At 42.3% G+C, this 132,214-nt stretch overlaps 16 protein-coding genes, 1 long non-coding RNA gene and 1 pseudogene across 21 annotated transcripts; 9 read left to right on the forward strand and 9 right to left on the reverse strand.

Moving 5' to 3' along the window:
* LOC8063972 (protein argonaute 2) lies at positions 6,554–12,253 on the forward strand. The gene is made up of 3 exons (XM_002447052.2): positions 6,554–7,299; positions 8,965–10,117; positions 10,460–12,253. Exons 1-3 carry the CDS (start codon positions 6,639–6,641, stop codon positions 11,922–11,924), a joined length of 3,279 nt encoding a protein of 1,092 aa, XP_002447097.2. The 5' UTR covers positions 6,554–6,638; the 3' UTR covers positions 11,925–12,253.
* On the reverse strand, positions 13,117–17,424 carry LOC8065844 (protein FAR1-RELATED SEQUENCE 5). Of its 2 annotated transcripts, none has more exons than XM_002448482.2 (7): positions 16,960–17,424; positions 16,787–16,864; positions 14,351–16,379; positions 14,141–14,256; positions 13,980–14,057; positions 13,843–13,902; positions 13,117–13,618 (listed from the first exon to the last, which is right to left on the reverse strand). In XM_002448482.2, the coding sequence occupies exons 1-7, from the start codon at positions 17,419–17,421 to the stop codon at positions 13,508–13,510; spliced, it is 2,934 nt and encodes a 977-aa protein (XP_002448527.2). In that variant the 5' UTR covers positions 17,422–17,424; the 3' UTR covers positions 13,117–13,507. The 2 variants fall into 2 exon arrangements, with proteins under 2 accessions (XP_002448527.2, XP_021318924.1); XM_021463249.1 differs by having other exon boundaries at positions 16,777–16,864; positions 16,960–17,421.
* Positions 17,671–21,200, reverse strand: LOC8072345 (uncharacterized protein At4g15545). Its single transcript, XM_002448483.2, has 10 exons — positions 20,743–21,200; positions 20,582–20,650; positions 19,398–19,451; positions 19,208–19,277; positions 19,033–19,107; positions 18,680–18,928; positions 18,565–18,607; positions 18,408–18,486; positions 18,180–18,317; positions 17,671–18,094 (listed from the first exon to the last, which is right to left on the reverse strand). The coding sequence occupies exons 1-9, from the start codon at positions 21,022–21,024 to the stop codon at positions 18,225–18,227; spliced, it is 1,014 nt and encodes a 337-aa protein (XP_002448528.1). The 5' UTR covers positions 21,025–21,200; the 3' UTR covers positions 17,671–18,094; positions 18,180–18,224.
* Positions 23,663–25,451, reverse strand: LOC8073069 (translation initiation factor IF-2). 2 transcript variants are annotated; one of them, XM_021462826.1, is made up of 3 exons: positions 24,569–25,451; positions 24,388–24,490; positions 23,663–24,226 (listed from the first exon to the last, which is right to left on the reverse strand). In XM_021462826.1, exons 1-3 carry the CDS (start codon positions 25,022–25,024, stop codon positions 24,192–24,194), a joined length of 594 nt encoding a protein of 197 aa, XP_021318501.1. In that variant the 5' UTR covers positions 25,025–25,451; the 3' UTR covers positions 23,663–24,191. The 2 variants fall into 2 exon arrangements, with proteins under 2 accessions (XP_021318501.1, XP_002448529.1); XM_002448484.2 differs by having other exon boundaries at positions 23,760–24,226; positions 24,388–24,468; positions 24,569–25,323.
* On the reverse strand, positions 25,862–28,359 carry LOC8074702 (protein unc-45 homolog A). Its single transcript, XM_021462567.1, has 4 exons — positions 27,961–28,359; positions 26,875–27,063; positions 26,215–26,762; positions 25,862–26,141 (listed from the first exon to the last, which is right to left on the reverse strand). Exons 1-3 carry the CDS (start codon positions 28,144–28,146, stop codon positions 26,367–26,369), a joined length of 771 nt encoding a protein of 256 aa, XP_021318242.1. The 5' UTR covers positions 28,147–28,359; the 3' UTR covers positions 25,862–26,141; positions 26,215–26,366.
* Positions 31,084–38,889, reverse strand: LOC8074703 (probable LRR receptor-like serine/threonine-protein kinase At1g56130). Its single transcript, XM_021462664.1, has 24 exons — positions 38,624–38,889; positions 38,333–38,519; positions 38,133–38,204; positions 37,120–37,191; positions 36,969–37,040; positions 36,514–36,585; positions 36,319–36,390; positions 36,156–36,227; positions 35,620–35,691; positions 35,463–35,534; positions 35,312–35,386; positions 35,123–35,194; positions 34,953–35,018; positions 34,799–34,864; positions 34,630–34,674; positions 34,472–34,536; positions 33,989–34,374; positions 33,685–33,883; positions 33,114–33,275; positions 32,916–33,034; positions 32,491–32,701; positions 32,178–32,409; positions 31,931–32,081; positions 31,084–31,745 (listed from the first exon to the last, which is right to left on the reverse strand). Exons 1-24 carry the CDS (start codon positions 38,766–38,768, stop codon positions 31,338–31,340), a joined length of 3,165 nt encoding a protein of 1,054 aa, XP_021318339.1. The 5' UTR covers positions 38,769–38,889; the 3' UTR covers positions 31,084–31,337.
* On the forward strand, positions 42,195–43,441 carry LOC110436220. The gene is made up of 2 exons (XM_021462666.1): positions 42,195–42,553; positions 42,742–43,441. Exons 1-2 carry the CDS (start codon positions 42,276–42,278, stop codon positions 43,328–43,330), a joined length of 867 nt encoding a protein of 288 aa, XP_021318341.1. The 5' UTR covers positions 42,195–42,275; the 3' UTR covers positions 43,331–43,441.
* On the reverse strand, positions 44,015–52,342 carry LOC8066783 (probable LRR receptor-like serine/threonine-protein kinase At1g56130). Its single transcript, XM_021462665.1, has 24 exons — positions 52,105–52,342; positions 51,257–51,446; positions 51,014–51,085; positions 50,504–50,575; positions 50,348–50,419; positions 50,139–50,210; positions 49,630–49,701; positions 49,482–49,553; positions 49,161–49,232; positions 49,003–49,074; positions 48,817–48,891; positions 48,625–48,696; positions 48,469–48,534; positions 48,318–48,383; positions 47,901–47,933; positions 47,735–47,799; positions 47,248–47,633; positions 46,955–47,153; positions 46,537–46,698; positions 46,328–46,446; positions 45,786–45,996; positions 45,463–45,694; positions 45,225–45,375; positions 44,015–44,783 (listed from the first exon to the last, which is right to left on the reverse strand). The coding sequence occupies exons 1-24, from the start codon at positions 52,256–52,258 to the stop codon at positions 44,433–44,435; spliced, it is 3,108 nt and encodes a 1,035-aa protein (XP_021318340.1). The 5' UTR covers positions 52,259–52,342; the 3' UTR covers positions 44,015–44,432.
* Positions 56,805–60,470, forward strand: LOC8074705 (annotated as a pseudogene).
* LOC8066784 lies at positions 65,839–73,317 on the forward strand. The gene is made up of 6 exons (XM_002447055.2): positions 65,839–65,979; positions 70,784–70,819; positions 70,896–71,054; positions 71,129–71,246; positions 72,461–72,756; positions 72,842–73,317. Exons 2-6 carry the CDS (start codon positions 70,784–70,786, stop codon positions 73,097–73,099), a joined length of 867 nt encoding a protein of 288 aa, XP_002447100.1. The 5' UTR covers positions 65,839–65,979; the 3' UTR covers positions 73,100–73,317.
* LOC8066785 lies at positions 74,210–76,319 on the forward strand. Its single transcript, XM_002447056.2, has one exon. The coding sequence runs from the start codon at positions 74,525–74,527 to the stop codon at positions 76,172–76,174; it is 1,650 nt and encodes a 549-aa protein (XP_002447101.1). The 5' UTR covers positions 74,210–74,524; the 3' UTR covers positions 76,175–76,319.
* On the forward strand, positions 76,672–77,643 carry LOC110429518 (putative FBD-associated F-box protein At5g56400). The gene has a single exon (XM_021463649.1). The coding sequence runs from the start codon at positions 76,672–76,674 to the stop codon at positions 77,641–77,643; it is 972 nt and encodes a 323-aa protein (XP_021319324.1).
* LOC8066786 lies at positions 78,043–78,833 on the forward strand. The gene is made up of 2 exons (XR_002453792.1): positions 78,043–78,216; positions 78,331–78,833. It is a non-coding gene; the product is annotated as an uncharacterized LOC8066786 (long non-coding RNA).
* LOC8066787 (multiple organellar RNA editing factor 3, mitochondrial) lies at positions 82,178–85,324 on the reverse strand. Its single transcript, XM_002448488.2, has 4 exons — positions 84,848–85,324; positions 83,005–83,102; positions 82,845–82,910; positions 82,178–82,640 (listed from the first exon to the last, which is right to left on the reverse strand). The coding sequence occupies exons 1-4, from the start codon at positions 85,201–85,203 to the stop codon at positions 82,426–82,428; spliced, it is 735 nt and encodes a 244-aa protein (XP_002448533.1). The 5' UTR covers positions 85,204–85,324; the 3' UTR covers positions 82,178–82,425.
* Positions 92,520–97,607, forward strand: LOC110436590. The gene is made up of 6 exons (XM_021463961.1): positions 92,520–92,781; positions 94,780–95,097; positions 95,183–95,272; positions 95,853–96,109; positions 96,192–96,319; positions 96,730–97,607. The coding sequence occupies exons 1-6, from the start codon at positions 92,636–92,638 to the stop codon at positions 97,024–97,026; spliced, it is 1,236 nt and encodes a 411-aa protein (XP_021319636.1). The 5' UTR covers positions 92,520–92,635; the 3' UTR covers positions 97,027–97,607.
* Positions 106,599–110,502, forward strand: LOC8074706. Of its 3 annotated transcripts, XM_021464049.1 has the most exons (10): positions 106,600–106,837; positions 107,162–107,473; positions 107,597–107,746; positions 107,834–107,928; positions 108,030–108,077; positions 108,260–108,331; positions 108,672–108,713; positions 109,281–109,399; positions 109,897–110,068; positions 110,175–110,502. In XM_021464049.1, exons 1-10 carry the CDS (start codon positions 106,704–106,706, stop codon positions 110,186–110,188), a joined length of 1,158 nt encoding a protein of 385 aa, XP_021319724.1. In that variant the 5' UTR covers positions 106,600–106,703; the 3' UTR covers positions 110,189–110,502. The 3 variants fall into 3 exon arrangements, with proteins under 3 accessions (XP_021319725.1, XP_021319724.1, XP_002447103.1); XM_021464050.1 differs by lacking the exons at positions 109,897–110,068; positions 110,175–110,502 and adding an exon at positions 109,144–109,205 and having other exon boundaries at positions 106,599–106,837; positions 109,281–109,373; XM_002447058.2 differs by lacking the exon at positions 108,672–108,713.
* LOC8066788 (probable glutathione S-transferase GSTF1) lies at positions 111,974–113,293 on the reverse strand. The gene is made up of 3 exons (XM_002448489.2): positions 113,009–113,293; positions 112,862–112,910; positions 111,974–112,745 (listed from the first exon to the last, which is right to left on the reverse strand). Exons 1-3 carry the CDS (start codon positions 113,156–113,158, stop codon positions 112,255–112,257), a joined length of 690 nt encoding a protein of 229 aa, XP_002448534.1. The 5' UTR covers positions 113,159–113,293; the 3' UTR covers positions 111,974–112,254.
* On the reverse strand, positions 117,556–118,306 carry LOC8074707 (auxin-responsive protein SAUR71). Its single transcript, XM_002448490.2, has one exon. The coding sequence runs from the start codon at positions 118,180–118,182 to the stop codon at positions 117,808–117,810; it is 375 nt and encodes a 124-aa protein (XP_002448535.1). The 5' UTR covers positions 118,183–118,306; the 3' UTR covers positions 117,556–117,807.

Below are 132,214 nucleotides of genomic sequence, written 5' to 3' on the forward strand. Positions count from 1 at the left end.
AATGAGATAGGGAAGACAACCAATTTGAGTTAATGAAAAAAAGAAAAAACAGGTGCGGCTACTAGATCCAAATGCCAGAATTTTCGTTAAAAAGGTGTGAATTTAATTAGTAGCCAATTAGACCTCCCCACCCCCTAACCCGGAATCTACTCCAAAAATTTGAAGACAACTTAAGGAAACAATCAAATGACGTATGTACCTACAGATTATTCTAATTATAGAGTTCAAATCACAGCTTCCTTTTTAACAAACCGTATCAAAATCGAAACATTAACATTATGGCCTTGTTTAGTTCAAATTTTTTTTGCAGTTTTGTAGCTTTTTTGTTTATATTTGATAAATATTCTCCAATTATGGACTAATTAGGCTCAAAAGATTCGTCTTGTAAATTACATGTAAACTATATAATTAGGCCCTGTTTAGATTGGAGATGAAAAAATTTTGGGTGTCACATCGGATGTGTCGGGAGGGGTTTTTAGAAACTAATAAAAAACAAATTACATAGCTCGTCTGAAAACTGAAAGACAAATCTATTAAGTATAATTAATCTGTTATTAGCACATGCAGGTTACTGTAGCACTTAAGCCTAATCATGGACTAACTAGGCTTAAAAGATTCATCTCGCGATTTTTAACCAAACTGTGTAATTACTTTATTTTTTATCTACATTTAATGTTCCGTGCATGTTTAAAGATTCGATGGGATGGATACAATTTTTTTTTTGGGAAACTAAACGGGGCCTTAGTTATTTCTTTTATCTATATTTAATGCTCCATGCATGTGCGACGAGATTCGGTGTGACAGGAATTTGAAAAATTTTGCAAAATATTTTGAAAACTAAGATGTTTTATATTTCAACACATCAATATAAAATTTAAAAGACATAATGTATTCTATTTTAGGATGGAGGGAGTATCACCAGAACTTTAAAACTTGGGCCTTGTTTAGATGTGAAATTTGTTGAATTTCGCTACTGTAGCACTTTCGGTTGTTTGTGGTAAATATTGTCCAATCATAGACTAGCTACGGTCAAAAGATTTGTCTCGCGATTTACAGACAAACTGTGTGATTAGTTTTTGTTTTCGTTTATATTTAATGTTTCATGCATGTGCCGCAAGATTTGATGTGACACGTTATCTTGAAAACTTTTTGGTTTTCGGGGTGAACTAATGAAAAGATTTGGATTTTGATATTGTAGCACTTTTATTTGTATTTGACAATTATTGTCAAAGTATAGATTAACTAGGCTTAAAAGATTCGTCTCGTAAATTATAGACAAACTGTGTAATTAATTTTTTGTTTTCGTCCATATTTAATGCTTCATATATATGCACAAGATTTGATGTGACAGAGAATCTTAAAGAGTTTTTTTTTAATTTCGGGGTAAACTACACGCTGGTGTTCCGAAAAAAGTGGTGCCGTGATTGGGAAACTCCCACGTCCCACCGAAAACTCCCACATCTTGGCCTCGGGTGCGGTAAGAGCAACTCCAGCAGGCCCCTACTCAAGCCTCAATAGCTAAATATGGGTGCCAGGCTAAAAACATTACTCCAGCAGGGCCCCTACTCCAGACCTCATATTTGGCTGGGCACCCATATTTCTTCCCCAGACCCCATTCCTGTTGGCCCAACAGGACAGCCCCCATCCTCCATCGCGTGTCCTAGCCCCAACTCACGCTCCCTCTCTCTCTTCCCTTGCATGTGCATGACACCCTACGATAACCGGCTCGATGCTGTAATTGTGTCCCTGTCCAAAGGAAGAAGAAAAATACAATGACGAGTGGGTCCCTTCTGTCATTCTCTCTAGAATAGGTTTGGAGGCCCAAATTTGGGTGCTACTGTTGGAGTTGAAGCAGAAAAGTTGAGCCCCAAGAAGTAGGGGGAGCACCCAAATTAAAAGTAGAGGCCCGTCACATCAAATCTTTAGACGCATGTATGAAGTATTAAATATAGAAAAAAATAAAAACTAATTGCACAGTTTAGTCGGAATTGACGAGACGAATCTTTTGAGTTTAGTTAGTCTATGATTGGATAATATTTGTCAAATACAAACAAAAATAGTATTATTCCTATTTTGCAAAAAATTTTGGAATTAAACAAGGCCCATATGTGGACTGTGGAGTGGAGGGACCCAGGTCCTTTTTGTTTGTTGGATTGGAGCATAAAACTAGTACTGTACGGAGTAGGAGTAGCAGCTTGCCCGGGAAGCTATAGGAAGTTTCTAGGACCCGGCGGTTCCAAAGACACCAAAGTCTTGTCCCAGTGGTGACCCACCGAGGCGTAGGCGTGCGTGGGCCCTCCGCAGCCCAGCTCCTCCTCCTTGCTGCCGAAGACTCGTACCCCTGGTTTGACGGTTGTACCCCTGCGTCCGCTTCGCGAGCCGCGCCAGATGATAGGCCGGGCCGCCGGGGACGTGCCTTCGCTCCGAAGCAACGTGCCTTCGCTCCGAAGGACCAGGGACAAACCGGCAAGATTCTTTGCTTACGGCTTTGCCCTATACTCGTACTCGAGAACCAAGATCGTCCTCTTCCGATCCGATCCGATCCCAAAAAAAAAGTACTCTCTCTACCTTTTTCAATTGTCGCTTATATTTTTAAAAAACAACTGTTAGTAATTATATATTAAAAAATATTAATATTTATAATATATAATTAGTATTATTAGAAAGATTTTTAAATCTAGTTTTTTAACAAATTTATTTTGAGATACAAATGTCACACGTATTTTCTGTAAATCTGAGTTAAATTTGTGACATACTATAATTAAAAAGATACGGAGGAAGTATCTCTGGTACGATGATGATTTGACGTGCCACATCGGTAGACGAGGCCATGGTTCGTCGCGTCAGACGAGGGGTTTTCGGCAAAAGCTGACGTTGCAACTGCAAGTTTCCACGTGCTTACGGAGCCACTGTAGCCAGTCCGCCCTCGTGATGTCACGTAGGCACTGCATACGTGTCGAGCTGCCATTGCCCATTGCAAACGTGGGCGTGCTTTCTTCATCGAGGACTCGTTAGGCTTGTTTAGTTCACCTCGAAATTTAAAATTTTTTCAAGATTCTTCGTCACATAAAATCTTACGGCACATGCATGAAGTATTAAATATAGATAAAAACAAAAACTAATTACACAATTTATCTATAAATCGCGAGACGAATCTTTTGATCTTAGTTAGTTTATTATTGGATAATATTTGTCAAATAAAAACGAAAGTGCTACAGTAACAAAATCTAAAATTTTTTCAGAACTAAACAATGCGTTTTTATTTAACAAACGTTGTTCGGACCTTGTTTAGTTTCTAAAAAAATTTACAAATTTTTTCAGATTTCTCGTAATATCGAATCTCTAGACGTATACATAAAATATTAAATATAGATAAAAATAAAAACTAATTACACAGTTTGGTCGGAATTGACGAGACGAATCTTTTGAGTCTAGTTAGGCCTTGTTTAGTTCTCAAAAACTACCAAAAATTTTCAAGATTCCCCGTCACATCGAATCTTAGGACACATGCATGAAGCATTAAATATGGATAAAAATATAAACTAATTACACAGTTTACCTGTAAATCGCGAGAAGAATCTTTTGACCCTAGTTAGTATATGATTGGAGAATATTTGTCACAAACAAACGAAAGTGCTACAGTACTCGAAGCCAAAATTTTTTGCAAACTGAACAAGGCCTTAGTCTATGATTGGACAATATTTGTCAAATACAAACGAAATTGGTACTATTCACATTTTGCAAAATATTTTGCAAGTAAACAAAGCCTCAATCATAAAGCAACTATGCTTAAATGATTCGTCTCATGATTTACAGACAAACTGTGCAATTAGTTTTTATTTTTATCTATATTTAATGTTCTATGTATGTGCCGCAAGATTCGATGTGACAGAGAATCTTGAAAAGTTTTTTGTTTATGAGGTGAACTAAACAAGGCGTAAAAAAACTAGCTATTATTAATTGCTTAACTAATAAACCAGTTGTTATCCAAGTTCACGAAATGACACTAGAAAATAGTGTCCCCACACGTGCCGTAACTATCCATCGTCGTCGCCTCTCCCCTCTTTTTGGCTCTCTTTGCTGATCTCGTTGGCGTTGAGAAGTTGAGAAGGAGTAGGGGATCGAGCTTTGTCGTTCAATCTAGTTGTGGTAGTTAGGGTTTAGATCAAATAATTGTGCACCGGAGGCTACATCTTTATCAATTTCCTCATCGGATCTTGTTTCTTTGTAGAGAATTCGATGCAAACACTTATCTATAGCTAGGCATCCAACTTAACGTCGTTCATGTCATTTTTTGTTTCATGATTGATGCGATTAGTGAGGATGTTTCATGTGTCCTTTTGTGTTGTATCTTTTGTGTTAATTGCTTATTTCAATTATGATTTCACAATGACTGGGAAAGTTATTTGGACTTCTTGATGGTGCTACATCGATGGTCTCTTGATCACTTTCGTCCATGAGACAACTGATGCTCAGTGTATATGTTTTCAGCCCCTGGAAGTTCACGTGGCACTAGATCATGCATTTTCACGGTTTGGAGCCTATCGTTTTGGATGGTTAGAAGGTGATGGGTCAACTATTATTGTTTGCCATCGCTAAATTTTGACATGTACTTCGAATTTATGCGAGTGTATCTTTTGTATTATCTATAGAATTAGAGCATCTCTAAGAGCTTTTTTAAAATTTTACTTTCTAAATCATATATATTTAGAGAGCCATTTCACAATACAAATGATTTCTATATCTTGTGTGGACTCTAGATAGTTATTCTACTATAAATCTAGAATAGATAATGTCTAATTGAAGAGGCTGCTTGAGTATATTTTTTTTATCAAAATCTCTTTTCCTATTAAACTAGAAAAAAATATAAATAGTCTCTTGGAGATGGCAACGGATCTAGTGCAAACTCATCTCCCGTGCAAACTATGCAAACTCTAATCCAGACCACAGGATGTTGATCTAAGGGGCGCTGAGAGATTGGTTAATTTTGCACTTAACCGCCCGCTCTTATTCATACTTTTACAAATCCCTCCTTCCACCTCTGTCATATGCCCCCTTGGATCAACATCCTGCGGTCCAGATTAGAGTTTGCACGGTTTGCACGGGAGATGAGTTTGCACTAGATCCGTTGCCTTTGGAGATTACTGTCTTATATGCATATGATGTAATTGTTCTATCAATTACTAGTAATAAAATCATCATTAAAAAAATAAACTAGCCGTTAATTAAGAGCTGGGTCGGACTAAAGTTAATATCTTCCGTTACTCCGTAGGTTGGGATGGACTTGATGAACTACTGTAATCTCTTGGTTCGAATCATTCAAACAACCAAACAGGCACTACGGAAAACTAAACTCCATTAAATTACTAGTAGTTAGCGCCACGACACTGGTGTAGGAACTACAGCAACTGAACAGAACAAGGTAGCTGCCACCCGAGTCCGCCACGACCACGACTAACTCCTGTCTCCGGCGACTCCGGCCGGCAGTTTCCATGTACCTTCCTTCCTACTCGTAGGCTACGAAAAGATTTCGGATTTCAGTACTGTAACGTTTGTTTATGACAAATATTATTTAAAATTTGTCTTACGATTTTCAGCTAAACTATATAATTAGTTTTTGCTTTCGTCTATATTTAATACTTCATGTATGTGCCGCAAGATTTAATGTGACAAAAAATCTTAAAATTTTATTGCTTTTTGATGAACTAAACAAGTCCGTAGTCGTAGTCGTAGTAGTACTCCAACAACAGAATATCGATCCCGGATTTTTTTTTCATCATAAAAAAGAAAGAATATCGATTACGTGTGCCTTCCATCGAAAAAAAATTCTTTTGTACGTATATGTTCCACTACTACTATGGCCTTGTTTAGTTCCAAAAAATTTTGCAAAATAGGTACTGTAGCAATTTCGTTTGTTTGTGACAAAAATTGTCCAATCATGGATTAACTAGGCTTAAAAGATTCATCTCATCAATTCCGACCAAACTATGCAATTAGTTTTTATTTTTGTCTATATTTAATACTCCATGCATACGTCTAAAGATTTGATGTGACGGGGAATCTGAAAAATTTTGCAAAATTTTTTGAGAAGTAAACAAGGCCTATACTCGCATTACGTATGCATATCCACAGGGACTTGACTTGTGTTGACCTGCGTTCTCAAACTTCCATTTCTGCCCCTCCTCCAGTTTCCGCCATCCACGGCCTTGTTTAGTTACCAAAACTGAAAAGTTTTCGGAACTGTAGCACTTTCGTTTGTTTGTGGTAAATATTGTCCAATCATAGACTAACTAGAGTCAAAAGATTCGTCTCGTGATTTACAGTCAAACTGTGTGATTAGTTTTTGTTTTCGTCTATATTTAATGCTTCATGCATGTGAAGCAAGATTCGATGTGACAGAGAATCTTGAAAACTTTTTGCCCACGTTCTACTTCCCACGCCTTCCGCAAAACCGCTCGCGGACCACGACGGGGGCAAAACCGGCATTACGGGCCCACTTCTCCTTGATTTACACGGCTCGCCCTATAACTACCCTCCTCAAACCGGGCGTCATCATCAGTTCATCACACCTGCGCTTTAGCGAAAAACACTCTTCGCTCCGGAACAGAAACCTTGATCGATCCAAATCCACGCCTGCGATGGAGCACGAGCGCGGCCGTGGCCGCGGGCGGGGACGTGGAGGACGGGGAGGTGGTGGCGGCGGCGGCGGCGGCGGAGGAGGAGGACGCGGAGGTGCCGGCGGGTACGGGCGGCATGGAAGCGGCGGCGACGACCGCGGCGGAGGCGGATACGGCTCGCGCGGAGGCGAGTACGGCGGTGGAGGCGGATACGGCCCCCGCGGTGGTGAGTACGGCGGCGGAGGCTACGGAGGGGGCAGTGGAGGCGGTGGCTATCACCAAGGGCCTCGCGGAGGCGAGTACGGCGGTGGAGGCGGCGGATACGGGACCCGCGGTGGCGAGTACGGCGGCGGAGGAGGAGGAGGGGTGTACGGGCACGACGGAGGAGGCTACGGAGGGGGCAGTGGAGGCGGTGGCTATCACCAAGGGCCTCGCGGAGGCGGAGGTGGAGGCGGCCGCGGAGGGCGCGGCCCCGGCGCGGGCGGCGGCCAGGCGTACGCGTCCGGCGGTGGCCGCGGAGGCAACGCGTGGGCGCCGGCGCCGGGTGCTGGGAGAGGTCGTGGAGTTGGCGGCGGCGCGGCCGAGTACGCCCCCGTCAGGGGGCCCGCTCCCGCGCCTGCGGCGAGGGCGGTTGCTGTTGCGCCCAGGGACAAGGAGGCGCCGAGTTCGTCGGGATCCGTTGGTAAGTGCTTCGCCGGATTTACTTGCGCGAATCGTGCAGCTTGTTACATTGCTCTGTTTCTAGTGTTCATAATATTTTAAGGTTCCGTTCCGTGATACTCTGTTTTCTTTCTGTGCTATGAGCGTTTCTGATTTCTCCACCGTGGTCGATGGTAGAGTAATCGTCGCTTATCATTTTTTTTGGCCTGGTTTAGTTCCAAAATTTATTCTCCGTCGCATTCGAGTCTTTGGACATATCTATTAAATATAGACGAAAACAAAAATTAATTGTACAGTTTGATTGTAATTTAGGAGACCAATTTTTTGAGCCTAGTTTGTCCATGATTGGACAATAATTATCAAGTACAAATGAAAGTGTTACCGTACACAAAACCAAAAAATTTCACGAACTAAAAGTCTAAAACAAGGCCTTACTGGTTCTTGCAACAATTTTAGCTGTCTGCCTGCTGGTCGTGCTCGATGGATAGTTGTTTCTGATGAGTCGTTGTCTAGCGCTGTAGATTAGATGAGTGTTCCTGGTTTGTGAACTGCGGTTTGGAATAAAAAAATTGGAGGATCTCTCTGCATGGCAATATCCATTCACTGATTCTATAGTGGTAGATTGTTAAGATAGTGCTCTTTGTGCTATTACTGCTAAATGTACTCTCTTGTAAGTAGTGATACTATGTTGTCACTTTGCCTTTGTTTGGAGAGTAATCTGCTAGTTTCCCTTTTGTTTTTTTGCTTGACTTTTTGGTGGGTAGTCTTCTTTGGCTCAGCATGCTTCAGGGGTTTTCGTTACTTGTATCATTTGTCGAGTGCACCTAGAAAGCTCTCGGAGGTCAGAGTTTCTCTTTGATTTGACAAGTAAAAATTATATGTCATTTATTATCTCTAATACTTAGGCCTTGTTTACTTCCACCCAAAATCCAAAAATTTTTCAAGATTCCCTGTCACATCGAATCTTTAGACACATGCATGGAGTATTAAATATAAACGAAATTAAAAACTAGACGAATCTTTTGATCCTAGTTAGTCCATGATTGGACAATAATTACCACAAACAAACGAAAGTGCTACAGTATCTCGAAACAATTTCGCTGAGGAAGTAAACAAGGCCTTACTGAGGCCCGGTTTAGTTCCAAAAATATGCATGGAGCATTAAATATACTAATTGTACAGTTTACCTGTAATTTGCGAGACGAATCTTTTAAGCCTAGTTAGTGGTTGGACAACAATTGCCAAATATAAACGAAGACAACAATTGCCAAATATAAACGAAAGCGCTACAGTAGCCGAACCTAAATTTTTTTGCAAACTAAATAAGGCCTGAAAAATGTGTTTTGTCTCTTTCCTAGACTTTTGTTATTTGGTTGTGTGTTCTTTATATAAATGCACTTGACAGACATGAGAAATCACTTCATGGTTTGGAGAGTGCATATGCAAGGGAGTGAATGTACTTTCATGTATTGATGGAACTAAAATTGTGGTGAATGAAGATCTTTACCTGAATCTCAATTCAATTTTACCGAGCCATTTCATTTGGGTGATTGTTGGGCCAAAAAGACTTGAGGGGATAATGTAACTTGGTTAATCTTTTATTTAACATCTTGCCTTTTTACTATTTTCTCTCAAGTACAGTTGACCATGTCTGTTTCTAATTGGTCTTCCTTTTCTTTTTTGGTAGAACGCATCACATCCAGTGAATTGGCCAGAGTAGAACCACCAGCATCCACACTAGCTGCGACATCTTCAGTTGGCACACGAGTGCCAATGCAGAGACCTGATTCTGGAGGTTCATTATCTCAAGCAAAGGTCAAACTTTTGGTGAATCACTTCATTGTCAACTACCGAGAAGTGTCAACTATTTTTCACTATGACATAAGCATCAAGCTTGATGAAGCTTCCCCTAAGGCTTCGGGCAAAGAACTCTCCAAGGCAGAATTTCTTTCTGTCAAGGATGAACTCTTCAGGGAAAGCAGTTTACGGCGTCTTTCCTCATGTGTTGCTTATGATGGTGGAAGAAACCTCTACACTTCTGCTGAACTGCCAGCAGGTTTATTTCGTGTGAGAGTTCGATCAAAGACCTACATTGTATCAGTAGATTTGAAGAAGCAGCTGCCATTAAGTCAACTCTCAGAGTTACCTGTGCCTAGAGAGGTCTTGCAGGGTCTTGATGTTGTTGTGCGTGAGGCCTCCAGATGGCGCAAGATTATCCTTGGTAGAGGATTTTACTCACCAAGCAGCAGTGTAGACATTGGGCAGGGTGCTGTAGCTATGAAAGGAACCCAGCAGACCCTTAAATACACTCAGCAAGGGCTGATCCTATGTGTTGACTATTCAGTTATGCCATTTTACAAAGCTGGGCCGGTGATGGATATTGTTCAGAAATTAGTACCCCACCTTGATTACCGGACAACACTGAACAGGAGGCAACTGGAAAATCTGATTGAGGAGCTCAAAGGCCGACGTGTGACTGTGGTTCATCGGAGGACTAATCAGAAGTACACAGTGCAAGGCTTGACACCCTTACCTGCCATCCAGATGACCTTTGTGGATGCTGAATCTGGCCAAACGAAGAGGCTTGTGGATTATTATGCTCAGAAACATGACAAGGTGATTGAGTACCAGATGCTTCCATGCTTGGATTTGAGCAAGAGCAAGGACAAACCAAATCATGTACCAATTGAGCTCTGCACTCTTCTTGAAGGACAGAGGTTTCCAAAAGCAAACTTGGATAAGAATTCTGACAGGATACTGAAAGGAAAGGCTCTAATTCCTCCATCTCATCGGAGGAATGAGATTCAAGACTTGGTGAATGCTTCGGATGGACCTTGCAGGTAACTAACTGTTTTTCCATGTGTTTTCCTGTCAACCTCAAAAATTGAGCTACTGCTATATAGCTATACTTTAACTGTCACTATGAAATTAGATGCAATGTGATTGCCCGTTCCTCATACTCAATTTAACTGTATATATACATTACATACTATTAGTTCTCTTATTTATTTATTCCTACCATTTTTTCTCTCCTGCAAATGCACAACAGCGCAACAACGTAACTATGAGCCGCTTTACATCTCTTTTCTAAGATAGCAAACGAACTGATCATTACCTTTTCTTTTCCACAGAATATGTAATGTTTATTACTACCTACTAATTAATTATCATTTCATTTACAGAGGAGAAATTGCACAGCAATTTGGGATTTCCTTGGATTTACGAATGACAGAAGTCACGGGTAGGATCCTTCCCCCACCAAATCTCAAACTTGGGGCATCCAATGGCCACATGTCCAAATTCAGTATGGATCAGAACTGCCAGTGGAATCTTGTGAAGAAGAGACTAGTAGAGGGCCGGGATCTTCAGTGCTGGGGCATTGTCGACTTCAGTGCTGAGCCGTCTCACCCCCGGCAGGAGCCCCTCAATGGAAGGATGTTTGTTGACAAGATCGTGAGGAAGTGCTGTGAGCTTGGTATCCAAATGAACTCTAATCCTTGCTTCATACACATATCAAAGATGGCAGTGCTCTCCGATCCACATCGACTAAAGGAGGAGCTAAACAAAGCAAAACAGGCTGCAGTGAGCAAGAAGCAGAGGTTGCAGCTCCTTTTCTGCCCGATGTCCGAGCAGCACCCAGGGTACAAGACACTGAAGCTGATTTGTGACACACAGCTCGGGATCCTGACCCAGTGTTTCCTGAGCGACCGCGCAAACAAGCCAAATGGGCAGGACCAGTACATGACCAACCTTGCTCTCAAGATTAATGGCAAGCTTGGGGGCAGCAACGTTCAGCTGTTTGACTCGCTTCCACGGGTCGGTGGTGGGGCACCTTTCATGTTCATCGGTGCTGACGTTAACCACCCGTCACCCGGGAACGTGGAGAGCCCATCAATCGCAGGCGTGGTTGCATCTATCAACAGCGGTGCCAACAAGTATGTGTCAAGAATCCGTGCACAGCCACACCGCTGCGAGGTGATCCAGCAGCTGGGTGAGATCTGCCTGGAGCTCATTGGAGTCTTTGTGAAGATAAATCGCGTGAAGCCACAGAAGATCATCTACTTCCGTGACGGCGTGAGTGACGGGCAGTTTGACATGGTCCTGAACGAGGAGCTGGCTGACCTGGAGAAGGCAATCAAGGTGGACGGCTATGCACCTACCATCACTGTGATCGTGGCCAAGAAGCGGCACCACACGCGGCTGTTCCCCAAGGACCAGGGCCAGCAGCAGACGAAGACTGGGAACGTGCCGCCTGGCACGGTGGTGGACACTGGTGTGGTTGACCCGTCTGCATACGACTTCTACCTGTGCAGCCACACCGGGCTTCTAGGGACGAGCAGGCCGACACACTACTACAGCCTGGTGGACGAGCACGGCTTCGGGTCTGACGACCTGCAGAAGCTGATCTACAACCTGTGCTTCGTGTTCGCGCGGTGCACCAAGCCGGTGTCACTGGCGACGCCCGTCTACTATGCTGACCTCGTGGCGTACCGTGGAAGGGTCTACTACGAGGCAGCCATGATGGTGTCCCAGCGAGGGATGGGGTCGGCTTCTTCAGCTTCCTCGACCTCCTCTGCTGGGACTGTTGACTTCACTAACTTCCCGAGGTTGCACAAGGATGTGGAGGACAACATGTTCTTCATCTGACACCAGTTTTTTCACCGGTGTCGTGGAGGTGGAGCAAGCTCGGGTCGATTTTGCTGTGTGGCAACATCGCATGGAGTTTATGCTGTTGTCTTTTGCTGGTCGTGTTCTTTTGCATAGTTTCAATGTGTTTGAAGTTGTTAGTTTGAAACTGCAAGTCGGTGAAGGTTATGCTTAAAGACTTAGACAGTACGCGTCTTTTTTTTTTTGAAACTAACAGTACGCGTCTTCGTTTTACTTTTGTGTGTGTCAGTTAAACAGTCTGATGATCTGGTGCAAATATGGTTCTGAGTTTTAACAAACTTTAGTATTAGTATGCTGCAGTCTACAAATTCTTGCTGGATATACTGCATGATTGTTTTTTTAGAAAGGCTATACTGCATGATTGTAGATGAAGGAAAAGAAGCAGGTTTGAGCTGCCAAGGTAGTGCTGTACTTGTTGCAGTACGACAGATGGAAGGTTCCAGCTGAACAAGGAGCCGCTCACATGTTTATGCAGTTTTTGTTTAGTTTCTTAAAAAAATTCAAGATTTTCTGTTACATGTAAATTTTGGACACATGCATAAAGTATTAAATATAGATAAAAACAAAAACTAATTATACAGTTTGTGTGTAAATTGCGAGACAAAAATTTTGAACCTAGTTAGTCCATGATTAGATAATAATTACTAAATACAAACGAAAGTGCTATGGTACCCAAAATCAAAAAAAATTGTCAAACTAAACAAGGCCTCAGGCTGGGCAGTGTCTGGGGCAGGGCGTTGACGGCTTCCAGGGTCTTGTACCGTTGCGCGCAGAGAACAACACCCATGCAGATGCAGGCCACCCTGTCTTCCAAAGCTGCTTGAGCATAAGGTGTACCAAGTTGTTGTGTTTGTCCCAAAGAGAAGGCCCGCCAATTTTCTTCGACCTGAGCATGGCGTGATCTTCTTCAGGCCTTGTTCAGTTTGGGAAAAATTTTGGTTTTGGCTACTGTAGCACTTTCGTTTGTTTGTGACAAATATTGTCCAATTATGGACTAACTAGACTCAAAAGATTCATCTCGCGAATTACAGGTAAACTGTGTAATTAGTATTTATTTTTGTCTACATTTAATATTTCATGCATGTGTCATAAGATTCAGTTTGCAAAGTCAAGTTCCAAAGGACGGATGCCGTTCGCCGTTCATTCTCAAAGATCGGCAGCCAGTTTAAAGTATGCAAGACACGGTTAGATTATTTCCTGTCAAGCAGGATTCCTGTCCAGATTCCATTCCATCCGATTCAAGCGTTGCTTCATGCTTACAAAAATTAAGCATCTGTTGCGCATGGGTGGCACCATACACTGATAGTCTAATACACACCAACATCCCTCACTAGTTACAATGCCGTCCATGTACCGGGCGAGCAAAGCAAACTACTAAAGTACCTAGTATTTACAGATAGCCAATTACAGTATATACAAAGGCCCCAAAGGCCCTTTCGGGATGCAGAACTGAGAGAAAGGAAATATCCGAAGGAATTCCGCTGTATCCGACACATGCTCTTTCAACTCAGGTGAGCGGCAGCCTCCCGCGTGCAGGGAAGGATGGCAGTGCGACAGGCAGCTCAAAGAAAATCCCACACTGGTATTGACGACTGACCCTCATCGCCATTCTGATGATCAATTTGGGGGGTTGTCTCCATAAATTGTAACGCATGCATATCGCCAGGATATCCCTGAAGGTGTGCACAAATTATATATTCATAGTTCAGTAAATGTGGCAGTTAGGATGCTAGGACTAGATAACAAAATAGCAGATTTCCAACATAATGTGCATTTATACTTTGGTCGCATGCCGTTACTCTACAGTGGGCAAGAAATTCAAATGCAAAGGGAGAAAAATGAAATCCAACATAGACTTCTCTATGAATGGCAGTAATTATACAAACACGGAACTCACTTGGGTTAGTTGACCATTCCCAGTAAATGGCTGCTCTTGCAAGGTAGAAGATGAGGAAGCCTGCATGCAACACTAGCCTGAGAATCTCGATGCTTAATCAGCACGATGAGAAATTTACGTTACAAACAAGCACAGACCTGACCGAACTGATTCAAATTGTCATGAAGGTTCTGTGAGCTACCTAGCCCAAAGTTGTGGCCAAGTACATAATGTCCCTGCATGATAAAAAGCATCAGCTAATGTAACATTTTTCCTGAAGGGAGGATAGTAATGATTGCCATCCTGCTTAAGAATTCACCTGCATTAATTGATCTGGGATGAACTGGTTTGAATCATTACTTGGTTCAGATTGGAAACTTCCTGGTGCAATATTCAGCTCTCCTCTTGGTCCACTGTCTGTTGCATCAGGTTGCCCTTTGTTGATGACAATAAGTGAAAATATTAGTGCTCAGATTTACATGCAGAACATCAAAAATTAAAATCCTTAAAGGAATCTATATATACACACCTTTTCTTGCTTTCTTTCGCTTAGTGGTTTCTAAATCATTTCTACGGCGAGCAACTTCACACTTCTTTCCAGTAGAACCTATACCTTCCAGGCCACTACTAAGTAGATAGTCATTCTGGGTCATGTGAGTTAATTGGTCCGTAAGGGAGTGGCCAGATGACTTGTCAGACAGTGTAGATAGTAAAGTTCCTTCGATTTCTACAAGAAGGTTATCTGACTGGCTTGCCATCAGTGCAAATGTCTCTTCATTCTCTGCAGCCTTAGCAGCAATCTTGTAGAACAGACTGCAAAGAGCTGCATAACGTCCTGGAATGGAAGATTTTGTGTCATTATCAAAATTAAACCCATCAGTTTCATCCACAGTCACTAACTTTGCATCTTTCCTCCACCTCTTCAGAAAGTACTGTGGGGGAATCTCTTTAACATTCCTCAGCTCATATACTTTTAATATATGGCAGCATAACAGCCCAGAACTTTCAAACTTTTTGCATGTACATGCAACTGAAGCATCTGATGAGTCAAATCGCACAAGCTGATCCTTAGTTTTGTTCTTGATAGTAATCATATATTCAGAAAGAGAGCCAAATTCCCCACAACCATAAGCCATGCAGTCCATGCTTAGTTCACATTCCTTTCTAAATAATTCAAATATTGTTGGGGTATACAAATTCACAGCCTGCCATAGCAATGGCAGAGGTGTTCTTGGGACCCCTTGGTTGGCTTGGTAATCAGCTTGAATCTCTTCTTGCCTCCTCTTCTCCGCTGAACTTTCAAAAAAATTCAAAAAAAGGGATAGATCTGTATCGTAACCCAAGTACTGTTTAAGCTTAGTGCCAACATTTTCTGCTTGTAGCAAGCTTTTAATCTCCCCAGAGAATATTTGTCGATTGTATGGCATAGCCCAGTTTTCCCGATCTTCATAAAGCTTAATGAACCATTCATTCTCTCCAAGGTTGTATTTTTCCATTATCATGTTCCATGTGTCAATGAACTCTTGTTCATCCTCGATATTAAAAACACAGTGTCTAAAATCATATGTGAATTCTTCAGAAGCACTAAACATATGTGCCAAGGACTTAACAGTGCTCTGGTATATTTGCCACACACAGGAACGGTGGATAGTACCAGGCCAAGTAAGACCCAGGGCTTCCTTCAAAGCTGAAGATCCATCAGTCAAAATTGTCTTTGGGTGTTTCCCACACATGGCATTCTTAAAGGTATCAAGAAGCCACTTGAAAGACTCAACAGATTCATCGTATAAAAAAGCCGCACCAAATATGATCATTTGTTGATGATGGTTCATACCTAGAAACAAAGCTAAAGGCCTGCTGCAATCATTTGCTTTGTAGATCATGTCTAAGCAGACTACATCACAGAAGTAGCGATAGTCCATGATTGACCTTGCATCAGCCCAGAAGACATTAGCCGCTTTGTCATTTTCATCCACCTGAATGGCATAGTAAAACGATGGATTATCACTCTTCATTCTTCGAAAGTAATCCATCAGAGTTCTGAGATCCCCTGACTTCATATCTCTTGTAGACTTGGACCGGAGATAATTCTTGTACCCTGGAGGGATGTTACTAGCATTTTGGCTTCCAGGTCGAACTTTGGTCAACACTCTTTGTGATTTCAGCATCTCAATATCAAATGGTGCAGCAAGTTGGTGATTATGATCCTTCACAAATTCTGTTACACGATATTTACCACTAGGTGTCACCTTAATCGCTACCCGTGCAGGGCAACCCACCCTTGTCTCTGAGCGAGGTCTCTTGGTGTCCTTCTTTGAGCGAAATCCCTCCCTAGAACAGACATAGACCCTTGTCCTGTTGGAATTTTTAGCAGTTTTCTCCCACCATCCTTTCCGAACACTAAATCCCATATTTCCTGCATAACTAACATAATACTCATATGCTTTTTCTTCACTTTCAAAGACCATACCAACTATGGGTACTCCTCCAGCATTTGAGATGACTTCTGGTGGCAATTCTGGCTCTTCTTCTGCCTTTTCTTCTGGCTTATCTGCAGTCTGGGGAAAAAAACAAAAGCACTTACACAACAGAAGTGTGGATAACTAAGTATATATAAACTCATCTTTTAAACACAATGTTGAAGTATATCATTAACATGATGTATTCAGCACTAATCTCCACTTTGATAGTTAACATTAGTCTCCACTTCAGCATTGGTACTTATCTACTACCCAGTTCATTGATGCAGTCAATATAGCTTGGACACTGAAGTAAACGAGCCAAAACATCAACATTTCTAACACTAGAACTGCTTTGTTAATGCAAAATTCTCTCTATTGATAGCATGTCAAAATTCACATAAAACTGGCCTAACTGTTTTTTATATTTCATGAACTTTCGCCTATTTATAATGTGCAATACCAAGTGGTTCCATTCTTTAGGAACCGGATATACCGGGCTGCACCTGGGCGTCATCCTTGCCGAGGAACTTCCCTCCAGCACCCCTCCGCCGCCGGACTGCCAGAGCCTGCCTCGATGGGACCTGCAAAGCAGCAGCAGCAAAGAAACCTGTCAACTTTAGCGCGCTCTGCAATCCAATCACCCCACTAAACTAAGCTCTCACCAAACAAATCGCACCTTACTGGCCGCGCGGTTGACGACCTGGCGGCCGCTCCGCTTCTGCATGTAGCGAAGGATGATATCCCGGCGCTCCTCGTGCGTGTAGCGGGAGACGCGGATGCCCAGCTCCCGGAGCAGCCGAGACGGATGGGACGAGGACGGCCCGGCCTTGGACCCTTCAGTTTCGTCGTCGGCGGCATCCGTTTCCTTGTCGCCGGCCTTGGGCTGGTTCTTGGGAGCGGAACGGCGCTTCCTGGAACTGGATAGGTCCAGGTAGGTGCGCACGATATGGGAGATGCGGGATGCTGGGTGGCGACGCTGAGCTGGTCCTAGTGATGGGGTTGGGACTGGTTCACTGCCGGCGGCGGCGGCGGGGTCGCCGGAGGTGGATGGGGCGGCCATGGTGGTGGACCACGGACCAGTGTGGGATCGGGAAGATGAAGCCTGAGAGGGATGAGCGGAAGGATGTGTGCATGACATGTGGGCCCATGAAATCAGTCCTTAGGGGAATTACTCAGGACCTACCTGTCAGCGAGTATGTTCGTGTTCAAACTTCTACTATCTTCCTTTTTTTTGCTTTTCTGTATATCACAATTCACAGCCCCTGGGAGAAAAAGTTAAAGTACAATAAATTACAAAGTTCACAACTAATACTACCAGTAAGGCATCCCACGGACATGGATACGGTGAAAAATCCAGTTCATTAAAATGTCCCGTGAGGCCGTGATATAACCCAACAAAAAATCACAATCACATAGTTCATCGAATATCTCAGTACAGAATTACAGAACAATTTTTCCGTTATCATATCCATTCCGCATACACTTGGCAGTTAGAACTGCAAAGAACAGTTTTATACAGCTTTCTACAAAAGGAACTGGGGAAGGCACCTCAACGCTCAAGACATTTGCATTCGAATTTACAGCAGAACACAAGCAGGGAGACCCTTTTTTTTTTACAACAGAAGTAGGAAGACTTGAATGTCAGGGAATGAGTTTGGCCAAATTTCCGGTAGTTATGAGATTTTTCCTTTTAAGTCACTGCTCCAAATTATTGGGAATGAACACCTCAAATTAAGGTGGACTATACAGATCTCTACAATGTGATCTTGAGAACCTATGAAAGGGCATCGTTTATTCCAACAGATTCTTCCCTGTAAACAAATGGTATGAAGCAGACATGATTAGCCAACCAAAATATTAGATTCCTTCATTGTAAGAGAAATAGGATGAACGAACCTGCTTCATTTAGAGATAACAAAAAATACTGCTTCTGACAAATTCTCATGATTGGTTGCGATTAAGCATATTCTGGAAAGAAATGTACAAGTCTTTGTGTTCTGCTCCAAAAATCTCTTCTGCTTTTGACAGGGTGTCCTGCAGATATTAGTTAGTTAAGCAAAAAAACATCACATGACATGTTTTCCAAGTTTCTGTCGTAATGAAAACAATGGTAGATTACGACACCTCTCGTGATTGTTTCTGAGCATTGAACTCCTTGATATTGGCCAAAAATGCTCCAAATTGTTCGTAAGAAAGTCTTGTCCTGGGAGTTGAAGGCACAAACATTAAGAGAGAAACAAACTAACCATTGCTACAAAAGGTAACCAGAATAACAACTAACCGTGCTTGTCGGAAGAATTCCTTCCCATCTATACGTGGCCGCCCTGGAAACAGAAAAGAGTCAGTGTATGCATCTTTATTAAGCTCCAATATGTGTCACATTCACTGTCTCGAACCTGTGAACGAATGGCGTTGAGGAGGAGAGGTAGGTGCTGAATACTGATGACTTGATGATCCTTGCCATGATGAAAATGTCAATTGGCTCTCGGATCGAGTTTTTGTAGGAGAAGTAGGACCAGATAAGAACTTGGGAGAGGGTGGGCCAGTTGAATAAGCTCGGGGAGAACCACTAGAGGACGAAATCATAGGTGTTGAACCAGGAGTTAATTTTGGAGGCATATATGATGTGATTGAGAACTTGTATCCTGTAAAAGTGTAAATTCTTTCAATGTAAGTTGCTGGGCTAAAAATATGTTAAATACATTAATCTAGTTTAGCTGTTCACTGTTCAGTAGCGAGAGTGAATTACCTCCACCATGGACGGATTCAGTCATTGTGGATCTGCTGGAGGTATCTGAAGAAGTGTTACTGCTTGAAACTTCATCTATAGTCATAGAAAACAAAATGAAAGTGTATCAGGCATGTGGTTACAGTTATTGTTTAACAGAAAATGCTGTCAAAACTGTAAGGATGTTGAATGACACCTTTCCAAGACGGGACTCGAGCTGTCAAATTATCTTCTCCGTTGTGATCTTGACTGGTTTCAGACAGTTGCTGTGAAATATGCCAATAAAATCATTTTCTAACACATAAGTTCCCGCAGAAGAGAAGGCTTGAAAGGTAACAATAAATTTTGACTAAGAGTGAAAAAAAGATTTGATCAATACAACTCACCAATAGATTATCTTCACTCAACGATTTCATCAATTGTTTCTTAAATGCCTCCAACTGCACAGAACGAACAATCTCTGGTAATTCGGGTAACTAGTGAAGTGCGTTTATCATGTAGAATAGAAGTACAGTTTGACAAACTTCATGCTGGTTAGAATTCCTTGCCAGGCTCATGCACAGGGGTGGAGACAAGGGGGAGGACGAGCAGGGGCCCATGCCCCCCTTATGAATGTGAAACCTCCACCGAATTTTTTGAAATTCAAATGAATTTTGAAATTTACCACTGCTGCCCCCCACCCCCCATAACATTCAAAAAATTAACTTCCTAGCTCTGCCCCTGCTCATACATATGACATCATACAAGGAAATGGCAAATACACGGACAAAAAATGTTCCAGTCAAAAACTTCACAGCCAATTATTATAGTTTCTGCAACACTATGCGTGAAACTGCAAAGTAAAGTAACTGACAGTAAAGCAGTAACTGAACCTGCCTTTATTTCTATGCTATTTATCTATTGAACCAGTTTCCACAAATCTGGCTTGACAATCTGATATCCATAACATTGTGTTAAAAATTATTTATTACCAGAGAGCTTCTCTAAAATATCATCAATTTAATCTGCACACAATTTCAATGTCTGCAGTAAAATTATCTATTTTCCAACTATACGAAATCCTTAACTAAGACTGAAAGATATAAAAACACCTGCAGTGTGACAATTTTGTACCCAGCCGAAGTTGAACCATCTGACTAAAGTAATAAAAAAAAATCTACTGTGTTCTTCAAATCATCAACAAATCAAAGGCTGTATTTCTTCCATCACAGTAAGTCAGTAATCATAAAACATAAGACATATTCTCCACTTTGATGACGACTACACTATAAACAAGGCTAGACACACGGGTATCATCCAAATTCATAGCAATGAAGTGTTTGTCCTATCTTTACCAAGTGTCTAAAATCATGGACTCATAGTCACTGAAAAGCACATCTCTGACATACACAAGCAAACAACACTAAAAGATGAGTGCCTGGTCAAAGTCACCAACAATTCCACCAACTGAACACTCTAAACACACCTCTAATCAAAATTTGCAGGCTAACACAACAATCCATGCCAAAGCCAAAACTTGTAACCAGAATTGAGAGAATTCGCACTACAGATGGGCCTAGAAAGCTAGTACCTTTGCCAAATTTCTGGCTAGCTTTTTGGTCGTCGCGGCGAGCGAGTCCCTTTCCTTGGCCAGCTTCGCCTGCGCGCCAAAGGATCAGAGCACAATTACAAATCATAATTCTGCGGGAAGGATTCCGGCAAAGGGAAGGGCGGGGACGGGGGCAGGCTTACGTTCTCGTCGAGAGCGGCAGCCAGGCGCGCGTCGGAGTCGGCGAGGCGGGCGCGGAGCTCGGCCTCGGCGCGGTCGCGGTCGGCGAGGTCACGGCGGAGGCGCGTGGCGTCAGCCTCGAGGCGGGAGACGCGGGACGCGATGGCCATGGAGGTGATCTTCCGCGCCACGTCCAGCTGCTCGTACGGGTCGGTGGGGATCACGGCCAGGATCTCGTCCGGAAGGTGGAAGTCCACGCCCGGCACAGCCGCGGCCGCGGACGCCGACGCCTCGTGCCTCGCCATCTCCGCCGCCGCCGGAGGACGAGCGGGTGCCGGGGTGACGCTGGAGGACGAGCGGGTGGCGCTGGCGGTGGTCCCCGGCGCCGGGGAAGAATAGGAGTGGAAATTAAAGTTTTTTTTTTTGAAATTTCTTTACGGGTATACGGACGCGAACATGTGGTTTGTGATGGGGATGGGTTTGCCTGGCTGTACACTGTTGGGTGTTCCTTGTCATTTTCCCACTCATTTTTTCTCTTTTTGTTGCTTTGGATTTTCTTTGTACATCCTTTTGTTCCTAACCTCCGTATTATTGTTGATGAGTTGGTAGGAGCTACACTTATTCCTTCCATGATCAAGAATGTCTAGCATCCTTTTCCTTTTCAAAAAAAAAGATAAGTGCTGGCAGCAATACTATTATGGTCTTGTTTAGTTCCTAATTTTTTTTGCAAAATGGACAATATAGCAATTTCATTTGTATTTGACAAATATTGTCCGATCATGATCTAAATAGGCTCAAAAGATTCGTCTCGCAAATTACAGACAAACTATATAGTTAGTTATTATTTTTTATCTATATTTAATGTCTCTATGCATGTGCCGTAAGATTTGATGCGACGGAGAATTCGAAAATTTTTGTAATTTTTTTGAAACTAAACAAGGCTTATATTGAAAAAAGGAAATACAAGCAAAGCAGTACGGAATACAACGCAAAGCTGTATTTGTAATAATTTTTTAAAAAATACTTGTATAGCTACTAGATCCTCTTCTGTTTTTTATAGGCACCCCTTGAACTAAAAACCACATATTTGAGTACAGAGAATATCTTATTTATTCTCCTACCAACGTACATATCAACATATCAACATGCTGATGTAGGCCTGTTTGATTTCCTTGCTAAAATTTAGCTGGTTAAATTCTAATTAATTTAGTAGCTAAACTTTCAACACACACAAACTAAAAAAAGCTAAAATAATTTAGTCCTATTAGTCATCTAAGAGTAGCTAAAATAATTTTAGCCAACTAAAATTTAGCAAGAGAAACCAAACAGGGCCTGAATATATGTGATGCGTTTTGGTGACTAAGGCCCTGTTGCCCCTTGCTAAATTTTTATCGGCTAAAATTGTTTAGCTACTTTTGGATAAATAGTGAGACTAAACTATTTCAGCTTATTTTTAGTTAGTGTGTTTGAAATTTTAGTTACTAAAGTGACTACAATGAAACCAAACCATAAGTAGTTTCGTATAAAACTCGTACTTATTATTTTCTTCAACATTCGAATGTCTTGAAAGAAAGAAAGAAAAAGAAGAAAAGATGTGCAAAGGTGGAGCAACTGTGAGTGACAGTAGCACTCTCACGGAGTGGACTGTCCATCTTCTACTGGGCCGGCCTAGCAGCGATCACTGTGAGTGAGGAGTGAATGGCACTCTGTCACGGAGTAACGGGCCAGGCCCAATTCGCGTCGCGCGGCCAGCAAAGTGCGCAGTGAGACAGTTTGGGGGCATTAGCAGTTTTAGTACCACCTCACTACTCTAGCTCAGCTGTAGTCCAAGTGAGAAGCATAAAAGAAGGGCCAGGGCAGCCTTGACAAGGCACGCAGCTGCGCGGTGCACACAAAGCGAACTATTCTTTCGCCTTTTACTAAAGAATACCGTGTGTGCGCCGCAAATAGCAGCATACGCTAATTTTTGGAGGGGATTCTCCTTTTTGGAGGGCCCCACAAATCAAATCAAAGTTGTCTTCAAAAAATTGAAATAAAATTTTTAAAGTCAATTAAAATTTTAAAAAATAAAAAATAAGAATGCAAGTTCTTTCGTGGGAATTCTCTATTTTTGGATGGCCTGCACAATTCAAATTAAAGTTGTTTTTCAAAAATAATAAACAATTTCGAATGGTTAAATTAAATTAAAAAATACATTCTTTTGCGGGGACGCAGGATGGAGTAGGTCAGGTCACGCCAGGACTGTGTGACACTGACTGTATACAAAGCCATGCTGCCACAGCTTATGCAAGCTGAGAAGCTCATCCTCCCCTATACGTATTTGATAAAATGCAAAAGCGTGAACCACAATACTCTTACTCATATCTATGGCTCATGAAGGCAACAAACAAGCTCCAATCCCTATTTCCTGCCTCTTTCATTTTACTGCAACTATTATAGAAGATCATCCCAATACAATTTCTTTAGGCCTGTATATTACCTTCAAGAAATTGAAAATGATGAGCATAGCTTGCAGTTCAATTGCTTTCCTTGAGCTATAATATAATATCCATAAATAATTTTGTAGTGGTGCAATCTAGAGCTCTTTCTCTCTGCCCAATTTATTCAACAAGGCAAAAATTTATAGTCAATAAAAGTCACTACAATTTAGCTAAGTTCATTCACTTTATTCATCTTGACCTCTGTAACATGACCCTAACCTTTTGTGTCATACAGTTTTTGGAGAGATTAACAATCCTGATGTATTTTATTGTCTAGAGAAAAACATTATAACTTGAACTCTGGACTACTTATGGTTTTTTTTATAAAGACTACTTTTTTTTTGGAACATATAACAATGGACTACTTATGGTTGGTTCTTGCATGAGGAATAACTGTACTGTGTGCTGAGTGGCATAAACAGGACACAAAAGAGCATACTCCATGTAAGTTGCTGTATGGAGCTGAATTTTAAATGACGTTTACACATCTCCTGGTAGGACCTTGTTTTGATGTTTCTCATCACAAGTTATTCTGAAAAGTACTTTAAAAGATATGGATATGATCGAAGATCTGCTGGTAGGACCTTTTGCTGGATGGTAAATAATATACATAGATTATCGCTGTGCAAGCATCTCAACTATTTAGCTGGTGCATCTCTTCGTGGTCAAATTTGAGCATCTCGTTAGATCTCCTGATGGGATTGTGCTGGTGTACACTGGCCCAATCTAGTGGAGGCGCAGCAACGCCACGCTCCTGTTTTCTAGTTGTTGACAGTAGAACCTTTGTACATCTCAAATATTCCGAACTAAACACTCAAACAGGCCATTTGATTTCATTCAAAACTGACGATTTACACTAGGGGGGAAAACAGAGCCACAAGCAAACGGAACCAATGGCACAAAATCAGAGGTGATCTCAGTTGTTTTTGCCGTCTCTGTTATCCCCTCCGGTTACCTCAGATTCCTCATCACTACAGGCTCCTGCTGCATCATCAGCCTGCAATTCTGATGCTGTCGAGATGGAACCCTGCAACATGCGCGATAAACGGCAATCAGAAGTCAGGGCATTTCAGCTACAAAATGAAGCAGTCCATTTTTCTCAACAGATAGAATCCCGGAGATTTCCCAGCTACTGTGTCTTGTATAAGCAAAATAAAATGAGATTCAAGAAGATGAATAAGCATTTACCGTCGAACCGGAATGAGCAATAGTGGCTCCCCTTCGCTTCCTCTCTTCCTTGGATCTCAGTGATTCCACCGGCGTGTACACCTGCCAGCCACCATGACGTCGTCTAATAAATTACCAAAATTGATAGCAAAATCAGCGATCCGTCGCAGACACAGAACGCCACGGCGGGCGGACTTTTTACCTCAGGCATCCCGATGAGGCGCATGAGCTCCGAGACGAGCCTCCGCTGATCCTCCGCGCGGCGCTCCCACTCCACCGCCGCTCGCTCCATCACCTCGGCGCGGCTCTCCATCTCCCGCTCCGTCTGCTCCCGCGCCGCGCGGAGCCGCGCGCGCCGCTCCCGAGCCTTCTCGAGCTCCTCCGCCAGCGACACTTCTGCCACCCCCGCAGCCGCAACAGACACGCCGCACTGGGCCGGGAACAGCGGCAGTGAAGGCAAAGCCGCCGCCGCCGCCGCCGGCGGCCCCGGCCTCGTCCCCGCCCCCGCCTTTGGATGAGCTCTGGGCGTTGGCGCAGCGGTCTTCTTCCCGACTACTACCGTGGACGCCGCCACGTTGGTGTCCCGCGGTTGTAGCGGCCGCCTGACCGCGGCGCTGGCAGCTACGGCCAGGCCGCCGCATTTCGCCTCCATCCCCATCAGCCTTAGCCTTCGAATGAATCTCAATTGGGAATGATTTGAGTGATTGGTAAGGAAGGAAGGAAGGAGGTGTCGTTGATGACGAGTTTATTTGTTGGGATCTGGTGGACTGCGGGATTCGAATTTGAAGGGAGGTAGGAGAGGAGAGCGATGGGGTGAAATTGAAATAAACTGTCTAACGGCTAGTAACTTTGTCAGTGGAGTGGGAAATGGACGGTCTTCCAACATGGTTTACGGGATAGGCGGGTCTCACAGTCACAGCAGTGCGGGTGCGGTGCTGCCGTGCCGGTGTTGGTGATGAGCTGATGACCAACTTTCGCTTGAATTTGGAGGCTTTTGACGAAATGTTCCGGTGGGTTGGGCCGCTTTCGGGTTTGAACTGAATATCTTCCAAAGGTTAAAGAAAAAAAGAGTAGAGGAGCTCGTGATTAATTTGGAGATTGAGTAGAACTGGAGTATACACACGACGGTGTGGTTTTAGTTTTTTATTTAAGCATGAACTGTTTGGTTTCCCTTGCTAAATTTTAGCTAGCTAGCTACCCTTGGATGACTAATGAGACTAAACTATTTTAACTCATTTTAGTCAATGTGTTTGGAACTTTTTAGCAAGGGGAACCAAACAGGGCCTTAATGTCCAGAGTTTGGTGTAAATTTTGCCATACGTCTATTGGCTGGAGGGTATGTTCAGTAGAGTTTGCAATTCAAAACTTTATAATACCGGTCCAGAGTTTGGTGTAAAAATTTGCCATACGTCTGTTGGCTGGCTTTTTGGTCACTGCATATGTACACAAATTGGTATTCTGCCACACGTTGCGCTGAAAAATGTGACAGAATACATGATTTGAAACTGATGAAAGTATTTTTGCATAATAACCACATGGTTCATATAAAAATAGGTTCATATAATCGATGACATGAATGTGCAGGTTAGGTACACAGGTTCAACCTTTCGACGTGATCATGAGACTGATCCTAAATTGAACTAGACTACTAGAGTGTTAGCTTTGGATCTTTGTACACTGTTTACTTTGCCATCATATCCATCCCCATTGCTTCATACAATTGCTCTCCTTGGACTTGAGAGCCATTGTGAGACAGCTTTGGACAAATCAGGAACCTGCACCACAAAGCAGAGTAAATATATGTACTGTTACTTAAAATTTGTATGACTGAAGAAAAATGCGGACTACCTGAGCTTATTTCTGATTCAAGCAAATATCAACCAATATATAGCTGTTCATTCCAAACAACTCAACTAAAGATGAATAATTGGCACCCTGGTCATTGGGGGATCCTGTTAGACTATACACAGACCACACTCTGAATCTATTGCCAACCCTGTTCACTTTACAGACCGCACACCAACAGTTCTGACTTTAAACTTGTACTGTGGCAGCTCATCTTCTTCTTCATCGTCGTCATCTTCACTTGAATCGTCTTCAACTTTGTCCCATTTTGAGTAATCAAGCCCTGAATGGCCCTTTGGTTTTGGGATGGCCTCCCAACCCTGGGGTTTTGAAGGCAGAGCGGATGGAACCTCAACCTTTTGAGGTTCAGTTGCAGGTTTTCTATTGAGAATCGGTCCATTTGAAGGTTTGTTCTCGAGAACAGGTTCAGTTGCAGGTTGGTTAGGCTTCGTGATAGAATTCTCAGTCTTCTGAACTTTTGGAGGAAGTTCTTCCTTTTCTTCTTCGAGACAAAGAGACTCCTCTTCACACTCAGGAATTGGGGCTAGTGACTTCAAAACAGTACAGCAGATGGGCAATAAAATAGGTCAGCTAAGAACACGAGGCACAATTAGGTGAGGATGTCAGGGAGGTTAACAAAGGGAGCAAAAACTGAAAACATACTAGCTGTGTCTTCAATCGTGCCTGCAGGTTCCGATATACTTCAGATGACGGATTTATCTCAATGAGCCTGTTGACATCAAATAGAGCTGACTGATAATCTTTCAGAGTAACGAGAGTCTGGGCACGTAACATCAGAGCTCCGGCATGCTCCGTATCCAACTCAAGGACAGATGTACACTCTCGTGCTGCCTGTACCAGATATCACAAATGGAGAATTTAGTGTTAGAAACAAAAATGATAATATAGAAAAGGGAACCAATAAATGATGCCATGATGCCTGCAGTACCATACGATTCCAGAGGAATGCAGACTGCTATTTTCACGGTCAATATAAATAATAACTATGGCCCTTTACTAGCTTTCATTGTCGATCATCCATTAAGCATTTGGCCGTCCCTCAAATTTCAGGTGCCCAAATCAAGGGAATCATTTGAGTAGGGCCACTCATAAATTTCAGGTATCCAAGTCTTTTTTTTTCGATACCATGCCTAGCCTGTTTTCTAGTACTTTTGCTATTTTTGGTAAGGCAACAGCAAGCAAAACATAAGCACTGCATCTTCTCAAGTCGATTCCAATCAATCTAATGGATTCAGTTGCGTCTTAGAACACAAATTTTACCAGCAACTGAGATAAATGTGGAGAGATCACCATAATAAGCAAAAGCTAGACTGAAGATTTGAGGAGTTTGGACATAACAAATTAACAGGAGTACTCAATTAACAGTATCACTACCTGCACACAAATGCCTAGTGTCACAAGTTCCCCTTGCCATCCACAGTCAAAATTGAGCATTCATATTGTTCCTTAAAGAATGGAACTCATCCACAGTCCAAATATGACGACCAGAAAACACAATCTATCTATATGAGACCAAAATCGCAGGAGCCCTGAATCCGGAACCAAACAGGACACCTGTATGGCTGAAAAAAAAAATCGACCCTTTGTACCAAAACTGACACTTGGAAGCGCCAGAGGAGCGCCCCTCCCCCGCAGTCACCACCGAGGCGAAGTCAAATCAAAAGCAACGACGCAATCCGCCAAGGAAAGCAACCGGAACGCAGAGCAGGGGGAGCCAGGAGCAGGTACCTTGTGGAAATCGTGGAGCTTGAGGTAGCAGGCGGCACGGTTGCTGTGGAGCGCGATGCGCTGCGCGGGGCCCCGCGCCGCCGCCAGCGCGGCGGAGTAGAGCTCCAGCGCCTCCCGGTGGCGGCCGCCCCGGTAGAGCCCGTGCGCCTTCTCCACCGCCTCCGCGCCCGCTGCAGCCCCCGCCATCGCCCGCGCGAAGGACACGGGGACGAATGAATCGGAGATGGGATTTGGAATCCGGGGGGGATAATCACGAGGGGAGGAGGAGTGAGACGAGAACGAGACGACGACGGAGCGGAGGGCCGGAGGGGAGATTTTGAATGGGGACGGTCGGGGTGGATGCCTCGGGACAGTTGCGGGTTGTTGGGTTTTGCTGCCCGCCGCGACCGCGCGAGGAACACGGCTCCAGGCTCACCTGGGCCTGGGGGTTACCTGTTGGCTATAGCAATTGACGGATTTGCCCCCCCCCCCCCCCCCCCCCCCCCCCCCCCCCCCCCTTTCTTCTCGTTAAATTAAACCACGAACCTCCCGAGCTTCCTGGATGCCTTCGCGCAGGAGAAATGTGTGTGCAGATGTTCTGCATGTTCAGGTCTCTATTTATTTTGATGACCGACAAGAAAAGTTACTTTGATTCGCAAAAAAGTGGTTTTTTATATAATTAAGGAGCGTGCACAGTGCACTATTTAAGTCATGCGCGTATTTTCAAGTGGTATGAACATATATCTAGGCCTTGTTTAGTTTCGAAAAGTGAAAAAAATTCGGAACTGTAGCACTTTCGTTTGTTTGTGACAAATATTATCCAATCATGGACTAACTAGGATCAAAAGATTCGTCTCGTGATTTACAGCTAAACTGTGTAATTAGTTTTTATTTTCGTCTATATTTAATATTTCATGCATGTGTCACAAGATTTGATGTGACGGAGAATCTTGAAAACTTTTTGATTTTCAAGGTGAACTAAACAAGGCCCTACTCAGGTTTTGAGTCTTACGTCTGGCATGGATATGATCATGTGCTTCTAGATTTATTGTATGAACTATGAAGAAATAGTGTTATCTATTTGTAGGTGACATGGTCCTTGATAATTCCTGTTTAGCATCGGAAGATGAGTAGATGAATAGTTTCTTATTTAACATCCAAAGATAGAAAAAGTTTCACAACTTGGCATCTAACACCGTCAACTGCAAGCGAAAGGCCATTTTAGCCTTGTTTCGTTGTTTTATGTGTATAGTGTAGCCGTGTAGCCACATCAGTATGTTATAATACTCCATATTTTACACGATACTCCCTCCATACCGGTACTCCTAATTCATATCGTTTTGGATAAAACTTGGATCAAACACCGAGAATATAAATTATAAATAGCTTTTAAGTTATTGAGTTTGGAAATGTGAAAACCATATAAACAGATTTTTTTTTGAAAAGACTTTTACAAAAAATACACATATATCACTTTCCAATAAATATTTTTGTAAAAATAAGAAATCAAATTTATGCTTTCAAGACCATGAGTATGGAGGGAGTACTATTTTTGTGAGATTGAACATTTTTTACCAATATGATTTTTTTTAGTCCATGATTTTTTTTGGCATTAGCAATTTTTTGCATAGATTATTTATGACGGTACAATTTAATAGAATTTGATGTACGTTTAGTAATTTAAAACAAATGATCATTGTCCATGTAATTTGTACTGTCATAAATAATTTGTACAAAACAAAGTTGTACTTCCAAAAACATTCATGGTCTAAAAAAAATTATACCATAAAGATTGTTCAATGTCAGAAAAGGAAAATTTATCATTCAACGCTAAATAAGAAACTATGTCATATTCCAATACTAAATAAAGGAACTTTCTCTCGATAATAAACGTTGCAGGTTATAAGCACGTGTATTTATAGGTGTGAAAGTGAACGTACCTAAACGTTACTATGTTAACGTGCGTCTGTTTTGGAATAGAAAGAGTGCATATTGTCACGGATCTCTGATGGTCCCGTAGTCTCTCGGTTGTCACGGATGGACGGAAATGCTAGCTGTCGTTGAGCGCGGTTGATCCTACCGTTTGTTGTTGCTAGCTAACGGTACTCAGCTTCCTTAGCTGCTAACACTGATTGTGCTCTCCCCGTCACAAACCATCTGATTAGCCCATGTGACTTCGCGCCACGCCGTGTTAGTGATCTATTTTTTTTTAAAAAAAAGAAAGAGAGAAATTAAAGATCAATGACCTAAACAAATCAAAAGGGGCCGGTGGGAAGACATGCATGTGGATGCATGCACCACATTGCACAGCTAATACTCGAACTCGAATATATCTATGATATCAGAGGAGGGTGAAAAAGGCGGTTAGGAACAAAGCAGAAATAGAAAGGCCAGAGCCGTGTGACGGATCCGGAAAGGTCAGCCGGACCGGTACCACGCCCATTCTCAGCAGGGGAACGTAGGTACGATGCTATACTATGGTACTTAGTTCATTCTAAATCATAAGACGTCGTCTTATCAAAATTTTGTGTAAAATATTATTTTTTTATCATAACTTTGTCTATTAATAAAAATTCTTTAAAAATAAAATTTGACTATGTCTATATAATTTTTTTGAATAAAATAAGTGGATAAAATTGGGATAAAAAAAGTTAAATGTTTTGTAATTTGGACGAAGGATGGAGGGAATACTACATCCCTTGGAACGTTCGTCCGGGTCTCCAAACTCCAGACGTCACGCACTCGCGCGGCTACCGGCAAGCAGGGCGAGGCAGGGCCTGTCGCCGGCGCAGCACACGCCATCCCATTCTTGGCGGGGACGATGACGAACCACCGCCACGGAAAGGAACGCTTGCCATCCACCGTACGCGACGTCCTAAAACCTGCTGCCATTTCAGAGTGCGAGTGCCTTCCAAGACGAATCTGGCCGCCTCACATTCAAGTACTCCCTCCATCCCAAATTGTAAGTCATTCCAAGAATTTTGGAGAGTCAAACTTTTCAAAGTTTGACCAAATTTATATGATAAAATAATAATTATTATGATACCAACTAAATATCATTAGATTCTTCCTTAATTATATTTTCATAGTATACTCACTTTACGTTACAAATCTTAGTATTTTACTCTATAATTTTGGTCAAACGTGAAAATACTTTGACTCTCCAAGATTCTTGGAATGACTTACAATTTGGGATGGAGGAAGTAGTAAATTCCTCCCAAGATCGCCCATCTATATATATATATATATATATATATATATATATATATATATAGCTGTAACTGTATATAGCCACAGAACCAGAGCACAGCATCGTCCTAAAATCCAGAAGAATGATGACGCCACATGCATGCCAGGTCAGCCTTCACGTACGTTTCTACGGGCGGCTAGCCTAGCTGTCACCTGCCCTCATCGATGATGGATGTGAAGAGCGGCGACGGCACCACGGGCGTCAGGTCCCCGCCGGGCTCCGGGCTCGCCTGGACGCCGCCGGACAACGACGACGACACTGGCTGGTGCGTCGACGACGACCCCACCTGGCTGCTCGTGAAGCTGCCGCTGACGTCGTCGGCCACCTGCTTCACCTGCCACTCCGTGATGTAGCTCGGCTTCGCCACGTCCTCGGTCGTGTCGGCGTCCCCGGTGAGCATGGCCACCACCCTCGACATGGACGGCCGCTTGTGGGGCGAGCCCTGCGTGCAGTGGAGCGCCACGCGGATCACCCGCAGCACCTCGTACCCATTGTACTCCGTCAGCTTCGGGTCCACAAACTCCAGCGGACGCCCGTTCTCGTACAGTTCCCACACCTGAAACACAGTATCATTCAACGATTTGTTTAGGAGGATGCTGTGTTATTACAGCACAGTACAGTGTCTCCCCACATTCTCTGAATTGAGATTTTTTTTAAAAAGGAACTCTGATATTGAGAATTTCCAGTGACAAACTGAAGTTCAGTGTATGGCATATATATATTTCACTCTGATGATCTTACCCTTTCAAAGATATAAGTCGTGTCTTCCTCCATCGTATTCTGATAGTTTGATTCACCAGCAACAATCTCCAACGCGACCACGCCAAACGCAAACACATCAACCTTCTCAGTCATATGCCCTCTCATGGCGTACTCAGGTGCGAGATAGCCACTAGATGATGATACCAAGAGAATTAACCAACTGCCGTTAGCTCCATCACATTTGCTAATAATACAAGTACAAAGGCGAGATGAAAAGTACACTTACAACGTGCCGGCAACTTTCGTGCTGACGTGAGTCTTTTTGTCATCGTAGAGCTTGGCAAGACCAAAATCAGAGATCTTAGGGTTAAGATCGGCATCGATCAACACATTACTGGCCTTTATGTCCCTGTGCACAATGCGGACGGTCGACTCCTCGTGGAGATAAGCTATACCTCTTGCTATGCCCAAACATATCTCAAACCGTGTCGACCAGTCTAGATTCAAGCTTCCCTTTCCTGAATATCAAAGTTTTAAACATATTGAATTTCTGCATTATAGTCGCGCTCTTTGTCATACAAGAATGGATGAGGTCATACCAAACAACGCTTGATCAAGGCTTCCGTTCTCCAGGTACTCATAGACCAGCAGTGGTGTCTTGCTCTCAAGGCAGCAGCCGTACAACCTCACGAGGTTACGGTGCTGCACTCGAGAGATGGTTTCTATTTCTGCGGCAAACTGCATCTTTCCCTGATTAGAGGATTGGGAGAGCTGCTTCACTGCCACCACTCTTCCATCACTCAACTTACCCTGCAAGAAAGTTGCACTTCTTTACTATTATGCAAGGTAACTCATAACTCAGGGCAGGTTTTGCTTGACTTGAAAAGCATCAGTTTATGATAAATGTCATAGCGTGACTTTTCTGTCTATTGAGATCATAAGGAAGTAACATTTAAGCCTTCGTAAGTTCAGACCTCGAAAACAAATCCAGTTCTATATACACTAGATAACTAGAATGACAAACCTTGTAAACCGATCCATATCCTCCTTCACCAAGTAGGTTACTAGAACAAAAGTTTTCTGTAGCTGACCTGAGCTCACTGTAACTGAAGACATTTGGCCTTCCAACTATGGTATACAATTCTGCAAGGTTCGGGATAGCTTGTTAGCATACTTTCTGTTTGCAGTCAAGCGCACACTGTAATATTAGTATATCAAGCACCTTCTAGCTCTAACAATAGCTTTCTCCTTTTCTGACACCATAAGAAGATTCCGGCCAGTACGATCAATGCAAGAACTGAAACACCAACTACAACTCCAACAATCACACCAGTTTTACGACTGCTCTTGCTGTCTGCTGAACTACGGACTGTAGGGACGAAATCTGAAGAAGAGTTCAGTTAGTTGAGCATAGAAAACCTTATATAAACAAAATTGAGCCATACACAATATTTACAATAGTTACAATTCCACCAAGTAATAAAGAGGATAATGTGCAATCTCAGCCCTTACCATGGGTGTTTTATGTTCTGCTTTTGGTATGAAATGTCATAATATGCAGTTACAACTGTACAACATCATAAATATACCATGGCGACATATTTCCATGTTCTCATTCTTCTATTAAAGATAACAGTTTTTTCATCCGAATTTAAAATTTCATATCATGTATACCACACTAACGAGTCTATTTTTGTGTGGCTACACTAGTATATTGATTGATACTTCAAAATGTCATTTGGGCAGTAGTATAACTGCAATGTAGAACAACCAGTTTAAGTTCAGGTGAGTACTTGGAGTTGCACTCAGGGCTGATATTGCAGGACCATAGTATCCCTTATAAGGAATGCAACAAGTGCCCTTGCCAGCCCAGAAGAGATGAATCTCAAGGAAGTTTTTGGTTACTGGAACAACATACTGCTTCTTAACAGCAGTGAAAGATTTCCCTCCTGCTGCCTTTCTAATGTCAAAGTTCTGCTCCTTGCGCTCTCCCTAAACAAGCATGAAGTATCAAGCACAAAAGTCTATATCTAGAACAAATTATATGATTTAAAAGCATCAGATGCCAGCCAGAGATGATGGTGATCTAATAGCTACCTGGACATAGATATCGAAAACCCTCCTCCCTCTGCTTCTCCAAGACTGCATGTCTGGAAAGTCAACCTCTGCAAATTGAAGTGTGACTGTGTAATTTCCATTCTCAAGTCCAATGCCATAGTATCTCAGAGATGATGGTGACATCCTTGCTGTTTGGAACAGTGCAGAGTCTAGGGTGTTCTCGAACTGTCGTGAACTGTAAATGATGTAACTTCCATTGGGTGCATCTGCATCCAAGAATAATCCAACGCCGCTAACACCCCATGTAGGTGCACCCGCAACGTAGTATGATGCGGCTCTAAGGTCTGCATTGTCAGGCTGATAGATGGAACTATCTGAACCTGATATTGTTCTACTACCACCAGAGTCCACCGCAAAAGAGGCAGCTGCATCCAATTTATCAGAAGTGTTTAGCTGGAATATTGCAGATCCAATATTACAAAATAGATACATGCTCGAAATTCCAAAGGGTTGAAGCATTACACTTTGGAGAACCAAGGAAACAGGGAGTACTACGCTGAAGACAGTCCAATCCCCATGGCAAAACACTGCAGATGAAATGTTTTACTATTTAAGTTCTGATTACAAGCTAAGACGGGAATTTATTTTTATGCTAGCCTTGAGGATGAACTGGTGCTCACCTGTTATTGGAGCTGCCCATCACAAAGTCGTTTGCCACCAAATTCCTTAGTACAAAGTAGAATATATAGGGAGAATTTAGCTACTACTGTTGTATTCAATCAGGCAGGCTTTGTGTGCAATAACTAAGGAGTATATTTTCATGAGAGAAGTTTCAGAACACAAACATACAATTGCAATTTTTTCTCAGTAGCCCAAGAAGGAAAGTTTCCTGAGATATGGTTGTATGAAAAATCTCTGTGAAAAGGCGGAGAAAAAGGTAGCTATTAGATCAATAACATATTTCATTGAACACAATTCCAAAACAAAGAGCATGTGAACATACAGATTGGTCAGTGAGGGACTTTTTGTCGCAGGCAGACTTCCTGAAAGGCTATTATTCCCTAGAAATCTGATTCAAGTAGAATATTTGCAAATATCAGCAGAAGGTTAACAAGAAAGAAAAACAGATATCCATTCAAACAAATCATGAAAACTGCAGCAAGTAAAACTTACAAATAACTAAGAGAAGGAAGATTCAAAATTGATTGAGGTATTTGTCCTGTGATATTGTTAAAACTCAGGTCCCTGTGAGAAATAAGAAAAATAGCATTAGACAACAAAAGGAAAAACATCATCTCAAAGTTGAGCTATAATATAAATGTGTCACTCGATTGTGACTTTCTGACAAGGGACCATGCTTACAATAAGTATAGATTTACAAATTTGGAGAAGTCTACTGATGCTAGTGTATCAGATATCTTTGTGTTCCTCAGCACTCTGCAAGATGGAACCTTGAATAATTAAATGTCTAAGCTATTAAACTGAAAAAAAAAGTGGAGGGAACATGTCATACAGTTCACCCAAAGATGTCATGTTGTCAATAAATGCCAGTTGAGAGCTTCCATTCACTATATCGCCTATTCTTCTGTTACATTGAAATGATCGATGCCATGGTTATTATCTTTGCAACGATAATAATCCTACAATCACAGAAACTACTAGGGACTCACAATTTTTTTAAGTTGACAAGATTAGAAAGACTTGAGGGAATGGGGCCTTGAAAAGAGTTCCCTTGGAGCCTCCTGTAAGTACATAGATATTTATTAGAGAAGTAATACCTATGCTGGTTCCTCATGACAAATTAATTATAAAATAACAGATGATGTAGGTAAATATGCAAAAGCCTTGCACTTCAGAAAAATGAATGACTTTCCTTACTATTGATGTAGAGAAAACAATTTGAAAAATATTGAAACCTTAGTGGTTTTCAGATATACTCCCTCCATCTCAAATTGTAAGTCATTCCAAGAATCTTGGAAAGTCAAAGCATTTTTATGTTTGACCAAATTTATAGAGAAAAACACTAAGATTTGTAACGTAAAGTTAGTATATTATGAAAATATAATTAAGGAAGAATCTAATAATACTTAGTTGGTATCATAATAATAATTATTTTATCATATAAATTTGGTCAAACTTAGAAAAGTTTGACTCTCCAAGATTCTTGGAATGACTTACAATTTGGGATGGAGGGAGTAAATCTTACAGTTGGGTCAAGTTAGTCAAACTCCCAAGATAATCAGGAATCTGCCCACTGAAATTATTGTCTGATGCCCACCTGGATACCGACAAGGATGGGTAAGATTATTAGCTTCTACCTCTGAAGGAAGAGCAAATTTACGAGGTGCTGTCTGATTTTACTAAATTACAAGATTGACAGGTTCTTCAGTTGGGACAATGTCGATGGCAGAGGACCACTGAAGTCGTTACTATCAATGTATCTGCAACTCAAAGATGGATAACATTTTTCAGTTAAGTCATGCATACAGTTATCAGTTCAAAGAGTGAACAAAACATAGATGGTTATGTAGAACACATGTAAAGCGACCAAATAGACAACTCACATCTGTCGAAGTTTTGTCAGTTTCCCCAGCTCGTCAGGAAGTGTGCCGTTAAAACTATTCGAGCCCAAAGCCCTGAAAGAATTAATGAATTAAACTAAGTTAATCCAAAGAAATGTTCAAATGGAAGTGCTGTTAAGTACTTTTTGACAATTGAAAATTCAAAATGCGGGTAAATGTTTGATTGTGACAACGCACATTCTCTTCCGCCAGATTCTGACTTCCACAATATTATATTAACTCTAAGGAAACGATATTATAAGATTATACCCAATATACGGCCATAGTATATGCAAAACTTCAAGCACTTGGCATACAGCCTCGTGACTTTCTCATGTCATTGAAAATCAAGTATAACCAGGACAACAGATGCGTCACAGTAACTGAACGTTAACATTAGTCAGAGAATATCCATTTTTAAGACTAAGCAGGACAATAACATGATTGGAGAATCTTACAGTGATAAGAGATTGGTAAGATTTCCAAGCTCCTTGGGGACAGGTCCAGATAGTGCATTGATGCCCACAGTCCTTGTGATTTTCAAGGAAAAGAACGTAAGATTGCTTGAATGCAGGAACTGCAGCACCATTTTGAGTTCAGAGTATTTACATGGATTCCAGATTAGTTAGCTCTCCAATGAATGCTGGTAATGGCCCATAGAAGTAGTTTTTTCTGAAGTCCCTGAAATTTTAAGCAGCGTTAATCCTACATGTTCAAGCGATAACAGGACTGGCTGAATACAGTTACTGATTTTGACAATCAACATGAATCTGAAAAACTTTATGTGCACTGCAGATTTCGAGCCACCTTCAGCTTCAATTTAAGTATTTAATGCCTCAGGCAAAAGCGATTTTAACCAAGCAAACATTGTGAGCACGGCGTACCCCCAACTATGAAACGAGAACATAAATGTGTGGTCATGGACACTGACCGAGCCACAAAAAATCAGCAGGCAAACAAATTAGCCAGTGTGCTTGTGGCCTCTGAAGAGAAGCAGGTACAGAGTACAGACACAACGATGAGCTGTACCACTATCCTATTCCTGGGTTAGAACTAGCTTGGAATTGCGGGGATATTCTTCATAAATAAAATAAAATAGAATTTGCGGGGTCATCACAAGCTACCGAGCTTGAAATCGGAACACGAGCGGAGCACTCCTCGTCTGTCCGGAAGGCAAGTGACACCGCTCGGCCGTCTGCACTGTCGAATGGCAATGGTATGCGCCCAGCGGCGGCGGCCGGCGACCCCTCCGCCATTTCGGGGGCTGGGCTGTTTTTTGTTTTTTGTTTCTTTTTCTTTTGAGGGATGGGGAAAAAGTTTTACAACTTGCTAATGGGCTGGCTTGGCCCAACAAGACTTGTTAACTACAGGCGGCAGTTTGGTATTTTTTGTACAGAAATAATCCTATTTGTGGCAAAAATTCGTCGAACTTCAACATGAAAAGTGGCAAAAATTTGTTGAACTTCAACGTGAAATCTCGTGAACAAAGTTTGGCATTTCTACAGAAATTATCCCATTCATGGAAAAAAAAGGGGACCTTAAGCAGCTGGCAAATAATTGAAGGGAAAAAAAAAAGAGAGTACACGCCCTAGACTGAGAAACGAGCTTTAGGCAGGACATACAGCTTAACGAGGTGAGTGAGGTTCCGCAGCTCCTCTGGTATGGGACCAACCGCGTCCAGCGTGTTTATCTTCCTGCACCACCACCACCATTGGAGGGGGAAAAAATTCTGATGAACCTGTCCTCAAGCAACGAGCATGGACATTCGCAAGCAGCAGCAGCAGCAGCTCTGGAGTGGAGAGTGGACGGACACGGGACTCACAGTCTGGTGACATGGCAGAGCGTGTTGTTCCGGTCGGAGCAGTCGCACTTGATGGCCGGGTTGAACGCCGGGTTGTCGTCGATGGACGTGTCGTCCGTCGCCGCGCCGCTGCAGGGGTTCCCGCTGATGTTCCACGACGGCGGCGCGCTCAGCCCCAGCTTGCTCAGGATCGCGTTCACCGCCGCCGCTGTCGTCCAGAGCCAACAAAGCCTCTCATCGGCACACGAACTGGCGAACAACCATCACTTAGACTTGCAGAGCAGAGCTCTGTCGAGCGAGACACATACATACCTTCAACCGGATCAGTCTGGGGCGCCTGCTGAGCCTGCGCAGCCGCCCTCCAAGAACTCGGAAGCAGCAGCAAGAACAGCAGCACAGGGGAGAGGGAGACGCAGACATGGAGGAGGCCGCAGCCGCTCAGCCTGGGCTTCCTCATCTCTCCCTGCTCGGCTGCTCGGAGCTTGCCCCGCCCCGGCCCCTCTCTGCCTGCTCACTCTGCTATCCCTTCGGATTTCTCTGAAACAAGTGGAGGATCGAATCGAACCGATCAGAGGAAATGGACAAAAGTGTCACGGAGAGCAGCTATATATGGAATCGTGCAATGATGACGCAGAGTAGGGCATAGTGGTAGTAGCCAATTTGCCGATATGAAATTGGCGCCACCACTGTACCTGTACTACACTACACTACTAGAAAATCGCAAAGGCGGCAGCTGCTACTCTGGCAAGCTGAAGAAAGCCAGGGCACTGATCAAGCTTAGGCCTTGTTTAGTTCGCAAAAATTTTCAAGATTCCCCGTCACATCGAATCTTCGGTCGTATGCATGGAGTATTAAATATAGACAAAAATAAAAACTAATTGCACAGTTTACCTGTAATTTGTGAGATGAATCTTTTGAGCCTAGTTACTCCATGATTGAACAATGTTTGTCAAATAAAAACAAAATGCTACAGTGGCCAAAAACCAAAAATTTCGCGAACTAAACAAGGCCTTATTAGGTGGTGATTGCTGATGAATTAGCTGGTCATGGGTGGTGTGGTTTCACATTGGGACTAATCATTGATGAAACAGCTCAATTTTAAAGGACCCAAGTTGAAGGGGCCTGAGTACCTGACGTAAAGGTGACACGACACAGGTCCAATGAATCTGTAGACTCCTGCGGTTCTGTGCTTATAAAAAGTAGACTGCTCAGTGTATCATTTATGCTAGTCTTTAGTTTTTTCGTTGACGTCGTAGAAATTTCCCAAGTTTAGGCCTTGTTTAGTTCCGGAAAAAAACGGATTTAGCTACTGTAGCACTTTTGTTTTTATTTGACAAATATTATCCAATCATGAACTAACTAGAATCAAAAGATTCGTCTCGCGATTTACAGACAAACTGTGTAATTAGTTTTTGTTTTCGTCTATATTTAATGCTTCATGCATGTGCCGCAAGATTCGATATGACAGGGAATCTTGAAAACTTTTTGGATTTCGGAGTGAACTAAACAAGGCCTGTTTTCTGTCCATTCTAATTAGGTGCATTCTTGCCATGTGAGGTGATTGTTGGCTTCAAATATACAATTTGGCGGTACTACGTTATGTTTACCTGCAAATGGTGACCTTTATTTTCTTAATAAATTTTCTAATCATACTAGTACTAGCTAGGTGAAAATGATTACATGCTGCACACATGAGGTGTAACACGTGGATATCTGCATTCCTTTACATGTGGGAATTTTTGGCTCTTTACATGTGGGAAGTTTTGGTTCTTTAAACGTGAATATCTGCATTTCTTTACACGTGGATATCTGTATTTCTTTACATGCTACATAAATGTTTGCTTGTTTGAAAAGTCATAGCTAAAAGTATTGTTCGCTGATTTATTATGTATGAGAGAAAAAATATTGTTGGTTGGTAGAAAAAATACGGCCTATAATACAAGCAAACGGAGTTTCGTCCGTAACGTCGTCATCTGCCGTTAATCAGTTTTAATTTGTGCGAATTTGCCGGTTTGCCACAAATATCAACACAAAAAGATTATGCCACACCACTTGCTTGGGGATTATGCGTATTAGGGCACTCACAATGCAAGACTCTATCACAGAGTCCAAGACACTTAATTACATATTATTTATGGTATTTTGTTGATGTGGCAGCATATTTATTGAAGAAAGAGGTAGAAAAAATAAGACTCCAAGTCTTATTTAGACTCTAAGTACACATTGTTCGAGGTAATAAATAACTTTAGACTCTATGATAGAGTCTGCATTGTGAGTGCCCTTACTCTACTTTCCATGTACCTTTCCAAGATCCAGAAGGCTAGTAGTGCAAAAAAAAAATACAAGTGGATTTGATAGTTTATTGTCACTTGACACCAATTTAACCAATTATGACTGATGTGTCTGATGTTAGCAATTCGGCCCAGTTGCGAGTTGGTGGGGAGGGGGTCAGCAGACGGCAGGAGGATAGCTGCCACCCTGGTCGGTCGGCAGGCCCTGTAACGTGTCTCATGCTACACTGTCGACACGGGGCCTGAAGTGTCTTTGGGTTGGGCCGGGGTGATGAAGCCGCGGCCGCCTTGTCCGTCGGGACTTGAGCCGGAGAACCCAAGGGAGATCATGCATGCATGGACGTACAATTAAGGACGCGGTGGAGAAGCGCCAAGGAAAAGGAAGCCACCGGTGACGCCAAGAGGCCGGATGGCCGCGGAGGACAGGGCGGAGAGGCCAACCAGCAGGCGAAGGGCGCCGCGGACAGGGGCACAGCACAGGGACAGGGCGTCCCGGGCGGGAGAGAGGGCGAAGCAATATGACAAAATACTATATGGAATCAAAAGAGGGCCTATATGGGCTTGTTTGGATCACTTGGAATAGGTGGAACAAATTTTAATTAGACTAAAGATTTAGGTGACTAAATATGCTAAGGTCTAGTACTTTGGATACTAAGACTAAAAATGAACAAAAAATAGGACAAAAGACTCATTGCACCTTTAATCCATATAACCATGCATATTGGTCCATGTTTACTAACTAATGAAATAAATGGTTAGTTACGTTGCAAACTAAAAATTACTTTACTTCTCGTCCACCTGTTTAGAAAGGCGTAACTACCCATTATTTTACGAACTAAAAAAAAAGGCCATAATACGCATTTCTTTGTTACGTCGTTACGCCAGCGCCCGCTTCTGGTTATTCACGTCACGTTCTGTGTGCTGGCGTAGTAGCATGAAGATATGTATTTTAATCATCATATAATGATGACAAATTAAACGAGGAAAACACTGGGCTGATTCATTCTAGCCTGGACACAGCATCAAAGGCCGCGTCTGCCTTCCTAGTAAGCATTAAGATGTTTTTTTTTTTGCGAGACAAGCATCAAGATGATTCAGTAGACGAGGCCTACCCTTGCATGAGAAATAATATAATGCCAGGGGAACAAAAGGAGGATCGATTGTATTTGGCAGAATTTTTTTTGCAAAATGGACACCATAGTACTTTCGTTTGTATTTGACAAATATTGTTTAATTATAGACTAATTATGCTCAAAAAAATTATCTCGTAAATTACAAGTAAATTGTATAATTAATTTTTTTTATCTATATTTAATGTTTTATGTATATGCCGCAAGATTCGATATGACGGAAAATCTTGAAAAAGTTTTGCAAACTTTTTGGTAACTAAACAGCCGCTAAGTTGAAAGAGTCGCTCGTCCACGATTCTGGTGCTATAAATAGTAAATAGGGTCTGCGCCATCCGTTAGCGCCACTTCCCCGACCGAGGACCAGCGGCAGGCTCGACTTCCTGGGCACCCCCTTGGATCTGTGGATCGTGGATCACTGCAATGGCCTCCTCTTGCTCGACTTTGAGCGGGTGGTTAACCCTGCCACGCGGCAGTGGGTGCGCCTGCCTCCCCCTCCCTCTCCTGTGACTGTGACGGAGGAGGAGGAGGGCCATTGCCTTGTGTATGATCCCGTCGTGTCACCGCACTACGAGGTGGTGCTCATACACTTGCTTCCTCGACTGCTGCTTGCTGCGGACTCGGAATGGCCGCCGTCGCCGTACACGACGCACGTCTTCTCGTCGAGGAGCTGGAGGTGGGAAGAGAGGTCCTTCGTCCGCCAAGGGGTGCCCGCAGGGACTATTGCCGACAAGCTCCCCGGAAGCCGACTATATATACGAACGCCACTCCGTCTATCTGCGGGGGAAACTCTACGTCCACTGCCAAAACCATACTGTCATGAGGTATCCATTCGCTCTGCTGCCATTTTTAATTTAATCTATTATTCCCCCCCTCTCCCCCTGAACATAATTAATCTACATATATACTACCTGTTTATATTTATCTTATTATTAATAACATATATTTATTAGTAACATTACAGCAAGTAGTTTCCTTTTCCTTTACCCCACATCTTATCATCATTTTGCAGGATGAACTTGTCAAATAACAGTTACCGAGTGATTAAATGCCCCACAGTGAGCCAAATGGCTGGTGTTGGTGTTCTTTCCTTGGGGAAATCGGAGAGAGGGGTGTACTCTGGAGTACCTTGGAACGATGGATGGCCCCGATTTCAAGTGTGGTTTCTTAACGAATCAAGCGAGCAGATGGAGTGGATACTGAAGAGCAACATCAGCCTCCAAGCAGTGCTACAAAATTTCCCCTTATTAAGTAATCACAACATTATTTACGGCAGCTGGGCCGTTACCTCTAATAAATCTATAAATGAGCATGTGGAGCGAGCAGGGGCTCAAGAGGAATTTGAATGGGACTCGGACGATGGTGTTCTTCTTGAAACCAAAGATGATGACGATGGAACATACTACAACCGACAAACATCTTTCCTCGGATTTCATCCTTTCAAAGAGATTGCCTTCTTTAGGGTATCACGCTCGAGAGTGGTATCTTATCACTTGAACACCTTATACGTTCAATACCTAGGCATACTAAATGCACATTCAGTATATAAGTCATTTCCATACACATCCTGCTGGATGGGGGAGTTACGTGAAAACAATTAGCATTTGGGGGATTTGTATTGGTTTGGAACAATATATGTCATGTATATGATCCGCTGTTTTCATCATTCTTCCATATAAATATTATATTGATTCCTACCGTACTTGTGGTAATCATCAGAGTACTGTGCCTACGCCTCCAGTTTGTATTCATTGATTTTCTGGTAGTAATCTTTTGCTTTCATTTTTGGGAGATTATTAATTAATATAAATACAGCGCGTGTTCCACCTGAAGAACATGTACGAGTCTTGCAGGATAATTAGTCCACTTGATTTTTGCCTTGAACTGATAGTTTGGCCTTGATTTTTGCGGATGCATTCGTCCACTTCTTTGCCTGGTTTGAGTGACAATATATTTATATATCTCTGTTCGGTTGGATAGATCAAATGCGATAAAATGGTCTTATCTAAGCAATATTTAATTGAGTGACGGGATAGAATAAAACATGTAGATATGTTTTCACGTGAAGGAAAAGGAATACGTACAAAGGCTCTTTTTTTTCTGATAAGTTATGGCAGAAAATACCGTTGGCTGATTTATTATGAGAAAAAACACTGTTAAATGACTGACAGATTCGACTGATAAGCTCAAGCGAACAGCGTTCAGCGTGTTTGCTGCGAATGAACAAAACTCAGCGTCTTATAAGCCGTAATAGTGTTTTTCTCTCATAATAAATCGGTAAAAAGTACTTGCAAGAATATAAGGCATACTTCAACTGTGTAAATTGAAGTTTGTCCACAAATTACAATATGTGAATACAGGTTACATGACTGAATATTTATATAAGCCAAAAAAAAAATCTATATCTAACGTGACTTCTTACAAACCATATATACAGTACATCTCAAACATCCAAATGGACGTAACCATCCGAATATCTATCATTTGCATACAGAAAACTGCAAAAGTTATCCCTAAAAAAAAAGAGAAAACTGCACCGGAAAAGATCTACTTCGAAGCAGCCATCTGCATATATAATTTTTTTTTCAAAAGAAAACTGCACGTATAACCCAGAGAGCATATGTGCGGAAGCAGAGAGCATTTTGTAGCGTGCTTTTACAAGAAACAGTCCGTCGCTTCATAGAAGACAGAACATGCTAATCATCACCGGCCTTCTTCAATAACAGAGCTCAGGAATGGCGACGAGGTCTGCGCGGCTGACGACCTCGGTGCCACGCTCGACTGCCCACTGACATTGCTGCTCATGAAGCTGCTGGCGTCACCACCCTTGATCTGCCACTCGGTGATGTAGCTGGGTTTGTTCACCACCTCGCCCACCTCCACGTCTCCCGCCAGCATCGACACCGCTCGTGACATGGACGGACGCTGGTGTGGCGAGCCCTGGGTGCAGAGGAGGGCCACGTGGATGGCACGGAGCACCTGGTTGCTGTTGAATTGTGCGAGCTTGGGGTCGACCATGTCCAGAGGGTGGTTTTCTTCGTACAGTTGCCAAACCTGAAGGCGCAGAAGATTAGCTACAAATGACAAGATGCCAAGCTGGAGTGACTTCGTCTTGAGTGATGTTTCACTGTAAAATTCGGATCTATATTTATGCTCGTTGCGCTAGCCAAAATCAAAATGAAAAGACGAAAAATGCAATCAATCTCTTATGCAGCAATAAGATACCAATCCATGCTGCCATAGTAAAACTTGGCACCCTTTGTTCAAGAATCGCAAACCAATGGGCAATACTACAACTACTATTTTATTTACAGTTTGGCAATTACACACAAAATAAACCATATGAAACTATGTGATAAAAGAGGTTTTTATGAAGGCATGCGAGCTTGATATTGTAAATCCCTAGCATAAATTTTGCTGAAGATCATACTAACAGTACAAAAACAAGACTGCAACACTGCCCAACTTTGAGGCTAGAGTTCAGAGTCAACATACCCATTCTAAAATATAAACCTTGTCTTCATCAAGCGTATTGTCGAAATTTGGCCTTCCAGCTAAAGTCTCCAATATGACCACGCCAAATGCAAACACATCAACTTTCTCGGTCATATGACCTCTCATGGCGTACTCAGGTGCAAGGTAACCACTTCACAGAAGAGTAAGTTAACTGACATCAGCTCACATGTGAAAATAATCTGCAGGTGTAAAGGGCGCAATATGGAAATGTACTTACAATGTACCCGCAACTTTTGTGCTGACATGAGTCTTCTTGTCATCATAAAGTTTGGCGAGCCCAAAATCTGAGATCTTAGGGTTGAGATTTGCATCAAGTAAGACATTGCTAGCCTTTATGTCCCTATGCACAACACGGATGCTAGACTCTTCATGGAGATAAGCAAGGCCTCTTGCAATGCCTAAGCATATCTCAAAGCGTGTTGGCCAGTCTAGGTTCAGTTTCCCACTTCCTGCAAATATAAATGCTTTAGCTTTTATCTAAAATAAGAAACCTGAACTCCTAGAATTACTGTTGTATCAAACTGAAATGAGCAACCATACCAAATAATGCTTTATCAAGGCTTCCATTCTCCAGGTACTCATAAACCAACAGTGGCTTATTTCCCTCAAGACAGCAACCATACAACTTCACAAGATTACGGTGTTGCACTCGAGAAATAGTTTCTATTTCAGCTGCAAATTGTTGTTTTCCCTGATGAGATGTTTCAGATAACTGTTTTACAGCCACCACCCTTCCATCAGCTAATTTACCCTGCAAGAAGGTCCCATTTTCAACAATGTAAGTTTGAATAGAAAAAAAGAAGTAGCACTCTCACTTTACCAAACCTGTGTAGAAACTATAATCGCAACTAGAAACAATAGTGAAAGTAGCTAGTGTGCTTATATTGATATACGTGAAAATAATTGAAGCAAAAGAGTTTACTCCAAAAAAGGAGATGAACTAAACATAAAAACTAATTGTTTCTAGCATTATAATAAAAAAACAAACATGGCTATCCCCTTTTACTATGAATAACTTGGGAAAAATACTTTCAGAGGCTTCATAGAAAATTCACATCCATGAGCACTATAGTTAAACTAACCTTATAAACTGACCCATATCCTCCTTCACCAAGAAGGTTATTGGAACTAAAATTTTCAGTAGCGGTCCTTAGTTCACCATAAGCGAATACATTAGGTCTTCCAACAATACTGTAAAGCTCTGAAAACATAACATAATATAAGTTTATAAATACAATCTCTCAGCTCGATTCATAATACATCGTATATGTAATCATGGTATCTCATTTACCTTGTTGCTCCAATAATAGTTTTCTCCTTCTCTGCCTCCACATACAGAGTCCAGCAAGTGCTAGTACTCCCAAAACTGCTGCACCAACCACGACTCCAACAATTACACCTGTTTTACTACTGCTCTTCTTCTGTGCAGAATTACGGACTGTAGGGGTGAAATCTGTGAGAAAGTTCAGTTGTTAGAAAAATACGATGTTATAGACGAAGCAGTATTTTTATGAATTGCCACTCATTTTTACTGGAAGTGCACATGAGAACATCTAGAACAGTTCAAAATGGATATGTACTACTACTATAAGTGCATGTATTGTTTCAACCATAAGCACTTCTCAAAGTAGAAACTATATATGTATTATTCACCCCAAAAGGAAATTATCTAAAAAATGTTAAACGATGATTGAATCTAAGGGGAGTACTTGGAGTTGCACTCAAAGCTGAGATTGCAGGCCCGTAGTAGCCTTGACTAGGAATGCAACAAGTTCCCTTGCCAGCCCAGAAAAGATGAATCTCAAGGAAGTTTCTAGTGACGGGAACAATATACTGCTTCTCGACAGCAGTGTAAGATTTCCCCCCTGCTGCCTTCCTTATGTCAAAGTTCTTCTCTTTACGCTCGCCCTATGCCAAACACAAGAAATAAATAATACAAAGTCTTAATCAGCTCATAAGCTAAACCCCCAAAATTTATGTAATCAGCTCAACAGGAACCAACCTGGAGATAGATATCGAAAACCCTTCTCCCAACACTCTTCCAAGTCTGTGAATCTTCAAAGTCAAACTCTGCAAATTGAAGAGTGACTGTATAGTTTCCATTCTGGAGTCCAATACCATAGTATCTCAAAGATGATGGCGACATCCTTGCTGTCTGGAATAGTTCTGAATCTAGAGTGTTCTGAAATTGGTGCGAGCTGAAGATTATGTAACTTCCACTTCCATTTGATGTATCCATGAACTTGCCGACATTGCTCACACCCCAAGTTGGTGCTCCTGTAACATAATAGGATGCAGCTCCAAGACTAGCATTATCAGGTTGATACATGGAATTGTCAGAGCCAGATATAGGTCTACTGCTCCCACAGTCCACAGCAATAGAGGCAGCTGCAAGCAAGTCAATTATTTAACATTGTGTTAATTTAGTACATTTGCCTAGTATTTCTCAAGTAGGTCCATGCTTGAAATTGCAAAGGTGGTAAGCTCACATTGTGGAGAGCCAAGAAAACAGGGTGTGTCTCTCTGAAGGCACGACAACCCTGAAGGTAATACACTGCAGATGTAAAACATTGGCATTATGAATCCAATCTATATGCTGAGAGAACATAATGATTGCACTTGAGAACTTGAGGTGATATCAGAATATGAGCTAACCTATTCGTCATGAAATTGTTCGCCACCAAGTTCCTATGTAGAATGAAACACAGAAAAAAAAATAGAAGGCATCACTGTTACTTCCATAGCATATTGAGGGTTTGTCTGGTTTAAGCATAAATCAAGATAAGTAGGACAAATAATTGATTCAGTTTATTGTGCTGGTCTGTAAGGTTAAGAACGTTTGTTTCTATAATAAAGATTCATAATCATATGTCGATTAGAATTGTAACATTTTTAAAAATATATATATTATGGATGCACAAAAACAGAATTTCAAATGTACCAGAAATGTTTGTTTAATGCACGTATATACAATTACTCTAATAATCTAGGTTAGGTTGAATTGACCTAATTGGGTTGGATATGGTTTAGGACTTCAGGTGGTCACTTGAAGTTTCAGAACTCAGTACTCACAGTTGCAAATTGTTCTGAGTAGTCCAAGAAGGAAAGTTGCCTGACAGCTGGTTGTAAGAAAAATCTCTACAGAAAAGATAAAAGGGAAATGTTATAGATAAATGCCTCCCTGATTTTATTGCACAAATAAAATTTAATTTTGATGACATACAAATTTTTAAGAGAACTTCCTATAGAGCTCGGCAGGCTTCCTGAAAGACTATTATTACCAAGAAATCTGGTAGGAACAAAATTTGCTAGCATTAGCAACATGAACAATGAATATCTTCAAAATGAAGGAATAAGTTGAAGACAGTAAAAACTATACAAGAAGTTGAGTGAATTCAGATTCACAAGGGCTTCTGGAACTTGGCCTGTGATATTGTTAAAACTCAAATCCCTGTAACAGGAAAACGGAGAAGAGGGAATTAAGTAATTAAACAAAGCAATAATCCATTCATTAAAACATATTTGCGTAAACCACACTTGACTGGAGTTTGAAAGAAACAAAATGCCTTACAATAAGTTTAGATTTGCAAACTGTGAAAAGTTCACTGATGCCAGGCTATCAGATATCCTGCAATTCCTCAAAATTCTGCAATGAAGCATGCCAAGAGTATTTGGCTTTAATATAATACCTTGATTGCACTATATCAAATATCAAGACATAGTTTGAGTCCTTAAGTGATGACAAAGTTATCCATACAATGTGCTCAAAGATGTCATGTTACTGATGAATGTCAGTGAAGAACTTCCATTTACTATGTCACCTATTCTTCTGCATCACAGAAATAGGTAATTCATACTTCCAGACAGTAAAATTACAATTACAGAATAATACTTAGTACTCCCACCAATACTTACAAGCTTGTTAGTTGGACGAGATTAGAAAGAGTGGCCGGAAGTGGACCTTGAAATGAATTGCCTTGAAACCGCCTACAAAATTGTAATCCGTGTTGCTATTTTAAAGCATCGTTTCTTTACAGATGCATTTACTGACTATGTAGTCAAGAGAGAAGGAAGATGACATTTCTTTAGTACAATGAAAGTAAATAAATCTGTGTAGCCAGAAATCTGATTTTTTTTTTCAAACAACACAGGAGAGCCGTGTGCCTTTGTAATAAAGAAAGAAAGAAAACCTGGATCAGTTACAATACCATAATGCAAGAAGGAAAAGAATCTCACAGTTCTGTTAAATTTGTCCAGTTCCCAATAAAATCTGGAATTTGCCCAGTAAAATCATTATCTGATGCCCACCTAAACACCAGAAAATAACATATAAGATTGAATTGCATGGAACAACATTGTAACAAAACATATTTTATAGGCATACAGTGTCTTCATTCTTGTTAGCCTAGAAAATGTTGACGGTAGGGGACCACTTAGGCCGGCACTATCAATATACCTGCAATTAAGAGATATACATATGAACAAACATAAGTCATGGCGCCTACTAGTCCAAGCGAAGAATGAAAGGAAAAAGTCCATTTTACAGCTAAATAGCATTTGAGTTTTAAATCTTATAGATGGATTTAAAATTTTGAAGTTACCCAAATAACTTTCTATAAGTAAAATAAAGTGTAATAGTACTACAAAACAAATACTATTTAAACTAAACTTTCCACTATGTCGATCAAACTAAACTCCATTCCATATCAAACTGATTTAGGTTGTAAACAATCTTATGTGCAATTTTTTTCCCTAAAGATAAATGCATGGAGTGCAATTTTTTTTCCTAAAGATAAATGCATGGAGTGCTGACAGGTGTAAAATTGACTTTTCCCAAAATGAAAAGAAGAAAATGTATGGAATGCCCAAAAATAGTGAAGATTCTAGACGCACAATTGCTCAAGTTTTTCCAGGTTTCCCAACTCTGATGGAAGGGAGCCATTTAAGTAGTTCGAGCCAAAGCCTCTGAAAAAATTAGCAAAACAATCCAGGTTAGTCAAAAAAAAAGACAACTGAAACATATATTTCTAGTTTTTGTGATTCAAAATTCGGAGGTGATTTCTAATGGAAGTGCCATGATATTAAAAAAATAGTTTACTTACAGAGATACAAGATTCGCAAGGTTCCCAAGCTCCTTTGGAACAGATCCAGACAATGCATTGATGCCCAAACTCCTTGTATTTTGAAAGAGGGAAAGTTTAAGATTTAATGTTAAGCAAAAACATGTAACAGGGTAATATTTATGTTATAAATCTCACATGTACTGCATAGCAGTCAAATTCCCAAGGAAAGATGGCAAAGGCCCTGTTAAGTAATTTTGTCTTAAATCCCTGAAACAACATCAGATCAGATACCAGTGAAAAGAGATCGGATATCACTCCATTAGGTATTATTCACAGCATATCTGAATTTGGGAGTAACATTGGACAATTGTGAAGTTAAAAATACCATCTTAAGTTACTGCCAAAGTTTATGAGAAATAGTAGCCACAATAACAGTTAATGGCAATCACCAAATGATGTCTGTACTATTCTCTACAACTACAAGCAGCACAGGAGAAATATTATGGTAGTATCAGATCTACAATCTGTAAAATCTATAATGAAAAACAAGATAATGGGAGGACAAAATTAAGTATTACACATCAGGTAAATAGGTAATAGGTAAACCTCCAATTAACCACAAATAAATAGTTTTAGAAACAGGACGCTCAGATATGATGTTTTGTTTCCCCGACAATTTCATGCAAGAAAGTGGAGAGCACATACAGATTGGTCAATCGCGTGAGGTTCTGCAGTTCCTGTGGTATGGGGCCAACTGCATTAAGGGCATATATCTTCCTGCATCGGTAAAAGAAAAGTACCCAATGAGCACCGCCGCCTTGCAGTGACCAGTGTTCGTCAGCGCAGCTATGCGCCTGCATTCGTCACAGCACGAACGGCCCATGCTCAGGCGAGCATTCCATCGAGCACCTGACGCGCGCGCGTCTAGAGAGAAACACAAGCACTTACAGCTTGGTGACGTGGCAGACGGTGACGTTGTTCTGGACGGAGCACTCGCACTTGATGGCCGGGTTGAAGTTGTTGTTGTCGTCGATGACGGTGCCGTCCGTGGCGGTGCCGGTGCAGGGGTCGCCGCTGATGTTCCATGCCGACGACGCCGCCTGGCCGAGCTTGGCGAACACTGCGTTCACCGCCGCCGCTGCAAACCGCGTTCACAACTTCACATCAGCAGCGGAAATAGACAGACTCCGGGCGAGGTCGTCCCTGCTCCCCGGGCGTCCGATGGCGCCGCCGCGATCGGACGGCCAGGAACCAGCGCCCACGCTGACATCGCGGAACCGGCCAAAGCCAAGCTACGTGAGGATGGACGGTGGTGTATGTGGATTTTTGGTGTGTGCACGCGGGTCAAAAGGGCAAAAATATGATATCCGCCGTTGACCTCCTAACCGAGACATTTGGAACAGAGTAGTAGGTGGCGACCGCCTGGAACAACTAGGCAGCCAGAGGTAGCAGAGGAAGAGATCATGTTTGCAACCGAAACGAGGGAAAAGAGAATTTCTTGCACGGCAACCGGCAGGAAAATTAGAAAAACCCACGACATGCCATGGAAAATTCAGAAGCTTTCTTGGGAGCGCCAGAAGGCAAGACAGAGCAAAAACAGAGATGAACTGTACGTTCTTCTTTGTGCAAATGAAGGCAGCCAGCATGCATGAGGACGAAGGGTGGTGGCTAATGAGGAGAAGCTGCAAGGAGCAGGCGCGGCAGATCACAGATGGATCGATGATGCGAGCTGGTTCGAATTCGAAAGCCTTGGGTCAATTCAATTCTAGGGGAAGAACTGGAGCGACGCTGCTCACCTTCGACTGGATCGGTCTTCATCGTCGCCGTTTGCTGGGCTTGCGCGGCTGATGCAGCTAGAAGAAGCAGCAGCAGCAGCAGCAGCGTCGGGAGCGCGGAGCCATGGAGGCGCCGGCACGAAGAAGGTCTGGAGGTCGATCCAGGCCTCACCATCTCCTTGCGTCTGTCTCTGCTCGAGCGGCGATGGGCTGCCTCCTCGGACTCGGAGCCCGGTAGGCGGTACCGCGGTAGAGAGAACGAGATATGATGACTCGATCCTCCGAATGGGACGTGTCTCACTCGATCGGGTGGACCCCACAGCTCGGTGCGCGCAGACGCCCGGACGTTGCCGTTGCCACCAACTTTGTTTTTCTAATGGCAAGTGGCGCCACTGCTGTCTATTCAGAAATAATGACGTTTTTTATTTTTAGACATTGTATTTAACTGTTTGTTTTAGGTCTTGATTAGTTCTCAAAAAATTTTGTAAATTTTTTCAGATTTCCCGTCACATCAAATCTTTAGACATATGTATTGAGTATTAAATATAGGCAAAAATTAAAACTAATTGCACAGTTTGGTCGAAATTGACAAGACGAATCTTTTAAGCCTAGTTAATTTATGATTGGACAATATTTGTCAAATACAAACGAAAGTGTTACCGTGTCCATTTCTCAAAATTTTTTGGAACTAAACAAGGCCTTATTCAAACATTTTATATAAATTATAAAATAAATTAATTATGAGTAAAGTATCTCTAATGATAAAAATAAATCTTAATAAAATATATAATATTTATATAAAAGTGTAATTAAGACGACTGGTTAAATAAGATGTTTGAAAGTCTAAAATGTTTTTTTTTTGGGACGGAGAGAGTAATATGACGGCGTTGTAGCAACTGGCCAACAACCTACTGCGTCCAACTCACACATGGAACGGAACGGAACGGAGGCGAAGCCAACGGAGACGACTCCCCAGGCGACCCGATCCTACCTAGTAGTTGTCGTAGCTGAAAAAGACATGTGTGGCTGCAAAACGTGCGCATGTCGACCGGCCCGGTGACGGCGATCGGTGCACCCCGCGGCCATGTCGGACACGGTCGTCGTCAACGGGGCATTGGAGCCTGCTGGCCGCCTTGGGCACTTGTTCTTCCTCTTCGTTTCTCCTTTTTGCGCATGCGAAGAAGAATAGTCGTCTATGGGGGCAAATCCAATAAAAATAAACAAGAATCTCCACGGCGAGCTGCCGTGGCGCTCGTGTGTGCGTACCTACGTCGATCTACGCAGCGTGCAGTGGTACTGGTACGTCCGTACGTACTGAGTTTAATTGGAGTAGTACAACGCTCGCGTATGATCATATCAACGGAACGGGCGACGGATTCGGCGAACGGTTTTTTTTTTTTTTTTTGTGTGTGTGGGCTTCGACGCTCGGATGAATTTTATGACACAGCAAGTGGCGCCAAATGGGTGTGCGCATTCAGAGAACGCAGCGACAGGAAGCCACCGACTGAGACGGCTGACCAGCCGCAACGTGACCCTATAATTTGCTCCCTACTCAGTACATACAAATAAAAAATATAAAAGCTCATAAGTTTCGAAATGTGTATAAAAGCACATTGACATTTATTACGTGATATTTTTCTAATAATAAATCTATTTAAAAATATAATTTTTTCGATAAATTTAGTAGCACCTAAGGATTAATGGACTTATTAAAAGTGAAACACACATGTGTTTCAAACTTGCGTGTGTACGTTGTGCATTTTGACTTCTAAAATTAATAGTGAAATACAATGTATTTGATATAATGATAATATTTTGATTTAGCAAGGTTTGTTAAAAAAGATAATAATTTAAAAAAAACTCTATAATTAGAATAAGCTATGAGTACACAGGGGCGGTTCTAGAGTAGTACTATGGGGGGACAGCTGTCCCCCCAAATTTTTTTGAAAAACATTTAATATGTATACTCTTTAATAATATATACATGTATAATACATTGTTATACATAATTGCTAGTCTACTCAGCTTATATAACAACCTTAACACTCTATATTCACAACTATTTTATCACCGTTTAGTGATCTAATTATGTTATGTGCATATCGATGAACTATATTGTTTTCGTTCGTACCCCCATGATTAAAATCCTAGATCCGCCACTGTGAGTACATGTATGATTTGAGTGTTCTTTTAAGTTGTTTTTAGAACGTACTGTATTACAGGACATATGAAGTACATATGTACGCGCTAGGCGTGAACGTGACGTCGATGCGTGGACCCTCCCTCACCTCTCCATCAGCCGGGGTCCGGACATGCCGTTTGCCGACTTACGCTTGTGTGTTGTGAAGAACTGTCGAATTGCCTACTTGCGTGCGACCGCTGAAAATGTGGACTGCACCCCAAGAATTTTATTTTATTCATGGCTGATAAACTTTTTTTTTGCGACTTGGCTGATAAACTGATAATAATAAGGCGCTAGCTTGATTAATCAGGCGTTGACTATACTTTTAAACGGAAGGATTATTTAAAGGAGAAGAAGCAAAATAAAGCACGCGCACGGCGCACCAGTGCCATCGATTCGATCGTGCTGGTTGGTTGACGACTTCGCTCGGAGGATCAATTAATTCATTCATTATTAGGAAGGCAAATTATGGCCAACTTCATTATTGACAAGAAGTACTTCTCGGATATTGAATTATGGTTAGATGAGGCTGTGTAATCGTCTTGATTTTCTTTTTATCTTTCTTTGTTTTTTGAACTTGTTTCCCTCCTGTTCTGGCTTGTAGGTTTCTGGCTGTAGGCTTTGCTTTGTTTTTTTTTCCTTTTTTCCTGTGTTGTAATCTACTTGGTTACTTATCTTTAAAAAAAAAAAATTCAGTACAGGTTCCTGGAGGCCTACAATGAGGACAGAAACGATGGTAGCATTCATCTCCTGCAATGCTGTAGGTTAACTAGATGCCTTGAAGTGTCTTTTGGAATCCCACAGGTATCTTGTATGCATTCAGACAGACAACTTATGAAAATGCTAGTGTCTTCATTTTTTTGTTCAATTCGTGCACTTGAATCTGTTCTATGGATTCAATTTGCCTAAAAAATGTTAAAAGAATAAAATAAACATCAACAAAGTCTGGTATTTTTTTTCTCTGTCCATAATGTTTTCTTTTCCAGTTTTCTCATTTATGTGTTTGCTTTATCCTTTTCGATCAGACAAAGTATCAAACCGTTGACATAATCAAAGGCAGGATTCCGCTACTTGCTCATGTGACACAAAACTACGGGAGCGACATTCCACCGGACCTGGCATAGCATGTATCCTTGCACAATGCAGCAATATTAAGGCCTTGTTTAGATGCGAAAAGATTTTGGATTTCGCTACTGTAGCACGTTCGTTTGTTTGTGGCAAATATTGTTCAATCATGGACTAACTAAGATCAAAAGATTCGTCTCTGTGTAATTAGTTTTTATTTTTGTCTATATTTAATGCTTCATGCATGTGACGAAAGATTCGATGTGACAGGGAATTTTGAAAACTTTTTGGTTTTTGAGGTGAACTAAACAAGGCCTAAATATCTCAGGCTACAGCTATGCTACATCATTAAAAAGGTGAGAAAAATGTTCTTCCGTTAGTCCATATATACTAATTGGTTAGAGTTTTGTTTCTTAAATTTTAATCCGCTTCTGTTCATTCGTGGAATAATAATGCATATATATTCTTCCACGGTCTTTACTGCAGAAGGAGCAATCAGAATTGGATCTCTTATGTGATAATAACTCGTGCCATTGGAGATCCCATGAGTTTTCTTTTGATCATCTCGAGAAAGTAGAGTTCAAGAAATTGATGGGAACTGATTGCGAATTCCAGTTCATTCAATTCATACTGACAAAGGCAATTGGAATTCGGAAAGTAACTATTAGTTTCGACCAATACTACTGGCGAAAAGGCAGGAAAAACATGCTTTTAAACTTTTGCCACCACTAGACGGTGGGCTGTGGACTACTTGCAAGGATGCAAGTGATCCTATAATTGGAGACTATGTCAATGAGTGGAGACTAGAATAGTAGAGAGATTGCAGTTGAATAAAGTGTTTCCATATCAATGGATGGCTTCAGACTCTGTGCAGCGAGTTATGTAATAAATTTGTTTTGATCTTTATCATGGGTTGTTTTTGCAGTGTTTACTTGCATCAGTCACATCATTGTCCGTAGAGTAGCAAAAGTGCTCCCTCCATAGAGTAATAATACTACTTATTACTATAGGGAGTAGCTGAAATAGGCTTTAAACTTTACTCACTCCGTACCCATAAAGAAAGTCATTTAGAACAAATAACACAGTCTTCAAAGATTAACTTTGACTCTTTATTTTTATAAAAATATTTATCAAAAGGTGGTATATATATATATTTTTATGAAAGTATTTTTTCAAGATAAATCTATTCGTACGGTTTTCACATTTTCAAACTCAACAACTTAAAAAGTTATACATGATTTATATTCTAATGTTTGACTCAATGTTTGACAAGCTCTGAGGATCAATTAACTGATTATTAGGATGACAAGCTCCGAGGATGAATTAACTGATTATTAGGAAGCAAATCCCAGTCGGGCATCTTGAGTATTGCAGGTGGGCGGGCCGGGTGACGCCGGAACTGGCGGTTACGGGAATGAGCTCATTACAACATATGCAAATAGAGTTATCAGCCATGACAAGTTTGTACTCCTAGACAAGTGTTCTCAGGCTCTCAGTCTCAGCACACTTCAAAACAATATATCGAATATGTATACATAGCAGGAGTAATTTTAGAATAGATAAAGCTATCATGAGATAGATGGGTCCAAGTATTGGAATGTAATTTGGCAAGAATACACTCTTTATACCTAGCCTCTATTTTCCAATGGAACTTTTCTGAAATTTTTAGCTGCACAAATAAACATACTTGTTCTGAACTTCTGGTCTATCCGCTATCAGTTTTGAACTTCTGATCCTTTTGCTATCAGTTTTTTTCTAGAGAAGCAAACCGTGCTGTGAGCAGCATGAGTGTTCGTTCTTGACATTCAGTTGTCTTAATATCCTCTGGGCAGGAGTGTGTGCGTGTGTCTTTCAACAAGAAGGATGATTTAAATTGTACCATTATCTTTCGAAAGTTGAAACTGAGCACAGTGTTGCATCCACATCTATCATATCTCATACTCCTTCTGAAATCAGAAATAAATACACAAATCATGCAGTAGAAGGACATGGAGGGAGCAGATAATGCAAAAGTTTGCATGTCTTATTTGCAGAAATAAAAGAAAAGGACCAGACAATGAAAGACTGAAATAACCATGTCTAATGCGCCTATACAGTTCGTTGTAGATCTGCTTGCTGACTGGAACCGAACACTTGTTTCAAGTAGCATTTGGTTATTCCTACCAATTGATTTATAGTCAGCACCAATTAAAAATAGCACCATTTCAGAGCCATTTCTAGATCGAGAAAAGGGCATGCAATGTACCATTCAATCTGCAAAAGCTGATGCGGGGCCGTAGGAAGCTTCCGCTTCTACATCAGATGGAGCAAGAACAGGGAAGAGGAGACATGAGGCGACATTTCCATTCCTCAAGACACGGAGAACGGAGCTGCTCAGATGCAGATTTCCCGGCGCAGGAGAACAGTCCGTGCTCTACTGCCGAACCTCCACAGGGCTTCCACCAAGTGGCACCGCTCATCTGTAGTTGGGAGGAATCCGAAATCCGTAGGATAGCACCTTCAAATCAAATGCATGAGAAGGTTTGAAGAATGGAGCAGGGGCGCGCAGCTCACCCGGTGGAGCTGGTAGTTCAGGGGAAATTTGGGGGGCAATCGGGAACCCCCCAACTGGAATGGATAGGGCCGGTGTATTTGCATTTTGAAAGGATCTGATTGTAAAATATCCTGAGCGAGTGGGGGCGGTAAACTGCAAAAGGTACCGTGGTCATCTCAACCAATCGACGGTGTCGTCACCCGCCGATCCCCGTTCTCTCCTCGCGCCGCCTCCGTCTTCCCCTCGCCTGCTCGGCCTCCGCCCCCCGTAGTGCACCGACTCCTCCACCACCGCCTACGCCTCCTCCGCGTGGCCGGATTCCGCCACCCTGGTGCTGCTCGCCACCGCCGAAAAGCAACCCTGTGGCCGCCTGGCCTGCAGCTCTCTCTCTCTCTCTCTCTCTCTCTCTCTCTCTCTCTCTCTCTCTTCCGGCGTTCAAATCCCATGGGCGAGCCCACCGTCGGGTTCGTCCAGATCCGCCGCCGCCGCCACCTCTAACCTCTCTCTCAGCCAGATCCGCCACCACCGCCGTCCAGCTCCCCACGTGCCAGTCCCCAATTTTTTCTACTTTCCGCTGCCCACAACTTGTCGCCCAATTCACCGATTCGTCGTCGAGCAACCTATTACTCTCGAGCTCGTCGCCGCTCGCCCCTGCTACGCCTAGCGGTCGGGATTGATAGCGAACGGAGTTGCTGGTCGGAATTCCTGTTGCGGATGCCGCGATTTATCCGCTCCCGCTGGCGTAATCGCAAGCCCTGGAAACCGGGTGAGCGCGCCATCGCCGCTCTCAGCCCGGTTCACCGCTCCCGCCTCAGCTCTGGCATAGGTAGGAAGAGTTCATCCCTGTCCCTGCGTGCGTCGTCTTATAGTGATGACCGCGTCAGTGCCCTCGCCGACGATCTGCTGCTCCTCATCTTACGCCGCCTGGATACCCGCAGCGCCCTCGCCACTGCAGCCCTTTCAAAGCGCTGGGCTAGCATCCCGCGCGAGCTTGACGCCCTCAGTTTCAGTGTCAATGATATTCTTCCTCGGCGCTACCACCAGTGCATCAGGGTCCACAGGGAAGCCAATTTTAATACATATGGCTACCTCGCTAATTTCAGGGCGCTCTGCGCCAATGTTGTGCGTTATGAGCGACGTGCCATGCGCTCCATGTCCATCTCCATCAACAACTTACTGGATGCGGATGACATCCATGACAATGACCCTGATGGCCGAGGTTTGCGGAGTGTTTCTACACTGAGGGTTGAGTTCTTTGCTACCTGGCCCTCCTTGGGCTGCATCAACCGCTTGATAGCCAAGGCTGTGGACACTTGGGGGGTTGAAGATCTCGAGGTTTCAGCGAAGTCTACATTCTTTGGGCAGGATTCCCACAGTTTTCCTCATCATTGTCTCTGCAATGATCCGCACAAGTCTCGCCTGCGAAGTCTGAAGCTAGCAGCTTGCCATCTTCCAGTATTGCAGGACTTCCGCACGCTCACCAGTCTGGTCTTGCAAGGTTTGCCAGACTCAACTCCAACTGCAGCATATGTGGCTGTGTTCACCTTGTGCCCACAGCTACAAGCAGTGCACATCAAGTCTTGCAATATCAAGCAAGGTGATATGGCTGTCCATGCCCCCAGATCAGAGATTAAGCAGCTTATCATTGAGCATTGCTATTTTGGACGGCTCAAGCTGCACACTCTCCCAATGCTTGAAAGCATGGCTGTCATTGACACTTTAGTGTTTTACAATCTTAGCTCCTTCCCATGCCTCAAATACTTGAATATTACCCGATGCTGTGGCGTCTTCAAAAGACGTAGAGTTCCCTGTATACCTAGTTGGGACCTCAATATGTTTCTTGGGGGCAGCCCAGGAATAACTGATCTTGTTGTCCGCTTTACTGGATATGATAGATGGTTTAAGACATGGAGCTCCGCACTGTTGTTACCTAAACTCAGGAGGCTCCTGATCGCTGATGTGCCTTCATCCTGGGATGTTTCTTGGCCCCGTCTCCTCATCGAAGCGGCGCCATGCCTTGAGAGCCTTCACATGCATATTAGCCCTTGGGAAGAGGATCCTTGTGATGACATTGTATGGCAATCCCCTAAGTTCTGCCACAATCAGCTTAAGGAGTTTGTGATAACTGGTTTTGAGGGAACAGAAAGACAAATTTACTTTGTTAGCTTTGTCATGAAAGTAGCAACAAAGTTGCAGTCTGTTTCTTTGTTAAAAAATGGGCTTGTTCAGGGCAGAGGCCATTGGGACTGGGACATGGTGAAGCAGGAACACCAATGGGGCAATGAAGAAAGAATCAACATACTTAACCAGATTGCTAAAGATGTTCCTTGCTCAACAACTCCTGTTCAAGTGGTTCTGGAGTAACCTCCAACATGTGTCAGTTAAAAATGCATAATTTATTTGTATACATAATGGTGCTCCCAATTTGACAGATGTAATGTTTGCATACTTGTAATTTTAAAAAATACACTAGGCCTATTAGTATTCATTTCGTCCAGTTTATTTCTGTGCTATGAAGCTCATGAAAGATCATTGCATGTATATGTTCTCTTCATCTTCACTTTTTTTATGCTTTTATTTTATATATACATATTGCCAACTTGTACCCATAATTTTCTTATCTGTTCCCGTCAGTGAGATGATAAGAGGAATATATGCTTCAAATTTTATAAACACTGTTGCAGGTTGTTTCCTTGTACAAAAAGGGCATGTTCAGGGCAGGGACCAGGGGGTGTTAGGACTGGGGTTTGGTGACACAGCATTACCAGTGCAACCATAAGGAGAAAGTCAAACTACTGAACTAGATTGCTGATAATGTTTGGAAACCATGGACATATATATTTAAGTCATGTACTGTCAAATACTAAGTTGATGCCATATTGAGATATTTAATCAAACTTGCTACTGAATTCTAGGTGTATGGCATACCTTTTTTAATTAAAAAGGAAAAAAAAGTATTGAGTTTAGCAATTTAGATTCAGATTTCAAATACTGTTTTTTTTTCTTTGAGGCTACAAGGTTGTGTAGTAATTTGATTTCACAAATGCACAGCACGGCAGTAACCTAATGTTTCTAGATTAGGCTAATTCAAGGTTTATTTATGTCCTTCGAATGTAATCAAGTACCTCGTGGAGTGGATTTTAAATTTTATAATTTATATATATACTCCGGCTTCATGGGAAAGCGACCACATATAACAGAAAGGTGTGAATTTCTAGAGCCTCCCTATTATTATGATGCATAGGGTTCTAAATTTACCACATAGGTTGTGCAGGGTGACACTATTAACTTTTTTCACTCAGTCAAGCCAAGAAATATAACATTCAATACCTGAATTGGTGTCAAATTTTCATGTTTGCCTTCCTGAGCCATTGAGTCAGGATGATGATCAAAACAATCAAAACTGCCTGCTGCAGTCTAGGCTGTGTAGCAGCATAGAGGATGATGGTCAAAATAATCAAACTACCTGCTGCAGTCTAGGCTGTGTAGCAACACAGAAAAGGTTAATTAGTTAGCCTTGAAATTAATTAGCTAGTTGGCGCTATTGTCAGAGTCTTCCTACTGACATCAAAAGATAGGCAATGGATTTTTTTCATTCAGATTCCAATAGCAGTACTTAAGATGTGTTTTCTATGTGTCCACGTAACTTTTTTTGTTGTTGTTAGGCTTCAGTATTCATAGTTGCAAAATGTATTAGGCTCCTATATTTTTGACTTCATAGTTGCAAAATATATCAGGCTCCAGTATTTTTGACTGATGATTTGTTCTTCTTGACTAATGATTTGTTCCATTAGGTTGCTCTCCTGAAAATAGCCAACGTAGAAACTAAATTCCATTTATTATTTCTGGTAATCCAGTCATGTCACTGGTGAGTCATTTTATACTATATTCAACTTTGAATACCAAAATGTCTGAAACCATTTACAGCTCCACTTTATATACACTGGCCTTTTATGTTGCCTTCCATGGTGCACATACATCTGTAATGCAATTTTCAGATTTCCTTGATGACTGTAACATTTTCAACCAGAGCCCTTACTATCTTGAACAGAAATAATTTGTGAGTTATCTACCCTTTACATGTACTTGCCAACCATGGCTCTGGAGTTGTTAATTCATGTCTCATGCTATATTACATTAACTGAATGTGGTGCTAGACAATTTATTTCCTTTCTTTTGGTTAATCAAAGCTATTAAAAATATATATGTTCCTTGGAGGAAGACTGATGTTTGTATCCTCATGTCACCTTTACCTATTAATTGGTTGTTTGAACTCGCAAATATATGCTTCCTTTATATGTGTCTAGGGGAAGACTGTAAATCCATGTGCATACACGTCATGGGTAATATGTAGTGCATAACCACATTTCAGTGTAGAGATGGTAACTCTGAACATGGTGCCATTGGATCAGACATGGAAGCATTATCTCAAGTGAACAAAAGAACTAGATAGGTTCATGTGTTATGGTTGGCAATGTGTACAAGAGAAGGAACGAGGATGCCAGTGGCTGAGCACGACGCCAACTAGGCGCCACAGCAGCCGGCGCGCGTGCGTTCATGGTCACCACAGACTCTAGTTAGGGCGTCCGCAATGGTGTTCAAATTGCTAGCTATTTGATCTCTAGGAAGAATATTATTGGCTCTCAATGGCAATTTGCAAATAGCTAGCTTAGGAAGTTGATAGCTATTAGAAAGTCGCTAGCTATTGTGGAGAGTATCGTTAGAGAGTTATTTCTATAAGATCGTGCTAAATTAGCTATTTATGAGTCGCTAGCTATTAGGAAGTCGCTAGCTATTTGATCCCACTCCTCGATAGCCAATGAGAGTGCTATTTTTTTAATATTTTTATATGTCATCTCGCTAGCTATTTGTAAAGTGCTGTTGAGAGCCAATAGAATTCCTTCTAACTAGCTATTTGATAACTATTGCGGATGACCTTAGTCAAGTTGGACACTCCATGCCTACGTGGTGTTTGGGGTAGCACGCCAGCTAAGTGCGTTGGGGAAGCCCTAAGACGCCCGGGGCTAGAGTGGGTTCCAAAATAGGAAAGGTTTACGTTACCTAAACTTTTGCTAAAGTATGTTTTCCTCTTTGAACTCTAAAATCAAGTAAACCACCTTCTGAACTTTTGAAACTATCCGTTTTACCTCTCTAAAGACGGTTTTGTCTTTTCTTTTTTTTTATTTCAGTTGATTTTAAGAAAATCATAACAAATAATAGAAAAATTATAAATTAAAAAAATTTATTTTTATTAGACTCCACATAAGTAGATCTACACATTACGTTCACATATGTAGAGTGGAATTCATTTTAGCACATGATGTATTCTTAGAAGGAAATAACACTTGCTACATTCACACATGAGTAGATCTTTAAAGAATAGGCTCCTAGCTTTCTAGGAGCTCAATATAGGAGCCTTTCCTTCGAAAATAAGAGCATTAGGTTCCACCCAAATACAATACGCCGAGATCATACACACAAAAAAAAAATGTATCCTTCTTGCAGAAAGTTTTCCCTTCTTCTAAGGCATTGTTTAGTTTGCGATTTTTTTTGGATTTGACTACTGTAGCATTTTATTTTATTTAATAATTAGTGTCTAATCATAGATTAATTAGGCTTAAAAGATTTATCTCGCAAGTTACATACAAATTGTGTAATTAGTTATTTTTTTACCTATACTAGCAAATATGCTCGTGCTTTGCACCGGGAGAAAAAACTATCAAACATTCATGCAAAATGTTGACGTGAATGTCTATTTGTGTTTTATTATCTTTCTATAATTTAATACAAATTAATGTCGAAAATAATATAATAATGTCCTATTAAACCTATATTGAATTAAAATACACCTTGATATACACATAAATATATTATAACTCCGACTTTTCATACTATCCATGTGTTTTTATGACTTTATCAATCTTTGTAGCTTTTTGACACATTATATCAAGCTCTATAACCTTTTTTTATCGATGTGTCAAGGACTCGTCTATACAAATCAAAAATCTATTGGATTTCAGATCGGAGATAGGCTTAGAGTCCTCAATAGAATTAGTAGGGAGACAGATTGAAAATCTATTTGATTTTAGATTGGAGATAGGCTTAGAGTCCTCAATAGAATTGCATACAAAGCTAATACGGAGCATGAAAGCTTGGTGTCATATAGTATTTGCTTTCTTTTTATATATAATCATAGTCCTATAAAGATGGACTGGTGAATAGAATTTTATAGTGAACAAAATTTCGTGGTGAACTGAAATTTTCATAATTTATTATTAAAAAAATATAGATCTAATGCTTTATCTATGCGTTCAAAAATTTAATGTGATTGGTCAAAAAGAAAATTTTTGGCCCAAGAATATTAGTGTTGAGTCGATCATCCAAGATAAGAGAGGTCAAACTAGGATCCTTTCCTTCGAAGATAAGAGCTGACATTATATTATTCTCTGTTGGTGTTCCACTTTCATGTCGACGCGATGGCATACGGTGTTCCGGCCATCCAGATCCAAATAAAAATAAAAAGCAACGTCATTTTTTACAAGTTTACATTTTGTTCTTATTTTGGTCGAAGATTACAACACAATATTATAAATTTCTTTTTCTTCGATCAACTCCAAGCGTGACTATTTTTGAGACTATTTTAGAATTTATATAGCAAAAATAATACTATCTAATTTTATAAAATAGAAAGTTGATATCTTTTGATTTTCGATGATCATTTAGACTTTGTAAAATAGCAAGGCTACTATGAATCTCTTCTTTTTGGAGAAATTTTCTATTTTAAATAATAGAATTTGACTATTAATTTTAGCGAAGATGTTGGAATTGCTCTAAGAAAATAAAAAAGAAAAAGTCTACATAACCCCTCAACTATACATGGTGGACTACTTCACCCTCTGAACTAGGGATGAAAATGGTACGAATATTTTCTGACTGTATTCGAGACCGAATTCGTTTAGAGGGGTTCAGATCTGTTCGTATCCGAGTCAAAATGTTTAATATCTGATACCTTTTCCGTATTCGAATACTTAAATCGTATATTTATGATGTCAACATCCAATAGTATCTTATCCGACATTGTTGACATTATCCATATTCGAATCCAAATCCGACAAATATGATATTAGTGATATCCGTCCGTATCTGATCCGTTTTCATCCCTGAACTATAAAACCAGATTTTCTACCCCTGAGCTTTCCAAAACCGGTTAAATAACCCCATCAGGCGGTTTTGTAAAGTGGTTTAGTCTTTTCTGTTTTTATTTATTTTTGTTAAATATTTGAAAAATTATAGTAATCATAGAAAAATCATAGAATAAAAAATCCAATTTTATTGGACACCACATGAGTAGATCTGTATAGTGAATATATAATGTGGTATGCTTTAGTATAAAGTTTTTACTGTAGCTTTAGATCTATGCTTAATTAATTGGAATAATTCAGAGGTCTAAAGCTACAACAAAAAATTTTGTACTAAAACATATCACATTATATGTTCACTATATAGATCTACTCATGTGAAGTCTAACAAAATTAGTTATTTTATTTTATGATTTTTTTGTGATTTACTATAAATTTTTAAAGATTCAACATAAATAAATAAAGACAAAATTGTAGGAAAACCATCTTTTAAAACCGTTTGAGGGGGGTATTTGACTGGTTTTGGAAAGTTTAGGGTGTGAAAAATCTGGTTTTATAGTTCAGTGGGTGAAATAGTTCAACGTGTATAGTTGAACGGGTTATGTAGACTTTTTCTAAAACAAAAATAAAACAAGTCTATTACAAGAAAAAAAAAGAAAAGATAAAAAAAGCTGCATCCCATCGTTGGATGAAGCCCAACCCAATAACCTAGCGTTGTGTATGGGCCATGTGGCGTTATGGAGTCGGCTGAGCCACGAGCGTAACAACTCACGCACGACGCACGTTCCGCCGTCACGGCAAAAGGAGCCGCCGCTCGGGCATTCGTACCCATTGGCCAAACCCATCCGACTCGTGCACAGCAGCACCGCCTCGACTCGGGAGGGAGAAGGAGAGGGGAGGCAGGGCAGCGCGGAGCCCTCCTCCTCCGATCCATCGCCGCTCTCGACAATCCGGGCGTCTGCTCGTGCTCGACGACGGTACCCGTACTCCTCGTCTCCTTCCCTTTGCATGTGTTTCTCCATGAGCCAGTTTTGGTGGGGCTTAATTGCGGGTGTGGTTTGCCTACAAATCCTCCGTTGGCGCCGCCCCTTTCCGTCGCGGTGTTTTATTTTCGCGTACCTGCTGATCGGACTTATTGAGGGGTTTGCTGATTTTGATAAATTCGTTGAGTTAAATCAGAGTTTGGAGATTGTTGCTAGGTTTACTGGATTCGGTCAGGGTTTAGAGACTTTATTGGCTCGTCAGAATGTAGGGTTTGATCAGGAATCGTGACGCGTGGGTTCATTGAAATAGGGTTTTAGATTGTTTTGCATCTTTTTTCGGCCAGGGCCGAAAAGACCGTTCACGAAATTCCGGCCGGAATTTTGAAAATACCATGTAAACCAGCACGTTTAAACTCGGCCAAATTTTGTCCGAGATCACCAATTTTTTTTAGAAATTTTCGGGCGAAGTTCCGTTTGCACAAAGTTACAAAAAGGGAGGAAGGATTTCTCTATTAGCTGAGTGTTGTTTGTCTAGATTTTAACTTTGGACTGTCTCTGAATTTGAACTATGGACTATCTTTTGCACGCCTCCTTTTATGAATTATTATTATGGACTTATCACTTATCTATGTTCCCACTTCCCACCTCCCAGTCATAACTAATGAACTAGATAAAGAGTTCCACAAATACGTAGTATATCACAATTATCTCTCCATGCAAATGCATAACAAACATCCAGATAGTTCACATGAGTGCATATAACAGGTGCAAGTTCCTACAGGCACAGAACATATGTCATAACAGTCCAGTTCATAGTTTCATAGTCATGAATGGGAAATATATAAGTGATAAGTCCATTATAATTAAAAAAAGGAGGCCTGAAAGAGATCAAAAGTCCATAGTTCAAATTCAGAGTCAGTCTATAGTTAAAATCTAAAGAGACAAGACTACACAGCTAATAGAGAAATCCTTCCTCCCTCTTCTTCTTCCTAGAACGCTGTCCTTAGATTATTGTCCTCTGCTTGCTCTTCAAATTGTTGTTGTGGGACCAGAGTACCACCTACTGAAATATTTAAACGCATTAGCCTCTTTGTCTTTGGTAAACAAGAAAAGACGTAAATGCACACACATGATTAATTATCATTCAATGGCTGTAGTTCATTGTCTGTCTTCTGCTGAGCTACTATCACCAGATTCAGCATAAGCAGGGCTGCCATGTGGCCTGCTTTCATCTGTGTCGTTTTCAGCAGCGGCGGAGGGTGAACTAAAATATAGGGGGGGCTAATTTGTCCAGTGCTAATTGTAATTACACTAATGCTACAGTAATTCTTTTCTTTTAAGGAATGAAAAATAAAATAATGCCTAGAACGTTGGCGGCCACAAGCCAGCTAATGAGGGCTGTAGCCCATAGAAGAGCTCTGTAGTGGATTCTATGTACAATTTTATTTATTGGGCTGTTATGCTAGCTTGTTTTTAAAGAAATGAGTATATTGGTTGCTTCCTGGGCTAGTTAGCTACAGCTGCTTCATGGGCCTTCAATGTTTTGGAGCAGGCAAGAGGGGGCGGGAGCCTAGTTTTGCCTCCCCTGGTTTTCAGTTTCTACGAAGTCATCTTCAACAATCCTCTTGTCTTTCCTCCTATTAGCCCTTTGTAAAGCAAGAATCTTCCTCCTCTTTGATCAACCAAGCATTTCTTTAAGACATAAATCATCATATTCATCCATGATTGGGTTTGATTCGTCAAATAATGTGCAATCCATCAACAGAGCACATGGAGCAGCCTCTTCCTCTTCTGTTTGATTTTTTCTACACCACCTTGAGAAACCACCTTCTGTTTGATGGAAGTGAGAAACCACAGCTTCTCATTACCAAGGCGGTTTCTCACTTTTGCATGAACTAGTGCGAAAGTGCTCCAATTCCACTCACACCCACTAAACGAGACACTGCGAAACAATACAAATGTCAACTTCTGCAGCTCTGGTGTATCACCGCCAAATAATACCCACCAATCCGCTGAAAATCAAAGGCACATGATGTATTCATATGAAGGCCCATACAAAAATTTGAGACATTCATTTATTTTTTTTGGGGCATTCATAATTTTTTAATTTTACCTGCTGGCATTTTGCCTGCTGCACCCTTTGCTAATTTTCCATTGAACTTTCCGTCATACGATATAAAGACACATATTTGTCTTATTGCTTCAACCCCACTCGATCGATTCAGCTAGCCTTTCAATTGCCTCTTCAAGAGCTCTCAGATACTTGTTATATTTTCATGAAGACGGAATCGATAGTGCCCTACTGGATCAAGGACAGAAGCTGCAATCATAGGGAACACATTAGCATGCTGTTTTCCAATGAAAAACTAGATACGGATAAATTGTTTTTCCTTACCAGCAACAATGAATGTGTCATCTTAGATATATTGAACCCTCTCCTTAATAACTCTCATGTATCTCTATGCGTCCCCTCACCTAAATAGACCTCTGTCTCTTTAATGGCACTCAACAATCTTGGCCTCAGACCAGCAACCGTCCTCCTCATCTCCATCCACATTGTGAAGTACTAAATAGAGTGGGCCAATTGTATCTAAGACAACCTTGACATCATTCCACCACTGAGAACTTGTCATACAACTATCAACATACTTGAAGCCGGGCTCATTTTTCCAGTATTGTTCCTCCACTCATTAGAGACCATCCACTATTCGAATTTATCTTTCCTCTCCCACAAACTCTGGAGGAACATGAAGACAGTTCCAAATCTAGTTGCATTCCATCGAACCATCTCCCCTCAAATTCTTATTTTTATCTCATTATGCAGCCTATTGTGGCTATGTAGGAAATTGGTACATTTTTTAGCATTGGACACAATATCATCAATCTTAGAGAATTTACACATGTCCTTCAACATTAGGTTGATGGTATGAGCGGCACATGGCTGCCAAACAATATGGGGGTACTTCTCAACAAGCTTGGCATATGCTTTCTTGTAATTTGTCCCATTGTCTGTGACAAGCTGCATAACATTCTCGTGGCCAATGTCAACTACCGCTCGTTTAATGCAAAGACACATAAATTAGAGCGCACATGAATCATGAAAGATAGTTTGCAAGGCATACAAAAACGACATAAATTACATACATTCTGGATGTGCTCACTTGCATTGATAGCCTTATGGAAGAATGTGCACCCATGGCAATACACCATGAAGTTGATAATACTCATGCTTGTCGTACCTGTCCATGAGTCACACATGACTGTAACACCATATTTCTTCCAATCCCTTTCCCTTTTAAAGACCTCAAGAGACTCCTCAATGCTCTTATAGTTAGCTTCCAAACATGGGCCATCGATGTCACTCCCACCGAACAACCTACTTGCTGTTCCTAACTCTTGAGTCAACCTCATTGCCGCTTGAAAATAAGGACAATTAGCTTTTATCCCTGCAATGTCATGAAACCATCTGGACCAAGCTTGTGCAAGTTTATCCACCACTCCTTCCTTCAAGGTGGTGTCAATCCTAGGCTGGACAGAACTAGAAGTTGCAACAAATGAGTCAATCCTTGGTTGTACAGTTGGAGATCTCCTGCGTGATCCACTACTAGCTGTTCGGGCAGATGAACTACAAGATCCATGCTCATATGAGGCCTGCCTCATATCTTGTTCTTGCTGCAAATCATTATCTGGTCTTGCCGTCTTGATAATGCCATTACCAAAGTGCATCCGCTACTCCTCGTTGCTTGCCACATAAATACTTTCTTTTCCACCCATCTTAGAAGAGCATTTTCCAACCTCTTTTTGGTCCTCTTTAAATCTCTCTTCCTATCCTTAGAATCTTTATGCTTTCTCCACATAGCATACTTCACATAACTTGGCACCTTTTCGCAAAAAGCGACATCACCTGGCACCCTAGCTAGATGCTTGTTAGTCATGTTGCACCTCCGGATTTCTTGGAAGTGCCACAAAACCCACATTTAAATCCTTGTCCAACACTGAAACCATAACTCACATTGAATATGCTGTGTCCTCCTTTACTTGACCTGCACAAAAGATTGTTTAAAAAATGTAAAACATAAATGACGTTGGCTTCAGTAAATACTAAATAATATGCAACTACTGATCCAAATTTCCAAACAGTATTGTACCAAGGGCAGCAGGAGTGGGTGCTGCATTCACATTAATAAGCACTGCTGGAGAAACAGCTCCAGTTCTGCTAGAATTGCTTGTACCCTCTCCACTGAAACTTCACATTTTTGAAGTGCACATTATTTTCCTAAGATATTGAATAGAGCATTAGAGATCAGAATACTACCTTAATAGACTGAACTTAATTTTCCTCAGAGATTGAACAGAGCATCAGGGATCAGACTACTACCATGTATTGTTCATACACATTACCTAAATTGAGACATGCTTTTGCAATCGGGTGAAAAATGCAACTACTATCTTCCTTGTTTCTTGTTATTATCCGATCTAAGTTCTCATATAGTAATATATATGGTTATATGATGTGACAATGGATTATATGAGTGTAGTGTTTGCATATTACCTCTCGTATCTGGTGACATCTGAGTGATATTTGCATCATGTGCATGCGTGTAGTTTTTGTTGTTGATTTATCCTTTTCTATTTGTGTTTTGTTTTGACCTCCTAATTTTGTTTAGAATTAAATCAGTGTGGATGTTTATATGTATATTGCTTTTCTTTTTTTCATTCTTATTTTTGTAAAATTTTCCTTTGTTCAAGTGTATCGTGTCACAACGTTTCTGAGAAAAGAATAAATGTTTTCTTGTAGATGGATAGAATGGAGAAAACAGAGAGGTTTGTACAGGTAGTTTGTCTTTCTCTGTTACATCATAACACTTCTGTAAGGTAAATGTACTGAACTTTCTATACCTTTTTACCAGTTAAAGAAATTGGCAGGCTCTGTGATATCATACTGGTCAATCATATCTGTTCCTGTGGAAGAGAAGCTAAACTTCATACCTTTACTTCATTATGCTAAGGCCGAGTCAGTGGATGAGATACCTGAACACCTTGCTGTTTCAGAGGACTTCATGAAAACTGTAAGTATGTGAATGTCTTGTTTGAAACCACAGATCTTAAACAAATATATCCAGTTCTTTTCTTTTTTTTTCAGGTGGAAAATGAAAGTAATAGGCTTGAGAAGATTGTGGCTGAGATGATTGTAAGGAAGAAATCTAAATTGGCTCAGATTTATCAAAGGAGTCATCTCGAGTCTCCCTTTGCTGGGCAAGGTAACAATGTATTAACTTATTTTTGAAAGTAGATAATTAGCTTTTTTTAGAAAATATGATGACCATGGTTGTTTTTTCTCTCTTCTAATAACTTCTTTGTTTCATGTATATCGTTTACCTTTGTATTAACACTGTTACTTTTCCCTTAAAGCTAAAGTTATCTGTTATCTAATATCCGCTCCAACTTGAGTCAGATTCTCTAGGAGTATCAAACTGTAACAGCCTAAAGTTAAGCAATTGTTGATCTTGCCATGGTACCCTACTGCTATAAGTAATTGTCAGCTTAAGTAATATATTCAATTGCATAGGAGATTGATCTTACCATGATAGAACAATTGCATAGGAAAGATCACACCAGTTAGTATCAAATTGCTGAACAATTGTCTAGCTAAGATATATCCTTAGGTCATCTGTGGATCTTACTAAGCAGTATTTCTATAGGAGATTGTTCTGGCCTGATCAGAGAACAATTGCTGAGCAGCTGGTACTGCAATTGTTCTTACCCTACTGCTGAACAATTGTTCACTGAAATTGCTCAGGCTGAACAATTGCTCAGAGAACAATTACTGAACAATTGCTGGACAACTAGTGAGATCTCCTACGCAATTGTTCTAGCATGGTAAGATATATCCTTAGGTGTGATCTTCTATGCAATTGATCTTACCATGCTAGAACAATTGCTGCACCTAGAAATATTCCATAGGTGACACAAGCTAGCACCTGGGAGGAAAGATCAATTCTTCTAGCTTGTGTCAAATACCATAGGAATGCAATCCTAAGGAAATATCCCTTTACTTTCCTGTGAACGAAAGGGCTAGATAGGAAAAAATCCTTAGGAAGGCAAATCCTCCAAAAATCCTGTGCAAAACCTTTGTATTAACTAATAATTTTTCCTGAAAGCTAAAGTTATCTGTTATCTATTATTTGTTCAAACTGTGTGTCAAGAATGTGTCGCTGCTTCGAGGGATATCTATCTAGCGTATGTACATAGTTTTAATTTTTGACTGTTCTGAAATGAGTGTCGTACACTTAATATTTCCTGATTTTTTACTTCAGTTTGTTACAGTTTGAATTTTGCTACTGAATGTTGTCTGGAAACTGAAGTTAAAATCAGGATTTTGCTACTGCATGTTGTCAGTTCTTTTTTCTTTTTTCAGTTAGCTAATTAGATTTTGGTAGAAAATATGGTCTGAATGTTTTTCTTTTCTTTGTAGAACCCTCTGATACTTCTGTGGCTTTTAAACTAGTCAAGGAGCAAATCTCAATAGCAAAAGCTGTTTCTATGGAACGCCAAGATATCGTCACAAGAGTGGAGCTACTTCAAAGTGCATGTGATGAAATTGAATGGTATGTGAGTCCCGATTTCAATTCCTCTTCTACTGAAGATCATCAGAGAGTCGCAAGAGGGAAAGTGCTGGTAGATTTTTTCCCAAAAATGATGGAGGATCTAGAAGACAAGGTCACTCTTTGGAACCTCAAAGAAGGAAAGCTTACCTTCTCATTCGACGGAGTAAGTTTTTTTTTGAAACATATTAAGTGTTATAATAGGCTATCTTTCTTACTTTGATTGTTTTCATACTTTTGATTTTTTTCAGGTTGATGTTAGACAAAAGGTCGAGGCTATGAAGACTTCCTATGCTCGTCACATAAAAACTGATATGGATGCAGTTCCTGGAGGCATTGATATACAACAGTTGGTTGTCCCTCGGAGACCTCGCACTCCAATGGTACCAGTGCAGGTGAACGAGCCACCACCACCGCAGCCATCAGACGGTGACGACTCTATGGCATCCTCTGGGAGTAAATCCGATTCTAAGGACTCAGACTACCACCCTAGTGACTCTGAGGAGTAATGGATGATTAGATCTTCCAAACCAGAATATCTCGTAGCAATAATTGAACCACGTTGTATTTGCTAGCAATCAAATTGTTTCTGCGATGATACCCGAATGAGGCTGCTTAATTTTCTGGTATTTGCATGTTGTTTGACGGTCTGGATTAGTTGAAAGATTCTGTTATTCGGTTTGATGGAAATGATTGAGCATAGTTGTGTTCCTGTTCATTTGTCTAAGTTTGTGTTCAGCTGTGATGGACTGAATTTCTGGATACCAAGAAACAGTGATTTGTTAATTCTGATGGAAGCAAAATAGATCCTTGGTTCATTTCTGTAGTTCTCTATTCGGTTGCTTACTCCCTAAATGTGCAAATGATTTTTAGTACAAACTGTTAACAATATTTTCTGCAAATTTATTACAATGCTGCCTGTTCGCTGACTGAAAAAATTATTTGCTGATTTATTGTGAGTGAAAAACACTATTGTCTAGTAGAAAAAATACAGATTATAAGACAAGTGAACATGTTTGATAAGACTGAAGCTTGCCTATGTTCAAAAAAAAAAAGACTGAAGCTTGCCTCGTTAACGGCCGGAGTAACGTAATATATTTGGACGGACAGATTGGGTTGGATATACACGTGTGGATTGGGTTGGATATACACGTGTGGATCGTTGGATGTTCTGAACTTGCAAGTTAGTAAAGTAAGATATTTGGATCGTTGGATGTTCTGAACTTGCAAGTTAGTAACGTAAAATATTTGGACGGACGGATTGGGTTGGATTTACACGTGTTGGACTGGATAGGTTTGGATGTTCTGAACTTGCAAGTTGGATTGGGTTGGATAGGTGTCGTCGTCCATAAGTGGGATCTCATTTGAATTGGTTTCATTGGACATGAATCAGTTTCAGAAAAATTTACAAAATAGTTACTATAGCATTTTATTTACATTTAGTAATTATTGTTTAATTATGAATTAATTAGATTTAAAAGACTCGTTCCAATCAAATTATGTAATTAGTTTTTTTCTATATTTAATGGTTATATATATGTCGTAAGATTCTGGAGAATTTTGAATTGTTAATGCCGATGCCTCGATTTATCCGCACCTGCAGCTCTCTCTCTCTCTCTGCTGCTCTTCCGGCGTTCAAAGCCCATGAGCGAGTTCCAAAAAAAAAAAAGAAAAATCCCATGGGCGAGCCCACTGGCGGGCTCGTCCAGATCCGCCGCCGCCGCCGCCGCCGCCACCTCTAATCTCTCTCTCAGCCAGATTCGCCACCACCGCCGTCCAGCTTCCCACATGCCAGTCCCCAAAAATTTCTCCTTTCCCCTTTCCGCTGCCCACAACTGGTCGCCCGATTCGTCGTCGCGCAACCTAGCTCGTCGGCGCTCGCCCCTGCTACGTCTAGCGGTCGGGATTGATAGCGATCGGAATTGCTGTTGCGGATGCCTCGATTTATCCGGACCCGCTGGCGTAATCGCAAGCCCTGGAAACCGGGTGAGCGCGCCATCGCCGCTCTCCGCCCGGTCCACCGCTCCCGCCTCAGCTCTGCCATAGGTAAGAAGAGTTCATCCCTGCCCCTGCGTGCGTCGTCTTATAGTGATGACCGCGTCAGTGCCCTCGCCGACGATCTGCTGCTCCTCATCTTACGCCGCCTGGATACCCGCAGCGCCCTCGCCACTGCAGCCCTTTCAAAGCGCTGGGCTAGCATCCCACGCGAGCTTGACGCCCTCAGTTTCAGTGTCAACGATATTCTTCCTCGGCGCTACCACCAGTGCATCAGGATCCACAGGGAAGCCAATTTTAATGCATATGGCTACTTCGCTAATTTCAGGGCGCTCTGCGCCAATGTTGTGCGTTATGAGCGACATGCCATGCGCTCCATGTCCATCTCCATCAACAACTTACTGGATGCGGATGACATCCATGACAATGACCCTGATGGCCGAGGTTTGCGGAGTGTTTCTACACTGAGAGTTGAGTTCTTTGCTACCTGGCCCTCCTCGGGCTGCATCAACCGCTTGATAGCCAAGGCTGTGGACACTTGGGGGGTTAAAGATCTCGAGGTTTCAGCGAAGTCTACATTCTTTAGGCAGGATTCCCACAGTTTTCCTCATCATTGTCTCTGCAATGATCCGCACAAGTCTCGCCTGCGAAGCCTGAAGCTAGCAGCTTGCCATCTTCCAGTATTGCAGGACTTCTGCACACTCACCAGTCTGGTCTTGCAAGGTTTGCCAGACTCAACTCCAACTGCAGCATATGTGGCTGTGTTCACCTTGTGCCCACAGCTACAAGCAGTGCACATCAAGTCTTGCAATATCAAGCAAGGTGATATGGCTGTCCATGCCCCCAGATCAGAGATTAAGCAGCTTATCATTGAGCATTGCTATTTTGGACGGTTCAAGCTGCACACTCTCCCAATGCTTGAAAGCATGGCTGTCATTGACACTTCAGTGTCTTACAATCTTAGCTCCTTCCCATGCCTCAAATACTTGAATATTACCCGATGCTATGGCGTCTTCAAAAGACGTAGAGTTCCCTGTATACCTGGTTGGAACCTCAATATGTTTCTTGGGGGCAACCCAGGAATAACTGATCTTGTTGTCCGCTTTACTGGATATGATAGATGGTTTAAGACATGGAGCTCCGCACTGTTGTTACCTAAACTCAGGAGGCTCCTGATCGCTGATGTGCCTTCATCCTGGGATGTTTCTTGGCCCCGTCTCCTCATCGAAGCGGCACCGTGCCTTGAGAGCCTTCACATCCATATTAGCCGTTGGGAAGAGGATCCTTGTGATGACATCGTATGGCAATCCCCTAAGTTCTGCCACAATCAGCTTAAGGAGTTGGTGATAACTGGTTTTGAAGGAACAGAAAGACAGATTTACTTTGTTAGCTTTGTCATGAAAGTAGCAACAAAGTTGCAGTCTGTTTCTTTGTTAAAAAATGGGCTTGTTCAGGGCAGAGGCCATTGGGACTGGGACATGGTGAAGCAGCAACACCAATGGGGCAATGAAGAAAGAATCAACATACTTAACCAGATTGCTAAAGATGTTCCTTGCTCAACAACTCCTGTTCAAGTGGTTCTGGAGTAACCTCCAACAAGTGTCAGTTAAAAATGCACAAGTTATGTGTATGCATAATGGTGCTCCCAATTTGACAGATGTAATGTTTGCATACTTGTAATTCAACAATACATTATGCCTATTAGTATTCAGTTTCCAGTTTATTTCTGTGCTATGAAGCGCATCATCGAGAAAAGTCTCTAGAATGGAATAATCCAGATAGAATATTGCATCTTTTAAATTTTAGATTTTTCATTTATAATTTAGCGGCAAGCTTTAATACAATTCTTTAATATAATTATCCATTACCTTATATACAAAATAATATTACCGTGGCGTGCACGTTTGGGAACAGAGACATGCCCGACATATAATAGTATTTGACGTGAAACAGTCTCGTTTCTATCCGAGCTACAACAACGTCGGGAGGTATATATAGGTATCATCATCAACATATCGCGAATTGCATGATTCGATTCGCATTGCATCTCTTTTTTTAGCGATCACACGGCCGGGGCTACTCCAGGATGGGGGTGCGAAGCAGGTCGAAATCCAAACGTCGACGAAGGGCGACTACATCCGCCGGTGCCGGCGGCGTCGTCGGCGGAGACCTCATCAGCAGCCTCACCGACGACCTGCTGGTGCGCATCCTGGACCTGCTCCCCGAAACGAGGGACGCCGTGCGCACCCACGCGCTCTCGCGGCGGTGGCGTGGCCTGTGGACGGGTGTCTCCGCCCTCCGCTTCGACTCCGGCAGTTGGCCGGCGGCGGCGGTTCGCAGGGACGAAACCAGTGCTGCCGAACAGTACCTTGCCTTCGTGGACGACGCTCTCACGCTTCGTGCTAAAGCGACGACGACGACGAGGTGTTACGCCATCGAGGACCTAAAGATCTCGCTCGACATATCTGACGCCGCTGACCACAAAACAGAAGAGCTCCTCCTGCCACGGTCCTTGAGGGCCGCACAAGGATGGATCCGTTATGCTGTGCAGCACGAGGTGAAATCTCTAGCCCTGAACCTGTATCTTCCATGGCGCTACGTAGACCACCGCCTACCCAAAGAAGAAGACGATGACGAGAAGGTGGATTTTGAGATGGCCCTGCTTGATGATGACCTAGCTAGCTCTGCAACAAAGCTGGAGACCATGAATTTGTCGTTGGGTGGCGTAAAGCTTCGTCTGCCATCTTCTTCTTCCACTGTGGTATTCTCCTCCCTCACAGATGTTTCACTTGAAGATATAACTGTCAAAGGCCACCTCCTTTCCCGACTCGTTTCACCACCATGCTGCCCACGCCTGCGCAAGCTTCATCTCACTGATCTTCGGTTCTCTACGATGGAGGGGTTGCTGCTTGAAGGCGACGCACTTTTAGAGCTATCGATAGACAGTATAGAGAATATGCAATCCTTAGAACTTAGGACTCCTAGCCTTCGGGTTCTCCATGTTCAGCTCTGCTCGGATCTTGAGGGGTTCACGGTCTCGGCTCCAAGGGTACGGTAGAGGATCTCATGTTCAAGGAAGCAGAACAATCTTTGCGTATTGTTGACATCCACGATCACTTGTCAAGCGTGGGAACCCTTAGGATTCAGCTGCACTCACATGGAGACTATGACGGCGACGACAAAAACGATACTAGCGTTCACCTCTTGCAATGTTGTAGGTTAACCAAAAATCTTAAAGTGTATCTTGAAGTTTTAGAGGTATGTCGTATGTATTCATGGCTAGTGTTTTCTTTTTTTCTTTTTTTTTTTGCTAATTCATGCATTTGATCAAACTATAAAAATTGATCATGCATCTACATTGTAAAAAAGAAACTATTTTTCGTTGACAATTTTTATTTTCCATTTTCTCTGCACATTTTTGTTTTGACCCTTTTTTTTGTAATTTGATCAGACAAAGTATCGAAGAGGTGACATAATCAAAGGCCAGATTCCGTCGCTTACTCATGTGACATCCTTATCAATTCATGTTACACTATGGGAACCACATTCCTTTGGAGCTAGTGTAGCAAGTTTCCTTGCACAATGCAGCAATATTAGATACCTCAGCCTAAAGTTATGCTACTTAATTAAGGTGACACTACTTATATATTCCTCCATCAGCCCATATTAGTTAGATTATTTTCTTGCCATGTTCTTTTTATACAGAATAAATAATGCATATATCCTTCCATGGTCTTTACTGCAGAAGGACACCTCAGAACAGGATCTCTTATGTGATAACTCGTGCCAATGGAAATCCCATGAGTTTTCCTTAGCTCATCTCCGGGAAGTAGAGTTCAAGAAGTTAGTAGGAACTGATTGTGAATTCTGGTTCATTCAATCCATATTGGCAAGGGAAACAGGAATTCAAAAGGTAACTATTAGCTTTGACCCACGCTACTGGCTAAAAGACAACAAAGATGCTTTTAAACTTGTTACGCCCCTACTAGAGGGTGGGTTGTGGACTACGTGCAATGATACTAATTTATTGTACAAGTGGAAGAGATGTTGTCTATGAGTCAAGACCAGATAGTAGACAGATTATTATACCGCACTTGTTGCATAAGTGTTTGCATCTTATTATTGAAATTTGAATGTCCTTGGAAAAGTTATATATTTTTTCTTGGATTATAGAGTGGGTTGCATAAATCACGAGGAGATTGCAGTTGTCTCTTGTGGAAATTGTATTAATCTCAATATTTCTCTTGGCATCGAGACTATACGTAGCAATTCTTTTCTTAAACTTTAGCTAAGTCTCTATATATGTCTGGTCTTCTTAAACCGAGGTTATAGCATTATTATGGCTCTGTTTACTTTGCTGAAAACTCATGATTGAAAGTACTATTCACTGATTTGTCGTGAGAGAAAACATTGTTCGTTCGCTGGAATAGTATGTCTTTCCTGAACTATTTTTTTCTGAAAGGACAAATTTTCTTCCTTCTTTTGAGAGGAGCAATGTTCTCTAGCTGAGGTAAAGAGAGCAAAAAGAATTTTTAAATATATAACACCTGGATAAATATTTGTTTCATTTTCGCTCGTATACTCTTGGACGGCTTGCCCTAAACCCTAAATTTGATGCGTAAACCTAATTTGGACTCATCATAGCTGATTGAGAAGATAGATATGCAGGCGCAAATTGGATGCGTAAACCTAATTTTGGACTCATCATAGCTATGGTACGGCGCAAATTGACGAGCTTGCCTCCCGTAGTACGAGGAAACGAAGCCGTCGTGTTATTTGTTTTGGACGGTGATCCATACATGGACTGGACGTCAAACACTCAATGTGATACGATTATCATCAGTGAGGTCAACCGTCAACGGGAGGTTCAAATTAATACGTAGGAGTACGTAATTAACATCGTTGGGTCCCGTCAGAGATGAATCAAACGGAGAGTAGCGCTATCAGTTGAGTTGAGGGTGTGATCAGATCACTCCGGAAAATGCTCCAAAAGCCTCGAACCAACCAGCATGTATAGTAATTAATACAATAGTAACAGTCTAACAGAGAAGATTATTTATCGTTTGAACAATGCAAGCCACGCGTCCAAACACGTAATCAACTGGAGCGGAAGGTTTCATGGATCGGACGGACGGTTCATTATGTGCAGGGCTCGTCGGGGCCGTCGGGGCCGTGGACGACGCAGCCCTGGCCGTCCGATGGCCCGCACACGCAGTTGCACCCGGGGAACTGCTGCCCCTGATAGTTGTCGCACGTCCACGCACAAGAGACCGCATTCGTCCTCGCCCACCGCCGCCCCCAGTATCAGAAATCCTAATCATTTAAATATACTAGAAAATATACACGTGCGACACGCACGTGTTTGTATGGTTGGACATTCTTTGATTTTATTTTCATTCCACATTATAGTTGTGTGTTCAAATTTTATTATTTTCTTTAATTGCTAATACATACGCCTGCATGTATTCGTATTGATGTGCCTTCGTATTATTCTACTTTTCTCAATTAGGCTATGTTTAGTTCCAAAAATTTTCTTTTCGACCCATCATATATCGAATCTTTGACGCATGCATGAAATCTTAAATATAGATAAAAAAATAACTAATTACACAGTTTATATGTAATTTGCAAGACGAATCTTTTGAGTCTAATTAGTCCATAATTAGACACTAATTACAAAGACTAAACAAAACCTTAGTTTATTTATTATAGTGGCATGCATGCATCTATATTTTTTTCCAATTTATTTATTAGTTGCATGTATGCATCTTTATGTGTATTTTTTTTTCTAGACAATCCGTGGGAGGCGGTGGTGTATCTCTATTTTCCTTTTTCCAATTAATCTATTTATTATACTCGTGCAAGGTGTGTTATAAATTCTTTTTTCCAATAAAAATATATCTTGATTGATGAAGAGTCTTACATGGTAAGAGATTGTTGCCTTGCCCATGCTCTAGCGGGCTTGCCTAGCAGCGTGTGCCTCACCGTCATTTTGCGTGTCTGCTCGAACGTCTCTAGATCCTCCATGACCCAGGCTTTGGTATTTTCAAAGCCAAAGACGTGTATGCATATATCTGCAGAGCTTTTCACATCTTTCTAACTATTTATTTGTTTGTCATCCGATTTGACTTATGCTTTGTACGGTTTGATAGAAATGACAGACACAACTGCAATGGCTCATGCGTAGTAGTGATTGGAGTCTTAGCCGTATAATGCATGTACGATCTTAAGCATACACGGCAAAAAGAAAACATACTCTTAATTCTTTTTTGAAATAAAAAGAGTCGGCTAATGAATTGGACTAAAAAATCGAAAAAGCAGGGTTGTGGTCGGACTGGTGATGATGATGTGATTTCGGCAAATCTTTTCGAGCGCCTGCGGGCATCAAGAAAATCGAGCACGTACGGCTGATATTACCCGACAGGCCTCTTGGCCAGTTGGCGCTTGGTCGTCATAGACCAGACTTTTTATACATGCATATAGAAGATAGTATACTATACTGTATAGCATACTATACGTAATAGATACCAATCCGACGTGACTCGTGAGTAGTTTTGCTAGTATGGAATTAAGTGATACACCATCACAGGATTTTCCTTTTTTGTGAGTTCACGAGAGTGGAGTCACGATCGGTTAAATTAAATTAGATACACGCACTGGAAATTCAGAATTCAGAAGTACGCAGACATGTACGTATCAAAAGCTATGCATGCGGGTCTGGCTTGGACTCTGATACGCAAATATGGAGCAGTTCCAAGGAAGCAAAATTATACGGGGACAAAAAACTAAGTTATTTATAATTCTATTATTTTCCGTTTTCGGAGTCTAGGAGGAATCTTGATTTAGGAGTCTTACATCTTACATCATGTAAGATCACGGATGACGGAGGGCCCATATAGCGCGATGTTTAGATTGAACGGTTATTAGAGAGAGAGCTTTCTAAAAAAACTCGCTCTTTTATAGTGTGATAAGTTACAGAAAGAAGGAAACCTGATCATTTGAAATAAATGATACTAGCCTTCAGTCATTAATGAAACCAACGAAAAAGAAGCTAAGCCATACTGTATGTGGAAGAATCGTACCGGAGAAGAGGGCGACAACGACTGAGGGACATGTTTGCAGACTTGCAGTTGCAGCTACGTGCACTACGACCGTTATGTGGATGTGTCAGTCTGCACTAGTACGATGAAGCACTGCACGTCTCTCTCATCTCCAAGACGTTATTAGGCTTATATATATGAGAGGGCTTAACCTCCTTCACAACAAGATTATTCCCAGCTAGCAAACAGGGGTATATTTAGCTTTTGTTACAGTTGGTCGTCGACGGCTCCTATTAGGAGTATATTTAGATTTGTTACTAAATCCTAGCATACCAGAGGAGCCTCCTAAGCAGGCTTAGCTTCCGTTCCGTTCCGTCCGAGGAACGCTGATGCAATGCAAGCGCTGAGGTCGGCAGATCGCTCATCGCGCCAATCTCATACGGGAAAACCCAGGAGAGCAAAACGCCTGGCCAGGTGTAGCAACCTCGAATGCCAGCAGAGGAGGATGTGCTCTGTTCTGGACAAAGCCAGCAACAACAAGACCGAGTGATCAAGAGGAATTTCTAGACAGCACCAAAATTTTCAGGACAGCAATGGTTCAGTCATAAATTCTGAAGCACAGCTTACATGGAACTCACATACAGCCATACAGGTTCCAGTCAGAAATCACAAGGGGCAATGGTATAATCACGAGATTTAGCTCAAATAGTTCTGGCGCGAATTTAGTTTATAAACAACGACGGTTTCAAGCGTGAAGTCTCTGACACTGATGCTACATTCCTACTCCTGGTGGCATGGTTTCAGTGCTGCTCTTGGTTCTGTGTAGCCTGCTGTGGAAATGGTGGCGGCCTATGCTGCTGTGTCGAAGGGCCTCTTTGCATTGTCTCCCTCCGCTCCACTTGGACAACCTCACGTCGTCTGTCGTAGCGAGGACGAGGCTTACTCCTTACCTGCTGTCTCTCATTGAATCTGAACTGAGGTCTGTGTATGACCTTGCCATCTACGAAAAGATCACCTGCCAAGTGGTAAGTGTAATCTTAGTGCAAGCAAAGAGCAACCCATACAATATGGGACTAGACAAGACTGACACCTCACTTGTAAGCTGTAAGATGAAGTGATGAACATTGAGCAAGAAAGTAAAATCATAGAGAATTATGGTCCGGCTGGATCGAGACTGACCAGTGAGATTTCACTGAACTAACAAACAACAGTTGCTTACCTCCGTAGTCCTTGTTAGGAACATCCAGATATGAATCAGGCAACACCCAAAGAACTCCCGGCAATCCTTCAAGAAGTGAAGGCAACATAAAAATTGAATTCAGTTAAAACATCACGGTGCAAAAGAACCTTAGCCACAATTAGACCAATGGAAATTCCACCTTTAACTTTGTATGATAACTCCTCTGAAATCAATGCACCAAACCCTGTGTATGTTGAAGTGCACACTGAGTAGATTTTCTTCTTTGCTTCCTCCTCACTGCACGAGAGAATCACAATCAAAATTTCAGTTCTCACATGACAAGATTAAGAGTTATACATCTGGATACATGTGTGTTTACAAACTTTGGTTTGTTATATCAGAGCATGGTAGTATGTTGACAAGAGTTGTACATAAACTATGAAGAAAGAGTGAGTCAGAATATACTCTTGCAACCATTAAATGCACTTATCATGCAAATGATGATAACTAATCATAATTTATTAAAGAAGAATTCGCATCAACAAGAACACATATTCGACAGCCTATCTGCCAGAAAGTCCCCAAAGCTGGGCTCCGACAATCCAGCACATCACTGAAAAGAACTAGGCCTCCAGAACCAAGTGGGTTTTTGGCTGCGCTGCGTCTGCCAGATGGTAAATCGGCTGCAATCGGGCAGCAAAACAGGAGCATAAGAGAAAAATAATTTACAACTGCACACTTTATTCAATTAGGAATCACTCCCTAATAGGATGTATCTTAAGGACTTAAGGTGTATCGGTAAATCAAGATCATAAGGTGATCCATTCTTGACTACTTACAATAAAGTTGTGCAAAAGATTAGAGGTGATAACAGATCAATTATCGATCAGATAATTCAAATATGGTTCCTGGATAAAACATAATAATCAAGATTCACTGCATCTTAAATACTCCCTCCGTTCCAAATTATAAGTCGCTTTGACTTTTTTGGGTAAAAAAAGTCAAAGCGAGGGGAGTAGTTCTGATGTCAATGCCTGGGAAATCAATAATCTTGAATCTCTACTGAATTTCTATTAATAGAAGCCAACATAGAAAATGCTCTTGTTTATTAGTCAAATGTTGGAAAATCTCTACTGAATTTGAAGTTTATTAGTCAAATGTTGGAAAATCTCTACTGAATTTGAAAATGCAGTCAAATGCCCATGAGCCGTCATGCTTAGGGCCACCCATTTCAGTCAAATGCGCATAAGCTTGCATGCCTAATACCATTTAGTGCAGTCAAATGCACATGTGGCTGAGCTGCATGCATAGGGCTCCAGGGATTCATATTTTTTATATGTTTTCCTGTCAAAATAGAGCTTATTCTCTGATGGTGAAATATCTATCCCATGTTGGATCAAAAAACTGAGCAAGTTATGGAACAATGTTTTGCTTATTCAAATCCTCCCACCTCAGGATAGCAAGCACTTTGAAGTGAGTCACGTGGGAGATTCCCATTATCTAGCATTGAACCTGCTCATGATCCTAAGGCTATAGAGCATGGAGCAGACAGAGAGATGAAAGGACCACCTTCTCCTGCTTGCTTGCTTAAGTGCTACTTAACTTCACTGTAGTTGAAACTCGTCAGGCTGTTCATTTCAATCAAATGTGCCTAGGGGCATCAGCGCAGTCTAATGCCCATGTAGGTAACGGGCAAGAAACTACATAGCTGACAACGCGGTGTGCCTAGGCCCAAAGGTGAGTCAAATGCTTTTAACAGCAAGGCTCAATGCAATGCGTTGCTGTAAGGTTGCAGGCACGAACCTCACGTCATGAGAGTACAGGAAGGGGAAATCGAGAATTAACTAACCAATAACATCTCTAACAATGTAACCAACTGGTGACACATTCAATTAGTAGGGCTTTTATCCGCCTAATGTGTTTTGTTGGTCAGGTCACGAATAGTTACAACAAAATGCATAGCTCAATCGCGAATTCAATTAGCTCAACGTGATTGCTCCAACAAGACGCAACAAATGCGCATACACAGACACGGCGCATACCTTCCGAGGACGGCTGCGAGGGTCTTGACGTAGGCCCCGACCATCTCCTCCTCGGAGGGCTTGGGGTCGGTGGGGAACTCCATGACGATGAGCCAGTGCTCGTAGTCACAGCCGTCGAGAAGGATCGTCTCCTTGGGCGGCCGGTTGCTCCAGTTCGGGGACGGGTCGTTCAGCGGCGAGTACCCGGACCCGCCGGACGACGCGGTCCTGGCCCCGCGAGACGCGAGAAGGGCCCACGGGGCGACGTGTGCTGAGGCAGCCGAGGCGGCGAGCGGAACCAGGCGGCGGGGGAGCGCGCGGGAGGAGTAGAGGAGGAGCGCAGAGAGGCCGCGGCGGGTGGCTGATGCAGCCGCCATGGTTCGGGGTACTCGGTAGGGAACTCCGATAGAGACGGCGGCGGGGCGGGGAGGAGGCGGCGTGGGCGTGAGATGGTCGCCGGAGAGACCCGGATTGGGATGCGGAATGAATGGGGTGATAAAATACCAGGTGGGCTGGATGGGTTGGTCTGGTCTGGGTCAACAAAAAAGTTGGGCCGCTCATTGTCTTTGAGGCCTTGTTTAGTTTCTACTCCGTAAAAAAATTTATAATTTTTTTGAAATTTCCTATTATATCGAATCTTACGACACAAAATATAAATAAAAATAAAATTAATTACACAATTTATTTGTAATTTGCGTAACGAATCTTTTAAGCCTAATTAGTCTATGGCCATGTTTGATACTCTAACTAAGTTAGAGGTTAGAGTTATTATCTGGCTCATGACTAGCTCTCAACTAAGTGTAGCCAAAGAGGTGTTTAGATGCAAGGGTTAGATTGACAATAAATGTACTTTCCAATCATTTAGCTTCTTTCCGGCCAGTTTTGATGTGGTCTCGTCCCGCTCACAAATGACATTGCTTCACATGGTACCTTGCGGGTTGTGTTTGCCAGTGCTGGCGACATGCTATTTTTTCATTGCTCCATATGGTACCTTGTGGGCCGTTTTACCATTGTTGGGAGGCGGTGGTGGCTTGAGGTGGCGGCATGGTTGGGAGGCGGCGGCGAGGTGAGCTGGAAGGTGACAGTGCTGGTAACCAGGAGGGGCCACAGCTGGGAGGCGTCGCGAGTGAGGATCCCGTACTACAAGAGCCGCGACTGGGAGGCGTCACGAGTGGGGATCCCGCGCGACAGGGGCGGTGCCTGGGAGGCGTCGCGAGTGGGGATCTAGTGCGACAGAGGCAATCCCTTTTCTTATGGGCCCACCTCAAATAGCCCCAAATAATCCAAAGTAATTTTTTGGGTGGGCTGGAAGCAAATAACCATAATCTAATGTGGATACTTTAGGATTATTTGAGTTCTAAATAGTTAAATATAACTCTAACCCGTAGATCCAAACAAAATTTATGCTTATATAATATTTATCAATACAAATAAAAGTACTACAATATCTATTTAATTTTAAAAAATAGAACCAAACAAGGCCTCTAGCCTCCTGAGGTAGCGGGTCCCGTAGCCCGCAGCAGCAGCAGCAGCAGAGCGCACTTAGCAGCCGTGTTTCTCTCGGCGCGGCGTGATCAATGGCGCGCTCCACCTGACTCCGGCGAGCGCGAGCGCAAACGCAAGCGTCTGTTAGCACTTGGCACGTTCCCTCGACTAGGGATGCGTGAGAGGTCGTTTCGCTGAAATTTGACAGCGGTTAAAGGTCTTATTTAATTGAAGATGTGAAAAGTTTTTGATATTATAGTATTTTTGTTTTTATTTAATAATTATTGTTTAATTACAGATTAATTAGTTTTAAAAAATTCGTCTTATAAATTACAGATAAATTGTGCAATTAGTTATTTTTTTATCTATATTTAATGTTTCATGCATATGCCGTAAGATTCGATATGACAAGAAATCTTAAAATGTTTTTAGATTTTAGTGTTTGAACTAAACAAGACCTAATGCTAGTGCTGAAAAATAGTGACTCACACGCTCAAGTGAACAGCCGGCGAGGACTTGTTTAGTTTCCAAAAAATTTTGCAAAAAAAAAAATTCTCCATCACATTAAATCTTACGACGCATGTATAGAACATTAGATATAAATGAAAATAATGACTAATTATATAGTTTACATATAATTTACGAGACGAAACTTTTAAACCTAGTTAATTTATGATTGGACAATATTTATTAAATATAAACGAAAATACTATTGTGTCTATTTTGCAACGTCTATGATCAATATAATGGACAGGCATGAGTATGACGCTGTCAAATACGTCTAGCGCTTAGTGCTGGGCTGCCGGGCATTCTTCTGCCCCCGATGTGGCATGTTCCTTCGTAGTTTGTGAATCTTGATTGGGGGCAATGTGCCAATGCAGGTTTTGTGAATTGTGATCGGTACACATCAGGTGTTCCACTTCCGGTTCACTGTACTTGAAATTTTTTTGCAAAATATGAACAATAGTAATTTTATTTATATTTGATAAATATTATCGAATCATAGACTAACTAGGTTTAAAAGATTCCTCTAGTAAATTATATACAAACTATATTTAATGTTTTATACATATATTTTGTAAGATTTGATGTGACAAGATTTGACTGGCAGCTCGTAACCGTCAGGCTCAGATTCCGGAGTTCAATGACGTGTGCCGACTGCCGCTCTGCTCAGTCAAAAGCGGCAATGTACCCATCGTCGTGAGCTGCCAAATACTTCTGCTCTTATAGTTGATGATTGCTCTCACTTAGGCTTTAGATCATCCAAAAACCAAAAAATTTTCAAGATTTTTCGTCACATCAAATCTTACGGCATATGCATTGAAGATTAAATATAGATAAAAACAAAACTAATTACACAGTTTGCCTATAAAATTGCGAGACAAATCTTTTAAACCTAGATACTTCATGATTGGACAATGTTTGTCAAATAAAAACGAAATTGCTACAATATCAAAATCCAAAAACTTTTTAGATCTGAACAAGGCCTTACCAGGTGGCAGTGCTATTCACATGTCACGCCGTGTAGTATTTTCAGTAGCGAAGTTCGAAAATTTTATTTAATTTTTGAACATCGAACTATTGTATTTCGGTTGCACGAAATATTTTAACATAAAAAACTATCAATATCAGAATGATTCGGCAAATTGATTTGTTTCAAAGGTGATTTTGTATTTTTCTGAAAAAAAAATAAAAATGTTTTTGTCTTAAAAAATAAATAACTAATATATATATATGAAAAAATATGAAACCATATCTAAAAATTTAATCTAAATGTTGGTGTCGTATTTGGAGTTATTTTTTTTTATCACATTTGGAGTTATTTGTATTTTACATGTTTCTGTTTCTAGTCTTTTTAGTGTTTATATAGTCATGTTCACTACTTATTTGAATCATTATTTATACTACATTATATCCGAGATTGACCGAGAGAATCCATAGCGGACTACAGTACATAGGAGACTTGAAAGACGACAACAACTTTGCATGTGCCATTCTCCGGCACACATAGATCAAATTTAATAACTAGTATAACATTTGTAGCCCTCCAAAAACAATTTCTTTAATTTAACCAACATATTTGGTACTCTATTTTGAGAATGGATTCTCTTAGTCGATCTCTAGGTTTAGTATAGTACTAGGTAGTATGCCCGTGCGTTGCTACAGGACAATTAAATTTTTATACTTAAAACATACAGATCGCATGATAAGATAACAATACTGTGAAATTAAATATCGATAACATTTAATCTGAAAAGCTAAGTTCGTGAAATTAACACAGTCACAAAGAGTGCAGCTCACAGTCTCACAAACTTTATTATGTAGACCTTTTCACGATACGACTAAGATATACAATCTAATATTTAACCATACGCACACGAATTCTTTTAATCCAAGGGATTATAAAGGTTTCCTCTCATTTCCTATCTCCAAATCTATTCAGGGCACGTGAAAAAATTGAAATACCCTGCCTTCTTATCCTATCCGAGCACCTAGACACACGCGCTGGTTCGCACGGCCACGAAGGGGAGCAAGGCCGCCTGCCTGTATGGAATCACAACCTACTCCATGGTGTAGGCAAGTAATCACATGTTTTTTTGCACTGTTCGTCTAAAGAGCTGTTTAGACTGTTTAAACGTTGTGTAAGCGTTACACAGGTACACTGTTTCTGTTGAATCATTCGTTTATCCTGTTTAATTGACAGTTTAGCCCGTTTAATGGACTGTTTAGCCCAAATAATGGCTAAACGACAGAGACCGACTGTTTACCGTTTAGCATTTAGGAAAACATTGATTTTTCTTTTAAAAAGAAATCCCATGTTTGGCCTTACGGTGTTTCAAGTTCTGATAGGTTCAATGGGCCAACCAAGATAAAATAAACTTGAAGTACAGAGCTAATTATTCTTTGTCAAAGTTGTTTCATAAGTTCTGTGCTTCGCTAATACGTCAAGACATTGCCGGAACTTTTTTTTGGCTATAGCCAGAAATGAGCACTATGTTGCTATTTTCACCGCAAAAGTGACATTTAGAGAGTATATGTGCTTTCAAGGTCTCACCTCTGATTAAAAAACTACAACCTTCATAGCTCATACATTCTAGAGTTGCATATGACAAACTACCAGTTCTACAAGGCTAGGAAAACATGTGTAGGCTCTCCAGGTGGTTAGAGAAGAATGCATTACCAGACAAGGGCTAACAGAAGGCAAAAGTTTAACTTATAGGTAGTACATTATTAGTGTATTAAAATAAAATTATGCATCATAGTCAAAAAATAAAGTAATATTAGTAAACTTAGTAAATTAATTGAGAATGGAATTTTAGTACACTCATGCCACTCAAACCATCACAGGGCTGTTCACCCGGCTCGATGAGGATCTCTTCCACCTGGACAACCAGTAGAGCAGAACGTGGTTACACACAGACACCAGTAGACACAGTAAAGGCAACCCACAGAACATGAAAATGATAGGTACTACTTGTTCCTAGCAAAGACTCTGAATCATGAATCAGACAATTCCATCATATAGTGTATTATTAAACATAAATACAATAAGGTAGGAACGCCGTTAAAAAATCCCACTAACTTTGCCACCTGCAGTGCTCAAACATTCTAGAAATAAGAGGTGTACGTAGCAACTATAAGTTTAGATGGATGATCTGAATTTTGGTTCAGATATGGACCAGTAAACCCAGTGACACACAAATGAATGCTTGGTTGTGGCACGAAAGTGACATTTCGCATTCAAGGAACTAAGAGCTACTATACTGAAATAATTAAAGTTCCGAACAATGATGCAGCCAAGTTGATGATGACTGAACTCTCCATGCTCATGTTATCCATACGTGTGCATGGCAATGACAGAGGTTGCCTGCAGTTGAACTGATGAAAACCAGATCCATTTTGGTAGTCACATGCAAATAGAGACTCAGCAACACAACCATACCTGTTGAATGAACAACTACATTGTTATCAAAATCAACATGACCTTGGTTATTCATCTTATATCTCTCATGGTGTTTTTCTTTCTTTCACTCCTCTTTTATCAGACATTGTTGCATACCGTTCTCTATCTCGGTCACTGGTTGGCCTTGGCGAGTCCATAACACAACCTGTCACTTTTAGTAATGTTGTGCCTGTGAAATAATACGTCTAATAAATCTCATTATTGCCAAACGAAGTTAAATAGGTTGATAATATGCAACCTGAACAGACTGAATAACACTACAAATAAAGCTAGAGTATACACAATGAAAAATATGGTCATGAATGGATCACCAAGACCAATAGGCCACAAAGATTGCCATCAATGTATTCAAAGTGCACATATGAAAAATGAATCTTGATTTCAAACTGCATTCACAAGTATCCTTGCAAGATAGCATGTTCATATTTTCACAGTACACGTCATGTATAAATTCAGAAAATATGGAATGGCACATTGCTAAGAAAAGTATATTATCAGACCAATTTAAAGTACACATTAACTCATCATTACATAATCAAAAAAAGGTGTTGAGCCACGATTCATCGTAGGCATATCTCGTACTGTGTAAACACAACATGTCTCGCTGGCAGTGCAAATGCAAAAAAAAAAAAAAAAAAAAAAAAAAAAAAAAACTCTCCATTACTGGAGCTAGCAAGCAGGCCTACTAATTAGTGTGTCCAGCCAGTCTACTAATCAAAACTAATCAAAGTACATGTTATGCATTTTCTATATGGCATCTATTTTGCAATACAGAACGAACTCCATAATCAGATTCCACAAGCAGGATTTCTCTGAGGAACGATCTGCAAGCCTTTCCTATGTTCAAGCATTCTCAGATCAATATGTTCTTAAAATAAATGTGTTAACCCATCATTCTAAAGCTTGAAATATATCAGGTCAACTGTGCAGGTACTCAAGGTATACTCCTATTTACTGATAAGATAATAAAATCCAGGAAAGAACGGTTACTTTAGCACAAATACTGAGATTAACATAACCATTGACAGGAATTTAAATTACTCTGAAACTACAAAAACCTTGATATGGTTGATCCAAATGATTTGAACTGAAAGCATGCACAATTAAACCTTTTTAAGGTCACAATTGCTTACTCAATTTACTGGAAATAAAAATCTATTTTCTACAAAATTTGGCTGTACTATGAGACATTCTCCTAATAGCATGATTTCGATTTTCCTTGGCTCTTCATTTTATCAGCCCCAACCAATGTTTAAATAATGTAGAATGTTCTGTGCTTTTCAAGTTTGTGTAAGCCAAATTATTGTACATTGATGAGTTGAGCATCCGAAGCTACCTGCAACAATCTCTTTTCTCCCGAACCTTTTAATTTATGTTCCTGTGTTGTATACCTAAAATTTGGAGATACCTAGACTTATAGTCAGTAATAACCAGTCATACATTAAATGATTTGAATATAAAAATCAACTATCAAACCAATCCTGGTTACAATTGCCGGACCATGAACACGAGTGAAAACAATATTTTTTCTCCTGCTTGCATTCATATTAGTGTGGACAATAGACAGGCCTATAAGATAATTTGTAAACCGGTGAAAATATGTGTGGCACACTGAACTTTAGCCTGTCTCGCCCATGCGTCTCCCTCTTATCTCACTCCAACTGTCAACTATATGCTATTTGTTTAGTTCAGATATGACAGCCGTGACATTTTTTCAGACCACTTTCAGTTAACTCAATTAGAAAGCCTTGCCTTGCTTTCTGTAGGCAACACCTATAGAGAGGGATCGAGATCTGGGGCTGCGGAAGGAAGGGGCGAGGGCACGGGGGAGAGAGAAAAGACTCGGGCCCACCATCGGAGCAGAGGAGCGCGCGTCCTTCAGGTATCGCAGGCGGACCGACGAAGCGACCAAAAAATGTCGCACCATTCGGTAGTCTTACTTTTAGTGTTTTTAGTTGTAGGAGATAAATAATGACTTCAATAAATAATGGACATGACTATGGGCAATACACTAGTAAAACTATAAATAAAATCCAAATGATTCCAAATCTAATAGACACATTACATTTTTTTTCAGAAAAAAAGCAAGCTGGCACCGTATACTTTTTCAGAAACAAACTTGTACTGCTACTGCTAGAGCAGTATGAGGAAACGAAAAGGAGCTTTATTCAATTTTGCATCCGGCCTCTCTCTCTCTCTCTCTCTCTCTGACGAACCTAACAACCCTCACCGGGCTACCCTTTCTCCACACAGACGACAGATTGGCCTCTCGCACCCGGCTATCCCTTCCCCACACAGACCACAGAGAGCAGACGGCGGCCGATCGGGAGTGAGGGAGACGATACGTACGGCCGCTCGGCATGGACGAGCACGACGACGACCTACCGCCGACGATGGCGTCCTCAGGCGCTGACCAGACGCAGAAAGCGTCAGCCGCCGCTTCCTCTGGCGCTGCCATGGATCTACCGCTGATGGAGCCCGCCGCCGCCGCTTCATCTGGTGCTGGGTGAGTCGCTGCTCTTCCTGCTTTTCGTTTTCGTTGTGGTGCTCGATCCGCCTCTTGCTTCGTTGGATGAGGAACTAAGTGGACGACGACGACGAACACTACGTCGTCTCCCCTTCCTTCACGGAAGGGGCCCGGGTCGAAGGGGTCCAAGCGGAAAGGCGTGGCGACCCCGTGCCGTCGCCGCCGCCACCATGCGCGACTCCCACGTAGTTCCTTCATGGCCGCCGCTTAGGACAGCGGAGGCCGCGCGCGCACTTGCTCTGACGACAACCGCGAGTCGCGACTGGCCTTGTTGATCACGTACCATGTCGCTGCAGTCAGGCTCCTGCGTTCACCCCTTCACCGAGGAAGAGGTCACCATGCGCGTGACGCCGTGACTATCGCCGGGGCCGGGAACGAGGTCACTAGCGTCGACGCTTGGATTACGGTTTCGGCGTGCGCCGCGCAGGCACCATCGTCTTCCGGCGCGGCATGAATGATCTCTGGTTGGTCGAACTCCACGGGTCGTCGTTCTATGTCTCCGTATGCCGCGGCGCCTGAGCACCGTCTCCACCACCAGCACTGTCCCAACATCGAAACTCCACCGTCGCCTCTAGTGGGGTCGGAGTCCCGTCGTCCGGGCGTCGAGCCATGTGTGGTGCGGTGCCTCGCTCGGCAGAGCTCGAGGCGATTGAGCCGTTGAGGTCGGAGGCTGCAGCTTGGGCCGAATTAACACAGAGCAAGTCTTCACAGCCCAGCCCAAAACACCGATATCTCTGGCTTCAGCCCCCGGCGGCGGCTCGTCCCGTCCCCGAATCGAGCGGCCGCAGGGCGTGCCCTCGTCGCCCGTCCCGCGTCCAGGCGGCCAGCTCCTCTCTCTCCTGTCCCCTTCTGCCCTTCTCCGTGGCCTGGGCGTGCGGCACTGCGGCTGCGGCTGGCGCCGGCCGGCTCCCGGCCCTGCCCTCGTCGCTCCACGACCACGCCCCCACCCGGCCAGTCACTGCGGCCAGACAGGGACAGCGGCCGGTCTTCCCACCGGCCAGGCGGCCACCGCCCTGGGCTTCCGGTTCCAGCTGGACCAGCACGTCACAGCAGTGTCGCACGGTGAGAGCTAAGAGGCTAACAGCCGCCCATATCTACTCAATACTTATCTAGTTCCTAATAATTGAATTATGCTTTGCAACACTTCATATCTTATAAGGTATAGAACTAACAAATATGTACTCCCTCCATCCCAAATTGTAAGTCATTCCAAGAATCTTGGAGAGTCAAAGCATTTTTCATGTTTGACCAAACTTATAGAGAAAAATACTAAGATTTGTAACGTAAAGCGAGTATATTATGAAAATATAATTAAGGAAGAATCTAATGATACTTAGTTGGTATCATAATAATAATTATTTTATCATATAAATTTGGTCAAACTTAGGAAAGTTTGACTCTCTAAGATTCTTGGAATGACTTACAATTTGGGATGGAGGGAGTATCAAAGAGTAGCGAGATAGCCGGATTGAGTAAAAAAAAAAGAAAAAGTACTGATTGAACTTAATATGGATGAAATAGTTGCTGGTACAGGGCTTATAGGAACCCAATTGATGGGTTACATCGTGAAAACGTATATGTTTTTTTTTTTTTGGCTATGGAAGACTCTTGGTTTGGTAATTTTCTATTATCAATGTTACACTTATTGTTTAGGACTTTGAATTGATGAAGGGACAGTGATTTGAGGCAATGAAGTTTCGGGTTTTGGTAATGTTGTGTGGCATCTGTGCGCATGATTGGTTGATCATGATGGTGCAAGAGGTGTTGGGGATGTCCTGCGTGACGCTCGAACCTACACGGTGTAGAGTTCGATGGGAAGACCTTAAGAGCTTCGTGGTGGTGGCCTACTGTGTGCACCTTGATCTAATCTGGCTCGGCCACATTTTGTTACAAATTAGACCATTTGGTTCAGACCTTATATTTTTTGTATAAAACACAATTTTGTACTGTTAATTAATCTCATAGCTTTTCTTGTAGGGGTCATGGCTTCAGGAGGCTGTTTGATGGCCAACTTCTACAAGACCTTGTGACTCAGCGTGATTGGGCTAATCTGGAAAAACAACTAAAGATACTAGTTTCTGCTGTGGATGTACATGGCGATCCTGAGAAGCTGCATCCGTCCCTTTTCATCATTGTGTACCAGGAGTGGATAGTTGACCATATCAAGAAGAAAGAGCACGGAGCTGCACTTAAGATGTTCATCGATAAAGTTTCTATTCTATATGAGGTGGAGGGTGCATTTATTAATAGAAGTGATCTGAAACTTCAAATCAATAGGTTGCACAAAATTGCCAAGTAAGTTAATCATCAATAAAAAACATTTTAAATAAATTTATTCAGTTACATACTTACATTCTGATGATCTCATCTTTAATTGTAGTGCCAAGGCTAAAGCCAAGGCTACTCCAGTTAAGGCCATCCAAGACAGATTGAGTGACTATATATACCTGTACTTTGCTGATTTTTATGGGTATGTTACCTCTGAATAAGATCTCTCTTGCACAGCTTCTTATTAGATACTGGTAAACCCAATTAAATACAGGGAAATTCCTTTGTTGGACATTGCATGGTGTCTTGGACAATCTGAATTGCTGTATTCTCACAATGGATAGGCACCACAGAACATTTGTTCAGATTTGTATGCAACCAGATGCTGCACCAATCGGTGCAAAATTTCCCGAGCAAGAGCCAATTGAGTTTTTATATGCCCTACTTCCTTTTGGCTCCATGATTGTAAATCTTTTGTTAGCCTTTTCAGTTTCAGTGAAATTCTCTTGAAACGACATGCCGTGGAAATTGGTTTGGCCCAAGAATCAGCCACCACATCATGGAATCAGGAAGTTTATTGGTCGAAAAACTCTCAAAAATGGAACCTCTTCTTTGTTTGCACCCCATCATTAAGCCCAACACCAAGGGACAGTGATCAGAAATCTGTGTTGCCTGACTTTGTAGGATGCAGTCAGGCTGAATCATAGAATTAGTAAAACGATATGTTGGCATATTGAACAACCTTACACATTGATATGTTTTATGATTTATCACTATTGCAGGCCTGAGAAACAAGCTGGCTGTCATAGTCACTTATGGCGGTTTGCTAAAATGATAGGGAAGCCACCTGGTCAGGAAGATCCCAGCTTTAGGTGTCTCGCTTGTAGAACCACTTTCAGGAACTGCCCAATTTCTAAGATGAGAGATCACTTAGACACCAGAACCAGCGGAGGAACTTGCCCAAAGCTAACGATATATATGCAGGTTTGTTTCAATGAAGGTGAAACCCAAAAGGGAAATACAGTCCCAAAGCATCATGGTGAGGGTGGTACATGTTTTTTCACTGACATTATTACTAGCTTGTTAAATCGAATCAGTTATCGTTTTTTACATGTGTCTAGGTTCTGATGGGAGATCTACCCCCTCAAGACATGCGAAGGTCGGGAAAACTGGTAAACAAAACATTGCAATACAAGACAAGCTGCCAGCGGCGGAGGGAAGACCTGAAAATTTCCTTGTGACTAAACTGGTAATTTAAGTACATCCTCTCCCTCACACACAATAAATTAATTTCTTTTTAAGAAACAATATAAATTTGTGACTAAACTGGTAATTTAAGTACATCCTCTCCCTCACACACAATAATCTATGGCACGGATTTTATACCTATGCAATTTTGCAAGTTTTATATATGGCTGCACGGAAGTTTTCAATTATCAATAGTAATATAAGATAGTTGTTGACACTTGATACAATCCGCTTTAAAATTAGTTGATCAAATTTCATTTTATTACAATTCTAGAAGTTGATTTATTTTGAGATTATTTGCTAACATGACTGTCCCCCCCCCCCCCCCCCCCCCCCCCTCCCCAAACACACATGTTTCCTTATGTATTGCCATTGACAATTATTTACATAGCTGCAAATTCATAATTACAGGTTGAGGCTATTCACGCCACTGCCTGGGGCCTGCATATGGTGTCTGCGGGTAAACCCTTGGAACCAAAAGTCGAGGAAAAGTTGAGGGCTGCTAGAGACCTCCTGGGTGAGGTACTTGTCAGCGACTCTGCTGATGATGATGAAGAAGAAGAAGAATTCACATCAGGCTCCACTGGTGCTCCGCCCGACGCTGAACTGGTATCTGGGACATTTCCGGATGGGCAGGGGAGATCGCGTTTCAGGAGGTCCAAGAAGCAGAATCCACGCTATTATGGCCCGGCGTGGCACAGCAAGTGAGGGATATGACAGCGTAGCGATGTGTGAGTCCTATAAGTATCGTCCAGCATTTTGCTGAATTGGCTATGAGGAATCTTGTAAGAACTCGTCCGTCCTATGCCTACTGCTTGCTCTGCTTACCTGATTCCGATTCTTCCGCTGCCCAATCCTCTGCTGCTAACAGTACTTTCGCAGAAGTCCAAGCATGGTTGAGTGCTAGACATCTCTCTTCCTCTTATGCAAAAAAGTGAAACGGCTACTCTTTGCAAGCTTGCACGACAGAAAAGAATTCTGCATTTTCTGACTGCCAGTTTATATTTGTAATATCAGTTACTGATGATCTACGCTACTGAAAGTCATGTGAAGGAGCGACCAAGGAGGTTTATTATTATCGCATCTTTGTTGTACTAAAAGCTTGAGATACGAGTTTGTATTTTCTGTTTTGAGATTTAACGTTTGGCCCTACATCTGTTACTTGGAATGGGCTCTGAAATATTTTTCCTTGAATGATCTAAACTACTGAAGGCAGCTTTGCCTCTTGTCCCACCGAAAGAGCTGTTATTGTGGGCGCTTTATACAAACACGTTGTATGTTTGTTTGAACTCTTCTACTTGTTTAAATTCTTCTACTTGATACAATAATACACAAATTTTTTTGCATATTCGAGAGAGAGAAAAAAGAGCTGCTATCTTGTACGGAGTAAGTTGTAACTAGATGCAAGTAGTTTTATCCATAAAACAGTGTTGACACAAGGTTCAAAGTACTGCCTCATGCGGATGGCAATCAGATCGATTCACTGCAAATATGCAGAACCGGACTAGCCGGAATTCTTCCGCCCGAGGGCAACACAAGGTTTGGTCAAACATCAAAGTACTGCCTCTTGCGGATGGCAATCACGGAAATCTCCCGGCCCGAACGTTCGGACTGGAGCAATGTGCTGAGTAATTCCCGCGCGTGTTTTCCGGTGTCCAGTAGGCCGCGCGATTCCTAACGAGTCGTGCACATAGGAATTAAGTTCTTGATATTCTGGACTGCAGCCGCCTGACTATGGAGGCGGGCGATGGCCTCGGCTTCAGAGGAGGTGCCGTCGGCGGCGGCGTCGTTGTCCTGATGCTCGGTGCGGACGCGAGCCCGGAGGGCCGCGGCCTGCTGCTCCAGAGCGTCTGCCGCCGCGCGCTCCTGGTCAAGGGCGTTGGCAGCGGCGCGGACGCGCTCCTGGGCGTCGACGGCGAATTTGAGGAGGGTGGCCTTCTCCACAAGCTGCTGGCCGCGCTCGGTGTTCGTTGAGCGCAGAGAGGACGCCTCGTCTTCCAGGCGCTTGGTCGCCGAGAGGGCTTCATCGCGGAGCTCCGCGGCAGCCGCGGTGGAGGAGGCAGAGAGGAGCGCGCGGCGGCGGCAGGATGCGCGCGCGCGAGGGAGAAGGGAGCGGAAGCTATGGATGGAGATTAGTCTGATACCATGATAGAGAATAGCGGCACTCACAATATAAGACTCTATCACAGAGTCTAAGATAATTAATTACATATTATTTATGATATTTTACTGATGTGATAACATATTTATTGAAAAAAGAGGTAAAAAAAATAAAACTCCAAGTCTTATTTAGACTCTAAGTTTACATTGTTCGAGGTAATAAATAACTTTAGACTCTATGATAGAGTCTGCATTGTGAGTGCCCTAACAGACTTAGATTATTTGATTAAGGTGATTACAGAGGGATTACATTTATAGATAGGAGGAGGGTGGCCCAAGGGGCCAGCTGAGTCTGAAACCGAGACTCAAGGGGCCGGCTGGGTATTAATCCAACACGGCAAGCTAGGCTAATCGATAACTAGATTACAGAAAATAGCAATTATTTCTAACAATGGCGATGATAGAAAAAAATCTCCATGAAAAAGGGATTCAAGTTTTGCTTTGCTTGTATCACCATCTGGATTCTGGAAGAAACCAACCGAAGAATGCCACTGAATACCCAGGTGTTCTCAGCAAGCTTTACTAAAGGGGCAGCTAAAGAAAAAGGTGGAAGGTAGTTTCCTCCGTATTGCCATTACAGAGAACGCAATTGTAGTTTTTTCCTTCAATCTTGTTTTTTTCCTTTTTAGAATCTTCCTTGTATTCAGCTTATGCATGAGAAGAAGCCAAGAGAAAACTCTTAGCTCGTTTGAGCATTTAGAATTCCAAATCCATGTAAAAGGAGCTGGTGGCTGAACATTCTGGTATGGAAGGTTGTAGAACTTGAAGGTGGCATAGATATTATTTCCCCAAATGAAGCTCCAAGTGTCTTTTGTACCCTGCTGCACCTGAATTGATTGAATAAAGGATTGGAGATTTTGAAACTCTTGAAAAGCTTGTTCTGAGAGAGGCAGGTGAAATTGTACTTCCATGTTGTTGTTATGTACATAATCTAGGGTACTTGATCTGCAAGATATTACCATTCCATAGGTTAGGTCAGACCAGAACAACACAGTAGACCCATCACCAAATAGAGCAATTAGCTATGCCCCTAAAAAATCACAGAGCTTTAGTATATCCCTCCACCAAAAGGATCCCCTATCAGTAGCCACATGAGGGATTTTGCATTGGATTAGTAAGAGTGCTAGATCAGTTATCAAGATGCTTAAGGAGGAGGGCAGTGTTCTGGCTTCTGAGATGATACCAAGTCCACTTTTTTCCTTTGGTTTGCAACACCTTTTTCCAGGCAACCAACAGTTTTCATCTTTGCATTACTGTCAGACCGTCGCCAAAGACAATGTCAGAACTGAGTTGACAAGTTGAAGTCTTCCAGCATGAGTCAAATAATAGGAAGTTGCAGTGAGTCTCTCTCAGTTTTGTCTATGATGAACCCAAAATGTTCCACTCTATGTTTGGTGGTGCCCAAGGGCAAGCCAAGATAGGTGAAAGGAAGAGATTTAAGCTTGCAACCAAAGACTCCAACAAGTTGAACTGCCTTGTCTGGACTCTGGAGTAATGTTCAGAGTTAACAGACAGGATTTTAACTACCAGACCTGTTGATTGAGCAAAGGATTCAAGTAAACCTTTTAGGGTGAAGAGCTCCATCTGAGATGCTTTCATGATCAGAATTGTGTCCTCAATTTATTGATGATGCACTAAAGCAAATCTGCTGCCAGCACGAATAGGAGAGGAGAGAGTTCCCTGGCACACCATTGAGGAGAATGGCCAAGAATCTAGAAGCAAGAATTCTTTGAGACCAGTCACACCACTTATTATCAAAACCGAGATGTTTCATCATTTGAATGATCACATTGTGCTCAATTATCTCTAATGCTTTTGTAAAGTCAACTTCGTAACAATGTCTTTCTTGGAGTGTAGACATTGGTAAATGTATTCATATGCCCAAGTGAGACAATGAATGGTTCTCAATTTGATGAAACCATATTGGTTGACATGTGTGAGAGAGATGATCTTTGTTTGGAGCCTGTTGGCCATATGTTATGGACTCCTTTGTTGGCCGCCAATGTGAAGTATCTGTCAAATATGGGTACAATTTTTGGTTACGTTGGACTTGAGTTATTAAGCGCTAGGATAGAGTTGGCGGCTGGTTTGGGTGGCGCGAGGCTGCGTGATCGCCCAGATACCAATGTAGCTGCTATTTATGGGGAGTGCCTGTAGTCAATGCCCTAAGGATTAGGCACATCGCCGAACCTCATTAAAAAAATATCATGCCTCGGTGTCGTTCTCGTTTGCGTGTTTTCTTCTATAGTGGTTATGCTTCCGTGTTTGACAGTTAATAGATGTGTTTTAGGTCTAGAACTAACTGTGCACTCTAACAGCCAGTATAGGCGCCGACCTAGGCATCCACATGAGTCCAACCATGGCTAAGGGTCCGAGAGAGATTTTAGGAGATTTGGTTCAGTTGTTAAGAGATATGTCTCTATTCTATAAATGGGCATTTAGATTGTAATCAGAACTTATGGAAGAAGGAATAAACTCTCCCTATACCAGGGTGGGAGTATCCCTTCGATGGTGGTATTGAGCGCTTTAGCCACGACCACCGGAGAAGAACCCACCACCGAGGTTCCTCGAGCGATCTTCATTCCAACTCTCAGTCTAGTATCCTTCTCCACTCTCCCTTACGTTCACCATTGTTGGTGCCGTATCACCATCATTTTTTTTATTAACTTGAGAGCAAGTTTAGCAAGAAAATGGGCCTGAAGTCATTGACACCCACTGGATTGTTGACTTTTGGAATCAAGGTGACGAAGAACTGTCTATGGCATGCATATCCAATGTGCTATTGAAGAAGTCGAAGCAAAGTGTGTAAAAATCCTCTTTAATTATATCCCAGCAGCTCTAGAAAAATATCCATTAAATCCATGTGGCCCAGATGCCTTATTAGCAGGCATTTGCTTGATTACTAAGGGGGTGTTTGGTGAGGTTGTTAAAGTTTAATAGACACTGTAACATTTTCGTTTTGTTTAGCAATTAGTGTCCAATCATGGACTAATTAGGCTCAAAAGATTCGTCTCATAAATTATTCTCTAGCTATGTTTTTAGTTTTGTAAATATTCTATATTCAATACTTTATGTATATGTCCAAACATTTGATGTGACGACCGGTAAACTTTACCACACTCAACCAAACAGACCCTAAATCCATCTCACTGGTGCTTAAGGGTCTTGACAAAAATTCTAGTACTTCTCTAGAATCAACCAGTTGATTTAGGTCATATCACATTGTGGGGCTGGAAGAACATCTCATTCTTTGTTTGTATTCCTCAAGAAGCAAAGAAGCTTTTCCACTGTAATCAGTCACTGTCCTGCCATCTTCAGTTTCAAGGGAAGTGGTAGTATTTAACCTATACTTTTCAGTGGCATCAACATGAATACATCTAGTGCTCTCATCACCAAATTTGGTCCATCTAATAGTGTATCTTTTTTCTTCCAGTGTTCCTACTTGTATCTAAGTAATCTGGTGATGTGATCTCTTAAGGTTCTTTTGAAGTTGAACTCCTGAATAAACAGAGTTCGTTGCTCCTCTAAAGCATCGAGGATTCCAAAAAAGTGTTGCAGTTCTTCATCCAGTTTTTAAGATTTGATAGTCCTTTGCTCCATTTTTTCAGAGCTGCTCTCAAAAGTTTGATTTAGTTGTGATTCTCGATGCACTGTTGTGGGAGCTAACATTTGTGCTTCAAACAGATTGGACAAGGTCAAAGAAACCAGGATGTTTGTTGTAAAAAAACGATGTTCTACTCAAAAAGTCTCAAATCTGAAAATTTGGGCTTTAGGAATTGAAGTTCCAATCTGAATTTTGCAAGGAATATGATTGGAGGTTAGCCTGTCCATGGGCGAAGAAGAGTGTTGGGAAAAAGACTAATCCAGTTAGAAGATGTGAAGACCTAATCAATTTGTTCTAGGAAAGGACCTCTTCCTTCAAGGGCAATTTCCAGCAAGCCTAGATTACTAATGATCTCATTGAAAATCATGATGTCATGCATATTACCTCCATCTTTGTTTCTATATGTGACAGACCTATAGAAGTTCAAGTCCCCTGCAAACATCCATATGTCCTCTGCCTCAGTGTGCAGATTATTGAGCCAATTAACAAAACACATCCGTTTGGACCATTCCAAGGGCCAGATATGGTAGAGAGAATCCAGACTTGACATGTGCCGCAAGATTCGATGTGATAGGGAATCTTGAAATTTTTTTGGTTTTTGGGTGAACTAAACAAGGCGGTCTGCAGGATCAACGTTGTTGATGGGTCTGAGTCTCACGCTAGCTACACTGATGAACTAGCACATGTGCTATTGGGCCGCGCGGTGTGCAATATTAGTGTTGGGCTGGTTGGCAGCCAATTACCAGGCCCGATTCAGGCAATCGGAGGCATGTTACACCAGGCCATCAGCCTCGGCCGGGGCACCGTGGGAAACGGACGCTCGACCGAATTTGGTTGCCTGACTTGCGTTTCACGTCTCCAAAGTCACTTTGTTTGTTTCCCCTAATGAAGCATAGGCCCCGCGCAGGAAACAGTTTTTTTAAATAAAGACCGACTGGTCCGGCTTTTTATAGAAAGCAAAGGTTTGCTGGGGTTACTAGCTCTACAAACAAAAAGAGTGTAAAGTACCCAGGGCACACCCTCTTAGATCCTCAAAACCGACCTAACAATGCAAAAAGGTCTAGACTTATTACACCCATGAAAGGAAAACAACATGGACTGTAAATCCACCTTCTATTACATCACTAGCTTTGGTCATTTTGCTCAAAAAACTTGATAGCTTGTCCACCATCTTCAAAATCCAGCCTCTTTCCTTGTCTCTGGTTAAGATGCTCCACTTCTGCAGAAACATAATCGATCGATAAATCACCATATTTGGGTTTGCTATGATCTTATTATTAAAGACGTTAGTCGTTTCGAACAAGCCATAAACTCCCGCAAACACATTCTAAAAGAACAACCATTCTTGAATTAAGATCTTCTCTATTTTTGCTAAGGTTTAGAAACTGCTGAAGATTTAGTGGTGTGTATTGCCAAAAGAGTGCCTCCCGATAAGTCCACCAACAAAACTGTGCAAAATAACACCCAAAGAAAATATATTGTGATGACTCTATTTGCCCACACATTTTACACCTCTCATCCACATCATCCGCAGGAAACAAATTAGAGTCATCACAAGACGTGGCAGGTGCTGTGAGCTCCTCCCGTGGATAGACGTGGCGAAAACATAAATTCGACCTCTGACTGTGCATGTAGGAGAGGATGCCGTGGTGGAGCCGTGCTAACCACCTGAACAAAGGAGCCGCATGCAAAAAGAAACCCAGGTGGAGCCGTTGGATTTTCCTGTGCTCCTGCTATGGACCCAGGGTCCATCTAATTTTTTTTCCAGAACGATGTGCTTGCGCTGTTAGATTATCTCCAAAAATCCTCAACTAAAATACAAGACTCATTGATCTTTTGGGTAGCACTACAGTCAAAATATTCAATAATTATTTTTAATCTTCTTCAACAACAAGACCTAAAAGACAACACTTCGTGCAAAAATAGGTCTAAAGGAGAGAGAATACCCAAATCTCTATAACTAAAAATTATGGAGAGGACCCATCTACCGCACCCATGGTGAAGCCACAACTTTCATCCCTTTTACTATGCCATAATAAGCTATCCTATCAACCTAGGCCACACTCACCCATACATGCAAAAATATTTGAGCGAATTAAAAAAAGTCATAACTCTTAAACTGAAGATATAAATTAAATTATTAAATTTCTTATAACAAATCCTTCAAAACAAGATACACATGGATATATTTAGATAAAATTTTATTAATGAATATTTATCTCTACAACTAAAATTATGGAGAGGACCCGTCCATAACTCCATCCCTTTGGTGGTCTTTTTTACTACGTCATGACACGCTATCCCATCAACCTAGACCCCACTCAACTATACATGCAAAATTATTTTAGCGAATTAAAAAAAGTCATAACTCTTAAACCAGAGATATAAATTAAATTCCGATTGCACCATTAAATTTCTTATAACAAATCCTTCAAAACAAGATCACACATGGATATATTTAGATAAATTTTTTAAATAAATATTTATCTTATAAACATGAAATATTTTCTTTTATTAAGTAAAGACAATATTCTAGGTTCAACAGACAATGTTCTGTCTTTGTAAAAAAATAGTATCGGTTTAGAAGAATAATATTTTGGTTTTAGATTTATGAAATTAATATTACAATATACATAAAAATACATAAATACATGACATAGATAAAAATAATAATAAAATCTAGAGCAAAAAGCATAAGAAAAATTAAAAACACAAGATGGAGAAAAAATTCAAATAATATCAAAGGTTATTTTTCATACATCGTAAATATATTTATAGAACATTAACATCACTAAATACATCGTAGAACATCATTGAATATATTATAGAACATCACATTTATTATAGATTACATGTATACTAAGTTTATACCATAAAAAACATCATAGAACAACACATGTATACTACGTAAACATAACATAACACAACATAGAACACTAAATATATACTACATAAACATCACATATATATAGAAAATAAAAATAAAAAATAAAATTACTAAGAAGAAAAAATATAAAAATAAACATGATTAACAAATGATAAAAAGTGCATAGAGCAAATAAAATAAATGAATAATTTACATAAGGATAAGAAGAAGATTAAAAGGAAATAAAATATAAAATAAGAATGAAGAAACATAGAAAACCTGAAAAGAAAAAAGAACAACAAATAGAAGCAAAGAAGAACAATAAAAATAAAACCAAAAGAAAAAAAGGTAAAATTAAAACAAGAAAATAATAAGGAAAAGATAGGAAATAAATAAAATCGAAAAAACGAAAACTGAAAAGAAATTAAAAAGGAAGAATATAGACAAAAAAATGAAATAACAATGAAGTAACATAGAGTATGTGAATTTTAAAACCCGTAACAACGTACGGATATTAACCTAGTTTGAGATACTCTATTGAAGGTTATATATGTTGTGTTAGAGACCTATTTTGGATTTAGATTCTCTAATAAATCTCCTATCAGAGACAGCCTAAGATGGTTGCTCTTGTCATTGCTTAGTCCATGGTTGAGAGCCTAGTAAGGTTTTGTTTAGTTTCCAAAAAAATTGCAAAATTTTTCAGATTCCCCGTCACATCAAATCTTACGGTACATGCATAGAGCATTAAATATAGATAAAAAATAACTAATTACACAGATAATTTGCGAGACGAATCTTTTAAATCTAGTTAGTTTATGATTGGACAATATTTATTAAATACAAACGAAAGTGTTACCGTGTTTATTTTGTAAAAAATTTTTGAAACTAAGCAAGGCCTAAATAGTACGAGGTACTCAAGACTCTGTGTGGTATTCGACATTTCGACCCTGGTGGCCGGGTGTTTTTAGGGCAGCATTGTCGTTGTGCCGCTTATATTTAGGCCATCACCATTGACCTTTTAAAAACCAACTCATTGAGATAAGGTGGCATTACGTAAATTTAATAATATTCATCTATTTTGTCTAGTGGTATGGAAGTACCTTATCGTATTCTCAGAAATAAGAAGCGACTTGGATTGACTAGTTTGACACTGTTAGAGGTAAAAATGGACAACGTGGTCAAACTTTTTAGTGACTTATAGATAATAACTAATTTTTTAAATGTCACACAAGTAAAACCTTCATATCGAAACAATCCGTGTGTCTAGGACCAAATATTGAAAGGCTTATGAAAAGAGTATCAAATACAAAGAGACTTGCGAATCAAGAATTAAATATTAAAGTTTTTCGAGACAACCACGTGGACATTTCCTTTTTGAAAGTTTTTTGTTTGTTTGTTTCGGAGGAACAAGGAGGATCACGGTTGGGGGAAAAAAAAAGGATCGAAGGACGAAGAGGAGGCATCCAGTAGGCGCCTAGGCGGTTGCGGTGCGCATGCAGCCATACACGTGGCAAGCAATTGTTCACCTCAATGACACCCCGTGGCCCACGAATATTGGACCCACTTATCAGAGACGTCAAACTTGACTTCCTGGTCTCTTTGGCCTTTCCCCTTCCAGTCCGATCGATCTATAATACTACTTTTTACTGGTACTCCTCAAATCCTCATCAAACGGCAAGCGTCCTTCTCCCCAATCTGCCACTGCAAGAATTCCCAATCCCGCCGCAGCCGTTTCCCCCCTTCTCGGCGTCAACAATGACGCGCTCCGCCTCCGGCGAGCGCAAGCGTCGTCTGATTCGTTCCCTGGACTACCAGTGCGTGAGACGCTTTCGTCTCCGTCGGCTCCTCTCCTTCCTCTGGCGTTACAGCTACCACGAAGCGTTCGAAGCGTACGAACCCTATGCATCTCTCCCTGTCTCCTGTCCCTTTATTGAGATGAATGATTTCGTTTCCGCACAGCCACATGTTGTTCTTGTTACTTCTCGCTCGGATGATACGATTTCGTAGCTTGACGTTACTATGTTTCCTCCTTGGTCCCCTTTACCCCCCTCCTCCTCCTCCGTAGGTTTTTGTTCCGCTTCGTTTAGAGGAGGCATTCATAGTCAATCGACTGAGATCCCCAAAAATTTCGTGAAACCTTCCTCTTCCTTCTTTTTGATCGAGGTTTCGTTGGTTGAATTTGATGCGCGGATTATATTTTTATTATTATGCAGGCTGTCCAAGGAGACGACTGTGTACTTCCGCGTGTCCCATCTCCAGCATATGGTGCGGCAGGGCTTGTGGACCGACGCCGTCAGATACGTGCTCCGCTTCGTCCCGGCTATCGATCTGACCGACGGTGGCAACTTCCTTACCATCTTCATCACCTTGCTCTCCAGCATCGCTAGATACAAACCGACTGTCCCCTCCACCTTCCCTCTATACGATCCGTATGCCCGCCATGAGCTCGATTGGCAAGGTCGCGTCAGGCCCGGTGGTGTCAAGGTCGCTGAGATCATCCGGTCTGTGTGCTGCAAGGAAGCCTGGTCTGCCTCTCCATCTCCATCTTTAAGCTGTCTATATACTCGTTTACATTCTGTTTGCCCTGCCTAGTCCATAACACTGCATGCATGATGAAGCCTAATATTATTTGGCAACGTTAACGCCAGGGGTCGGATTAACTGGGCACTGGTGAGGCTGAAGGCAGCGGAGATCGTTGGTGATTTGTTTACTGAGTTGCCAGAGTTTGATGACATGCGCCGACTGCCACCCTGCCCTGTCATTGTCAGGCCAGCAAACGTGCTTCCTCTCAGGGCGAGGCATGCAATTTTATTCCAACTCAGTTCCACTTTACTTTCAATCCTGGTATCAGCTAGTGTCAGTGACGTGTTGTGTATTCTTGACAGTTCAAGGGGTCACAGCAGGTTTCACAAGAAATTAGGCCGGATTCCACCAGATGTTCTTGCCCGGTATTTTGTTCCCAAGGAGACAAGCCAACCAGGTCTGTTACCTACAAAATTCTAGCCCCTAATTACTAATTGGCGGTTTGCACTTCTTACTGTACTGATGCATTCTACATAATAAAAATGTTTTACATGACAGGTTTACCACTTGAGCCATTTACAATGATCCGGATGGCAGAGATTTTAGGTAGAACTCTTCTACATGTTTTTAACTTTCTTGTATATGCAACAATGGATCGTTGTGCTAGAGATGCTGTTAGTATATGACCCATGGATGCTATCACAGTTCAAATTCTCATGCCAAGGTTTTATGGCGGCTCCAAGTCATTTTGTATGCATAGCACTAATGAGCTCGTGTGGTTTCTTCAGATGAATGTTTGCAAGCTGGAAAATGCCTGGTGATCAATGACAGACATCGTGTTGAGAGTTCTTCCACTGAAGGTTGGTTTACATTTCTGTAAACCTCCATTTTTGCATTAGTTTAGTCAGCTTTACTATTTCGACTTGCTGTCTGGGCTATTAAAAACTCCACAATTTTTTTTAAAACCTTTTGGTCTACTTCTGCATAAAATTACCTGGTTTTTGGCATGTCCCTTATCATCCACCTTCAGTCCTTGTTTTCACATAGGATATTTTGTATTATATAGTAGTTTACATCTTTCTCAAGTTGTATGAACCATACAACTTGTACCTCTTTGCTAATATATCTTGTCTCACATTTTGCATCAACTTCTGCTCACTGATGTTGCTGTAACATTTTTTTTGGGCTCTTTTATACCAGGACCGGCCGTTATCTGCACTTTGACTGCTGAAATTGCTTGTGGTTAGGGTTTAATTTTGTGTTTCTTCTCAATATTTGATCTAGTGATACCAACCACCACATTTCAGTTTTAGTAGTCCATCTTTATTATATGCACATGCTTGTGTTGCAAAAGGGGCACTTTGAGCATTCTTGCAGGATTGATCCTTTCGTTCAGGAAGATTGTTTTACTGACTCGAACAAGCTGCTAATCCCCTCTCTCCTTATCTTTATTTGTGATAGTTGTTACTTTTCCACTCCCGCTTCTAGAGTGTGGTCCCTTTGTTTGCATTGTGATTCAGATTTGGTATGCATTTAGCTACTGCATGAATCTTGTGTTCTGCAAATGTGAGATTTAGTTCCTTGGTCACCAGAACCGTAAAAACTTTCTCAAGACTTTTGTTTTACTGGGAAGCAGCACATGTCAGTGTCTACACCTCTTGATTTCATGTAGGAATGACATTTGTCACCTTTAGTCTCTGAAAGTTCATCAGGAGGTCATATATATGCAAAAGAGTTGAGCGCCTTTTACCTGTATAATTCTTACTACAGAGTCAAGCTTTAGTTACACTTAATAATACTTCTATGCAGGCACGAAGGATCCAATGGTAACTGAGGCTGCTGTTCCAAGAAGCAATCTGAAAAGGCCACGAGCAACTGAGCAAGAAGTTGATACAAGAAAAATACAGATAATTGGGGAGCATGTTCAAGTAAGTTTTGTGAAATGCTCTTTTTTTTCTCTTTTATGTATCACTGTAACGTTTTCCTGGTCAAGTAGATAACAGTGCTGTTTTTAGTTGATTCTTTTTGGTACTATTCCCAAATAATAGGTTTTACTAAAATAGTGGTGCACTCTTCATAGAACAATCTGATGATGCAGCCCTGTGATATTTTAGTGCACTCCAATTTAACTGTATGTGTGTATACCAAACTATAGGGCCATATATAATTTCATCTCAATATACTATGGCAGAATCTGGATTTGATCCAGATAGGAAACATTATTTTTTAATTAATGCTATCTATATGTCAAGTTATGGACAAAGGGTGCAGTATTAATCGCAGTGTTTCTTCTAAACATTCTTTATACTGTGTGTAAAGTAGTGTAAACTAAACAACTTTTACTCTATGACTTCTTCTAAACATTCTTTATACTGTGTGTAAAGTAGTGTAAACTAAACAACTTTTACTTTATGACATTCTCAAGAGGAGGAAGAGGAAGCCTAATACTCCAATTTCCACTGCTACTCTGAGAAGAAGCCCAAGACTGGCCGAAGCTCTAGATGGCCATAAGCCTGAAGTGATTTCAGCCTCAAAAAAGCCTATCTCCAAAAACAAGTCAAGGGCTAGAAAAATCACATTGCAGACTGATCTGTTGGGTAAAATTCTTTCACCTTCACCTTCACAAGCAATTGAGTTTCCTGATCTCTCTGCTATTGATAAATTCAAAACCCCTGACGCTAAATTCCCATTACTGAAATTCAGATAATCGCAACTGAGAAGTGCTGCATCGCTCCGTCAGAGGTGACAGCTGAACTACTGCTTCAAGACCAGATGAAGCAAGCTCGAGCAGTAGTAGTTGAATGGAGCTCCAATTAGTTTCCAGTGATTCGTTGCACTTTTAGCCTTTATTTTACCAAGGGTATGCCCTGCGTGGAACTGCTGTATTATGGGGATTGGTTTTGAACCCTGCCAGACTACCTTTTGAAAACTTATGTCCTTCGCACTTTTCTGGGAAGGCTTCCTTGATGTTTGGTTGGACAAAGATTAATCTCTTATGTTAAGGCTGTTTGGGCCCTTTCTTCGGCTGTGATTTTTCTTGTGTTAAGTTTTATCTGGTGTTTATCTTTTTCTCTGCTGGGTGTTAAGTTGTGGAATCGTGATTGCTCCCATGGATGACAATGATAGGAATGACAACAATAACAGTAACAACAGTACATCTAACAGAAGCTGGAACATCCTGAATTGGAATGTTAGGGGTATAAATTCTGATGACTTAAGTGTAATGCAGTCAATAGAAAAAAGAGGAAAGTGATTGTGCAATTTTTTGTACTCCATTCTAAATTGTAAGTCATTGTATGAATCTTGGAGAGCCAAAACATTTCAAGTTTGATCTAAATTATAGAAAGAATTAAAAAGATTTAATTTATTAATTTAAATAGGTATACTATGAAAATGTAGTTAATAAAGAATCTAATGATACTTAGTTGATATCATAAATGTTATTATCTTTTCATATTAATTTGATTAAACTTGAGATCTTTTGACTCTTTAAGATTCAGGATTTTTGGAATGACTTATAATTTGGGATATAAATTGGGATAGATGTAGTACTCAAGAGACAAAAAGGCAAACTTTTGATCACTCTTACATCAAGAACTTTGCTAAGTGATTTAATAATTTGCTTTCTCTCCATCTGATGGGGCTTCGGGAGGTACTCTTATGGGTTGGAATGGCTCTGTTTTCTCTGGTGAAGTGGTTCAAACTAATAAGTGACAAAACAAAAATTCATTGCACAGTTTACTTGTAAATCACGAGATAAATCTTTTGAACTTAGTCTATAATTGGACAATATTTGTTAAATAAAAATAAAATGCTACAGTGCCTAAAATAAAAAACTTTTCGAAACTAAACAAGAGAAAACTTTGCTCAACACAGCAGTGGCCTGTGGTCCTGTATGTAGTGCTAGCTTTTCTGACGGTTTGCTCGACAAAGCAAAACGCTGCTCTGTTTCATCTTTCCCCTCGTCTGTACTGTACCACAAATGAACAACTGCTAAAGTTTTTTGAGGAATCTGGAACAACTGCCAAAGTTGAAGAATTAATGAAGTGTGGAACTGATTCCTCTAAGCACTAATACAAAGCATAATAATGACTGTTGACTGGTACGTTTTTTTTTAGAGAACCGGAGGGGCTTTCGCCCCTGCAGAGATTTATTGAAAAAGAGGTTCACAACTTACAAGATCCAAAACTTACAAAACAAAAGAAAAGGGGGTTGAGTTAAGAGACAAAGAAAGAGATGAAAAAAATTTGACTGATACGTGGTGGGGCTATCAACGTCTTATGCAACGACATAACATCTCTGCCACGGAGCAAGTCTGGTTCTCTGGTGAGCAAAACAACGCTAGACGGATAAGCACTGGAGTTTCAGAACAGGATAGCTCTAAACGTTAGAGATAAAGCTCTAACAGATGATCTAATACTACCTCTAAACTTTAGCTCATCTCACATTAGAACTTTAGACTTCAAAAAAAGAGCTAAAGTGCACTAAAAATTATAAAGCTCTAAAGTTTAGAACATGGGATCCACATGCCCTTCATTTCCTTACTAGTCACAGAATAGGACCCTTACCAAACAATAAGACACAACCATGCATTCCGTCCCTAACATCAGGGAACAAACTAGAGGCAATGCAAACAAGCCACGATCCGTTGAGATTGCACAAGCGTGAAGTACTCCAGGTACAACAAACACAAAACAAAAGCCGCCGCCTACATACATTAATTATTATGAGAAACGCATGCATCAAAGAAATCTCCAACAACGTTTGCCCGTGCGCGCTCAAGTCAAGCCTTGACACCGGCAGCGGCAGCAGCAGCCATGGTGGCGCCGAGCTTCTTCACGGAGGGCCTGGCCAGGAGCCTCTCCCACCACGCCTTGACGTGCGGGTACGAGTCGAAGAGCGACGCGTGCGGCGTCGCCATGAAGTAGAAGGTGTAAGGGAAGTGGTTCAGGTCCGCGAAGCTGACGAAGTCCCCCGCCAGATACGCGTGCTTGCACAGGCGCGCCTCGTAGACGTCCAGCACCTTCCTCAGCTTCTCCAGGCTCTCGTCCACCACCCGCTGGTCGGTGGGGATCCCGCGCATGGCCGGGTGGATGAGGCACTCGTAGACGACCGGCGACAGCGCCGGGTTGTACTGGTGCGCCTCCACTTCCGTCCACATGTCCACCATGGCCGCCTCCTTGAGGTCGCCTTCGCGCAGGAGGTCGGCGGCTGAGGCTGATGACTTGCTGTACTTGTACTTGCGGAGGATGTACTTTGAGATCGCTCGGGACTCTGAAAACAGACAACAACAAGACTTCTGAGACTTGAGAGTGGAAGATGGACTGTAGTACAAAGACAGACATGGCCGGACTGGTAGTAAAATTAAGGACTGTACTGATAGTAAGTACCGAAGAGCACGACATCACCGTCCTGGAACGCCGGGATTTGGCCAAACGGCTGCATGCATGCAAGGGAACAAACACATCAGCATGCTGCTTCTCTACAATTCATGGAAAAGAACAACCGAGACAGAGAGAGAGCAGAATGTTACTTACGTTTCTGGCGAGGTGCTCGGGACTCTTGTGCTCCTTGGATTGGAAGTCGATGTTGACGACCTCGTACTCGGCGCCGACCTCCTCGAGACACACCAGCACCCGGGCCACGTTCGTCGACATCGCCGGCCCGAACACCTTCACCGGCGCCATTGCTAAACGCTCTGTATTATGCTCTGCTGCTGCGATCGATGCCAAGGGGAAGCCTTCAGATGTGCTTTGTCTCGTCTAGTTGGTGTAGGGTGCGGCTGCTGCTGGTGCCCAGAATTAGGCGAGGGGTCAATCACACGGACACAACAGCTGGGCCCGTTGCACTGGTACGTGGTGGCGTGGCCGTGTCGAGGTCTCAGGACGGAGCTAGAAGGTCCGGTTGCCAAACGATGGATAACGTGCACAAGTGCGGCAACGTCAGCACCCACGTTTGGTTCAGCACTAGAATCGTTTGAGGGCACCAGCCCATGGATCATGGATGGATGCTGTTGCCACTGAATGGTTACTTATGACAATTAATCCCTTTGAAGGTAAAATGGTTGCTGGCAGAGTATATATGTTATATATATTAAATCTAATATAGGTCTTCCAATGAGTTCCAATGGTGTGAACGGAGATCGTCCACCGTAAAAAACGCAGTAGCAATCATGTTTTCCTAGTCAGATACTGATAATATGAGACCAAGATTTTTGCTCATTGCCTCTTGTTACACCGTGTTTAATTTGGGGTAGGAAATATATAACATGCATGATGCCCAATAATAAATAAAGGCCCTATGATACAGCCTTGCCAAATTCCATTGCTGAAAAATGTGATCATCCAGAGATAAGGAAGTTGCACTATTGAAAACTCCGATTTTGATGAAAACATTTGGACATGCCAAGTGACCTTGATGCTGGTGGAGCTGTGTGAAAAGCCTTAGAAGCCTTTTTTTTGTTCTCATTGGTAAATTCTCTGATGTTTGCAGAGTAGCTATGGCCATCCCTTTGAACTTCAGTCTCTTCCTCATGAAGAATCAATCCATGGAAACAGTATGCAGTAGCCTTGAAAGAGGGAAAACAAAAACAAAACGATACTATTTGAATGTAGATACGGATGAAAGGATAATTATGCATTGGAGAAAATATTTGTGCTCTGCCCAGGAAATTAAAATATGGCCTAAGCTCCCTATATATGGCCTGCTTTCAATCTGTGTAATCCTCTATATGGAGAATCCGGAGGCTAGGAGTTTTCAATTTCAGAGTCGCAGGGCCTACATATGGCCTGCTTGATATTGACAGCTCCAAGAGTGCCCTAGCCTCGATAAGTAGCTCACTCAGTTCTAGGAGCCTAAGCTCCCTCAGCTTAGCTTCTGCAGTGACCGACAGCATGCCGACGAGAGGAGGCGGGCAAGGAGGTGGCCACTGCCAGCAACGAACTCAATGTTTTCAAGTGAGAGATCCACGAGCGAGGTGAACACTCCGGCCAGCTGCGGGGAGCTGCAGCCTTACACCTTGCAGTTCCCAATGCATGCATGGTCTCCAGCTTTGCTGAACTAGGAAGATTAATGAGATCTATCATGGGTTGCTCATGGCTCTTCCAGATGTTGCATCTGCTATAGGTCTCACACTTCTGTACCAATTCCATATAGGAAATAACTGTAGTTTAATTACAAAAGATTTCCGTCAGGCACAGGACGACGCTGGGCCTGGTGACTGGTGAAACAAGCTGAAGCCGAACCACAGCCTGGTCCAATAAGCTGCCACCGGTTATCTGAGTCGGGCCTGGTAATTGGCTACCAACCAGCCCAACACGTCCAGAGCCCGTAACTGAGCCCGCCCCATCTCTCCCAAATCTCTCCAGGCCACACCTTCCATGCATCTTGATGGTCGTGCTGCGGCGCCGCTGACCGCCTCACCGCCGGCTGGTCGTCAGTTGGCTGAGCAAGCGGCACAGACTCCTGCGCCTCGCCGGACGGTCGTGCATTGTGGTGGCGGTGGCGGTGGCGGCGACGACACGCACCGCGCGCCTAGGGCTATCAACGGAGAACCGGATCGGAGGCTGTCAAAGACATGGTGCCCTGCCCTCAGGCTGTCGTCAAGCATTGCAAAGCGCCCCATCAGCACATGGGTCAGTGACTCAGTTCATCACTGTAGTAAGCCTGAGACGTGAGTTGGAGTTCCTGACACTGACTAGGTTGTCTGGTCTCGTACCCTGATCATGGACTGCTGTTGATCAGACCATTACTGACGTTGATCCTGCGGATTGGTGAAACTTTACTGTACTTAACACGGCCGTGCAATCTTTTTTTTTTTTTTGAACGCAATGGCAGGAGCTCTGCCTTTCAATTAAGAGAGGAAAAAAGAGTTTATGTACACAAAGGTCTTGGAGGGTAAAAAGAAACAGTTACAGATTTTGCTTATATACTACCCCCTCCAATTTAGTGCTCTCTTCCTTTGCTCGATATCCTCTTTGGTCCTTGCAGCCACTTGCATTGCCGATTCATGGACGTTGTTGAAAATTCTTCTGTTCCTCTCCTTCCAGATATTCCAGAAAGTGAAGATCACCATACCGTTGAAACGATTTCTTTCCCCCTTAGTTATCTTGGTTTCGGCCTCTTCCCACCATGAGCTTAAAAGGGTTGGATCTTGAGATGGTAGGATCAATTGGGCATCGAAGTGCTCCCATTGTAGAATAAGGCTCCATACTGCTTTGGCGAATGGGCAGAGTAGTGCCATGTGCAGCCCTGTCTCAAGTGGGCCACCGCACAAAGCGCAGTGGTCTTGATGTGGCCATCCTCTCTTTTGCAGGTTATCCGCCGTGAGGATTTTTCCTCTCACCAGAATCCAAACAAACACTTTACATTTGTTTTCTGCATGAGCCTTCCAGATGAGGTTGCTCCGGAAGCCCCCATAGGAACCTTTGAACTGTATCCTGTAAGCTGATCTGGTGGAGTAAGTGCCGTCAGCTGTCCATCTCCAAATAATGGAGTCCCGAACGCCCGGTGTGAGGTGGATGTTTTGGATTCTGACCCACAGGGAGACAAATTCTTCAACTTGGACAACGGTGGTGATTCGGCCGCTTAGAGATCGAAGCCAGTTATTGTTTTGAAGTTCAAGCTTGACCGACCTGTTTTTCCTTTTGACTAGCTCGAACAAGTGGGGCGCTAGATGTCTTGGGGCCTCGCCGTCCAACCAACTGCTGTGCCAGAAGCGGGCCTTTTCACCATCACCAATTGTGATTTTTGTTGATGCATTGAAGAGCAGTCTTATCTGACGGTTTTGCTCGACAAAGCAAAACATTGTTCAGTTTCATATTCCCCCCATCTGTCTGTACTGCAGACGGCTCATACACAAACGAACAACTGCTAAAGCTGAAGGATGCAGTGCGGAACTGATTCCTATGCACTAATGACTGGTTCTCTGGTGAGCAATGGCCGTAGATGGATAAGCACTGGCTTTTCAGTAAATGAACCGAACAAGTACCCAAGTAGTAGTACTAACAGTGTACAACACACAACAGTCAACAGCAAGCTGTCGTTTCAAATTAGCAAGTAACAGTGGCAAGAACAAAACTAAGCCAAAGTGTCCTTTGCGAATTGCGGTCCATCCGAATCAGTAGACTCCTTCCACTTTGGATGGATGGCTGTCCGCTGAAAGATGTGCGTGTGTTTGTGTTCATATCCGCGATTAGATTCGACACTATGCAACGACACGCTAACATACGTCTATGATTGCCGCAGCACGAGTGGTTAGTTGCCGTTTGATTACTGATCACCGGCAGCGACGAGAGCCCAGTGTTTCTTCTTGCCTCAGATAGTCTGATACTCTGATTCCATTCCAGTCTCATCACGTCCATCCACACGCTGGCTTTACCCCATTATTCTCTGCACCTCGCTTTTGGGAATTTTGTATGTATGTATATGCACGGCACGGCCACTTGCAATCCTGTTCTCCGAATTTAGCTTGGCAGGAGAGAATTCGAATTTTGTATGCACAGCACACAGCCACTTGCAATCCTGTTCTCTGAATTTAGCTTGGCAGGAGAGCATCGAATTCTCTCGTACTGGAGCCAGGACGAGAAAGAGGCTGAGGTATTTTAAGCTCAGAAAATGAAACGTTGAAATTCTGTACATGCTCTTTATTTCGTCCAGGGAAGAGTGGTTGGGAGCAACATGGCAGCAGCAAGTGTGCCAAATTGCAAGCCGTAGCTCAAAATATCTTCCACCCAATTGAAGGAGCCAGATAAAGTATCGGTAAGTTAAACTGGAAATATGGTTAAACGTACAAAATGACCCCGTTTATACTTTGTATAGACTATAGAGTGACTAACCTGAACATATCTGTCGGTCCACTTGTATGCATGGGACAATATTGCAGCTGACGAAAGATGTTCTATTTAGTTAGTCATGTGATCTCAACTATATATTGGACTGAAATCCAGTAGCTGTCAAGCTGACACTCACAAAAGAAAAAAAAATCAGCTAAATCCAAGATTTTCAGAGTAGTAGAGTGAATTAATCATCTAAAAAAGTTGTAGATGGGAGTCGTCCACCGAAAGGTGAAGGGAAAAGGCAAAGATTACGCTACAAGCACTGTATATATATCGAATAATAAACGTCTCATCGATCTGAATTTACATATTTACATAAATATTATTACACCAAAAAGGGGACGAGAAAAGCAACGAAGAAGAAGAAGAAACAAATGGAATCTAGAGAAGCAAGCAAGAACACCGACAGCACAACGCACGCACGCACGCCTCTGCACAGCCACGCCTCAAGGAAGGAAGAAGAAGGAACCCGCTACGCTAGCTAGGGATCTCGTCTCATCTCAGACGACCACGGTGAAGTAGGCGAGCGTGAGCGCCCCGTCGGGTGCCCCGGCGCCGGTCCCGGCGAGCGCGCCGAGGAGGCGGCGGAACGCGGCGACGGGGCAGGGGATGCGGAGCGGGCCCCGGCGCGCGTAGCCGTACTCCTGCGCGGCGCGGCGGAGCAGCTCGGCGATGGGCGGGCGGCCCAGCAGCTCGGCGGGGACGACGAACCGCTGCGTCTCCTCCCCCTCCGCGCCGACCTCCACGGGTACGTGCCCCGCGGGGACCTTCCCGCCGGTAGAACCCGGCGAAGTCGGGACCGGCTCCGCCACGGCGCCCGGCGCCACCCTGCACGCCCCCGTGGACACGCACCGGAGGAGCCCCCTCATCGTCATGGGCCTGCTGGTCGCAGGTCGCCGCTGGTGCTCGGTAGCGCGCGGTGGTGGCGGCGGTGGTGGGAGATCCAGGCGGGAGCGACGAGCCGAGGAGGCTGCACGGAGGGGGACGGAGGAAAGGCGGGGCCGCGGGGGCGTGTGCTCTGCAGGCGTTGCTATATAGACGCGGGGTTCTCGCCGCTGAGGCCGACAGGTGGGACATCGGTGCCTGTGGCCCCACGTGGAGGTGGGGGTGTACGAATAGGACCACGGAGAGTACCCGAGGCGCGCGTGGGGTCCGCGAGAGAGTGGGATGGCCAGATGGGGTGGGGGTATTGAGTGGAGTGGGATCGGAATTGGGATCGCGTGCGCCGGACTGCGTAGCGGACATCATGTGCCTGTGCCGCCGGTTGGCCGACACGTCACGCAGCCCGCGAGAGGTGGTGCTCCGAGCTTTACGCACCGGTCGGCGGCGTTCGCCGGAGACTCGGTCGTGTGGTGATGGACTCGCCGGACAGACACACAGGGGCGCACACACATCAAGGGGCACGAGCACACACGTGTCGGGTGCCGCATCGCATCTCACACGCGCGTGGAGCAACAGCAGCAGCGTGGAATTGGTGGAACCGGTAGGGCGTTGCCGTCGCCAGAATGGTGGCGGCGAGGGCGACGGCACGTGAGCTGGGCCCCACCCCCACCCCAGCCCGCGCGGATCCGTCGCTATCGGGTGGGCGGACTTCCGTACGCGCCCCCCTGTACGGTTCCGTAACCACGGAAGGCGGTGGTACGGCTGCTACGGCTCGTGGGGCCCACTGCCGTACGTTACCCGTCGCTTTCCCGTCCTTTCTTCCCGCTGCCCAGCAGGTCCACATGCCACATGCCAGAGGCCACAGGCACATTCGTCTCGTCGTCAGACTGCAGTCCCTTCTTCTTTTTTTTTTTTTTATGAAAAGTTGAACGTGCAGTCCCGCAGTCGTGCAGCAGCAGCAGAGCCGTGGAAAGGGAGGAGGGGGTGGTGGCTGGTGCCGTGGAGCGTGCGGTGGAGGAGGTCGCTGCAAGTACAGACATGGAGGCGTGGAAAGGGCTTGCCGTGCCGACATGGGCGCGACGTCTCGTGTTGCGTCAAGGGTGTCCCTGTTCGCGGAGGACGAATTTTAAGGCCGCGTGGGATTACTTTTCGACAGCGTTCATGTGGAAAAGGAAACTGATTTGATATGGTTCAAAAAGATCGTACGGTCTGAAGGGTCCTTGTGGATTTTGACAGTACCAGGAGAATCTCAATTCTAGTCTACAGAAATAAATAAATAAATAAGGTATTTGGAACTTTGGTTTATAGCCAGAAATTACATACACATCTACCTATAAATATTTATATTTATGACTAATTTATATATCTATATACCTAATACAGTGGAAAAAGGCAACTTATCTTGATTTCTCACTTTCTTTGGTGCATCAGTCTATCGCTCCTCCGTGGTCTTCCCCTCTCACCCTTCTCACTTTTGTTTGGAGCTATAAAACCTTCGTTGACGAATACTGGTCTAGCGACTATCGTGTCAGCGTGTGTTTCGCCTTTCACCTTTTTTCAACTCACAACATGTATACAAAATAGCCACATATTTAAGTTGAGTCAATCTCTTATTAATTTCACATATGGGATTAATATTTTTATTGGACTAGCATTTATTATGTGACAAACTTATTTATTTAAGGTCAAAAAAGCTCAGTTAAATTGAATAAAACAAGCTCATTATACATGTCAAATCATTTGACTTAACATTTTACGAGTGCATAGTCCACGGGTACTGTCACCAAAGTGATAACCAACAGGCCTCTAGGATGAGGATTGGTCGGGCCGATTGGCTGGAGGCAGAATCTACTCAGAGGTCTCTGATGTACCTGGCGTACTGGGTATAGATAACATGGAAATCAATTACAGTAGATCATTATCTTGCTGTAATTGACTGAAAAAGATTTACTTAAAACCAATTAGAATATAATCTTCTACCCTTCAGAGTATATAATGCGGGTAGGGCGCCTCTTATTGGTATTACCGATTAATAAGCAATTGTGGTGCATAGCACAAGACGCATAACACCGGACATCTGTGTTTTGTATGTTGTCTAGTACTCCCTCTGTCCCTTTAAAAGTGACGTTTTTAAGTTTTTAGTACAGTATTTGATCATCCGTCTTATTGTTTTTTTACAAATTATGAAATAAATAAAGTATTATTAAAGTATTTTTAATGATAAAATAAGCCATAATAAAATATATAATATTTATTCAAAAAATTTAAATAAGACAAATGGTCAAACAAGTTGGCACGAAGTCTAAAACATCACTTTCAATGGGACGGTGGGAATACGTGTGGAACATCTCGTTATCATAAAAAATGTGTGAACATTAGAGCAATTTTTATAGTGGGTTGTAAGACAACTAAATGCTAAGGTGGATGAGAGAAGAGAAGCACGTTGTAAGCTTACAGCTAACTTAGGTACAGAAACTAAGAAACTTTGTAAGAGAGATAAGTGGACCATATATTAATAATGAATAGCTAACTATTGTATGGGTGGGCTGGAAGAAGACTGCAAAGAACCTTACAGCCATCAAGTGGGTTGTATTATTAAACTTTCTCTTAGTATTATAGAGTTACATCCTTTTAATCAGTGGCGAAACTACATATAAGGTTGTGGATGTGGATATATCCATAAAAATTTTGAATATTAGTGAATAGGGTTAAAATTTCATCATAGTTATAATTCAAATCTATCCCATCTACAAGGCAGCCACACCCCGCTTTCACTGGTAAGTGATTGAGAAGGATGGATGAACGGAGAGGGAGTAATTGAGAGGAGTATGAGAGTGAGAGGACAGAGGAGCTCTGATGCAACGGCATTTGAATGGCGCAGTGTCCTCAATCCTCATTCACTCGTATTTCCGTACATAGATATTTATTGGTGGAACGCGTAAAATACCGGGTCTAGCATTCATCGACTGATTGCTGCTGTCTACGGGTAGTACATAGTGTGTACTGGTCCGTACTACTGTATTAGCTAGGACAGCAAGGGGTGTGTCATCACTCATCATCATCATCATCATGGCTGTAATTCACCAATGGAACCTGTAGCTTGAGATTATGAACGAGCAAACAGACGTCATAGACAAAACAGGTGGATATGGCCGGGTTTAGTTCATAAAAGGAAATTTTTTTTGTGACACTGTAAAATGTTCGTTTGTTTATGATAATTATTGTCTAACTACGGACTAATTAGCCTCAAAAAATTCATCTCTTAAATTTCAACTAAACTTTATAATTAGTGAATTTTTAGAGTGCTTGGAAATAATAGGAGCCTTCCATTTCATTAGATCTAATGGTCTAAAAATAGGAAGAACCACACAGAAAGAAAAGATGTGGACCCGGAACTGGTTTCTAACTAAATTGGGAGGGTATAACCGTATTCTTACATCTCAGGAGCTGTTTCATCTCTTTTTTTTTTTTACGAAATGTTTCATCTCTTATCCTCTTGAGTCTTGACGCGCCGGCAGCGCAGCGGCCCCTTGCACTCGTCATGGGCAGGCTCTCATGCGGGTGCTCTTTCAATGCATGAGTGGACTCTCCGATAGCCGGGCCTACAAGCTGTCGGCGGAGGTACCTACGGAGGGCACTCACTGCGCCCTGGCAGCGTCGTCTCCGCGGGTGCTGCCACCGCGTCCTCTACGTCGCGCACACGCTCTCCTGCAACCAGTGCGGCCGCGTCGTTGTCCGCCTGTGCAACGTTAATCCTGATGCCATCTTCCTGCGCAGCGGCCGTCAACTCCCGAAGCGGCGGCACCATCGGAGGATCGTCCTCGTGCTCGACGAGGCGGTCATGGACATGGAGGCGCCGGGCGCGGATGCACTGCGGCCGCACAACGGGTACTGTCTGGATGACGAGCCTCATGTCGTCGGTGCGCGCCTGCCTGAGCGTGCTACGACGACCAGCGACGGGAAGCCGCAGGGCCGGGGTAGCCGGCGCCGCGGTGCTCCTTCTTCGCTGTCTCGACATCCTTGCCGTGACTAAGGCTAGTTCCATCGTCGTGTCTCGCTTTGACGTCCTCACTACAGCCGCAGCTGCAGCCGTGCGCGGCGATGGCCGCCCGTGTCACGACGCATCCTCCGCGGGTGCCGGCGGCTGCGGCGTCGGGTACGACGAGGAGGGACTGGAAGCCAGTGATCAGCAAGGCGGCGAGGTAGGAGGCGGCTACGCAGGGAGCAGCTAGATCTCAGAGCAGCGTTCGTAGAATTCGGTCGGGGAGTCAGAGATTCAATACAGTACTGAACCACCCTTAATTATATTTAATTAATTTTTTAATTAACACCTGCTGCAAATAATTTTAACAGGAGGAACCGCTGGTTCCTCCCAAGCACAGTAACAAAGCTCTTATAATTAGTTTTTATTTTTGTCTATATTTAATATTCCATGTATATATCTAAAAATTTAATGTGATGGAGAACCTTAAAAAATTTTGAGTTTTATGGTGAAAGTAAACAAGGCCTATATACAAGTTGAGAAAGAGATCGACGTGTGAATCCATACAACCTTTGCGTGCCCTGTTGAAACGCGGAGGATCGATCGATCAGCTTCATTCGTTAAAGGCATCGTCGTACTAGCTAGCCTGTGGAGTCCACGCCACACACCTACCTTACCCCACCTCGAGGGGCTAGCAACTATAGGCTCTCTCTTTTTCGAACTGTTTGTCACAGCTTTTTTTTTATTTAGAGGTTAAAACAAAAGAAGTGTTTGATTGTTTTCTAGGCGAAAAAAAACTAGCCTGAAAGCCTCATAGCTAATGGGCACTGCACCACACATTTTTGTCGATGCAACTTTGGTGCACTCCGCACTATATATTCATGCTCACTGAGACAATTTGGTCGAGGCAATCAGCTAACTCCAACTAGGGCCTTGTTTAGTTGCATTTTTTTTTAAAAAATATACATTGTAATAGTTTCGTTTGTATTTAATAAGTATTGTCTAATCATGGACTAATTAGCCTTAAAAGTTTTGTCTCGTAAATTATAAGCAAAATGTGTAATTAATTAATTTTTAATCTATATTTAATGCTCCATGCAACGTGCCACAAAATTTAATGTGACGGAGAATCTGAAAAATTTTGCAAAATTTTTTGAGAACGGACCTAATACTCACTCCTTTCCAAAAAGTTAGACAAGTTTTAGAGTTGGCCTGAGTTAATTTATTTTAAATTTAACTAAAATTATAAAAGTAGTATTTAACATATCAAATTACTATCATCAGATACATCATAAGAAGAATATATTTTCATAATCTACAAATGTTGATTTTTGGCTAAAATTTGGTTAAAAGTTAGGATGGATTAACTTAGAGGCATTCTATCTCTTAGTTTTGTTCCTTGTTTGTTGCGCTCACTAGTTAGGTTGAACTATGTTTTTTTCACGATTGCGTGAGCCTTGGTTTTAATTCTGACAATCCGCCATGTACCATCTGCTGATGCTAAAGGCTGAAACTTTGTTTCATTATTTATCTAAAAAAGAGTTAATATATATTTTAGGATGGAGAGAGTAGTCTTACATGAACACTTGCTAAGGTGGACACCCCCGGCCCGGCCTCACAGAGCATGCATACCTAGAATAGCTGACCTATCTAACCATGTGCACAACAACAAGTTGCTCTAGAATCTGACGAGAGAACAGAATGTACTACAAGTCGACAAAAGTAGGTACAGTACATAGGGCACGCAACAGCACGAGTAGGATAATACTACATCTATCTTAAATTATAAGACGATTGATTTTTTTTACTTTAAATTTGATAATTTGTTTTATTAAAAAAATATGTAAATATAGTCAAATTTAAGCTATTTTTGAAAAAAACTTTTATTAATAAATAAAGAGAAGACAAAAGAAGTGATGTTTTACACAAAAAATTGAATAAACGAGTGGTTAAACTTGATGAAAAAAATCAAACGTCTTATAATTTATGATGGATCGAGTACTACATAATAATCAACTTCGGAGAGACGACAACCAGGTGCATCGGGAGTTTGGGGACCTCCCTAGCTACCTACTAGACTAGTTGACAACAAACTATAAATGCACTCCCTTTGTATAGGATTTAGATTTGTTTTGGACAAAATTTGAGTTAAATATTAGGAACATAAATCATCAATAACTTTTAAATTATTGAGTTTGTAAATGTAAAAAATTATATAAATAGATTTGTCTTGAAAAAATACTTTCATAGTATATATATATATATATTATTTTTCCTAAATATTTCTATAAAAATAAGAGGTCAAAGTTGTGTTTTGTAGACTGTGTCACTGTCATAAATGACGTCTAAATCTTATACATAGGGAGTACGTTGATCGTCGTCATCTTCGCCTAGCTAGCTAGCTAGCAAGCCGATCTGCTTGGAAACGGATTTCTTCCCGCGAACGGACCGACATGTTGAACCAGAGAAACACCGAGTATAGTACTAGCATTGTGTGGTTACACCCACCATGCATTCATAGCCACATATAGATTGGCACCACCACCAGCAGGCAGTAGAGAACAAACAAAGCGACATGACGCCCACTATTCCGTGCTAGCTAGTGTCTCCGAGATCCGATCCTCCACTCCACGCTGCCGCAGCCCCAACCAGGAAGGATGAATTCCGTAGCACCTTTTCACAACCAACCAGATCACCTTATATCGAGTACTTACAGTGCACGCCACAGAGATGATGAAACCGAACAGATCAAACTAAATTAATAACTATATAATATACACAAATCAAGGGTAGGGGGACAAGAAAACCCAGACGATTCCGTACGCCAAACGATCGAGCCACGCCGTACGCCAAACGGACACCACCTAATCCTATTTCCGTACTTGCACGCCGACCAGAACCAACCAGATGAGATGAGATGGACGCTTCCCCGTCTGTCCGTACGACGGACGCAAAGACCAGCCTCACCTAATCCTGTTTTCCGTACACCGGCCAGATGAGAGCTTGAGAGAGATGGGGGCGTCTCCGTCCGTACGGGGAACGCAAAGCGTGTGTGTGTGTGCGTGTGGCCACTGGCCACTGGCCCGTCGGCGGGGGAATATGGGAGGGGACTCGGCACCAGACGTGCATGTGCGACCAGGAGCAACCGTTCCGCACGCGCAGCGTCGTTGGGTTGGTTGGCGTCCGGCGGTCCGGCCGGGACCGCGGCGCGAGAGCTGAAAAGGAGTGGCCACCGGCGGACTGGCGCAGCCCGGTTCGGTTGGCAGCAAACGACGTCGTCCTCCTCTCGCCGTGCGTGCCGTACTGCCGTACGCTTCACACCGGACCGCGAGTACGGCACGCGGGTTGCGACAAGAGAGGCCAGCGGCGGCTGACGACGGGACGGCATCGCTTTCGCATTCGCTTGCGTCACATCACATGGCCTTTCTCTCCCTGCTCGGTGCCCAGCCCACGCATTCCTCCCTCCCTCCCTCCTTCCTGGAGTGGAGTGATTGTACTACTACTACTTGCTACCACTTTTTAAAAAAGATAGTGGCAATACTTGCTATCCTGGAGTGGAGTGATTGTAGTACTACTACTTGCTACTCTTTTTTAAAAAGATAGTGGCAATACTTGCTAAGCTTTTTCTATTTTTCTTGTGCAACATTAGTTAGGTGTGGTTTGGTTGGTGTGCTATATATGCTAATCCCTTCCCTTCCCTTGGAATGGTTTTTTTAGAGATGCTCATAGAAATAAAATATATGTATGTATATTTATAAAAGTAAGTGTGCATTTGTGTTTATGAGCGTCTGTAACTATATCTTAGAAAAAGTATGTTGTTTTGGGGTCGTCTCCACTCCACCTGCCCGGCGTGAGCACGAACCAAGCGTCCAGAGAGCAGAGCTCAAAATAATAATATGGCCTGCTGCCCAGACCAGGCCTTGTTTAGTTCCTAAAAAATTTTGCAAAATTTTTCAGATTCCCCATCACATCAAATCTTTAGACACATGCATGAAGTATTAAATATAGATAAAAATAAAAACTAATTGCACGGTTTGGTCGAAATTGACGAGACGAATCTTTTGAGACTAGTTAGTCCATGATTGGACAATATTTGTCAAATACAAACGAAAGAGCTACAGTGTCGATTTTGCAAAATATTTTGAAACTAAACAAGGCCCAAGCGTTGAGACTTGAGACAGTTCAAGTTCAGCATATACGGCCTGGCCTGGACAGCCCAAGTCGTAACGAAGGAAACTGAAACTGAGAGGAAGGCTCGGCCAGCCCAACCCGGAGGCGTAACCAGACCAGAGGACTCCATGGCTCATAGGATAAGAAATGTCATCCCTGGGCTATGGTATATGGGCCGTAACCACAGGGACTTCCATGGCCCATATGGCATCCCTACGCCCACGTGTGGGCTATATGGCCGGCCCATTCCGAGACAGTGCTTTGGTAAGCAGCTCAACCCTGAAATTCTTCTTAAAAGAAAAAAAACTGAAGCCTGATAAAAAACCAACTCTCTCGGTTCATAGCTGCTTCGCTGCAACAACAAAACGTCGCATCAGACCATCTCAGAGTATAGCCTAGTCCAATGAACATGAAAAACCAGAACCTCCATTAACGGAATTTCTGATGTTTATTAGAACCACTCTTGCTCATTTTTCATCGAGCGTCTTTATATGATTTGCACACTCCCAGTCTCTCTCCACTTGCTCGCGTGCGTGCGTTCGTTGGAAAACAAAACAGACGGCGACCATCTTTCAGTTTCAGCTGGAGCCACGAACCGGGGAAGATTCAGTTCATTCAGTGCCTGAGCCCTGAGCAGACCAAAAAAAAAAAAAAAAAATCTCGGATCGTTCCCAAAACCAAAGGCAGAGGCATCATCGTCTTGTCTTTGTCCCAGAGCTTCCTGGCCCTCGCGTAGACGCGCTGCGCTGTTGCTTGCCTGGCTGCCTGACGACAGCCTTCAACGTCCATTGCCGGCCGTTGTCACAGGCCGGGTCAACCCTTTCAGCTGGATGGATGGATTCGGCCCCGCACGCGCCCAAGTCAATGTCAATTGTCAATTATCCCGGCAAGCACTTGCGCTTGCCAAGGACTTGAACGAACACACGGCTTGGCTGATAGATACATAGGGAGATCCCCACGCGCACGCCTCAACACTCTCTCACAGATCACAGCCGGACAGGATGGATCAGCATCAGCTAGCTAGCTAGCAAGACCGCTAGATGTAACTCCCAGTGGTCTCACCTGGCTAGCTACTGATCGAGACTGGCTGTCTGTATCAGAGTTTGTGCTTTTTTTCCTTTCCCAGCCTGCTCTCTCTTGTCCTCCAATTCATCACCTGCAGAAAATCGGCTCCCCTCTGTTCTGTTTGGCTTTTGGAAGCAAGAAGGCCGTTCACTAGCTCGACGACGAGACCTGAAAGATTTTCTCTGGTTTCGGTCGGTTTTATTTCACGGTCTAGATGATGCATCTTCCATGCTTCATCAAAGATGTTGCCTGGCAATTTGCCACACCTGTTTTTTCTCGCGGTGAAGAAAACCTTCGGACCTGCGGGCTGCGGCTCTTGAGAATTGAAATCAAAGATGAGGAGAGGAGATTTTAGCCCCGCAGGCTCCATGTGGAAAAAGAGGAGTACGTAACCAACGCCGTTGATCAAACATGGAATCCACGGCGGCTGACATCGAGTTTTGAAATGCCTTTGCACTCGAGAATTTTGAGGCGTCGCCGTCCGAAGCCTGGATCTAATGGAGAAATTTTTGACAGTCGTTTCGTTTCAGTGGACAGTCGTTTTGCTCTCGTCGTAGGAATTCAGAAAGCATTTTGTTTTGTTCTTTTGTTCTCTGATGAAGATATGTCACTGCTTTGTACTAGTCTTATGTTAATTATTATATATTTATGTTAATTATTATATATAAACGGAAAGCAAAGAACCAGTTTATATCGATTATTATTAAGAGGAAAACGTGCAAAGAGCCAATCCGCAATTCGGAAAGGCTTGGCACTCAAGATTCAAGAACTAGGAGGCATCGCCGTGAAACTAGGAGCCAAAAGTGGAAGGAAAGCGGAGTGAATGCGAGTCCGGTCGCCATCGTTCGCAAAGACAAGCGAATTTGATTCCCTGAAGGAGATCTGCACACACGATTTGTGGGCTGTTTGCTCGGTGATGATGAGAATTCCGAAAGAGAAGGGAACCTGCATGTCGTGCCTTCTCACTGAAGATAATTTGACTGCTTCAAATTAACACGCGCCATCTGGCCTGAGCCTGACTGGATTAGCGATGCGGCGACGATGGTGCACGTTCGCAGAACTGCAATCGTCTTGGCAAAAAAAGGTTGGCTTTATTTTACTTCAGGATCAATTTGATTCCCTGGTGTAAAGTGTGAACATCCATCAGCAAACTTTCGATGCCACTGAGTGTATCACCTTGAGGTTCTCTATCAGCTGATAGGCCGGGATAAATCTGGACCGGGTCGCAACCAGCGGTTTGGCAATATAAAACTAGGTGTTTGAAATTTTGAATTCGAAAATCGTACACGGCAAGTCGTCAATGGTAACATCTGGGCGGCTGCCTGGCCGGCGCGGCGTGACCCACGTCAACCTTTTCTGCTTGGCTGACCACCCTCGATCTCAGACCCGGGTATTTGTATGTCTGTCGCTTCGACCGGCTCAACTCAGCAAATAAACCCGGTCGGTTGGTAGTGGTAGGCCTATCCTAAAGGGTTCCTCTTTTTTATGACACTTTATTTATTTACTTAGGCCAGTCTCAATAATATTTTAATAGAGTTTTATAGATATTAAATATGCTGATATGACGTGTGTACTCCCACACCTGGACACCACGTGTGTACTCCCACACCTGGACATATAAGCAGGGTACCAATCTTATATTTTTCTTTTAAATAAACCAAAAAGGCCAGCACGAAGGCTGCCAAGTGCTAAACATGTATCTTAATAATGGAGAAGAGTAAATAGAAAACTTTTTTAAAAAATGAACATGCAGGTGGGAATATATAGAGATTCAAGTCAAATAAAGAGGTTCAATTAATAAAATACAAAGAACAAGACCTAACGTCCAAATCCAATGTAATATGACTAATGTCCAGTCCAATCTAACTCTGGCTAAATCTAAATATGTGACACATCAAAAAAAAGTCAGATTAAAAAACATCATGTTCAAACCTTTATATTTTAATTAACAAAAACCGACAGGAATTCATAGAAAATTGTGGCCCTCACATTAAAATCTACTAGAGCATAAGTATACCTAATATTAATGCAGTAAATTCATTCGTCCGTTTTTTTACCTCTACTAGATTGTTTCCTCTTTTAACACGGCTTCAAATACACACAATATATAGTCGCTCGTGTAAAGTTGAGTCATTCTCCAGCCAGTTTGTATCCTCTTGAAATGCACAAACATATTTTTTAGCAGTTTAATTGTGTCTTGTTTAATTTTTCGAATCTTGCGGCACATTATGAAGCATTAAATATAGATTTAAAAAATAAATAATTGTACAGTTTGACTATAATTTGCAAGACAAATCTTTTAAGTCTAGTTAGTACATGGTTGGACAATATTTATCAAATACAAACGAAAGTGCTATAATGTTCATTTTGCAAAAAATTTTACAACTAAATAAGGCCTAAAGAGAGTCTAATTACACGTGAACAACCCAGATCCATGCCCACCTCTAAACCAGCCGTCGAACCGTATAACAGCTTTGGTGTGGGGCAACTGGCAGCTAGTAGTTCGGCCGGACCCGACCGGCCGGGCGCCGGTCAGAGAGCTGCTGCTGTGTTGTTCTGTTCCGGGTCAACCCAATGAAACGAAACACAGGTCAAGGATTATTCGACACGAGCGCCGTGTCCCAATCACCTGACATTCTGATCGTCTCACACGTTGACCACTCAAGCACCTATATATACGCGCACACGCCCCCCAAGCCTTGAAGCAAATCACAGACACACACACACACACACAGGCTGCTGCTGCTGCTGCTGCGACGAGCTGTGGACGATTCTCATTCATCACTCATCAGTGTCAGACGACACAACTGGTTGCGCGCGGCGGTCACGTACGACTGACGACGACCCCGAGGGCGGAGACACTCGCCATCTCTACGGTCGTCGATCGGCGAGCAGGCAGCATGAACTGGAAGCGCAAGATGAGCTCCGGCAGATGCAGAGGGGAAGAGGTGCGGGAGCGGCTGATCCACCAGCAGGACCCGGACGGCGGCAGCTGGAAGGGCACCGCGGGCTGCGTGCCGCGGGGCTGCGTGGCGGTGCTGGTCGGCGGCGACGCGGAGCCGGAGGAGCGGGTGGTGGTGGACGTGCGCGCGCTGGGACAGCCCTGCGTGCGGGCGCTGCTGGACATGGCGGCGCGGGAGTTCGGGTACGACCAGAAGGGCGTGCTGCGGATCCCCTGCGCCGCCGACGAGTTCCGCCGCGCCGTCGCCGCCGACAGCCACCGGTGGTGCAGAAGGTAAAAACGACGACGCGCCGCACTTGGTGGTATGTGGATGTACGCACGTACGTACAAAAGGTGACAAATGTGTCAATGATCGATCCACGCTCCTTAATTTCCACAGATGTGTCATGCTCATGCATAGAGACGAACGTAGCAGACGTAGCTAGGAGTGAGTAGCTAGCTAGGTTATGAGCTAGTTTGCAGGTGTTGCAATCTTCTTTTTTTTTCCCCCTTTGAGTTTGCAAGTGTACAAATTTGTTGTTTTTCTTGTCATCGTCAACCAAAAGGGCAAAGGCAAGCTAATGATCAATTCACTTTTGAGATTTCGTGCGGGCTTCGCCGTTATAAATTGTATCTCGTCGTTCGTTGCCCACACCGTACCACCGGTGTGTGTCTGCCTCTGCCTCGCTCTGTGCCGGCCGGCAAATTCAGATTGCCCATTCCATTCTCCACACTTGCGCGCGTACGTAACAGCAAGCTGCACGTATTACGAACCGCGGCGCCGGCGTCTACTAGCTACGCCCGGCACGGCACGGCAAATTTCAGCGCGAGGTGGACAGATCGTCGTCGACGGTTTGGCTCCCGTGTCCGGCCGGTGTGCCGACGAGACCGCACGCGCGCAGGAAACCTGCAGGGTCGTCGTCGTCGTCTTGCGCGCGCGCGCGTGCAAGGATGTTGGTGTCGGCATCGGCATCGGCATGCTCACTCGGCGGCAAGTAGTGCCTTTCGCAGGGCGCCGGATTCCTCGGCCATGACGGCGAGTGGTGACACTGTATGCATGCGTGTTTCTCTGGACGTGTACCGGCCGTCTGTTTGAGCGCAGACAGACCATTCGCTGACGGGGACTGATCGACATCCTCACGTACTACGCACGAGTGACAGCTAGCTTATGCGCATTTTGGGAAATAATGCATCATGCATCGCAATCATCCATGCATGCGCATTCTTCAACCAATTTTAGCTATTCTCAACAGTGTTGTACTTTCTATCATGACTTATCAGCCAAACGTATAGTGTTATGTATATATAATTGTTTTAATTTAAGATTATAGTTGTGTCATAGAATCAATAGGAATTGACATTCAAACATAAAAAATGAATCAACACAATCACTTTGTCAGCAAAAAAAAATCCCCCTTGCCAGCACAAGTCCAAAGAGAGCTCGTCTGTCAAGGAAACGTGTGTGGCTCTCTGGTAGATTGTCGTTGGTCAAAGACAAGGCAAAGATTTGCTAGAGGATTATTCAAGCACCCTAAATTAAATTATCTCGTAATCTCTCCGCTGACAGCCAACGCAAAAGATGACGTCGTGGTCGGTTTAATGAGAGGCGTCAATCTTTTTATTTACACTTACTAATCTGTTCCCAAAGAAAAAATAAGAATGCTAATACGTACATACACTATACATGGACATATGAAATATAATCACAGGACATTCCCTACAGTACGTCCTAAAAAGAATAATGTCGTTTTTTGCTTATGAATTTAATATTTGTCTAGATTTATAATAAAAAAATGACATTTTTGTGATAAAGGGAGTCACACTTTTTAAAATTTGGCTAGTTATATTTAAAATTAAATAAACAGTA

The sequence above is a fragment of the Sorghum bicolor genome, chromosome 6 (assembly GCF_000003195.3).
Source record: "Sorghum bicolor cultivar BTx623 chromosome 6, Sorghum_bicolor_NCBIv3, whole genome shotgun sequence".
Taxonomy (NCBI): Eukaryota; Viridiplantae; Streptophyta; class Magnoliopsida; order Poales; family Poaceae; genus Sorghum; species Sorghum bicolor.

Bases quoted from the DNA above. Each gene is read 5' to 3' on its own strand.
- LOC8074703 (XM_021462664.1), bottom strand. From the start codon at position 38,768: ATGAGGAAGCCCAGGCTGAGCGGCTGCGGCCTCCTCCATGTCTGCGTC. The intron at 35,195-35,311 runs GTAAGCATGGTC...TATTTCTCACAG, and splicing joins TTTGTAAATCTATACTTATT to GGACCTGAGTTTTAACAATA. The intron at 34,675-34,798 runs GTATGTTTGTGT...CTTTGTACTAAG, and splicing joins ACTGAGAAAAAATTGCAATT to GAATTTGGTGGCAAACGACT.
- LOC8073069 (XM_002448484.2), bottom strand. From the start codon at position 25,024: ATGGGGATGGAGGCGAAATGCGGCGGCCTGGCCGTAGCTGCCAGCGCC. The intron at 24,469-24,568 runs GTAAAAAGTCCG...GGTGGCTGGCAG, and splicing joins GCCTCATCGGGATGCCTGAG to GTGTACACGCCGGTGGAATC. The intron at 24,227-24,387 runs GTAAATGCTTAT...CGCATGTTGCAG, and splicing joins TTGCTCATTCCGGTTCGACG to GGTTCCATCTCGACAGCATC.
- LOC8074706 (XM_021464049.1), top strand. From the start codon at position 106,704: ATGACGCGCTCCGCCTCCGGCGAGCGCAAGCGTCGTCTGATTCGTTCC. The intron at 106,838-107,161 runs GTACGAACCCTA...ATTATTATGCAG, and splicing joins TACCACGAAGCGTTCGAAGC to GCTGTCCAAGGAGACGACTG. The intron at 108,714-109,280 runs GTTAGGGTTTAA...ACTTCTATGCAG, and splicing joins GACTGCTGAAATTGCTTGTG to GCACGAAGGATCCAATGGTA.
- LOC110436220 (XM_021462666.1), top strand. From the start codon at position 42,276: ATGATCCCGTCGTGTCACCGCACTACGAGGTGGTGCTCATACACTTGC. The intron at 42,554-42,741 runs GTATCCATTCGC...ATCATTTTGCAG, and splicing joins CAAAACCATACTGTCATGAG to GATGAACTTGTCAAATAACA.
- LOC8066788 (XM_002448489.2), bottom strand. From the start codon at position 113,158: ATGGCGCCGGTGAAGGTGTTCGGGCCGGCGATGTCGACGAACGTGGCC. The intron at 112,911-113,008 runs GTAAGTAACATT...GCATGCATGCAG, and splicing joins CCGAGCACCTCGCCAGAAAC to CCGTTTGGCCAAATCCCGGC. The intron at 112,746-112,861 runs GTACTTACTATC...GTCTGTTTTCAG, and splicing joins CGGTGATGTCGTGCTCTTCG to AGTCCCGAGCGATCTCAAAG.
- LOC110436590 (XM_021463961.1), top strand. From the start codon at position 92,636: ATGGACGAGCACGACGACGACCTACCGCCGACGATGGCGTCCTCAGGC. The intron at 96,110-96,191 runs GTGAGGGTGGTA...ACATGTGTCTAG, and splicing joins TACAGTCCCAAAGCATCATG to GTTCTGATGGGAGATCTACC. The intron at 96,320-96,729 runs GTAATTTAAGTA...TCATAATTACAG, and splicing joins ATTTCCTTGTGACTAAACTG to GTTGAGGCTATTCACGCCAC.
- LOC8066787 (XM_002448488.2), bottom strand. From the start codon at position 85,203: ATGGCGGCTGCATCAGCCACCCGCCGCGGCCTCTCTGCGCTCCTCCTC. The intron at 83,103-84,847 runs GTATGCGCCGTG...TCTCTCGTGCAG, and splicing joins CTCGCAGCCGTCCTCGGAAG to TGAGGAGGAAGCAAAGAAGA. The intron at 82,911-83,004 runs GTGGAATTTCCA...CACTTCTTGAAG, and splicing joins GTTATCATACAAAGTTAAAG to GATTGCCGGGAGTTCTTTGG.
- LOC8066783 (XM_021462665.1), bottom strand. From the start codon at position 52,258: ATGGTGAGGCCTGGATCGACCTCCAGACCTTCTTCGTGCCGGCGCCTC. The intron at 50,576-51,013 runs GTATGTGCTCTC...ATGTTGTTTCAG, and splicing joins CTCACGCGATTGACCAATCT to GGATTTAAGACAAAATTACT. The intron at 46,447-46,536 runs GTAAATGAGATA...TTATGTTTTCAG, and splicing joins ACTATTATTGGAGCAACAAG to AGCTTTACAGTATTGTTGGA.
- LOC8063972 (XM_002447052.2), top strand. From the start codon at position 6,639: ATGGAGCACGAGCGCGGCCGTGGCCGCGGGCGGGGACGTGGAGGACGG. The intron at 7,300-8,964 runs GTAAGTGCTTCG...CTTTTTTGGTAG, and splicing joins GAGTTCGTCGGGATCCGTTG to AACGCATCACATCCAGTGAA. The intron at 10,118-10,459 runs GTAACTAACTGT...TTTCATTTACAG, and splicing joins GCTTCGGATGGACCTTGCAG to AGGAGAAATTGCACAGCAAT.
- LOC8065844 (XM_002448482.2), bottom strand. From the start codon at position 17,421: ATGTCATGCACACATCCTTCCGCTCATCCCTCTCAGGCTTCATCTTCC. The intron at 16,380-16,786 runs GTGCAGCCCGGT...TTTTTTCCCCAG, and splicing joins TCGGCAAGGATGACGCCCAG to ACTGCAGATAAGCCAGAAGA. The intron at 13,903-13,979 runs GTCTGTGCTTGT...TGTTGCATGCAG, and splicing joins ATTTGAATCAGTTCGGTCAG to GCTTCCTCATCTTCTACCTT.
- LOC8066785 (XM_002447056.2), top strand. From the start codon at position 74,525: ATGCCTCGATTTATCCGGACCCGCTGGCGTAATCGCAAGCCCTGGAAA.
- LOC8072345 (XM_002448483.2), bottom strand. From the start codon at position 21,024: ATGGCGAGGCACGAGGCGTCGGCGTCCGCGGCCGCGGCTGTGCCGGGC. The intron at 19,108-19,207 runs GTGTCATTCAAC...CTATGACTATAG, and splicing joins TCGAGTCCCGTCTTGGAAAG to ATGAAGTTTCAAGCAGTAAC. The intron at 18,318-18,407 runs GTGTCGTAATCT...TAATATCTGCAG, and splicing joins CTCAGAAACAATCACGAGAG to GACACCCTGTCAAAAGCAGA.
- LOC8066784 (XM_002447055.2), top strand. From the start codon at position 70,784: ATGGATAGAATGGAGAAAACAGAGAGGTTTGTACAG. The intron at 71,055-71,128 runs GTAAGTATGTGA...TTTTTTTTTCAG, and splicing joins CAGAGGACTTCATGAAAACT to GTGGAAAATGAAAGTAATAG. The intron at 71,247-72,460 runs GTAACAATGTAT...TTTTCTTTGTAG, and splicing joins GTCTCCCTTTGCTGGGCAAG to AACCCTCTGATACTTCTGTG.
- LOC8074707 (XM_002448490.2), bottom strand. From the start codon at position 118,182: ATGACGATGAGGGGGCTCCTCCGGTGCGTGTCCACGGGGGCGTGCAGG.
- LOC8074702 (XM_021462567.1), bottom strand. From the start codon at position 28,146: ATGGCGGGGGCTGCAGCGGGCGCGGAGGCGGTGGAGAAGGCGCACGGG. The intron at 27,064-27,960 runs GTACCTGCTCCT...TATCTGGTACAG, and splicing joins AGCTCCACGATTTCCACAAG to GCAGCACGAGAGTGTACATC. The intron at 26,763-26,874 runs GTATGTTTTCAG...ACTGTTTTGAAG, and splicing joins CACGATTGAAGACACAGCTA to TCACTAGCCCCAATTCCTGA.
- LOC110429518 (XM_021463649.1), top strand. From the start codon at position 76,672: ATGGGGGTGCGAAGCAGGTCGAAATCCAAACGTCGACGAAGGGCGACT.